A 144,179-nucleotide genomic window follows, 5' to 3' on the forward strand; every position below is an offset into this window, starting at 1 on the left:
GCTTTGCCAAAAACCAACCTGTACGGTGAAGTGCCAATGAGAGTCTTAAATGTTGTGTGATATGCCCACAACGTATCATCTATCTTCCTTGAACAGTCGGTCCTGTTTGCATTGATAGTTTTAGCTAGGATATTTTTGATCTCCCGGTTGGAAACTTCAACTTGACCGCTCGATTGAGGATGATAGGGGGTGGCCACCTTGTGCTTAACTCCATATTTTTCGAGCAGCCCGGGAAAAAACTTTGTTGCAAAAGTGAGAACCACCATCACTAAGGATGGCCCTTGGGGTTCCAAACCAAGTAAATATGTTCTTCTTCAAGAAGTCGGTTACACTCCTGGCCTCATTTTTCGACAAGACAATTGCCTCGACCCATTTAGAGACATAATCTAGTGCCACCAAGATATATGTCATGTCGTAAGAGCTTACGAAGGGACCCATATAATCTATCCCCCACACATCAAACATCTCGACCTTCATCACAATGTTCATAGGCCTATCACGCCTTCTAGAAATTGACCCTTGTCTTTGACATTGATCATATGCCTTGACCATTTAGTTTGCATCTTGGTAGATTGATGGCCAATAATAGCCACATTCAAGCACTTTTGCTGCAGTACAATTTCCACCGTGGTGGCCCCCACTGTGGAGTCATGACATGCTTTGAGAATTTGAATTACCTCATCTTCTAGAACGCAATGCCGAATGATATTTTCGGCGCAAATCCGGAACAAAAATGGTTCCTCCCAATAGTATTGCCTACACTCCCACAAGAACTTTTTCTTTTGATAAGCTTCCAAATCGTCGGGGATAGGGTCACTGACCAAGAAGTTAGCGATGTCGGCATACCAAGGAGTGAAGGTGCTAGATAGTGACAATATGTGTTCATCTGGGAAGGCATCATTAAATTCAAGATCTTATTTTGGTATCCCTGCCTCTTCAAGCCTAGACAAGTGATACGCAACTTGGTTCTGTGTTCCTTTTCGATCTTTGACTTCAAAGTCAAACTTTTGTAACAAAAGAACCCACCCAATTAATCTTGGTTTAGCATCCTTATTTTCCATAAGGTAGTTGATAGAAGCATGATCGGTGTAGACTATCACATTGGAGCCCATGAATTAGGCCCGAAATATTTCAAAAGCATAGACAATAGCAAGCAGCTCTTGCTCCGTCACAGTGTAATTCATTTGTGCGCCATTGAGTGTCTTGCTTGCGTAGTAGACACGATGAAGAAATTTGTTATGCCGTTGACCAAGTACTGCTCCAATAGCTACACCACTGGCATCACACATGAGTTCAAATGGAAGAGACTAATTGGGTGTGACAATAATAGGTGATGTGTTGAGCCTTGCTTTCAATTCCTCAACAGCTTTGAGGCACTTCTCATTGAACTCAAACTTTGCATCCTTTTCAATGAGCTTGCACATGGGACTTGCAATTTTTGAGAAGTCTTTGATAAATTGCCTATAAAAACCGGCATGCCCCAAAAAGCTCCGAACACCTTTTACCGAAGTGGGAGGAGGAAGCTTGAAAATGATCTCGATCTTTTCCGGATCAACCTCTATACCTTGCTTGGAAATTTTGTGGCCCGGATCAATACTCTTGTCCACCATGAAGTGACATTTTTCACAATTGAGCACAAGGTTTGTTTCCTTACATATTTTGAGCACTTGCCTAAGGTTGTGAAGGCAATGCTCAAAGGAATCACCTACTACAGAAAATTCATCCATTAATACCTCTAAGAAATCCTCCACCATGTCCGAGAAGATTGGCATCATGCATTGTTGAAAAGTAGCCGGGATATTGCATAGCCCGAATGGCATCTGGCTAAAGGCAAAGGTCGTATTCGGACATATGAATGTTGTCTTATCTTGATCCTCTAAGGCGATGTTGATTTGGTTGTGGCCGGAATAACCATATAAAAAGAAATAAAATGACCTTCCCGCTAGATGATCAAGCATTTGATCAATAAACGTCAGAGGGAAATGGTCTTTGCAAGTAGCACTATTGAGCTTCCGGTAGTCCATGCAAACTCTCCACTCGGTTACTGTCCTTGTTGGGATGAGTTCATTTTTGTCATTTTTGTCATGCCTCCTTTCATAGGCACACATTGCACCGGACTCACCGACGGACTATCGACAATAGGATAGACAACCCCGGAATCCAACCATTTTATGATTTCTTTCTTCACCACCTCTTGCTTGGTGGAAGGATTTAACCTTCTTTAATGCTGCACGCTAGGTTTTGCTCTCTTCATCCAATTGTATCTTGTGCTCACAAATTTCGGCGGGAATCCCTCGAATATCCTCTATATTCCAACCAATGGCTTGCCTATGATCTCTCAAGACATCCAATAAATGTTCAACCTGCGCATCATTCAATAAAGAAGAAACAATTACTGGTAGAGTTTCATTAGAGCCAAGAAATTTATACCTTAAGTGCGCTGGGAGTGGCTTGAGCTCAAGTTGTGGCGGTTCGATAATTGAAGGCTTAGTGGGAGGGGTGACTTTATTCTCTAAGTCAAAAAGCTTATTTGGTGCATAAGTGTAGGACCTAAGCCCTTCAATTGCATTCACCGATTCCATGTATCCTTCCATATCTTCACCATCAAAATTCACCAAAGTAGCCGCTAATGCCTCACCAAGGCATTCCTCTTCCATCGTCACCTCGACTGCATCCTCTACCTCATAAACAAAATCAATGACTTAGATACATTCGTATGCATGTGGTAATTTCCTACCCTTACTTGCTTGAAAGGTAACTTCTTCATCATTAACTCGGAACTTGATCTCATTTCGTTCCGGGTCCATGAGTGCCCTCCCGTTAGCAAGGAATGGTCTCCCCAAGATGATAGATATTTCTTTATCAATAGCACAATCGAGGATAGCAAAGTGGGCATGAAGGAGAAACTTCCCCACTTTCACAAGAACACCATCAACAATTCCCACCGGTCGTTTTATTGAACGATCAGCCATTTGCAACCTCATACTTGTAGTCCTAGGAATACCTAATCTCTCTTGCTTGTAAATAGAAAGGGGAATTAAGTTGATGCTAGCCCCATTATCACAAAGGGCTCGTGCATGGAATGGTGAAGGTTGTCGGGTCCTCTTTCTTTTGGATGGTGGTTGTTGCAATGATTGAAATAACCCGGTGAGTCACATTCACCACTTCATTCTTGGTGGTTCTATTTTTAGTTATCACATCCTTCAAGTATTTAACAAAACCCGACATCTCTTGAAATGCTTCTACAAATGGAATGTCAAGACCCAAATTCTTGCTCAGTGAATCATCGTGACGGCACCTAGTCTCTACGACTAGGTAAACAATACCTGAGAATTAACAACTAACAGTAGCAGACATTTTTAATAAGCAATTGAGATGCCGCTCGGCATATACAATAATCAACAATCGAAATATACATAAAACTCCCAAGACCCAGAACACCGTAAGTCACAAACTTCTACGAAGTCCTAACTGTTCTATACATCAGTGTCTATAGAAATAAGAGAAAAATCAATATAGGGGATAGAGGGGGGCTCTGAGGATATGCGGGCGCAGGCAAATGTACCTTGAAGTTCTCCATAAAACAGTAGCGACTGCAACTAAGGACGAGGCTGGTAAGAGGAACCTGGATCTGCACACGAAAAACATGTGCACAAAAGGGTGTGAGTACACCACAGCGGTACCCGGTAAGTGCCAAGCCTAACCTCGGTCGAGTAATGAGGAGGTCAGGTCAATGCCCTACTGGTATATAATAAATAAGCAGGAGAGTATAACAATATAATAAGAGACTGAAATTTAAACAAAGAACAAACCAAAGTAGCAACAAAGAACATAGGGATAAACAGCAGGGGATATCCCGAGATACCGTCTCGTAGTCCCAAAATAAAAGTGCAAGGAGATCTCCTGAGGTACCGCCTCGTAGTATTAAAAGTAAATATGCAAGGAGAACTCCCGATGAACCTCCTCGTAGTCTCAAAAGTAAATGTGCAGGGAGCTCTCCCGAGGTACCGCCTCGTAGTCTCAAAAGTAAATATGCAAGGAGAACTCCCGAGGAACCGCCTCGTAGTATCAAAAGTAAATGTGCAGGGGGATATTCCGGGATACCGTCCCGTAGTCCCAAAGTAACTACACAGCTCAAACAAATGAATATAATAGTTACAGCAAGAAAACCTACCATTTAGACTAGGTACAAGTCAAGAAAGAAGCAGGATTTACTAAACATGCTTCAAAGAGTTCAAGTAGGCAATTAGGACACGTAGACATGCTATTCTAGGCTAACAGGATAACTACACATGCTAGTATACTCAGATAAGATGAAAACAGGTTGTTACTCAGTAAAAATCAGGTTTTTCCACAAATAGCCCGTGTACGCACTCGTCACCTCGCGTACATGACGCTCACATATCATAACAACTCCAAGTCCTAAGGGGATTTCCCCCACACAAGGTTAGGCAAGCCACTTACCTCGAACCAAGCTCAGTCAATCTGTAACAATGCTCTTTCCACGAAAATCTGATTCCGAACGGCCCAAATCTAGCCAAAATCAATTACATAACATAAATATAACTACAAGGAACTAATCTAGCTATAGAAATCAAAGCTAAAGCACGAAACTGAAAAATTACCCCAAAACGTCTCCCCGAGCACACGTCTCAAAATCGGTAAAAGTCACAAAATATGAACACCCATTCACTCACGAGTCCACACGTACCAAAATTATCCTAATTCGATGCCAAAATCTCGATCAAAATCCCAGAATTCGGCCTAATAACGTTTCTCAACATTTTCCCAATTTTCCAACATAAATCTCTAATTTAATGATGCAATTAAAGATATAATCAAGGGAATTAATCAAAACTAGGTAAGAATCACTTACCCCAAACACCCACGTAAATATCCCTCCAAAATCGCCTAATTCCGAGCTCTCAAGTGCAAATGATGAAAAATGACATAAACCCTTGAGTTTGAACTTTTAAATCTGCCCTGGTGTTCCCTTCTTCGTGAACGTGTCCACTATCTCGCATTCGCGTATAACAAAAATTCCATTGACCAAATTTCCTCCTTCGCGAACGCGTACCTTTCACTTCTTGGTCCTTCGCGAATACGATACCGAATACGCGAACGCATAGACCAAATGACTGGGGTCCCTAGCTGCCTCACTTCCTATACGCGAATGCGTTCCACTCTTCGCATTCGCGATGCTTCCACTGACCATACCTTTGCGAAAGCGGGATACTTGGCGCGAACGCGAAGAACAAACTTAAGATAGCCTCCCAGATGTCCTACGCGATCACGAGACCTCTCTCGCAAACGCGATGAAGATCCGTTAAGCATCCAAAATCAACCCAAAGCTCCCGGGACCTCAACCAAATATATCGAAAAGTCCTAAAACCATACGAACTTAGTCGAGCCCTCTAAGTACATCAAACAATGCTAAAATAACGAATAATCCTCCGATTCAAACATAAAGAACTTGAAACATCCAAATTCGACAACCGATGCCGAAATATACAAACCACGTCCGATTGACCCCAAATTTTGCACACAAGTCATATTCAACATTACAGACCTACTCCAACTTCCGGAATCTAAATCCGACCACGATAGCAAAAATTCAACTCTCGGTCTAAATCGCCAAAAATTTGACTTTCGCCGTTGCAAGCCTAAATAAGCTACAGACCTCCAAAACACAATCTAGACACGCCCCTAAATCCAAAATCACCTAATGGAGCTAACGGAACCGACGAAACTCCATTCCGGAGTCGTCTTCACACAATTCTGACTACCGTCAAAATCCTAAGGCTTAAACCACCATTTAGGGACTAAGGGTCCCAAAACAGTCCAAAAGCCAAAACGAAACCTCCCGGCAAGTCACAATAGATGAAATAGACATGGGAGAAGTAGTTAATAGGGGATCATGGCAATAACTATCAAAACGGCCAGCCGAGTCGTTACATTCTTCCCCTCTTAAAAGAATCATTTGTCCTCGAACGAGGATAAAGACATACCTAAAGTGGTGAAAAGATCATGATAACGGCTGCGCATATTATGCTTGGTCTCCCAACTCACCTCCTCGACTGGCTGACCCCTCCACTGGACTTTCACGAAAGTAATGTTCTTTGACCTCAGCTTTCAAACATGCATGTCGAAAATAGCCATTGGCTCCTCAACATAAGATAGATCCTTGACCAACTGTACTGAGCTGAAATCCAATACATGAGTTGGATCACCGTGATACTTCCGGAGCATAGAAAAGTGAAATACTGGATGGACCCCTGCAAGACTGGGAGGTAAGGCAAGCTCATAAGCAACCTCCCCAACACGCCGTAACACCTCAAATGGGCCGATAAACCTTGGGCTCAACTTGCCCTTCATTCTGAACCTCGTAACGCCCTTCATAGGAGAAACTCAGAGCAAGACCCGCTCTCCAACCATGAATGCAACATCTCCAACCATGAATGCAACTGCATAACTCTTCTGTCTCGACTGGGCTGTGCGAAGTCGATCCTGAATCACCTTCACCTTATCTAGGGCATCCTAAACCAAGTCTATACCCAATAATTTAGCCTCGCCCGGCTCAAACCAACCCACTGGAGACCGGCACCGCCTACCATACATATCCTCATATGTTGCCATCTGAATGCTCGACTTATAACAATTGTTGTTGGCAGACTCCGCAAGTGGCAATAACTGATCACAAGCACCCCTAAAATCTAACACACACGCGCGGAGCATATCCTCTAGTATCTAAATAGTGCGCTCGGACCATCCGTCTGTCTGAGGGTGAAATGTTGTGCTCAACTCAACCCGAGTACCCAGCTCCTAGTGTACAACCCTCCAGAACCATGATGTAAACTACGTACCCCGGTCATAGATGATAGATACCAGCACGCCATGAAGCCTGACTATTTTGCGGATTTAAAGTCGAGCCAGCTGCTCGGAAGAAGAAGTAGTCATCACAAGAATGAAATGAGCTAACTTGGTCAGCATATCCACAATCACCCAAACTGCGTCAAACCTCCGCTGAGTCCGTGGGAGTCCAAAAACGAAATCCATAGTGATCCGCTCCAATTTCCACTCCAGAATCTCTAACTTCTAAAGCAACCTACCCGGTCGATGATGCTCATACTTCACCTGCTGGCAATTTAGGCACTGAGCCATATACTCCACTATGTCATTCTTCATCCTCCTCCACCAGTAATACTGCCTTAAGTCCTGATACATCTTTGTGGCACCCGAATGGATAGATTACCGTGAGCTATGAGCCTCCTGAAGAATCAACTCACGCAAACCATATACTTTAGGCACACACAGCTTGCCCTGCATCCTCAATACGCCATCATCCCCAATAGTGACCTCCTTAGCATCCTTGTACTGAAACGTGTCCTTAAGGACAAGCAAGTGGGGGTCATCATACTGACACTTCCTGGTCTTATCATAAACAGACTATCGAGAGACCACACAAGACCACACTCGACTCGGCTCAGAAATATCCAATCTAACAAACTAGCTAGCTAAGGCTTGAACATCCAATGCTAAGGGTCTTTATGCTGCTAGAAGATATGCTAAACTCCCCAAGCTCTCCTCCTAGCAACTCAAAGCGCCGGCCACCACATTGGCCTTTGCCGGGTGGTACAAAATGTTAATATCATAGTCCTTAAGTATCTCCAACCACCTCCACTGACGCAAGCTAAGATCCTTTTGCTTGAACAGATGCTGCTAACTCCGATGATCGATATAAATCTCACAAGGAGATACCGTCTCGTAGTCCCAAAATAAAAGTGCAAGGAGATTTCCCGAGTTACCGCCTCGTAGTCTCAAAAGTAAATATGCAAGGACAACTCCCGAGGAACCGCTTCGTAGTCTTAAAAGTAAATATGCAGGGAGGTCTCCCGGGATACCGTCCCGTAGTCCCAAAGTAAATGTGCAGCTCAAGCAAATGAATATAATAGTTACAGCAAGAAAACCTACCATTTAGTCTAAGTACAAGTCAAGAAAGAAGCAGGATTCACTAAACATGTTGCAAAGAGTTCAAGTAGGCAGTTAAGACATGTGGGCATGTTATTCTAGGGTAACAGGATAACTACACATGCTAGTATACTTAGATAAGATGAAAACAGGTTATTACTCGGTAAAAATTAGGTTTTTCCACAAATAGCCCGTGTACACACTCGTCACCTTGCGTACACGGTGCTCACATAACAGTCACATATCGTAACAACACAAATCCCAAGGGGATTTCTGCCACACAAGTTTAGGCAAGCCACTTACCTCGAATCAAGCTTAGTCAATCTGTAACAATGCTCTTTCCACAAAAATCTGACTCTGAATGGCCCAAATCTAGCCAAAGTCTATTACAGAACATAAATATAACTACAAGGAACTAATCTAGCTACTGAAATCAAAGCTAAAGCACGTAAGAGGAAAATCGCCCCAAAATACCTCCTCGTCCCACGTATCGGAATCGCGTAAAAGTCACAAAATATGAATACCCATTCACTCAAAAGTTCACTCGTACCAAAATTATCCAAATTTGATGACAAAATCTCTATCAAAATCCCGAAATGCGGCCTAAGAACTTTTCTCAAATTTTCCCCAATCACTAATTTATTGATGAAATTAATGACATAATTATGGAAATTAACCAAAACTAGGTAAGAATCACTTACCCCAAACACTCACGTGAAAATCCCTCCAAAAATTGCCTAATTCCGAGCTCTCAAGTCCAAATGGTGAAAAATGACATAAACCCTCGATTTAGAACTTTTAAATCTGGCAGGTGTTCCCTTTTTCGCGAACTCGTCCACTATCTCGCGTTCGCGTATAACACAAATTCCACTGACCAAATTTTCTCCTTCGTAAAGGCGAGGGACCTCTCGCGAACGCGTACCATTCACTTCCTGGTCCTTCGCGAACGCGTAGACCAAATGACTGGGGTCCCCAACTGCCGCACTACCTCTACGCGAATGTGTTCCACTCTTCGCGTTCGCGATGCTTCCACTTACCATACCTTCACGAACGTGGGCTCATTTGCACGAATGCAAGGAACAAACTTGAGCTAGCCTCCCATATTCCCTATGCGATCACGAGACCTCTCTCGCGAATGCGATGAAGAAATATCTGCAACAAAAACACCAGAAATCTGCTATCTTGTCTTAAGTTCAAAAGGTTCGTTAACCATCCGAAATCAACCCGAGGCCCCCAGGGCCTTAACCAAACATACCGAGAATAGATACAGTTAAAATCGTGAATCATCCTCCGATTCAAACTTAAAGAACTTGAAACTTCCAAATTTGACAACCGATGCCGAAATCTATCAAACCACATCCGATTGACCCCAAATTTTGCACCCAAGTCATATTCAACATTACGGGCCTACTCCAACTTCCGGAATCAGAATCCAACCATGATATAAAAAAATTCCACTACTGGTCCAAATCTCCAAAAATTTAACTTTCGCCATTTCAAGCCTAAATAAGCTGCGAACATCCAAAACACAATTCAGACTCGCCCCTAAGTCCAAAATCACCTAACTGAGCTAACGGAATCGATGAAACTCTATTCTGAAGTCATCTTCACATAGTTCCGACTACGGTCCAAATCCTAAGGCTTAAACCTCCATTTTATGGACTAAGTGTCCCAAAACCCTCCAAGAGCCAAAACGAAACCTCCCGACAGGTCACAATAGAAGAAATAGATATGGGAGAAGCAGTTAATAGGGGATCAGGGCTATAACTCTTAAAACGACCGGCCGGGTCATTATATAGAATGTTCACTGATAATTGCTTGAGAATGTCATAGAACTTCTCGAGTTTTCTATCATCAACCTTTCTAGCAAGTCATTGTGGTAAAGTAGGACGAGTCCTGGGAATCTGTGCTAGAATTTTTGGTTCCTCTATTACCTTTTCCATAACTTTTCATGGTCCACTTATTGAGTTCTTTCCTTCTTCGGGAGCCTTTCAACTTCAACAACAATTGGAACCTCAACTTGTGCCTCGACTTCTTGTTCAGAATCTTCCACTCATACCACTTGTTCATTCTCTCCTTGAAGTAATTTTCCTCTTCGAGTTGTCATTGCGATACAATGAGAAGTAGGATCACTCCCACCACCTTTTGGGTTTGCAATTGTGTCGCTTGGGAGTGTGCCTTTATGCTTCAAAATTTTTTCTCTTGAGAGATCTCTCATTTACATTTTCAACTTTTGAATGGATGCGGTATGAGAACCCACAAGCTCCGTCATTTTCTTCATTGAAGTGTTAGATCTCTCTTGATTTTGCAATACTCGTTCAAGCATGTTTTCTAACTTGGACTCACTTGAAGAACTTTCCTTCCAATGCGGGGAGTTAGAATATTGCCCCTTTGGTGGAACATAGGGGTTTGAACTCCGATTTGAAAAGTTGTTATTGTTACTCAAATTTCCTTGATTTGAACTACCTTGGTCATTTTGCCACTGTTGGTTGCCTTGCCCTTGCGTGTTATACCTTCATTGGTTTTGTTGTCCTGAACCTTGGTAGGGTTGTCTTTGATAACCTCCTTGAGAATTGTTGACATAGTTTTCTTCTTCATAATCCTCATTTGACATGGGTCGGTCAGAAAATACATGATCGTAAAAATTTTGTAGTCCGAATGATCAGAAATTTTCGATCGAATTAATCTCAAAATGGATAATCTGAGACGCGTTGAATAAAACAGATTAGGTCTAAAAATTAAATAATTAATTAAAATATTAGATCAAAACTCTCGCAGAATGTGAGAATAAAATAATTTAAAAAATCCATAAATTCATAATCAAACACCTAATATTACAAACAAACCAAATGAAACACCTAAATCACAACAAAATAACATTCAATTACCAGAATACTAACTCACATACTAACCAAATCATAATCAAGTCTAAAACATAACATCCACATTCAAGTATAAAATATAATATGATTATTCAAGTATAAAACATAAATATACCAAGACAAGTCTACATATTGCAATCACGTCATAACATACAACTCAAATAGCTACTCCTATTCAGAATCAGCCTCCTCGTCACAATTAGATTCCTCAAACATTCTTAGTGGAATTTTTAAGCTTCTCACGGTCTGTTGGGGTTTCACCAATCCATGCTTTTCTAACTTCTCAGACAACTTGCTATAATCCTGTCATGATTGGAAAAATTCATTCTTTATGCTGCTGAAGATAAATTTCAGAAAATTCAATCTACTACAACAAGATGCAACAAAAGAAATACCTACATAGAGGAGTCTAACAACCACTATAATAATTGTGGAATAACCAAAAATTCCGGTAGTAACAAATTACTAGTAAATTTGTTCACAGTAACATAATTAACTTTTTCGGTTCACAATTTGCTCAATAATGAGAATTATTCACCAATTTAGACTCATTTCCCCCCATAAAATTATATTTTTTCTCTAGTTTAAGTTCTCTATTCATAAATGAACCAATATCCAATCAATTCAACTAATAACTCCTCGGTCCCAAACAAATTTGGAATCAATTATGTGTATCTTCTATAATCGTTATTTCTTTTTTCCATATCATAATCATTCAAATTCTACTATACTTATAGCTAATTTGTGTTTTTAAAGCAATCATAAGCTCTCCAGATACCAGAGGATGTTTAAATATTCGTGCTTCATAAATCAAAGCTAACTACCAATATAAATACTAAAGTTCTATTTTTTATGCATCAAATCTCATTGTAAACGTTGGAGAAAAAATCACTACACCTAAAACGTTGTTGTTACACCGCATATTTTTGTACGGGTTTTCTCTAAAACTACGGTTTCTCTAAATCATTACACCTCTTGCTTCATAAACGTTGTTGTTTCAACCCATATTTTCGTACGTAAAAGAGTGTCGTAAGTAAACTAATGTAAGACCAAAATGAGATCATCTTTAGAAGCATAGAAAGTAAGTTATCACATAACCTAGGATAATACATATATTGATGATCATGAACATCAAGTACAAAGAGGGTTGTAAGGTTTAGAAGTTAAGGAATTGAAGAAAATAATATTTCGTCGAAAGTCGACAAGTTGGGAATGTAATAACCTGTACCTTTGGGGTTAGACCAGGGTTCTTAACATTATAAGAAGGTTATTCTATGAGTTATATTAGTTGTATGATAGTCGTGTGTTATGTTTTGAGGTCAAGCGAGTTGTCGAACAAAAGTCGATGAAAGTCATCACATGTTACGTTCATAAGTTTTACTGAAATTTAGGTCAAATGTAGCTGCACTTTTCTCCCAATATCCTTGAAGTTATGGGGTTTTACATCCATCAAATGGAATATCTATGAGTCTATTTTCTAACACATTAAACCTCTTGTCAATATGACATCGGAGTAGAGAGATGTGTGCATTTCTGCGAGACTGCGCATACTGCTAGGTGACAAGTAGGTGAATCACCAACTTGCTTAAATGAGAGAATTATATATATCCAAAAATGGGACTGTTAGGGTCGTCCAAATAGACCTTTTAAATGTCTATATTGTTCATATAACACACTGATAAGAGGGAAAAATAACCAGTCATAAACCCCTGCAAACATCCTCCCAAAATTTGCACACAAACCCTAATTGAATTTCTCTCCTTTTGAAGCTATAGTTGGAGGAAACACCTTGAGTTTGAAGAACCAAGATAGGAGCTGAGTTATTCAACAAATAAGGTATGTTTACTGCTCTCTTTCATCCATTTTTTTCTGCTGGAGATGTATGGAAAGTCGTTCTATAAATGTAAGAACTCACGGGATGGTGATCGAAAGCCGTGAGTTCAAGTTATTCACTTGTAGCGGACTGTTTTCTGGATTGTTTTGTGTTGTTGTTGGATTGCGTGTTTTGCTACTGTTTTAGGGAGTTTTGGAGGAGAAATGGTGTGGAGAAACACCACATAAATTCAGGGTGGTAGGTTGGTCGTTCGTCGTAATATTTTTGGGTTATTTGACACTACTATGGTGGTCGTTTTGTGTATAAAGAGTTTGGGGTCTGTTAGGCTATTTTGTACTACCTCAGTTCGAGTTTATGCGAACCTATTTCCTTTTTGGTCTTTTCCAAAAAGAATGACCCCGTTCTAAATTTGAAAATAATTTTGCTTAAACTTATAATTTTACCCTTAATGAGAAGCTTTTATAACCAAACAAATACTCTGGGCCCCTTTTCGAATTGTTTAGGACCACAAATTCCAAAAGTCTTCATTTTTTCTTAAATACCGTGTCCAGTCAAACAGGTTCACATAAATTAAAATATAGGGAGTAGTATTTTGTGGTGTATATAAGGTTGGAAAATAATGTATATATGTTGTTATTTTTGTGTTCTTGTGTTTTTGGTGTTATCTTGAATTTGGAGGAAGTAAGGACTATAGGGGAGATGCTGCTCGTTTTAATAAAAAATAAGCTTGTTGTTTGTTGTGCGAGAGTTGTACCTTTCATAACATAATCATAGTATTATTATTGTTGTTGTAGATTAAGGTGCGAAGAGGCGAGTTCAATTTGGTGATTGGAAAGATTATGATAAGGTATGTTAAGGCTAAACCTTTCCTTAATTCTGGCATGATCCAGTAACTACATGAGTTTGATAATGAGACATAAATAGAAGTTCGTATGCTTGAATTTATTCACATTATCCTAGTCTCGGAAGTTACAATATTCTCCCTTATTGGGCCTTTCTATTCAGTTAAGTATTATATTCTTTCGGTCAAGAGGATATATGGTGTATATATATATACAGTATTATAGTATTTTCACCACCACCGAGCTATAATCATGGGCAGGCCCATATTGGGCAACCTTTGATCAGATGGTAAGTTATATACCGAGCCTACTATGGCCAAGCGCCTATGAGCGAGCCCAGAATGTCTGTGATACAGAGCCTAGTATGGCCGAGCGCCTACGAGCGAGCCTACTACGGCAGAGCAGTTACACATATCGAGCCTTATAGGGCCGAACAACTATTTTACTTACTATATTGAGAGAGTTGTGCCAGTAACGGTAGGTAAGCATATCTTCAGATTATCTTTGACTTCCAATTACTTTCAGTTATTATATTATCAGTTCAGTTGCAGCTTTCAGTTATCCTATTTTCTTACATACTCGGTACATTATTTTGCACTGATGTTCGTTTCATGTATTTTATGCATACAGGTCCTGATAGACAGTTGGACAGACCCTCCTAGCAAACAGAGTCAAATATTAGCTTGGTTGGTAAGCTCCACTTCCTCGGTGTTACCAGATCTAGACCTTGGAGTCCATTTTCTTATACAGGTGGATGGGTAGGTCGAGGCCCTGTCTCGACCATGATACAGTCATCTCTAGAGGCTTGTAGAAAAGTCCTGTATATTTTGTATATCATTATATTTTCATGATGGCTTCATCAACCTGCACATTTATATATATCAGCTTTTGGGTATGTTTACCCCTCATATGAGAGAGATGTTATTTTTAGATAATTCAGAATATGGCCTTATCTGCCTAAGTTGAGGGTTACACCTGCATAGTTCACAGTTACAGAGTGGTACGCTCGGACCGTGTATGGCACCGGGTGCCGGCCATGCCTCTTCGGGTTTGGGGCGTGACAAACTTGGTATTGGAGCAATTCTATCCTAGGGAGTTTACAAGTCGTGTCTAGTAGGGTCTTATTTATAGATGTTTTCTGTACCACATTATATAAGCAGGGAACTACATGGCATTTAGGAGTTCGTTACCCTTTTTTCAAATATAAATCATGCTGTAAAACTGAGTTATAGGAAATTTGAGTTAAACTTACGTGTTTGTGTTTGAATACACAGATGACGATGGCTAGGAAGACTACGGCTAGCTAGAGGAAAGGTACAACAGTAGGTGAGGGGACCATCAGGACACATCAGTAGATGGGGCCCAGTTTGAGGCCTTGGGCAAGACCCCTACTCATCTATTACTGGGTCCTCCACCACCTGAGGAGATTCCTAGGTATACCACACATCCCGTTCCCCCTCTACTTCCATCAGATCAGGACTTGAGGAGTGTGTTGCATTTGTTGACACAGTTGGTAGCTACCCAGCAATAGACTAGTGCATCAGCTAGTGCAGGATCTTCTGAGGGACCTGGGAGTTCAAGGGTCCGAGAATTTATTGCTTTGAGTCCCCAGAGTTCACGGGGACAGATCAAAGGGAGGACCCACGGGATTTCATAGATCAGTTGATCTAGTAGCTTTTTGACTTCGAGATATAGCCATCCATTTGTACGAGGGATGGGAGAGTTCTACGGGACATGATGCACCTTCAGCTATTTGGGAGAATTTTTTAGATTCCTTTCTTGACTAGTACTTACCGTGGGAGATACGACAGGCTAGACTCGATCATTTTATGGACCTCAAGCAGGGCAATATGTGTGTTCGAGAGTATAATCTCGATTTTGACTCATTGGCCAGATATGTACCATTCATAGTTGCTACTATGCGGGGAAGGATTCATATGTTTATAGCAGGGTTGGCCCTAGAGTTGACCGAGGCATGTGCCATCATTCCATTTCAGGATAGTATGGATATCTCCCGGATTTAGGAATTCGCCTAGAATATAGAAAGGGGTAGGCGTCGGTAGCAGGGTACAGAGAGGAATGAGCAATGGCAGTGTAAGAGGATGAGATTTGCCAAGTCTCACGATAAGTATAAGGGTAGTTATAGTCCCCAGCACTCTGGATGGCCACCTAGGTCTCCGCCTCCTCAGTTACAGGGTTTCAGGTATGACCGCTATACTCAGTCAGGACCAAGTGAGAGCTCACGAGCGTCGAGTTTGCAGCGACAGTGAGGTTCAAGGCAGACATGGTCATTTCTACCATGGTGTGGCATCTATGGTAGAGTGCACATGGGCCAATGCAGAGCAGGTTCCGATGCTTGTTATACATTTGGGAATTCAGGGCATATCATGCGAGATTGCCCAAATAGAGATTACGGGGGTATGGCACAACCAGCATATTTGGCAACAGGATCATCTATGTTCGTGCATCCATCAAGGCGCGAGTCTTAGTCTTTGGCTGGTAGAGGTCAAAGCAGAGGTAGAGGTTCCAGTTCAGGTGGTAAGTAGAACTGTATCTATTATTTAGCGGGTCTACAGGACCAGGAGTCTTCACCAGACGTTGTGACAGGTATATTAACCATTTTCTCTCATGATGGTTATGCCTTGATAGACCCAGGATATACTTTATCGTATATTACAACATTTGTCGTGGGGAAGTTTGGTATAGTGCCTAAAATACTAAGTGATCCTTTTGCGGTATCTATATTGGTCAGAGAACCGATTATTGCTTGACGGGTTTACCGAGGTTGTACGGTGACAATTTGTAGTCGTCGGACCTCAGCCGACCTAGTTGATCTAGAGATGATGGATTTTGATGCTATTATTGGCATGGACTAGTTGGCAGCTTGGTATGCCACAGTTGATTGCCGAGCAAAGGTAGACAAATTAATTTTTCTGGGTGAGCTAGTCCTTGAATGGGTAGATAATACAACGATACCCAAAGGAAGGTTTATTTCCTATCTGATGGTGAGGAAAATGATCCGAAAAGGGTGCATTTGTCATAATGTGCGAGTTAGAGAAGCAGATGCTGCGATACCTAATCTTCGGTCTATTCCAATAGTCAAAGAGTACGTAAATGTATTTCCATATGATCTTCCCAGTATTCCTTCAGAAAGAGATATTGATTTTAGAATAGACTTGCTTCCGGGAACTCAACCAATATCAATCCCTCCTTATAGAATGGCACCTGCCGAATTGAAAGAGTTAATGTAGCAATTAAAAGATTTGTTGAAGAAATGTTTCATCAGGCCCAATACCTCACCTTGGGGTGCACCAGTACTGTTTGTGCGAAAGAACGATGGCTCGCTGAGCATGTGTATCGATTATAGGCAGCTGATCAAGGTAACTATTAAGAATAAGTATTCACTTCCAAGGATCAATGACTTTTTTGATCAGTTTTAGGGGGATATATGCTTTTAAAGGATAGATTTGAGGTCGGGGTACCTCCAGGTAAGAGTTTGGGAGAAAGATATTCTGAAGACAGCCTTCAGAACCTGATATGGCCACTTCATGTTCCTTGTCATGTCCTTCAGGTTGACGAATGCACCAGCCGTATTTACGGACTTGATGAATAGCCTATTCCGTCCATTATTAGATATGTTCGTGATATTATTTATTGATGATATTCTAGTTTATTCACATTCAGAGGTGGAGCATCCGGACCACCTACGAACGGTTCTCCAAAACTTCTGTGATCGTAAGTTGTATGCAATTTTTCCTAAATGTGAGTTCTGGTTGAAGTCTGTAGCATTCATGGGGCATATTGCATCCGATGAACGTAAAAAAGTAGACATTCATAAGATTGAGGTCGTGAAATCCTGGCCTAGACCTACCACTCCGTAGCTTTCTAGGCTTAGCAGGATACAACCGGAGGTTCGTAGAGGGTTTTTCTTCCCTTTCGGCACCATTGATATAGCTGACTCAGAAAGCAGCTAAGATTCAGTGGACAAAAGCTTGTGAGTGTAGTTTCCAAGAGTTTAAGAACAAGTTGACCTCAGCGCTAGTTCTAAAACTTCCAGAGGGTCCAGAGGGTTATGCCGTGTATTGTGATGCCTCAAGTGTCAGGTTAGGATGTGTCCTGATGCAACATGAGAAGGTAATTGCATATGCTTCAAGGCAGTTGAGGAAGAACGAAAGGAATTATCCGACCAATGACCTCAAGTTAGCTGCGGTTGTCCATGCACTTAAGATATGGCGTCACTATTTATATGGTGTTCATGTTGATGTATTTATCGATCATAAAAGCCTGCAATATATCTTCAAGAAAAAATAGTTGAATTTGTGAAAGAGGCGATGGCTAGAGTTATTGAAATATTATGATGTTAATATTCTCTACCATCCAGGGAAAGTTAATATTGTAGCAGATGCCTTAAGTCGCCGATCTATGGGTAGCTTAGCACATGTGAAGGCTGAGAAAAGAGAATTAGCTAGAGAGATTCATCAATTGGCTTATTTGGGGGTTCGGTTAGTAGATTCTGATGATGGTGGAGTTGTAGTCCAAAACATTGCAAAATCATCTCCCATAACTGAAGTCAAGGAAAGGCAGTACGAGGACCCAGAGTTGGTTGAGTTGAGAGAGCAAGTTCCGCAGCAGAAGAAGCCATTGTTAGATCTCAAGGAAAATGGGTTTCTTAGATACAGGGGTCTCGTTTGTGTGTCCTAGATGTAGCAGGGCTACGAGACAGGATTATGTCATAGGCACACTATTTGTAGTACTCCATTCATCCTGGGTCGACGAAGATGTATCATGACATCAAAGATGTGTTATGGTGGAACGATATGAAGAAGAACATTGCTGAGTTTTTCGCCTAGTGTCCTATTTGCCAGTAGGTGAAGGTAGAGCACCAGAAGCCCGGAGGGATAATGCAGACTATAGAGATCCCGACGTGGAAATGGGAGGCGATAAACATGGACTTTGTCAGGGGTTTGCCTCATTCTCATCATAAGTTCGATTCTATATGGTTGATAGTCGATAGACTCACGAAATCAACCCATTTTCTATCGGTCAGATCTACATATACAACCGAGGATTATGTGAAGCTATATATTAAGGTGATAGTGCGGCTATAAGGAGTATTAATATCTATTATATCTTACGGTGTGGCCCAGTTTATAGTATATTTCTGGAGGTCGTTTCAGTGAGGTCTAGGGACTCAGTGAATCTCAGCACAACGTTTCATCCACAGACTGATGGACAAGCCGAGCGCACAATTCAGATGCTCGAGGATATGTTACGAGCATGTGTGTTGGATTTTAAAAAAAGCTGGGATGAAGATCTACCTCTTATCGAGTTTGCATATAATAACAGTTACCACTCCAGTAACCAGATGGCTCCGTACTAGTCTTTGTATGGCCGTAAGTGCATATCTCCTATAGGGTGGTTTGATGTTGGAGAAATTGGGTTACATGGGCTAGACCTAGTTCAGCAAGCCGTAGAGAAAGCAAAATTTACCCAGGAGCGACTGTTGATAGATCAGAGTCGTCAGAAGTCATATTCTAATGTGCGGCGACAAGAATTAGAGATTGGGGTTGATGATTCAGTATTTTTAACGGTGTCACCTATGAAGGGCCTGATACAGTTTGGTAAGAAAGGAAAGCTTAGCCGACAGTATATTGGGTCTTATAGGATTATTCGAAGAGTGGGCCAAGTAGCATATGAGTTAGATTTTCCCTTGGAATTAGAGTATTAGATTTTCCCTTGGAATTAGAGTTTGTCCATCAGGTTTTTCACGTATCTATGTTATGGAAGTGCATTAGGGATCCTACCCGAGTGGTACCCAATGATGATGTACAGATCATGGAGAACTTATAGTACGAGTATGTTCCAGTTTCCATCCTAGACCGACAAATCCGCAAATTACGAAATAAGGAGGTAGCCTCCGTGAAAGTTTTATGGAGAAGCAAGAACGTGGAAGAGATGACGTGGGAAGTGGAGGGAGAAATGAAGTCTAAATATCCCCACCCATTTCAAACTGAAGATATGGATCGAGATAGGATACTTCAGCACATCTCTATTCATGCCAGTAGGTCATTAGGTAAGCTCCTATTTTTGACTTTGAGTATTTATAATTGGAGACTGTGTGAGGCCAAGTGTTGCTATTTATAGAAATTGGCCATGTGTGGCATGTGTAGTATGTTTTATGGCTGGAAAAATTCTCCCAAGTCTCTAAGAGTAAACATTCGAGGACGAATGTTCCTAAGGGGAAATGATGTAACACCCCATATTTTCGTACGTAAAAGTGCGTCGTAATTAAACTTATCTAAGACCAAAATGAGATCATCTTTGAAAGTATATAAAGTAAGTTATCACGTTACCTCGGATGTTACATATATTGAAGATCATGAACAACAAGTACAAAGAGGGTTGGAAGGTTTAGAAGCTAAGGAATTAAAGAAAATAATATTTCGTTGAAAGTCGACAAGTTGGGAATGTTATAACCTGTACCTTTGGGTGAGACTAGGGTTCTTAACATGATAAGAAAGTTATGTTATGAGTTATGTTAGTCGTATGATAGTCGTGTGTTATATTTTTAGGTCAAGCGAGTTGTGGAACAAAAGACGATGAAAGTCATCACATGTTACGTTCATACATTTTATTGAACTTTGGGTGAAATATAACGTTCATAAGTTATGAGGTGTTATACCCATCAAATTTAAGATCTATGAGTCTACGTTCTAACTCATTAAGCCATTTGTCAATACAACATTGGAGTAGGGAGATATCTGCGTTTCTGTAATACTTTGCATACTGATAGGTGACAAGTAGGTGTGTCACCTACTTGCTTAAATGAGAGGATTATATATATCCAAAAATGGGCCATTTAGGGTCGTCCAAAGAGAACTTTTAAAGGCCTAATTATTTCATATAATACACTGATAAGAGGGTACAATAACCAGACCTAAACCCCTGCAAACACCCTCCCAAAAATTGCACACAAACCCAAATTGAATTTCTCTCCTTTTCAATTTCTAGTTGGAGGAAAAACCTTGAGTTTGAAGAACCAAGATAGGAGCTGAGTTATTCAACAAATAAGGTAAGTTTACTTCCCTCTTTAATCAATTTTTTCTGCTGGATATGTATGTAAAGTCGTTCTATAATTGTAAGAACTCACGGGACGGTGATCAGAAGTCGTGAGTTCGAGTTATTTACTTGTAGCGGACTGTTTTGTGGATAGATCTGTGTTGCTATTGGATTGCATGTTTTGCTAGTATTATAGGGAGTTTTGGAAGAGAAAGGGTGATCAGAAATACCATATAAATGAAGGGTGGTGGGTTGGTCATTCGTCATAATATTTTCGGGTTGTTTGACACTACTACAATGGTCATTTTGTGTATGAAGAGATTGGGATGTTTTGGGCTGTTTTGTTGTATTTTGTGGTGTATATAAGGTTGGAAAATAATGTATATATGTTGTTATTGTTGTTTTATTGTTTTGTTTTGTGATATCTCGAATTTGGAGGAAGTAAGGATTATAGGCAAGATGATGCCCGTTTTAATACAAAATAAGCTTGTTGTTCGTTGTGCGGTAGTTGTACCTTTCATAAATTAATGATAGTATTATTATCGTTGTTGTAGATTAAGGTGCAAAGAGGCGAGTTCAACTTGGTGATTGGAAATATTGTCATAAGGTATGTTAAGGCTAAACCTTTCCTTCATTTTTGCATGATCCAGTAACTACATGAGTTTGATAACGAGACATGAAGAGAAGTTCGTATTCCTGAATTTATTCACATTATCAGTCTCAGAAGTTACAGTATTCTCCCTTATTGGGACTTTCTATTCAGTTAAGTATTATCTTCTTTCACTCAGGAGGGTATAGGGTCTGTATATATACAGTATTATAGTATTTTCACCACCACAGAGCTATAATTGGTGGGCAGGCCTCTATTAGGCCACCTTTGATTAGATGGTAAGTTATATACCGAGCCTACTGTGGCCGAGCGCCTATGAGCGAGCCCAGCATGGTCGAGATAAATAGCCTAGTATGGCCGAGCGCCTATGAGCGAGCCTACAACGGCATAGCAGTTACACATACCGAGCCTTGTAGGGCCGGACAACTATTTTACTTACTATATTGAGAGAGTTGAGTCAGTAACAGTAGCAGGTGAGGGAACCATCACGATACCTCAAGTATACGGGGCCCAGTCTGAGGCCTTGGGCGAGACCCATACTCAGCTATTACCGACTCCTCCACCACCTGAGGAGATTCCTAGGGATACCTCACATCATGTTCCCCCTCCATTTCCATCAAGTCAGGACTTGAGGAGTACGGTGCATTTGTTGAAATAGTTGGTAGTTACCCAGCAACATGCTAGGGCTTCAGCTTGTGCAGGATCTTCTAAGGGGTCTGGGAGTGAGGATAGTTCAGAGGGAGGACCCGCAGGATTTCATAGATCAATTTCATAGGATCTTTCGGGTTATGCATGCCATGGAGAAAGAGGCAGTTGAGCTAGCAGCTTTTCGACTCCGAGATATAGCCATCCTTTGGTACGAGGGATGGGAAAGGTCCAGGGGACGTGATGCACCTTCAGCTGTTTGGGAGAATTTTTCAGATACCTTCCTTGACGAGTACTTACTACGGGAGATCTGACATGCTTGAGTCGCTCAGTTTCTAGCCCTCAAGTAGGGCAGTATGAGTGTTCGAGAGTATAGTCTCTGTTTTTACTCATTGGCCAGATATGCACCACCCATAATTTCTACTATGTGGGACAGGATTCATAGGTTTGGCACAAGAGTTGACCGAGGCATGTGCCACCTACATTGTAGGATAGTATGGATATCTCCCGTATTCAGGCATTCACCCGAAATATAGAAAGGGGTAGGCATCGGCAAAAAGGTACAGAGAGGACTGAGTAAGGGCAAGGTAAGAGGATAAGATTTGTCTCAGGGTACTTATAAGACCCAGTACTTCGAACGGCCACCTAGGCCTCTGCCACCTTAGTTACAAGGTTACATATATGACCTCTATACTCAGTCAGGACCAGGTGGGAGCTCACGAGCACCGGTTTTGCAGCGAGAGTGAGATTCACGGTAGACATGGTCATTTCCGCCACAGTGTGATAGTTATGGTCTTCACCAGATATTGTGACAGGTATATTGACCATTTGCTCTCACGAAGCTTATGCCTTGATAGACCCAGGATCTACTTTATCGTATATTACTCCATTTGTCGTGGGAAAGTTTGGTATAGTGCCAGAAATACTAAGTAATCCTTTTGCTGTATCAACACCAGTCGGAGAACCGATTATTGCTAGACGGGTTTACCGTGCTTGTACAGTGACAGTTTGTAGTCGTCGGACCTCAGCCGACCTAGTTGAGCTAGAGATGATAGATTTTAATGTTATCATGGGCATCGACTGGTTGGCAGCTTCCTAAGCTATAGTTGATTGTCGAGCAAAGGTAGACAGATTTCATTTTCCGGGTGAGCTAGTCCATGAATGGGTAGGTAATACAACGACACCCAAATATAGGTTTATTTGCTATCTGAAGGCGAGGAAAATGATTGCAAAAGGGTGCATTTATCATATTGTGCGAGTTAGAGATGCAGATGTTGAGATATCTACACTTCAGTCTATTCCAGTAGTCAAAGAGCATGCAGATGTGTTTCTAGATGAGCTTTCAAGTATTCCTCTAGAGCGAGAGATTGATTTTAGCATCAATTTGCTTCTGGGAACTTAACCAATATCAATCCTTCCTTATCGAATGGCACCTGCTGAATTGAATGAGTTAAAGGAGTAGTTAAAAGATTTGCTGGAGAAAGGTTTCATCAGGCCCAGTACCCTAACCTTAGGGTCCACCAGTACTATTTTTGCGGAAGAACGATGGCTCGCTGAGGATGTGTATCGATTATAGGCAGCTCAATAGGGTAACTATTAAGAATAAGATAATTGCGTATGGTTCAAGGCAGTTGAGGAAGCACGAGAGGTATTATCTGATCCATGACCTCGAGGTCATTGAAGATAGGTCTAGGTACTATTGATGTTCATGATAGTATTAATTGATGATATTCTAGTTTATTCACGCTCACGTGCAGACCACCTGCGAGCGGTAATCCAAAGACTCTATGATCGTAAGTTATATTCTATGTTTTCTAAATGTGAGTTCTGGTTGAAGTCTGTAGCATTCTTGGGACATATTGTATCCGATGAAGGTATAAAGGTAGGCACTCATAAGATTGAGGCCGTGAAATACTGGCCTAGACCTACCACTCCGACAGAGGTCCGTAGCTTTCTAGGCATAGTAGGATACTACCGGAGGTTCGTAGTGGGTTTTTCTTCCCTTTCGGCACCATTGACGAAGCTGACTCGGAAAGAAGCTAAGTTTCATTGGATAAAGGCTTGCGAATGGAGATTTCAAGAGCTTAGGAATAAGTTGACCTCAGCGCCACTTCTAACACTTCTAGAGTGTCTAGAGGGTTATACCGTGTAATGTGATGCCTCGGGTGTAGGGTTAGGATGTGTCCTAATGCAATATGAGAAGGTAATTGCGTATGGATCAAGGCAGTTGAGGAACCACGAGAGGTATTATCCGACACATGACCTCAAGGTCATTTCAGAGAGGTCTAGGGACTCAAGTGAATCACAACACAACTTTTCAACCACAGACTGATGGACAAGCCGAGTGCACAATTCATATGCTCGAGGATATGTTATGAGCATGTGTGTTGTATTTTAAAAGAAGTTGGGATGAAAATCTACCTCTTATCAATTTTCTAAAATTTTGATAGAGCGACTCAGCCGTAATCTGGGTCAAACTAGTCAGACCTCGTAAATGAAACATTTTGCGGCTGAATCGGTCACAATTTGTTTTTTTATTTTTACGACCAAAACAGTTAGAAAAATCACCAAAATATATTTTGAGGTATTTTATGCCAAAGTTTTGGACAAATATGGTCGAAGTATCTAGCGTAAAATTGTTTTGAAATTAGAATTTTTTTCAGTCGAAAAATAGACGCTTTTTAGTAGTGAGATATGTTCACCAACAGAAGCAAATAAATTTCATAATGAACTTATTAGCCCTTATCAAGTTAGTTTCCTTATAAGGGTTAGTGATGATGCAATTGACATCCAATAAATTATCTCTGAAGTCATGAATATGAAAGTTGTCACTACTAAGATTACCTTGAAAATTGATTTGAAGAATGTAATGAACCGACCGGTTATTTTGCATTCTAGATCCATGTTCCCTAATTATAACTCCCTGTATGTGTTTCTACTATTTTATGACTTGCGGGGACGGTTTGTTCGAATTGGGATGGGTTTGGGTGAAAATCAGAATACTTGACTCCTTAATAATGGCTTAGAATGGTTAATTTTGACTTGAGTCAACATTTTGAGTAAACGAACCCAAAATCAGGATTTAATGGTCCCAATAGGTTCGTATAATAATTTTGGACTTGGGCGTGTGTTCTGATCGGGTTTCGGATCACCCGAAAGCATTTTTGCGCTTAATATTGAAATTCGCTAATTAATGGTTTTCAAGTTCTTTAAATTTGGTGTCATTTTCTGCAGTTTAAGTATGATTCAGTGCGTTCAGAGTATGTTGGAAGAACTTGAAGTTCATAAGTTGATTCGATTTAGTTTGGGGTAGGACTCTTAGTTTGGATGTTGTTTTACGCGATCCGAGGGTTCGGACGAGGGTTTAGGGTAGGACTCTTAGTTCTCCTACCAGCAACATGCATATCAATCCCACCTTATCGTACCGTATGCGTTTCATCCCCCAATTCTTATTCCACCGCATGCATATCAATATCACAATATATCACAAATCGCACCTCAAGTACTCAATATCACAACTTGCCAAAGAAGTCAAAAATAATAGTATTTCCACAATAAATAGCACATGACTACCACAATATGTACAAGAGTCTCAAAATAACAACCGAAAGTGAATGACTCACAAGAATAGTATTTCAACAAATTTACCACTTTGCCTCAATGTGAATCACGACCTTTACAACTCAATACTAAATTCAACAATAAGATATTCCATGAAATAACAATTTCAAATAAGGAACTCAATGGTTAAATAATGAATAAGGAAAATAGAGAACAATAACTTGAACTAAACATGCAAAGACAATTAGCAAGTAAGGGTAAGACAAGTATTAGCGATGTCAAGTAAAGCATGTGAAGATAGACTAATGATGATGAGTATAACATATTATGGCAACTCAATTAAAAACATGAAAGGAATCTACATATCTAAACCCGGTCAATTACCACATTTACACAGTGTACTGTGATGACCCAAAAGGTCATCTTATGTTTTAGAACTCGAATCTGCGCTCTTAAGCCTTAAAAAATCATTTTTACCCTCCACGATTTGCGTGCGTAGTCCGGACAGGTTTCTGAAAAGCTTTTATGTTGAAAACCAATGCAAATAATAATTTTTTCCTTAAAAGTTGATTTTAATTGACTTCGGTCAATATTTTTGGTAAACGAGCCCGGATCTGTGCTTTAACGGTCCCGGTAGGTCTGTATCGAATTATGGGACTTGGGCGTATGCCCGGAATTAAATTCGGAGGTCCCTAGCTTGAGTTATGAATTATTGATAAAAATTAAAAGTTTAGAAATTATTTGTTTTTAAGAATTGATTGATATTTGGCGTTGTTAGTATCGGGTCCGTATTTTAGTTTCGAAGCCCGGTACAGGTTCATTATCATATTTAAGACATGTCTGTGAAATATTTGGTGAGTAACGGAGTTGATTTGACGTGATTCGGACGTCCTGTTGAGGAAATAGAAATTTTAAAGTGTTCTTGAGATTTTCATTTGATTTGGTACTAAATTTAGAGTTCTAGGTGTTATTTTGGCGATTTGATTGCGCGAGCAGGTCTGTATAATATTTTTAGACTTGCGTGCATGTTTGGTTTGGAGCACCCGAGGGCTGGGGTACCATTCGAGCGATGCGCGAGTTGAGTTCAAACCTCAATAAGGCTGCTCGTGCACCAAATCTGGTGTTCCCATACGTGCGAGCCTTTGGTGGCAGGTGCGAGCTCGTAGGTGCGAGCGAAAGCCCCGAAGATGCGACCCAGGCCTAGACTTCATTTTTCCGTAGATGCAGACTTTTCTCCACAGGAGCGGGACCGCAGAAGCGGAACCCTGTCTGTAGGTGCGGCCCCAGTTGGCCCAGTCCTTCTTCGTAGAAGCGCATATTCCGTCCGCACATGCGGATGCGCAGGTGCGAAGGTCGCTGGGCAATGGGCATTTATTTCAGACTCCAACCATTTTTCTTCTTGTTTTCAAAAGGGTAGGAGGCCTAGGGCGATTTTTCAAAAACATTCTCTTCCCCAAATCATAGGTAAGTGTTCCTTGACTCGTTTCTTTCAATCTTTTACTTCATTTTACTAGAATTCAACCTAAAAATCTAGAGTTTCATGGTAGAATTAGGGGTTAGGGTAGAAACTAGGGATTTCGGAAATTTGGATATTTAGACCTCAATTTGAGGTCGGATTCCAAAACTAATTACATATTCGGGCTCGAGGGTGAATGGGTAAAAGGATTTTTGTCCGAGCGTCGGGATTTTGACCAAGCGGGCCTGGGGTCGATTTTTCGACTTTTTGGAGGGAAAATTGAGAAATTTAATTTATGCAATATAATTGATTCTTTTATTAATATTTGATATTATTGAGTCATTTTTGAATAGATACGGGTGGTTTGGAGGCGAATTCCAAAGAAAAAGCTGTGATTGAGAATTAAGTGGCCTTCGTAGCGAGGTAAATGTTGTGTCTAACCCTGACTTGAGGGAATTAGGAACCTTAGATTATTTGCTAAGTTAAATTCATGTGAGCGGCGTGTATGTGAGGTGACGAGTACCTATACCCCGCCAATTTACCTGTTTTTCCATTTTTGTCTATTTTTTTCTGATATTGTCTCATTACTATGCCAAATTGTTACGTGTTATACTAGTGTTGTTCAAATTATCGTTCTTATCATGTTTACGGAATTTTCTTGTGATAATTGAGTTTTTATTTCAAAGTTGAGATTGATATTATGGAACCAAATGTTGAAGTAAGGTTTGTACTTATTATTCTATCTCCCGTATATTATTTATGCATTGCATTATGGTAAGGGAGAGTGTTAATGTACGAAGGGTGATGGCGTGCCATATTGTGAGTGTTAATGCACGAAGGGTGATGCCGTGCCATATTGTGAGTATTAATGCACGAAGGGTGATGTCGTGCCATATTGTGAGTGTTAATATACGAAGGGTGATGTCGTGTCATATTGTGAGTGTTAATGCACGAAGGGTTCTTCATTCCTGTTAGTTCTATATCTTGTATTCCCCTCAGTATGTCTCCCCTCCCGACATTTGCTATTTAGTTCTTCATTCCTGTTATTTGCGCATACATTGTTAAATTATACAAGTTGATCGTAGGTTCCTTGCCTTAGCCTCGTCACTACTTCGTCGAGGTTAGGCTCGACACTTACCAGTACATGAGGTCGGTTGTACTGATGCTGCAATCTGCACTTTCTGTGCAGATTTTGATACCGGCTCAGGTTGATATTCGGTATTGGTCCGCTGTCCGGAGACTCAAGGTAGATCTGTCGGTATTCACAGACCTTGAAGTCCCCGTCTATCTTTTTATTTTCTACTATTTTCTTTCATTCAGACAGTTGTATTTCTTTCAGACTATTACTTGTAGTAAATTCTAGAATGCTCGTGAATTATGACTCTAGATCTGGGTAGTAGTAATTAATACAGTTTTATTAAATTCCGCACATATTATTTTCATTTGAGTTAATTATTGTTATTTACTGAATCGAAATAAGGAAATTGTTTAATAATTCTCTAATGTTGGCTTGCTGGCAAGTGAAATGTTAGGCGCCATCACGGTCCCGTCGATAGGAAATTTTGGATCGTGACATGTACGTACTCTTCACCTTGCGTACACAGCTTCCATATATCACAATATCACAAAACAACACCAATTCTAAGGTTTAATTCTCCCACACAACGTTAGGCAAGACACCTACCTCAAAACACGCTAACTCAATCCACTAGTAAGCTTTTCCTGTGAATATCCAACTTGGAACGGGTGGAATCTAGCCAAAACAACTTCATAATATAAGTACAAACTATATGAAGCTATTCCAAACAATAAAGTTGCAATCTTTAAAGAGAAACAAAATGTAAGCGATTAACAAGCTCAGCAAACTTCGCGATCGCACCCTTACCTTCGTGAACGCGAAGAGAAAAATACCAGTAGTCGCTGATGACTCTACGCGATCGCTAGAGAACCTTCGCGAACGCATATAAGAAAACCAGAACAGAAAACCAACAGCTTCAACAATTCAATCAAGTCCAAAAATGATCCAACTTCAATCGGACTCACACTCGGGACACTCAGAACCCGTCTGAATATACCAACAAGTTCCATAACACATAACGGACCTACTCGAGGCAAAAAATCACATCAAACAACATCGATTCTATGAATCGCAACACAATTCAATCTTATTGAAACTATGAACATCCGACTTCGAAAACTAACGTCGAATCATACCAAAACAAGTACGATTGACTTCAAATTTTGCACACAAGTCATAAATTATATGACGGACCTATTACAACTTCGGGAATTGGAATTCGACCCTGATATCAATAAAGTCAACTCCTGGTTAAACTTCTCAACCTTCCAAACCTTCAACTTTCTAAATTTTGCTAATTTAAGTTGAAACGACTTACGGACCTCCTAATCAATATCCGGACATGCTCCTAAGTCCAAAATCACCATACAAAGCTATTGGAATCGTCAAAACTCCATTTTGGAGTCATTTACACAAAAATCAAACTACGGTGAATTTCTTGAACTTAACTTCCAACTTTGGGACTATATGTCCCTTTTCAATTCGAAACTCACCCGAAACCAAAACCAACTACCCCAAAAGTCACATAACAACAATACAACATATAGGAGTCAATAAATAGGAAATCGGGGCTAAAATACTCAACACAACTGGCTGGGTCATTACACAAGGTATGCCTACTCGGCGTCCCCAAGCCTCAGAGTCACCTTCCCTTATCCTTAATTACTGTGTATTTTCTTTCAAATAGTGATGTAGTATATTATAGTTTCACTCTCTAGAGATTATGACTAAGTTCCACCGGTCTTGGGGAGTGTATTTTTATGGATTCTGATTTTGGAAGTTTATATCAGATATTCAGCTTTGTTTTTTGTATTTTGTTAATTATTTATGCCAAGTGTTCATTAACTGTTAGGCTTAGCTAGTCGTATAGACTAGGTTCCATCACGACATCATACAGAGGGAAACTAGGGTCGTGACAATGTGTGGGCGAGCACCGTGGTAATTATGATTGGGTTGATTCTGTAATACTGTGTAGTTATCTAGTCTTGTTTCTAACTGTGTAATTCCTACGTGTTAGAGTAATTGAGTTGTGAATCATATTAGAAATCATGTTTAGTCTACGTGCTTATTCTGTTGGGATCCACTAAGGTTATTTCTATTGTTGAGTTACTTACTTAAGTTGCAATTATGTACTCAGTCATATTCATTCATTTGCATAACATATCTCAGTACCTGTTATCATTCACGATTACATCATGTTATCATTGTTTGGGTTGAGTGGTATGAGATATATGAGACCGTGAGACTGGAGATATTGATGACTCAGTTTGGGCGTGAGAGCTGTGTTGTATGTGATATTGTGGATCGGGTTGCATACCGTAACATGCCATATTGGCTTTATATTTATTATTATTATTATTATTATGGATCGGCCTACACACCGCAGCAGACTTCATTGGATTATTTATTATTATTAGATTTGGTTGCACGCCTCAGCAGGCCATATTGACTTTATATTAGCTCTTGGGTAAGATTTGCCCTTCCAGAGTGTGACATACCAGCAGTTAGCATAGGTATCGTACAATGCTGAGTGATTATGTGTGATGAGTACGAGTTTGAGATAGACATATTAATTAGTGTAAGTACCTGGGATTATCACTATGATGCATTGCATTTGACATGCATATTTGACATGTAGGCATAGAGATGTAACATTTCTCATACTAGTTGTACTTGGCATATTTTATCAGTGCTGAGCTTAAATTGTTAAACTTGAAAGCATGCCTAAATTTTTGTACTATGTACAAGTTGAATAAGGAACTTCTCTGAGTTATTAGTGTCATTATCTTGTTAAATTAATGTTGTCGTCATTTTTATTTGGACTGTATCTTTTTGAGCTCGTCAGTGCTTTCAGCCCAAAATTAGTCATGTTATTTATTGAGTATACCGGGTCGGTTGTACTCATACTACACTCCACACTTCGAGTGGTGATAGTACCTGTTCGGAGACCTCGAGGTAGCTATGATGACATCCACAAACCTTGACTCTCCTTTATTGCATTTTATTTCAGTACTATTCTATTTTCTCAGATAGTTATACTAGAGTTTTAGACTATGTTGACATTAGTAGCTCATGTGCTCAGTGACACTAGGATTTTTGGATTATTGTAATTGAGTTGCAGTTGTTTTTATCAGTTATTTATAAGACTTTTCACTATTAGACCTATTAAATCATGTTTTTAATTTAAAATACGTAGTTATTATGCATTTTTCATCTTTCATAGTAATGTGATAGGCGCCATCCCGACAGGTTGGGATTTGGGTCGTGAGATAAACTTTCATTTTCCCTTCCCTAGAGATAATATTGATAGAACTAATAATATATATCTTCTTTCTCATTAATCCCATCAAGCATGATACCCTTATTTAGGGTATTATACCTTGTTAGATACTTTATTGGGTCCCATCATTATATAACTTTGAATATGATATTATTTTTGTCTTATTCGTTATGTTTATTAGTATTTATTATCTTATCGTTTGATCGACATTATCATCTTACAGTATCTTCCTTAATTTTATCTTATCCCGCTTTTATTATATTCTCTTTTTATGTCCCTTCATTCTTATTTCATATGTCCTTATTATGTAGAGCCGTTAGGTCGAACCTCATTCTAGAGTCATTGTCGCATGTATAAAATAAAAAATAAGAAGGGGTAATAAACAAGACAAAGCTATAAAAAAAATTAAAACACACACAATACTATTAGATGGCTCCAATATAAGACTTGCGAATATTATTTGCACTTTATTCACTAGTAGAAATAACCTTCCTTATCCATGCAGTAAGCAGCTGGCCAAGAAGGTTAACTAGCTAATGCATAGTAGTAGTAGTAGTAGTAGTAGTAGTACAAATTAAGCACTAGCAGGCTAGCTCATTCACTATAAAATGAGATTAAGATTAAGTAAAAAACTAGTAGGACCTAAACTGACACTAATAACACTGTCGACACTGCCAATACCAATATTTAGAAGGTTCAAGGATGACGCTAAAAGCCCAACAGATGGTAAGCTCGCATTACATGTTGAGAGTGGATTTGCAACTACTAAATTGCAGTTGGACAATAGCAATGGCAAAGTATTTACACGAGGATCCACCACCAATGAAAATACTCCTGATCCATTTGTTATTGTACTAGATACCACATTTCTTGATCCACACCGCAATTGCACTGATACATCTGCAAAGTTAAATGATATTAATATTATTTATGCAATTAGATCAACTTTTCATTTTACCTAACATGTTGAAAATAAAATAAATTATGTAAATAAAAATATATTATCTCACACTTTTTAGACTTTTAGATAAAATGATCATATAGTTCAACATGCAGAACGTCATATGATGGGGCCATATGCATCTTATGACTATGAGTGTGGAATTCATTCGACTCAAGTTACTCTATATTTATACCATCCTCACCCATTGTTATGAAAGGAATAATAGATGCAGTGTTATTTCTCTTAGACTTCAAATCAAGAAATCTGCCTAAATTTTAACAAAATAACAAACTTACTAGGAAAAACTTGGGGGGTGAGTCCATTGATGACATCTAAAGTGTCGTTAACGCTGCAAAATAACACCCCACTTATACGTATTGAAATAAGTTGGGCAACTGCAACGGGGGTTGCGATTAATGCTGCCAAAAGTAAAATCAAGAAATTTTTTGATGGAGCCATGGCAGTTATTTTTATATGTGATAGTTATTGCTGTAAGAAATTGGGTTGCCCAATTACGGTGTGTGCATGACCAATTTATAGTATATCATTGTCACGACCCAAAATCTAACTAGTCGTAATGGCACCTAACCCAACTCGCTAGGTATGTCAATTAATATATATCCAATTTCAATAACAGTTTATTAAACTATAAATAAAAGAAAATATTTGAATCTTATACATTTCCAAGGACTGATAGTACAAATCATGAGCTTCTAAGATTAGAATTTACAAAGCTAGTATGAAATAAATACATCATCTGTTTGAAAGGTACATAAATTAATTTTTAATAATCTAAGGCTACCATGAACAAGAAGCAGCTAAAACCGGAACGCAGGTACATCTTCAAATCCATCTCCCATCCAACACAGCAACATCATCAACCAACATCTACATGCAAGGTGCAAAAGTGTAGTATGAGTACGACCGACCCCATGTACTCAATAAGCAACAAACCTAACCTTAGGTTAAAAGTAGTGACGAGCTGGAACAAAGGTCGGATCCAACACCAGTAGCGAACAACAATTCATAACAATGTAAAGCAAGTAATAAGAGAAATTACTCGAAGATAAAATGCACAGCTTATTCATAGTTCCATTAAATAGTTCCGCTTTTTAAATATATCAATGAAAACCCAAGTCTGTTATCGGATATTTGCTAAAGTGTAAGTAAGTTTGAAAACTGTAATTTTTCCCAAAAATCCTTTTAATAGTAAATAAGATGTTTCATTTTCTTTCCAGATAGTAAGTGTAAAATGCATTCCTATACCCATATGTCAATATGTGTGAGAGGTCATGAATGACATGATATCGTATAGCAGGAGTAAAAATACGTCTATATGCTTATATGTCAAGTGTGCATTCCAAATGCAATACAACACAGTGATAAAACCATATGTATACTCTCAGAGTATCAATTCACTCAATCCTCCCTGTCACTCAGTCCTCACAGCTACTCAGTCCTCACAGTCACTCAATTCTCATAATCACTCGGCACTCGGCACTCAACACTTGCACTCATTGGGGGTGTGTACAGACTCTGTAAGGGCTCCTTCAGCCAAAGTTCTATAACTGCACGGACAACTCATGTGCTGCACGGACAACTCACGTGCCGCACGGACAACTCACGTGCTATAGTATCAAAATCCTCACAATCAGGCCCTCGACCTCACTCAGTCATCAATCTCGTCAGTCTCTTGGGCTCTCAATGTCATGAAGAATTAACCAAAAAATAATGATGTGATGTATCAATAAATGGTAACAGAGACTGAGATATGATATGCATATGAGTGCGTATGACTGAGTATGTAATGCAACGAAAGCAGATAGCTCAACAGCAGAAATGACCTTAGTAGGTCCCAACAGGATAAGCATGTAGCCGAGACATGGTTTCTAACAAGGATCACGGCTCAATAGCTCGAGTATGTAGATATTTCATGGTTACAGGTAAGAACAAGTAACTACACAATACTATAGAAATAACAGAGTCACCAACCCACACGCCGGTCAACTAGCATGTGTGTTACCTCAACATTAATCATATAACACGTAATTTGGGAATTCATACCCTCAACACCATGTTTAAATGTGTTACTTACCTCTAACAAGCCAATTTCAATACCGAACAAGCCAAGCGATGCTCCAAAAATGTCATCTCGCATGTACCGGCCACCTAACGGCCCAAAACTAGCCAAATGCAACTCAAATACTTCAAATAATGCCAAAGGAAACAAACCCAATCGATAAAAGTCGAATCATTAATCAAAGACCAAATATCGACCAAAAAGTCCAACCCGGGCTCATGCCTTGGAACCCCAAAAAATTCACAAACTCCGATAACTCATTCAATTACGAGTCCAACCATACTCGTTTTACTCAAATCCAACTCCAAATCGATGTTCAAAACTCAAAAGTTCACATTATGAAACCTTAGGCAAAATCCCCAATCTCTCTACTTTTGGAATCCTCAATCAAATGCTGAAAATGAAGATAAATTCGTGATATAAAATAAAAAATGAGTAAAGAACACTTACCCCAGTCCACACGGTGAAAATTGCTTCAAGAATCGCATCAATCCGAGCTCCACAACTCCAAAAATGTAAAAATGGATGAAACCCTCGAAATAAAGTACTTTATAATATGCCGAGGCATCCATCTTACGTGAACGCGAGAAAACCATCATGTTCGCAATGACCAAAAATATAATGCCACCAAAATACTCTACGCCTTCGCCGCACAAGCCTCGCGAACATGATACACACAGGAGACAGAGCTACACGAACGCGGTTCCAACTACGTGAATGCGATGAAGAAAGGCCTCCACCTACAACTCCCACATCATTCAGCGATCGCGATGAAGAAATGCGACACTAGACGCTAGAATACACCAGCAATGAAAACATGAAGAAAAATAGCCCGAAATCAATCCGAAACATGCCGAGCCCCTCGGGACCACGTACGAACATCCCAACAAGTTCCATAATATAATATGAACCTACTCGAGGCCTCAAAACATACATAACAATATCGTAACGATGAATCGCACCTCAATTCAAACTTGATGAACTTTTCAACTTCCATAACTCATGCCGAAACATAGCAAATCAACCCATAATGAACTAAAATTTTGCACACAAGTCCCAAATGACATAACGAAAAGTCCACTCCAGGTCAAACTTTCCAAAAATCCAACTTTCACCATGTCAAGTCAAATTCAACTACAGACCTCCAAATCACAATCCGTACCCTACGTCCAAAATCACCCAAGGGAGCTAATGGAACTATCAAAACTCCAATCCGAGGTCGAATACTAAAAAGTCAAACTTGGTCAACTCTTCCAATTTAATACTTTCTAGTTGAGAATCATTCTTCGAAATCAATTTCAAATAACCTAAAAGCCAAAACCGACGATTCACATAACTCATAATACATCATACGGAGCTACACATGCCTGTAAACTCCCGAGAAAAGTCAAAATTCTCAAAACGACTGGCTGGGTCGTAACATCCTCCCCCACTTAAACATACGTTCGTCCTCGAACGTGTCCAGAGTCATTCCAAAGCTGCCAAACCGCTGTGTAACCTTACCACGCACATACAAGGGGGCGATCCCAAGTCACCCTATCCCATATAGGTCTGATTACATAACATAACATAAATTTCTTAATTCAACCTAGCCCATGAGCCTTAGAATCCAATTTCCAACATCCGGAATATTCTATAAGATAAAAATCTCGCATCTACACAATGTATAAGTCTGAACAACTTGTATCAAGCCATATCCATAACCCAAGATGTAATCACATGATGCACCACACCACTCGCATACTCGTAGCAAAATTTCCGATCATAGTAGATGCTCAAAACAACCCAATACCGGCAATAAACCTCATATCAAACAAAACCTCATTTTAAAGCCTTCGTACAGTGTTGACGATGAAAGAAACATGTAGAACTCATAACCATTCATAAGATCAATACGTCACGGAGCCCCTTCTCTTTCGGCAATAACTATAGCAATTTCTAAGGCGACATCTGATACTATCCTACCAAATATACCTCAATCAAATATGATGGCACCCATCCAAGATTTGACGACCTCATCTTATCAAATACCAGCTACTCTATTGACATGCTACACCAATACTACCCAGAGCCACAAACCATGCAATCCGTGCACCAATATGCAACAATAATAATGTACTCAAGTATGGAAAAATGACTCAAACGAGAGGACCGTCTTGCAAGTTCAACAACTACCGCCACAATGCAATGCTAAAAACCCATAATGCACTGTAGAACCATAACATACGAATCTAACACAAAGGATCATATCTGAACATGACTCCGCTGCAATGCGTGACCCCATTCAAATACTGGTCCTTATGAAACACTCTCTGTGTTATTAGTGTCATTATCTTCTTATATTAGTGTTGTCATCATTTTTATTCAGACTGTATCTTTCTGAGCTCGTCACTGCTTTCAGCCCAAAGTTAGTCATGTTACTTATTGAGTATATCGGGTCGGTTGTACTCATATTACACTCTACACTTCGAGTGGTGATAGTACCTGTTCGGAGACCTTGAGGTAGCCGTGATGACGTCCGCAAACCGTGACTCTCCTTTATTGCATTTTATTTCAGTACTGTTCTATCTTCTCAGACATTTATACTAGAGTTTTAGACTATGTTGACATTAGTAGCTCATGTGCTCGGTGACACTAGGATTTTTGGATTATTGTAGTTGAGTTGCAATTATTTTTATCAGTTATTTATAAGACTTTTCACTATTAGATCTATTAAATCATGTTTTTAATTTAAAATGCATAGTTATTATGTGATTTTCGTCTTTCCTACTAATGTGATAGGCGTCATCATGATAGGTTGGGATTTGGGTCGTGAGATAAACTTTCATTTTTCCTTCCCTAGAGATTATATTGATAGAACTAATAATATATATCTTCTTTCTCATTAATCCCACCAAGCATGATACCCCTATTTGGGTTATTATACCTTATCAGATACTTTATTGGGTCCCATCATTATATAACTTTGAATACGATATTATTATTTTTTTATTCATTATTTTTATTAGTATTTATTATATTATCATTTGATTGGCATTATCATCTTACAGTATCTTCCTTAATTTTATCTTATCCCGCTTTTAGTATATTCTCTTTTTATGTCCCTTCATTCTTATTTCATATGTCCTTATTATGTAGAGCCGTTAGGTCAAAGCTCATTCTAGAGTCATTGCCGCATGTATGAAACAAAAAATAAGAAGGGGTAATAAACAAGACAAAGCTATAAAAAAAAATTGAAACACACGCAATACTATTAGATTGCTCTAATATAAGACTTGCGAATATTATTTGCACTTTATTCACTAGTAGAAACAACCGTCCTTATTCATGCAGTAAGCAGCTGGCCAAGAAGGTTAACTAGCTAATGCATAGTAGTAGTAGTACAAATTAAGCACTAGCAGGCTAGCTCATTCACTATAAAATGAGGTTAAGATTAAGTAAAAAATTAATAGGACCTAAACTGACACTAATAACACCGCCGACACTGCCAATACTGATGTTTAGAAGGTTAAAGGATGACACCAAAAGCCCAACAGATGGTAAGCTCGCATTGCATGTTGAGAGTGGATTTGCAACTACTAAATGGCAGTTGGACAATAGCAATGGCAAAGTATTTACACTAGGATCCACCACCAAAGAAAATACTCCCGATCCATTTGTTATTGTACTTGATACCACATTTCTTGATCCACACCGCAATTGCATTGATACATCTGCAAAGTTAAATGATATTAATATTATTTATGCAATTAGATCAAGTTTGCATTTTATCTAACATGTTGAAAATAAAATAAGTTATGTAAATAAAAATATATTATCTCACACTTTTTAGACTTTTAGATAAAATGATCATACAGTTCAACATGCAGAAACGTTTTATGATGGAGCCATATGCATCTTATGAATACGAGTGTAGAATTCATTCGACTTAAGTTACTCTATGTTTATACCATCCTCACCCATTGTTATGAAAGGAATAATAGATGCAGTGTTATTTCACTTAGACTTCAAATCAAGAAATCTGCCTAAATTTTAAGAAAGTTTACTTGTAGTTTTCTCTTGGATCATCTAACAGTGTATATGTACTCATATATCATAGGCTAATAATGTATTGAAATAAGTTGGGCAACTGCAACGGGGGTTGCGATTAATGCAGCCAAAAGAAAAATCAAGAATTTTTTTGATGGAGCCATGGCAGTTATTTTGATATGTGATAGTTATTGCTTTAAGAAATTGTGTTGCCCAATTACGGTGTGTCCATGACCAATTTATAGTATATCATTGTCACGACCCAAAATTTAACTAGTCGTAATGGCACTTAACCCAACTCGCTAGGTATGCCAATTAACATCTATCCAATTTCAATAAAATTTTATGAAACTATAAATAAAAGAAAATATCTGAATCTTATACATTTCCCAAGGACTGATAGTACAAATCATGAGTTTCTAAGATTAGAATTTACAAAGCTAGTTTGAAATAAATACATCATCTGTTCGAAAGGTACATAAATTGATTTTTACTAATATAAGGCTACCATGAACAAGAGGCAGCTACAACCGGAACGCAGGTACATCTTCAAATCCATCTCCTATCCAACACAGCAACATCATCAACCAACATCTACATGCAAGATGCAAAAGTGTAGTATGAGTACAATCGACCCCATGTACTCAATAAATAACAAACCTAACCTTAGGTTAAAAGTAGTGACGAGGTGGAACAAAGGTCGGGTCCAACACCAGTAGCGAACAACAATTCATAACACGTAAAGCAAGTAATAAGAGAAATTACTCGAAGATAAAATGCACAACTTATTCATAGTTCCGGAAAATAGTTCCGCTTTTCAAATATATCAATGAAAACCCAAGTCTTTTATCAAATATTTGCTAAAATGTAAGTTTGAAAACTGTAATTTTTCCCAAAAATTCTTTCAACAGTAAATAAGATGTTTCAATTTCTTTCTAGATAGCAAGTGTAAAATACATCTCTATGCCCATATATCAATATGTGTGAGAAGTCATGAATTACATGATATCGTATAGCATGAGGAAAAATACGTCTCTATGCCTGTATGTCAAGTGTGCATGCCAAATGCAATGCGACACAGTTATAAAACCATATGTATACTCTAAGAGTATCAATTCACTCAATCCTTCCAGTCACTCAGTCCTCACTACTACTCAGTCCTCACAGTCACTCAATCACTCGGCACTCGGCACTCGGCACTCAGCACTTGCATTCATTGGGGGTGTGTACAGACTCCGTAAGGGCTCCTTCAGCCCAAAAATAATGATGTGATGTATCAGTAAATGGTAATAGAGACTGAGATATGTAATGCAATGAAAGCAGATAGCTCAACAGCAGAAATGACCTCAGTGGGTCCCAACAGGATAAGCATGTAGCCGAGACATGATTTCTAACAAGGATCACGGCTCAATAGCTCGAGTACGTATAAATTTCATGGTTACATGGAAGATCAAATAACTACAAAATACCATAGAAATAACAGAGTCACAAACCCACACACCCGTCAACTAGCATGTGCGTCACCTCAACACGTAATTCGGGGATTCATACCCTCAACACCATTTTTAAATGTGTTACTTACCTCTAACAAGCCAATTCCAATACCGAGCAGGCAAAGCGATGCTCCAAAAATGTCATCTCGCACGTACCGGCCTCCTAACGGCCCAAAACTAGCCAAAAGAAACTCAAATACTTCAAATAGTGCCAAAGGAAACAAACCCAATCGATAAAAGTCGAATCATTAATCAAAGCCCAAATATCGACCAAATAATCCAACCCGGGCTCACGCCTCGAAAACCGACAAAACTCACAAACTCCGATAACACATTCAATTACAAGTCCAACCATACTAGTTTCACTCATATCCGACTCCAAATTGATGTTCAAAACTCGAAAATTCACATTATGAAACCTTAGGCAAAATCCCCAATCTCTCTCTTTTGGAATCCTCAATCAAATGCTAAAAATGAAGATAAATTCATGATATAAAATAAAAAATGAGTATAGAACACTTACCCCAGTCCACACGGTGAAAATTACTTCAAGAATCGCCTCAATCCGAGCTCCATAAGTCCAACAAAGTAAAAATGGCTGAAACCCTCGAAATAAAGTACTTTATAATATGTCGAGGCATCAAAACCATCGTGTTCGCAATGACCAAAAAATATAATGCCACCAAAATACTCTACGCCTTCACAGCACAAGCCTCGCGTACATGATACACACAGGAGATAGAGCTACGCGAACGCGGTTCCATCTATGCGAACGCGATGAAAAAATTCCTCTAGCTACAACTCCCACCTCATTCCGCGATCGCGATGAAGAAATGCGACAATAGATGCTAGAATACACCAACAATGAAAACATGAAGAAACATTGCCCGAAATCAATCCGAAACACGCCGAGCCCCTCGGAATCACGTACGAACATCCCAACAAGTTCCATAACATAATATGAACCTACTCGAAGCCTCAAAATACACATAACAACATCGTAATGATGAATTGCACCTCAATTCAAACATGATGAACTTTGAACTTTTCAACTTCCATAACTCATATTGAAACAAAGCAAATCAACCCATAATGAACTAACATTTTGCACACAAGCCCAAATGACATAACGAAGCTATTCCAATTGCTGGAACCACAACCCAAATCCGATATCAAAAAGTTCACTCCAGATCCAACTTTCCAAAAATCCATCTTTCGCCATGTCAAGTCAAATTCAACGACGGACCTCCAAATCACAATCCGCACCCTAAGTCCAAAATCACCCAACGGAGCTAACAAAACCATCAAAACCCCAATCCGAGGTCAAATGCTAAAAAGTCAAACTTGGTTAACTCTTCCAATTTCCAACATCCGAAATATTCTATAAGATAAAAATCTCGCATGTACACACTGTATAAGTCTGAAAAACTTCTATCAAGCCATATCCATAACCCAAGATGTAATCACATGACGTACCACACCACTCGCATACTCGTAGCAAAATTTCCGATCATAGTAGCTGCTCAAAACAACCCAATATCGGCAATAAACCTCATATCAAACAAAACCTCATTTTAAAGCCTTCGTACAGTGTCGACAATGAAAGAAACACGCAGAACTCATAACCATTCATAAGATCAACACGTCACGGAGCCCCCTCTCTTTCGGCAATAACTATAGGAATTTCTAAGGCGACATCCGATACTATCCTTCCAAATATACCGCAATCAAATCTGATGGCACCTATCATAGATCCGATGACCTCATCTTATCAAATACCAGCTACTCTATTGACATACCACACCAATACTACCCAGAGCCACAAACCGTGCAATCCGTGCACCAATATGCAACAATACAAATGTACTCAAACATGAAAAAATGACTCAAATGACAGGACTGTCTCTCAAGCTCAACAAGTACCGCCACAACGCAATGCTAAAAACCCATCACGCACCGTAGAACCATAACACATGAATCTAACACAAAGGATCATATCTGAACATGACTCCTCTGCAATGCGTGACCCCATTCAAACACTTGTCCATATGAAATATCTCAAGCCACCCTACTCAAAATCAATAGCCGCACGCAACTCAACATCAAGTACCCAAGGTGCATAACCATACCCACGGAGAAGAAAATGACACAATTGCACACAAGCCCGAAAGAACTTAACCAATGCACAATCAATCATGCATCACCCAAATACATATCTCGCGCAAATTCCTATGTAAGGCCCTAATAGAACCGCACCATGTGTGCATATAACCAACAAATCATAACTCCTCGTAGCATAGAAGGGTAACTCATAGAGCATATCAGAACATGAATAATCTCAACTCCAACCTAATGGATCATCCTTCAACAGTAGTAGTACGGAGTCCACCAATCCGACCCTATGTAGAATACTCATCCTAATTGGGCCTACCAATAGGCTCCAAATCAACTCTGGTCATCCACAAATAGATAAATACCCCCAAAAAAGTCCACAATATCCTAACCATAATACAGGCCATCCTCTTACTAGCTTTGATCACATTTTCACAGTCCACAACCATGAAACAATCTACTTCTAAAAACTCCTAGTCTCCAAATCCATAGAACACACGAATCACCATATCTGATCCAAACTCCACTGCCTGAATGTCTAACACATCTCTTATACATGATCATCCCACGAGGAATTCGTCTCCAATTCCTCCGTGCTATATAGCAATATCTGAAAATTAGCAGTCGGTCAGCCAAGAGAGCGCTGCAATACCAATGAAGTATCCATAAATCATAACACATCGCGTCTGAAATGCGCACCCTTCTCAGGCAATACCAAGTAGTAATATCATTCACATAGTCATCTAAAACCTTCAATGTTGCCTAAGAATTTATGTTCTCCCCTTCAAAACAGACTCGTGACCTTGCACATGCAATTCTTGATGCCACACAACACACCACATCTATCATACCATCATGTGAAGAGTACAAGAATCTCATAATCAACTTTGAGTCACAAGCAAACTACATACTCAATTTGCTAGGAACCTTTCGTGTGATCTCATTCAGGAGAAAATCACAATACACAACATGTTCCATACAGCAGTAAGAAATATACACCTCGAACCGTGGTAGAAACCATTGAGAACTCTTTGGAATCCATTTACACATAACCAAACTATCAGAACCGAATCCCTCTATCTCAACTAAGCCACGCAATTCACCAAAACCCAACAGCATTACCACGAAACACCTTTAGAGACTCGCCACTTCATAATTACCCAAAGAACCAATTATATCCATTGTTGTGCTGATCCGACCTACTATCAAGTTGTCCTATTTCTCCTAGTTCCTTCTGAATTACCTTCAAATTGATACTCCTCCTCGCCATAATACCACAATCCTGAACCAAAACTTACCATATGAGACCCTAGCATAAAACCACACCGCCCTAAGACTCATAAGTCATTGTATCTCCTCTTAAGCACCACAAAAGTGCCATAATTGAGACACCTACTATGAAGAGGCCTTCTATGAATCTAAAGTCATTTTCTTCACCTTCCTGATAATGAAATGTATAATCCATAATGATATAGAAATACCACGAGTCTTGACACCATTCAATGCAAATCTCAGATTCTAGCCATATACATGTCCGAAAAATTCTCAATTTCCACATATATATCTTGAACCCATTAGAACCTCCTCGAGAGTCATCCACTCCGTTCAAATCTCAATTGCACCGATCAAACGGGCTGAACGACCCGTGCCCCATTATCACAACAACACCCAATAAAGTAATCCACACCTCCAAGCAACCGAGTAAATCCCTACTCCAGATTTTCAATCATCTTATTTGACGAATCATCTTATTTAACGAATAACAATTCAATCATCCCATGATTTTCATATACCCATAGAGTGTAATACAACCAGTATCCATAAATTCCTTTACTCGAGTCATCCTCGATCTCAACCTATACAAGTCATAACTTATTCACAAATATACCTTAAACCGAAACCAATATAACAGATAACCGTGAAATCAACTAGTCGATAGCAGACTCCACCATTTGGCTCAAAGCCATGGAATAAAACATCTGATAACTTACAATAACCATACCACATTACTGCAGTGTGATTCAACTAAATCCTTCATAAGCTCATGTAACACAAACTATCTAATACTTCAAATTATCTGCAAATCTCGCATTCACCCTTCTTACAGTCAAGACAACTTCCACAAGCAGTCCAAACTCAAATTGCAACACATATAATTCACTGGTAAAGGAGAAGTCTCTACAAAAAAAACATAGAGATCACGCAACCTCAGGAACATAGAGATCACTCACCTACTTTGCCTCAAACTGACAACTCTCTATACCCTTCAATAGCCACAACTACTACGCCATCACTTAAGCTTCCCGAGTCTGAGCTTATAATACGACATGAAAATATACTCCACTCCACAATTAAACAACATGAAAGATCCTTCAATACACCCATAACTCGAGACTATACGTCAAATCAAGACAGAAATCAAGCACCCGATAGTCCTTATTACATGTCAAGAAAACTCCTCTCGTCACATTATAACAATCTGAACACTTCCCGCAGTCACATCATACTCGTTATATAGAAATCAAATAACCCATCGAGCAATAAATTCCACTAATAGGGACAATACCGGACTTATAAGTCCAAAAGCACATGTTCACACAATCAAAATCTCTGTGCTCAAGCTACCATAAATAACCCGGCCTCAAGTCCTCCAAACTGGCCCTTCAGCATATAGAAATCACATCTCGCACCTCATCCGTGGAATCACAAGCCGTCGATGCAGAGCTGATACCGAGCGCTCACATGTGCAGACAAATGCGTGGAGGGAATTCAAAGAGTTACACTTTAAGATAAATCAATGTCGCACGATAAGGAAAGAAAGATGGGAAATATGTCCTAAATGTCATGTAGCCTCTCGAAGATGGGTATGGACGTCATCATACCGATCTGCAAGACTCTACTAGACACTTGCTCATGACTTGTAAAACCTATGAATCTATAGCTCTAATACCAATTTTCCACGACCCAAAATCCAACTAGTCGTGATAGCACCTAACCCAACCCGCTAGGTAAGCCAATTAACTTCTATCCAATTTCAATAAAATTTTATGAAACTATAAATTAAAGAAAATATTTGAATCTTATACATTTTCCAATGACTGGTAGTACAAATCATAAGCTTCTATGATTAGAATTTACAATGCAGATATGAAATAAATACATCATCAGTTCGAAAGGTACATAAATAAATTTTTAATAATCTAAGGCTACCATGAATAAGAGGTACATCTTCAAATCCAAATCTCATTGAACATAGCAACTTCAGCAGCCAACATCTGCACGCAAGGTGCAGAAGTGTAGTATGAGTATAACCGATCCCATCTACCCAATAAGTAACAAACCTAACCTTAGGTTGAAAGTAGTAATGAGCTGGAACAAAGGTCGGGTCCAACACCAATAGCCAACAACAGTTCATAACAATGTAAAGCAAGTAATAAGAGAAGTAACTCAGAGATAAAATGCTCAGCTTATTCATAGTTCAAGCAAATAGTTTCGGTTTTCAAATATATCAGTGAAATCCAAAGTCTTTTACCGAAAATTTTCCAAAATGTGAGTAAGCTTTCAACAGTAAATAAGATGCTTATTTTCTTTCCAAATAGCAAGTGTAAAATGCATCTCTATGCCCATATGTCAATATATGTGAGAAGTCATGAATGGCATGATACCGTACAGCATGAGGAAAAATGCGTCTCTATGCCAGTATGCCATGTGTGCATGCCAAATACGATGCGACTCAGTGATAAAACTATATCTATACTCTCAAAGTAGCAATTGACTCAATCCTCCTTGTCACTTAGTTCTCACAGTCACTCAGTCCTCACAATCACTTAATCCTCCCAATCACTCGGCACTTAGCAATCGTATCTCGGCACTCGACACTCGCACTCAGTAGGTACATGCACTCACTGGGGGTATGTACAGACTCTGTAGGGGCTCCTTCAGCCCAAACGTTATAACTGCACGGACAACTCATGTGCTATAATATTGTCACGACCCAATTTCCCCTCCGTATGACGTCGTGAGGGCACCTAGTCTCTACGATTAGGTAAGCCTAACTTTTGCGAGATAAATTTAACAACATAACTGAATACCATGACAATTATCATGTACATCAACCAACTCCTCAACATACTAGATAGCATTTCGCAAAACCCGGAACATAGTGAATCACAAACTATAGAAAGAAAATCTAGTGTCTCTATCATTAGAGTCTGACAAACAATAATGGACATGTGAAAGAGTAGAAGGGGACTTCAAGGTCTGCGGATGCAGCAGATATACCTTGATGTCAACAAAGCTGTCCCGGCTCACTAAGAGTGCGGCTGATAAGGAGCACCTAGATGTGCACACAAAAAACATGTGTAGAGAGTAGCATGAGTACACCACAATCGATACCCAGTAAGTGCCAAGCCTAACCTCGGTAGAGTAGTGACGAGGTTAGGTCTAGGCCCTAATGAAATATGATAATAAATCAAGGCAAGAATGAAATATCGCAGTAAAATAAAGACTGAAATTTAATAATAAAGAATTCATAGAAGGCAATAGCTCAATACACAGAAATACAACAAGGGATCTACTGAGATACCATCTCGTAGTCCCAAACGTAAATGTGCAGGGGGATCTACCGTAATACCGTTCCGTAGTCCCAAAATAAATATGCAAGACAGGGGGATCTCCCAGAATATCATTTCGTAGTCCCAAAGTAAATATGTACGACAGGGGGATCTCTCTGAATACCGTTCCGTAGTCCCAAACTAAATATGCAGGGAGAACTCCCGAGGAACTGCCTCGTAGTCTCAAAAGTAAATATACAGATCAAACGACAAATACAATAGTTAACAGTAAGATTTCTACGACTATACTGATAAAGAACAAGGAAAAAGCAGGAAATAAACTAGGGATGCTTCACAAAATTCAAGTAAGCAGTTAAAGCACATAGACATGCGATATTAGACTAAACAAGATAGATACACATATTGGAATGACTCAATTAAGAATGAAAATAGATTAATACTCATTAAAATGGTATAACTCAAAATAAAAGGAAAACAAGTCGATGCTTAGTAAAAATTGGGTTTTACAACAACTAGCTTGTGTACGTACTCGTCACCTCATGTACACGATGCTCACATATCACAATTGTTCCAAATCCCAAGGGGATTTCCCCCACACAAAGTTAGGCAAGCCACTTACCTCGAACCAAGCTCAATCAATCAGTAAGAATGCCTTTTCCACGAATATCCGACTCCGAATGGCCCAAATCTAGCCAAAAATAATTACATTTCATAAATACAACTATAATAGACTAATCTAATTAATGAAATCAAGATTTTAACAAAATTTCCTAAATCCATCCCAAAGAGTCGACATGGTCCCATATCTCAGAATCGGGTAAAAGTCACAAAATATAAATACTCATTCACTCACGAGTCTAGCCATATCAAATTTACTAAAATCCGACACCAAATGGTCCTTCAAATCCACAAATCAAACTTTCCAAATCCCTAGTCTCAAACTCCCAAATTTCACCTTAAATACACACTAACTAGGCGGAAAAATTAATGGGGAAGCAATATTATTGATAAAAAATTAGCACAAGGGACTTACCTGAAGAAACCCCTCAAAAATGCTCTCAAGAAATCGCCAAACCTGAGCACAAAATGTTGAAAATGAGCAAAAATCGCGAACCCTTGCATTTAAGTGTTATGTCCAGAAAACTCGTACCTATAGAGCTTGGGTCAAATAATACCGATACATCTCTAAGACAGACTAGAACAGTACCTGAAATGACAAGATCAGAAGCAACTACCTCTACACGAGCAGGATGGGCATGATATCTGGCCTGGCCTCCTCTTCTAGGGCGACCTCTACCTCCCTGACCTCCACCTCGGGCTGGCTGAGCAGGTGGGGTGGCCGCTGGTGTTGTAATCATAGCCTGAGGACCCGGTGGAGCACTCTGTGGATGAGAAGTCTATGGAGGTGCACCCCTCCTAAATGTGGGGCAATCCCTCACCATATGGTGAGTGTCGCCACACTCAAAACAATCTTTGGGAGGGCGTGGCTATTGTGGCTGGCTCGGGCCAGATCTGCTGGACTGGCCGATAGGAACACCCCGTGCAGGAGGCACACTAGATACTGGCGGTGCATAATAAGGTTCTTGGGGGCCTAGAAGGCGCTGGAACACCACTGGCATCAGGAAGAGCTGAATGAACGGGACGACTCACATAACCCTTACCATGGCGAGCTGCTGGGGCACGAGCACCAGAATAATAACCAGTCTTTCGAGACCTCTTGGCCTCTCTCTCCTCTCTGTTCTGGGCAAGCATGCCCTCCAATCTCCTGGCAATACTCACAACCTGCTAATAAGAAATATCCATCTCCAACTCCCTAACCATACTAATCCGGATGTTGGGGTGGAGTCCCTCAATAAACCGTCGAACCCTCTCTCAAACTGTGGCAACCAAGGCTGGTGCATGTCGGGCCAAATCACTGAAGCGGACTGCATACTCTGACACAGTCATAGAACCTCTGAGGCTTTGAGGGACATACTCTCTCAAAAATATATCCGAGAACTGAGTTTATATAAGCGAAGCTGCCTCATCCGAACTACTCAGCTCATAAATATGCAATGACTGATAGGCTGCTCCTCTAAGCTGGAATGTAGTAAAAGAAACCCTACTCGTCTCCGCTACGCCCATAGTATGGAGAATACGATGACACTACTCCATAAAACCCTGAACTTTTCAACTTGCACAACTCGTGCCGAAACTTAGCAAATCAACCCGGAATGAATTTAAATTTTGCACACAAGTCCCAAATGACAAAATGAAGCTATTCAAATTCCCGGAACCACAATCATTAAGAGTGAACGACCAAATGACAATTTAATAATTACTATATAATAATAGAGTGGGCCAAACCCATCAGTCTAGTTACGTGCACGACCTAGAAGGGAGAAACCTAACGTAACAAATACTAAGTGAATAATTAAATTTAGATAACCAAGAGAAATTCACTACAAAGTTAAAGCGTTGGTGGCGTGAACTTAGAGCGCTAGAAAGAGTGAAATATTCTTGAATTAATCTAGGAGAGATATTATTAGTTCTTTTTGTTATAGTGACAACGATCGAGTTGGGAACAAAGTGGTCACGACAAGCATTATAGTATTTGTAAGTCCTTGAGAATATAAGTATAATTTAGTAATGAAAACCTTACTATTTAGTTAGGGGTGTACATAGACCGGATTTGTTCGGGTTTTTCTGACTTTTTTTGTTATATAAATTTTATTTCAATCTTACTTTGTTAAATTTTTTATAAGTAAATATATGTCTATTAAAAATTATAAAAATTAATAAACATATGATCTATTAAAATAATTTTATGGGATAATTTTCTCAGTAACATGTAATAGTTATTTTTTTAACATCTCACAAAAAAGATTTCTTAATGTACACTTTCAAGTTTAATCAGATTTAATAATTAAACCTAAAAATTAATATGATACCTAAATTATTTTTTATTTAATTTTATATTATCGAAATACCACTTCAAAGATATACAAATTTAATAGATCTTGACATATGAATATGGAAGAACAAAAGAATTGACGCATTTCAATAACACTTGATAAGAAAGTGATCAAATAACCCATTATTTAAAGTTTATAAAAATAAAGCACTTCATAAGATCTATTTACATATTACATCCATATCAGAATTCCAAATAGTTCTAGACATTTTTGAAATGCTGAAGTTGATGTGTGGGCATACTAGAAGAGACAAGATCATCAATGAAGATATTCGAGACAAGGTAGGTTACACCCTTAATCTCGTTCCACCCGAAAATCATGTTGATCGTTAGTCGGGGAGGGTTTTCTCCTATCTTCGAGGGCTCTACGTTATCTTGGTTGCGGCTGTAATTATTTTTTTCCCGATCGCTTAAGAACTCTCTGAGATTGCCGTTTTTCAACAATGTCGCCACTTCCTCGCGCAGATGTCGACAGTTCCCAGTCGATGGCCGTTAGTCCCATGACACTCGCACCATATATTAGGATCTCTTTGGTTGGGATCAGATCTCATTGGCTTCGGGAACCATGCTTCTTCCTCATTGTCGATACCAGCTCCACTACACTGATATTGAAATTATACTCGGATAATCTGCGATAGGTGGAATCTCGGGAGCCTGATACCTTTTTGTCCTGAAATGACTTTTTATTCTACCCGCGGTCAGTTCTTATATCGGGAGAGAACCTGCTCGCCGACCGATAACCTCTGCCGCATCCTTCAGCCCTTTTGTAGGGAAAAATCGCCCCTTAGAAGATCGATGGTGGGTTTTGTCATACCTCCTTTTTATGGGAGAAGGAGTTTTTTTAATTAAAGTGACATTATTGAAATGAGATTATTTATTTTTATTTTATAAGAGTCTCCACTCAATATTATTTAATTACGGTGTTTCGGGTCACCATTTATTTTAAATCCCAAATAAAGGAAATTTGACTCAGTAAGGAGTTCTGTTAACCCGAAAGAAGGTGTGAAATATTCTCGGATTACGTGGTTCTAGCACGATTGCTTTACAATCATGGTTGGCTTAATTAATGGATATTACGTATTTTAGAACCTCCGTGCATTTTAACCTTTTACTGCATTTAAATTACTTGATTATGGCGTTATGAAATAATCTTGAAACGAACCACCTGTGTGTGAATCCGTTTTATTTAGGGTTCTAAAATCTTGTCACGCGCACGTGTACACAATTAATAGCACTTAATTAAATATTAGGATTGTTTGGCCAAAGTAGCGCGAACGCGTACCTTAATTTATTTTGAATCATAATTATGTCAGGCGAATGTGTAGATAATCACGATAATACATTAAAGGCGTGTCTAAAACATTCTGCGGGTATTTGTAGTTATTTATTTCCTGTGATTTGAGATTATTGCGAAGGTCTAGGGATTATGGAAAAGCACGGTAAACTTGGGAGGGTGTGTTTATTATTTAAGTTGTTTTACTAGAGGAGGGGCGTATTTCAACATTGTATGTCACAGTTGGAGATAATTATATTTCCATTGACATGAGTCATGTGGATAAGGTTTCTAAATTTTAAAGGTATAGAAGAATTATTCATGGTCACATTCATCTTATTTTAACAGATTTGTTAATGAGCTTTTGAACTGGGTCCAACGCCTAAATCAGCTAATTTGAGGAAGTAGGCTTCAAAAGTTAAAGTAATGCTCAGAGTTTAATTTAACTCTGACCCGCTTCTGGGCCAAATATTATGTCCCAAATCAAAGATGTCATAAATATATGATTTAGCAAATAAGAGACAGTAAAAGCTTGTTTACAAATTACATTCACGGATTACAAATATACCAACTCGAATAATCAATTACATGTAATTAATTACTAATGAGAGATTATAACACTAGACTGGATTTGATTTAAAAAGTACATGTATCATTTATTAAAAGAAATTCCTTCCAACATTGCTTCTAGAAATGTGTTATTACTTTAGCTAAATCCTGGCCAGTTTTGCAAACTGCCTTCTCTTACCGTTGTCTACCAATGAAAGAAAACAGGTTTAGAACTTGTGAGACTGCAAATCAAATAAACTGGTGGCAAGATCTGCGGCTCTTAGCTCATGATTAACTCACCTGTATTATTCTTCAACCAACTAATTTACATATGACATAAATCAATTACTAACAAATAACTACTAGTGAAGGAAATGTAGTGTTCTATGACATCAATTTAAGTTCGTAAAATGATATGATCTATAGGTTCGTAACTTATTAGAAACAACACAACATAAAACAATTTCGATTCAAGGAAAACAACTACATTCAACAACTAATTTGCATTGATTCAAGTCGAGATTATAGTTTTAAGGATTGAGTTGTACCTTGAGATGTAGGGAAGAAGAAATTGAAGAGGAAACTAGAACTCAACAACAGATAAATTAGCAAATCAACAGAGATTCAAGTGACAGCTTCAATTTCAATTCCAAAAGCAACTTGAAAACCCAAATAGTTTAACAGAGATCAAAGTCTATTTGAATTTCTTTTGGTTTTCTGTTTTGTTTTTTGAACTTTTTTTTTCAGATTAGAGTTTTACTTCTCCAAATTTATTTCAGATGCTTGTGTGTACTACTAAATGCGTGTGTGAGAAGAGTAGTGATTAGTGAAGTGAGAAAATGGTTGAGAATGTGCGTGTATCAATGAAATCAGGTGAGATCTGTGTATGTTATTTTATAGAAATTCAGAGCATCTATTTCAGTTATTTTTTTTATATCCCTCTAAATTCTATTATTTACCTACTAATCAGTACCCGTCCCTCTTTTCTCTTCCTTTTTTTGCAACTTAGTCCTTACTTCCCTCTTCTAGAACCATCATAAATGGCTAACATATTTATTCCCTATGTTTTCATTTTTCAAATGCTCCTTTAAGTTTCTAGTAATTACAAATAACTATAACAAGAAATTCAACCAAATTAAAAATCAAAACAGAGCAAACAATATTCAAAAACCAATCAATTTAACAAATAACCTACTTCAACATGTGATTAACTAATCCAGGATCAAATAGCCTACAAACTTGTGTAATTAACCTAACTCTTATGCAATTAAACTATCATTCTAATTATGCAAACACAAAGCTAAAAAAATAACTTTCGAAAGGTTTAACCAAATCGAAACTATAAAAATGCAAAACGAGAAATTATTGTAATAAAACAGGGAGCAATAAAAATAAAACAAAAGGATGCATTACCATAAGTATACTATTGCCGCCAGAGAACCAAATGAAAGGAGATGATAAAACCTTAGAATGATCGGTGGACGATTTCCTGACCAATAGTGGTCATCAACAAATAACCATTGATTTTGTGTTTCACAACTCGATCAGTAGTACATGCACTAATTACTACTAAAGTCAGAAAGACAACAAACTCAGTGAGTCAGCAAGGTTTGACCAAAATCCGATGACCGTAAAACGCTATGAAACAAACATCAATTGATAACTCTCAACAAGACCAGTCGATTAATGTAAGTTATAACGTGAAATAGGTCCGGATTAGAAGAAAAATTAAAAAGGGGGTCAAATTAGGGTTTTGTAAATCTCAAATCTACTAGGTGAAGTGATTAGAACGGATTTCGGGGATTCTAACAATAGATTTGGATTAATGATGGGCTGGAGATTATAAGGTAATATTTTGGGTGGATTTAGAGATCATTCACCGCCGTAGGCTATTTCCCATCGCGACGGATGACGAATGTAATGACCCGACCAGTTGTTTTGAGCTCTAGAATATTGTTCGGCGATTTAAGGCCTTGAGTAGCATCACTTCATATTTTATACCTTATACACGTAGACGGAATTGAATTTCAGGAAGTTCAGAGTTGATTCGGATGAAAAATTGTCAATTCAAAAACTTTAAATTGGAAGAGTTGACCAAGGTTTGTATTTTATGCAAACGACTACGAAATTGATATTTGAAGGTTCCAATAAGTTTGTATGATGATTTCTGATATAGGCTTATGTTCTGATTGAGTATCGGGTGGTCCGGGAGAATTTTGATGCTTATTATGGGAAGTTGGTATTTTGAATGTTTTAGAATTTCTAAAGTTTGGTTTGAAGTGGATTTTGATGTTATCGATGTCCGTTTGGGATTTTGAGCTGTCGAATAGGTTCGTATCGTGATTTGTGACTTGCATGTAAAGTTTGATGTCATTCAGGAATGTTTAAGAGTAATTCAGACTCCTTCGGCGAAGATTGTAAGTTGAAAGAAGGATCTTGATCATCTATTCATAGTTTGGATGTTGTTTGGTGTGATTTGAGGCGCCGAACAAGTTTGTGTCATGTTTTTGGACTGGTTGGTATGATTCGACGGGGCCCTACCTGTCATGGCCCTAAACTCAAACCTGTCGTGATGGCGCTTATCGATGGTACTAGGCCAGCCGACTCCCACAATACTTCAACAATTCATTCAAAGATATGCCAAAAGGCGTCTTGAATAGTAGAATTTCATAAAAGAAACAAGGGTTGAACTCAAAATAGAAATGCGGAATGAAAAGCCCCAAACAACGGTGTATCATTGAGTCATGAGCAACTACTAAAAACTGGTCCGACAACAACAAGAACAACATAGTTTGGGGAAAATCCAAAATACAACTAATGGGAAGATAAAGAAGAATAAAACAAGGCTACGATCGCCGGCCAGCTACCCTGCTAACTCCAATGATCAGGTACAGGAATATCAACAGCCGCTACCGTGACCAAAAATGCCTGGATCTGCACACAAGGTGCAGAGAGTAACGTGAGTACACCAACTCAGTAAGCAACCGAAGTAAACAAAGGCTGAGAAGTAGTGACGAGCTAAATTCAAGTACCGTTCATATCACAAGAATTTAGTAAAGTGCGGCATGCTATGCAACAAGAGTTTAAGTCAAATCAGTTTGTTTAAATCATGTTCAAGTAAGACAATTAGAAATATCTTTCAACAGTTCTCAAACAAGGACTCAAAGCAACTATGAGTATGGATGATGAAATCATGTACTGCCCCTCGGGCTAACATCACTCAGTCCTCCCAATCATTCCAACCTCACAATCGCTCAAGCCTCATAATCACTCAAGCCTCACAATCGCTCAGCACTCGACACTCACACTTAGTAGGTACCTGCGCTCACTGGGGGTGTTCAGACTCCGGAGGGGATCCTACAGCCCAAGCACTATAATCTGCACGGACAACTAACGTGCGACACGGACAACTCACATGCTATAATATCATATCAGAATCCGCACGGACTACTCACTATCTAAGGTACACTACCTCACAAACAGGCCCTCGGCCTCACTCAGTCATAAACCTCTCCAGTCTCTCGGGCTCTCAGAAATCAAAGAAATCAGCCGAAACAACATTGACATGATGCAACAAATAGAATGACAGAGACTGAGCTATGATGTAAGAATGCATGAACATGATTGTGTACGGGATATCAACTAAAGCAGCGAGAGGACAACAAGAAATGACCTCTAAGGGTCCGAACAACACTGGCATAAGGCCTGGACATGGTATCTAGCATGATTTACAGTTAATATTTCCAAGCACATAAGGAGCATATAGCTGCAACAGGTTGTTCCACTTTACAGTTGCTACGGGATGGACCAAGTCACAAATCCTCAATGATGCACGCCCACACGCCTGTCACCTAGCATGTGCGTCACCTCCAAAAAATCACATGACACCAAAATTCGGGGTTTCATACCCTCATGACTAGATTTACAACCGTTACTCACCTCAATCCAAGCAAATCTCTACTCCGCAATGCCCTTGCCTCTCGAATCAGCCTCCGAGCATCTCGAATCTAGCCACAAGCTGTACAATACCATTAATATATGCTAAAGGAATCAATTCCACAAGAAAACTACTAAATTAGACTCAAAACCCGAAATTAGCTCAAACTCGGCCCCCGGGCCCATGTCTGGGAATCGGACAAAAGTCATAAAACCCGTAATCACATTCACTCACGAGTCTACCCATGCTAAATTTCTCACAATCATGCATCATTTGATCCCTGAAATCCACAAATTACACTATCTAAAATCCCAAGACCTAACCCCTTATTTCACTTCAAAAACCCTACTAATTAGATGGGAAAAACAACGGGAAAACACCATAGCTAGGGGTATTAGAGCTCAAGTAACTTACCTCTGTGAAAACCCTTGAATCCTCTTCAAATATCACTCCAAACGCTCCAAGGTCCGACTTGAAAATGGTGGAAATGAACAAAAATTCGCGAAGTCTCCTATTTATGCAATCTGCCCAGAGAAACCGCACCTGCGGTCCATTTCTCGCGCCTGCGGAAGCACACCTGCACATCTCCCTCCGCTTCTGCGAAGCCTGCCTAAATCCTCCTTTTCGCATATACGCCCCATGTCTCACACCTGCGGGCTCGCAGATGCGACAACCTTCTCGCACCTGCAATGTCAGCCCACCTTAGCCTTGCCCGCACATACGACTTCTCCAACCGCTTCTGCGCCCTCACACCTGCGGCTCCCCCTTCGTAGGTGCGGAAATACCAGTAGCAGCAGCTTCAGCTGCATTTTTCCAACTTCAAACAATCCGTTAACCACCCGGAATCACTCCGAGCCCCTCGGGACCTCAACCAACCATACCAACAAGTCATATATCAACATACAAACTTAGTCAAGCCTTTGAATCACTCAAAACAACATCAAAACACCAAATTACCCTCGAATTCAAGCCTAAGAACTTCTAAACCTCCAAATTTGACAACTAATGCCGAAACCAACCAAACCACATCCGAATGACCTCAAATTTTAAACACATGTCACAAATGACATCGCGAGCCTACTCCAACTTTCAGAAATCAATTCTGACCCCGATATCAAATTTTTCACTACCGACCGATATCGCCAAATTTTCAACTTTCGCCAATTCAAGACTAATTCTGCTACAGACCTCCAAATCATATTTCAGATGCACTCCTAAGTCCAAAATCACCTAACAGAGCTAATGGCACTATCAAAATTAAATTCCTAGATCGTTTATAAATAAGTCAACATCCGGTTGGCTTTTCTAACTTAAGTATCAAAATAAGAGACTAAGTGTCTTAATCCACTCTGGACCCGAACCAACTAACTTGATATATCATAACATAGCTGAAAAGAAAAAAGGAAGCAAAAATAGGGAAAATAGGGCTATAACTCGTGAAACGACCGGCCGGGTCATTACATCGGCGGCCTCGAGTGAGTTTCGAATGGGCTACGAGTCATTTCGCCATGTTTGAGCTACTATTTCTGAGGTCTGGTGCGTCCTTCATGGTGCGTCCTTCATCATGATCCTGAAGAAAGAGCTGCATTCGCAAAGGTCTGTGAGGGTGTCTTGCCATTTTCTCATTGCGTTCGCGATATGGGGTACACGTTCGTGAAGCCTTGTAGGAGGCAGTATTGCGCGATCGCGAAGAGAGAGTTTGGCATCTAGGGAGTTTGGTCTTCATGATCGTGAAGGCTTTTCTATGATCCCAAATAAGGGTCGTCTGGGCAAAGTCCCTTTTAATTCGAGAGTTGGCTAACTTTTATCTCATTTACACTTGGGTGGCTGAATTTGTGGAGCTATTTTAAAGATGTTTTAATCAAGCAACACAAGGCAAGTGATTCCCACTTGTTGTAAGTTAAATACATGAGTTATATATGGATTTAAACATGAAAATATGTAAAAGTTGTGGAATTTATGAAGAAAACCTAAAATTGATATTTTTTTGATTTTGACAATGAAATTTGACACGAAATTGGGGATAATTACTTATTTGGGTTCGTGGTATAATGGGTAATGTTTATCTTCATATATATATTTGAAATCCGAGCACGTGGGCCCGAAGGTTGACTTTGTCGACTTTTCGAGCGGAGTTAGGAATTGTTATAAATTGATTAATTACGAGCGTTGGAGTATATTTAGTGGTTTGCATGTTGTTTGACTAGTTTCGAATTGATGGGTATAAGTTTGAGGTGTTAGAGAGGCGCTTGAGCCAGTTATGGAACTTCGGAGCGAGGTAAGTCTCCTGTCTCACCTTGTGAGGGAAAAGCTACCCCGAAGGTATTATAATTGTTATTTGCTACTAGTTGTAGGTGCCGTGTACGCATGAGGTGACGATAGTCCGTACGTAGCTAACATCATATTTAGGTCCGGGTATACTTAGGTCTTTATCATGAAATATTTGTATTTTTTGAATTCAACTTGTTAGTTTAAGTACCAATAATTTCTAAATGAAATGTTATTAGAGACCATGTTAGTTCGAATTTCATTACCTTGAGATATCAACAAGATATTCAAAAATAGGTAAAGGTCATGATTACTGTACGTTCCCGTTGTTATATTACAAACACGTAGCTCGTAACTCGATAAGTTTCTTCTTTTCCTAAGGATCAGTGTAACGACTCGACCGATCATTTTGTGTAATTGCACCCGGTTACCCGTTTTATGCTACACACATGAGTATTTATGATATTTTAACTGGCGGGGTGGTTAGTTTCTTTCCGGAAGGCTTTTGAGTTGATTCGGACCCTTGATTCTTGACTTAGAAGTTTAAATTAGAAAATGTTGACCAAACTTTGACTTTTGGGGAACGACCCCATAATTGTGCTTTTATGACTACGATAGCTCCCTATCTTGTTTTTGGACTTGGGCGTATATTGCTAACATTTGTTCGCATTTGCGAAGTACCCAACTTTGCAATTGTGGAGCCCTTATCATAAATGCGATGTTGGCTTAGGCTATCAGGGTTTGCAAATGCGATCCCTGGCCTGCAATTGCGAGGCTTCGCAATTGTGAACCCCGTGTCACAAATGCGATACTTGCAGCTAGTTAAAGGGCTGGGAGACGGGATTTTTGAACTCATTCTCATTTTTGAACCCTAAACTCGGTAAGAGGCAATTTGGAGAGGGGATTTTCACCTACAAACCTTGGGTAAGTAATTATAATCTATTTCTAGTCATATATCATCAACATATCTTAGATGTTAACATCAAAATCATGTGAATCAAACTGAAAAATAAATAATTGAGTTTTGAGAGCCCATTTGGACTTGGATTTTGACGGGGCGAGTCCCAGGTTATTTTTGTTATCTTTTTGGAAAAATGTAAAGATCTTAGCTTTATATATTGCAATTGAATTCAGCAGCATTGTTTGATGATATTAAGTCGATTTTGGTTAGATTTGAGCCTTGTGGAGGCGGATATTAAGGGAAAGGTTATTTCTGAGTGTTAATTTGGCCTAGTTGAGGTAAGTGTCTTGCCTAACTTAATGTGGGTAACTACCCCTTAGTATTGGTATTGTTTGATTCAATTGTGCTAAGTGAAATCCGTGTACGTAAAGTGACAAGTGGGTACACGGGTTGTACGTGGTACTTGATCAGTTTAGGCTACCCAGACTATTTCTATTCTTTAATTGAAATGCCATGTCATGTTCTAAATTTTCCTAGTCAATCTATTCTTACTTATGTTAGACTATCCTAACATGCCTTAAATGATTTCGTTAAAACTTGTTCTACCTCCTAATTGATAAATTGTTCTTATGCTTTAGTAGAAATTGTAGCCTCTTTTTATTGTCACATGCTATATCTTTCATTGTTGATTGCCATTATTTGAGGTTGTTGTTCATGTTATCTCTTTTATTGTTGATTTCCAATATTTGAAGTCATTGCTACATGTTATCTCTTCCATGGCAAAATTTGTTATGGCTGAAACATCTTCCTTTTGAGCATTTTTCATTCATTGTTGTTGTTGATATTCTTGTTCCCGTTGTGATGGAGCCGTGGGCTATTATTGTGGAAATATTGATATTGTGGATTGTTGGAAAATTTGGATATATGAATACTTGTGGTGTGAGTTGTTATTGTACTATGATATAGACGTGCATGTGACGGTATAAGGCTTAGGGTTGATGAGCATGTGGCGGTATAAGGTGGGACTTATGTGCGTGTTGCTTGGAGGGAAACTACGTGAAGCCATGATGCGTCATAAGGTGGGCTAAAGTGCGTGTAGCTATTTTGTTAAAATATTTAAAAAAAAAAATATTTCAAATGTAAGTCTCACGCGGCGATATAAGAAAAGATTTTGATTGAGATTGTGTGGTATGAACACGAGGCGGTATCTCGGTTATCATTCTTGATTTATACGAGGCGGTACCTCGGTGGTGATTCTTATTATACATGAGGCAGTACCTCATTGTGTTATTTTGTTGTTTACCTCATGTTTCAAGGAGCTTTTGGTAGAAATGTTCTTTTTGTCTTGTTCTTTGTTGTTCTAGCAGTTGTCCGTATATGATCATTTTGGTTCTCTTCAACTGCTTCTTTTCTGCATTCCCATTTTAATTTCTAGTATTTGTTTTGGTTATTATCTTGTTTTCTATCAGCATTTCTTGCTTTTCATTATTTATCCCTATTACATTTCCATACTGCTTATTTATATCCTAGTAGGTGTCTTGTAATGTCCTGACCGATCGTTTTGAGAATTTAAGTCTCGTTCAGCGGCATAAGGCCCTGAGCAGCTTCGTATTATGTGTATTGACTTGCGTACATGTTTGAATTCAGTTATCGAATGATTCGGAGTGATTTGGGACACATTTTATTTTTGGCAAATTATACTACTAGGCATGCCTAGCAGCTATTTTATTAATAACAAATAAAAAAAGAAACCACAATGGAAGAGTACAAGTAAGGAAGCTAGCTACAACAGTGTTGCCCCTATGCCTTGGCTATATAATCACTCCTCTGCACCTCCATTGCCTTAAGATGGCAGCCTTATGTCGAGGATCATGGTGTAACTGCCGGCAGAAGTCTTACGAGGGCATATAATCTTATAGCCGCTTGGATCTTCCTAAAGGCATAGGAATATAGTGCACACATATTGTGCTAGAACTTACCTTACAAATCCTATTGAGGCATAAAAAACCTCATCTACTAGCAAACATAAACAAAATACGAGCTGAAATAACTAAGTACTCTATGATCATCACAGAGTTTATAACATACTCTGTGATGATATTACAAATGATGATACTTAAAAAGTGAAAAAAATAAAATAATGTAGAAACAATTTTGGACCTCTTTCTTCAACCTTGTGCACTCTTCAATTTGTAGCTCATTTGCTTCTTCTTCCGCTGTCTTCAAATATTCTTCAAACCTTTTCATTTCTTTTTTGATTTATTTGACCTTGTGGAGGTGGTAGGGACACTCGCCTTTTTCTTTGCAGTTCTCATTGGTGGTTTCCTAATGACAACCTCTTCTGTTGCTTTGCCATCCCAGCTATGTTGCCTTTCATGGGCCGTATTTTTGTTTTTGTTTGATCCACTTCTCATTTTCCTGGGTAATAGGTCTCCCTCCCTGGCTACATTTTTAAAGCAAGCATTTAGTAGTTCTTCCTCTTCCCCTTCTTCATAACAATCTCGACCAATTTCCACCCCAAAAGCATCAATAGGATTGTGTGCGGGTACTAGAGCGCCTCTTTCGGTCCTCGGATTGCCAAGAGCCTTTAAGGTATCCATGTTATGAGTTACTAGAGCTTGGAGGATGTTTGTCAGAGTCAAGCTATATTGCAGCTACTCCACTCGTACTAGCTACCTGTCCAGTTTTATGGATCAATTTAAGATTGAAAATCATACCTGATAGTTGTTGTCCAGTAGGAACAAAAACAACAGCATTATGACTTAGTTTTGTTTTGATTTTCATACTTGGCGAAGTACTAGCAACCTGCTCAAACACAGTTACTGCTCCTTCCTTTGCGTTATCACCTCATCGTGTTGACGAACCTATTTGTTGTGTGTTTTGTTCGTGAGAATCAACACCATCATCTTCTTCACCTTCTCCATATTCTTCTACTTGGTCAACCCATGACTTACGCTTAGAGCTAATTGCCTCCTGTAGCTCATTTAAAATCTGGACATGTTCATCACTTAGTTCGGCTTCACTCATTGTGTCTTCATAATCTTCTCTTGTGTGGTCAGCCCCTCCCTTTTTTGTTGCCGACGACATCATGGATAAAGTTTGTTGGTTGTTTGAAACTTGTAACATGTTTCCAGATTGATCAAACAAATCATTGGAAGGGATATCATTTTGGGATGTATTCAAACCAACCCCTATCATGCCATTATTTTCCTTCACCTCTGCAAGAGACATTCCCTTCGTTGGATTAGACAAAAACCAAGGCAGAACTTGTAATGGATTCAAGCCTTCCAAAATTTCAGCTCCAATTGTTGTAAGATTTACATTAGTAGGTGCAATAGAGTTCCTGGAAACTTTGCACTCATCCGCAACTACCATAATCTGCCCATTCTCATTTTTTGAACTCTTCTCTGCAGCTTGATCTGGAGATTTAATTCTAGATGTTTCCTTCTTTTTGTGTGTTACAGAACATCAACCTTCCTCTCTATTCACATCCACTCCTTTCTTGCTACTAGAGTTTTCTACCTGTTCCAGCAGTTCATTAGGTTTAGTAGATTGTGCGGCAGATTGTGCACCTACATCTGATGGAACTGCACCAGTTCTGCCTGCATCAATTGAATTTTCCAAACACATGATCATGCTCATTGAGCAATGCATCGAAGGAGTTAGAAAACTCGATATGCTTTGGTGTTATGACCTGGTCTTGCACGTCTTCTATTTTTAGGTGATCGTTGAGTCACTGCTTGCTGCTGATTCCTTCGAACATATGTACCACTTAAAACTTGATATTGTTTCATCGCTTTTGGAGATGCATTCTGCCTTGTAGATGATCTCACCGCCATTTTCCAATCAAATCGTGTTGCATTCACCTGTGCTGCATCATTAGACGAAGTGGAAATGTGGTCTAGATCCTCCACATTCACAGTTGCAGCCTCCAAACCATCAGGTCGTGTACCAGCATCAATAGCAGCAGGTTTTTTTTATCTCGTTCCCCTGTTTCTAATGCTTCTGCTCGCTTAGTAACCTGGTTCTGATGTTTAAGAATTTTCCCAGCAATCATAACATCAACCTCAGTCAAATATCCAAAGCATTTGCACGTTTAGAAATATCCAAAGCATTTGCACTTTCACAAATATTAATTTGCACTTCACTAGCGTGCCCAGAAATGGCCTGATCAGTTGAAGATTTTGGAGAGTTCTTAGCTTGTTCAAGCACTTTGTTATCACCTGTACCAGTCACATTATCCAAAGCATCAACTCCTTCCATTTCATGCATCTCATCATGCATAACAGTAGCTATAAAACCTGAATGTTTTACAGCTAGTTCTGCACGTGCAACAGTTGCATCAGGCATATGTTTAAAGTTATTCAGCCCCTGTTCCTTCTTAAGTTGATGAATAACTTTAGTAGTTTTTTCCTCAACACCTGTAGCTTCCTTGTCCCTTGTTGAAACTCCATGAACAACATGAGATTTGTAGCCCTAAAATCCTGAGAAACTCTGGCAAGAGCTGTCGCAACTGGAACTGTAGCAATGCATAATTAGCTGATGTATGTTTGTCTTTAGTTGCATCTGAGCCTTGGCCAACAACATTAGATTTTTCTATTGATTCCAGTCCTTTTCCAGAAGCATCCTTTTGCAATTTTTTAGCATCCAATAGTTGTCTCGCATCACCTTGATATTTTTCAATACCTGTGCAAATTCTTTCAGCATCTTCTTGTGATTTAACAACATAGTTCCCTACAATTGATCGACATTCATCCTCGTCATGACCTTGATGCTTACAAAACATGCAGTATCGAGGCAAATTATCATATACAAATTTCTGTACATGCTCAATAATCTTTCCAGTTTTTTCATCCACCAATTGAACCTTCAAGTGTTGCGGCAGGTTTCCTAATAAATCATGCTCTACTTTCACCCTAGTTGTGCTTGGTCTGGATTTCTCTTGTGTTGCTTTATCAATTGCAACAGGTTTACCCTCTGCTGAGGCAATAGACATCAGAGATTTCTTCGCAAAAAGCATAGGCGGCAGACTCGGAAACGATATCCAAACAAAAGCTCATGACGTCTCTTCTACAGGGTTAAATCCTATTGTCCAAGGAAATATTCTAAACTGATATTCCATGCCATTAATCAGTAGATAATTAGCAGATTTTGCTGCTGCTAAAACATAATCATCATAATGATCAAACCTGACCAATACATGTCTTCTTGCAAGCCATCCGATGATGCATCCACTTTGAGTTCTAAACTGTATGGGAAGTAGTTTGCGAAGCTGCTGCATATCATATGGATCATGAGAGAATTTAATCACCAAGGCTTGGTGTAATCCTTCCTCTTTTGTGAATTAGTTTATCTCCTCAATTGAGAATTTGATCGTTGCTTCACCATGAACATAAATCACGTGTTTTAGCTTGATTTTTGGAACGTTCTATCCAGTTTGTTTTGTTTCCAGTAGAGTAGTGTATGTAGCTGGTAAATTTGGCAGGTTTGATGCACAATCAAGCTGGGAAATTTTAGAGATTCCCAGGCGACTATTTGCTACAGTCAACGCGTCGGTATTTTTGAGATCTGTAACAGCTCCTTTGGAATTTTGGAGTGATACTTGTTGGGTTGTGTTCGCCTTATCAAGACGCATCTTTTGGGACTGGTCTGGTGGTTTTCCACCACCGGACGGCGAAGCAGTGGCCATAAGACCACCACCCATTACTGTAGCAGCGTGTCTCTTGTACGGAGAGCGTTTTTCAGTGACCTATAGGCCCCTGGATATTTAGTCCTAAAACGGAAGCTTAAGTCTTAGTATTTTGACTGTAGTTGGAACTGTATGAAGATGACTCCAAAATGGAGTTTTGTGGTTCCGTTAGCTCTGTTGGGTGATTTTGGACTTAGGAGCTAGTCCGAATGGTGAATTTGAGGTATGTAGCTGATTTAGGCTTGAAATGACGAAAGTCAAATTTTTGGAGATTTTGACCGGATATGGACATTTTGATATCGGGTTTGGAATGCGATTTTGAGAGTTGGAACAACTCCGTTATATTATTTGGGACTTGCCTGCAAAATTTGACATTATTCCGGGTTCGTTTGATAGGTTTCGCCACGAGTTTTATAAGTTGGAAGATTTGAAAGTTCTTAAGTTCGATTCTTGGTGTGATTCATTATTTCGACGTTGTTTGATGTGATTTGAGACCTCAAGCGAGTTCGTGTTAGGTTATGGAACCTGTTGGTATGTTTAGACGGGGTCTCGGGTGCCTAGTCTATGTTTCGGATGGGCTACAGACCATTTTCATCTATTTTTGAACTGCTGAATCTGTCATCTGGTTTCCATAATTGTGTTCGCGTCACTTCATCCGCGTGATTCCATTTGCGATCGCGAAGGTCTACTTTTCCCTTCTTCTCATTCGCACCCGTCTCTTTGCATTCGCGTAGCTATGCCATTCCACTCTTCACGTTTGTGTACTACTTCACGCGTTCGCGAAGAGCAGTCATTGGGCCATCAGGCTTTTCCTCTCCGTATTCGCGAATGTGTTGTCACATTCGCGAAGCACAACTGGGTAGCTTTCATTTTCCTTCTTCGTGAACGCGATTGTTCTTCCGCGTTCGCGATGCATAAGCACCTGGGCAGAATAAATAGTACTCTATTCTGAGGGTTTACCATTTTCACCATTTTTGGAGTTCTAGTGCTCGGTTTTGAGCGATTCTTTGTGGGTTTTTCAAGAAAATCGATTGGGTATATGTTCTTCACCTAGAATTTGTTATATTTCATGATTTTATCTTTATTTTTATCATTTAATTTGTGTTTTGAGTGGAGGAAAATGGAGGTTTTTGAACAAAATTTTCAAAATGAAAAATCACGACTTGAGGGATGAATTGGTATCGGAATTTGATAATTTTAGTATGGTTGAACTCGTATCAGAATGGGTGTTCGGGGTTTGTAAAATTTGTCAGGTTCTGAGGAGTGGGCCCCGGGAGGGGGGGGGGGCGGGGGGAGGGACTTTTGGGTCGATTTTTAGATATTGATAAATATTGAGACTTTATGATTCGAAATAGTTTCTCATGAGTTTTATTTGTGCTTTAAAGTTATTTTGATTAAATTTGAGCAGTCTGTAGGTCATTTCACCCGAGAATTTCATTTTTGAGTATGAGTCTGTCTCATTTGAGGTAAGAATCTTGCCTAACTTCATTTGGGGGAACTACCCCTTAGGATTTGAGTCTTCTATGCTAACTATAGTCCGTGTACGCGAGGTGACGAGTACGTGCTCGAAATTATTTGTGGAAAATTATCCTTTTAGGGATTCTTAGGTCCTTATACTCATTGAATATGTAGTTGTTCTCGTTACGATTACGTTTCTTATCAGTCCCCCCTCAGACGATTCAGGAAATGTACAGGCAGAGTATATGATCTACGGTGAGTCGATATGAGTCAATCTTGTTCACAAAAAATCAGAGGAGGATCACGATCCTCCACAATGATGGGTGAATTTGACCGAGGCATACTTCGTACCTCCTGTAGAAGTCTATAATGACCGGGTACACCGGGCCTAGTGTGAACACTTAGATATCCCTTTACATGGGTAGTAATGGCCTCCTAAGGGTCGGGGACCACTATGTCCTTATCTGCCCAGTTGCAGTCCTTTCGGACCGCAGGGAGGACATCTTCAGCGATTGATCATATATATCTCGATGCCTCCTCATGCCGACCCTGCACCTGAAGAGGACTTCTCAACCTTAAAGTCATCGGCGACCAAACAACACCCGAGAATGAACATTTTCAAGGGAGGTTCGATGGCTGGTTCGTCGGTAGCCACGTCAGCAGCGGATCTCTCCACGTCGACCACATCTGTAGTTTTCTCATCAATTTTAGCGGTCGGCTGAGAGGAAGAAGCAACTTTTTAGGGAACAGATCTAGAAAAGGATTGAAAAAAGGTGACAAAAGAAGAAGGGCCAAGTGCGGTGGTTTGGATAGAAGATGAGTAAAAGTTTGAAACTTACTAAAAATTCTTGAAAACAGAGGTAAAAATGCTAGAGTATAAAGAAGGGTAGAAGACTCGAAGGTAGAAGATTGAACATAAATTGAAAAATTAACGATTGAGAGGTATATTTATAGAGGCTTTACGACGTTTTGAGATGTTTCGGGTTCTTTGTCGTTTCTGTCATGGCATATTGAAGAAGGAATCAAGGAGCCCATGTCGTTTCTCGTCAACATACTCTCCGAGAAATGATGGGACTATCTGTATATGGGTAAAACCTAGCTCATGGTACGCCTCAATTTCTAATGAAGTAAACGGAGCAAGAAACGAGAAGGCAATGAGCCAGAACTGAGGCAAGAAACCCCTCGATCTGGAGTGCAGGTAAAATGATTGCCTTCGGAAATATCGGATCCATGACCCCCAGGTCCGGTTCCAACTTCAAAGGCTTTAGAGAACATTACCAGGCAACTGATCACAACCAACAAGAAGGCCATGATATCCATGACTAGCCGGATATCACAGTATAAATCTCGGCACGTATCGATAGAGAGCCAATGATTATTTAAGCAAGAGATTTTTTACCTTTTATAGAATTGTACTTAGGGTGAAACTCCCCTACTATATAAAAGGGAGTCTGATTATACATTGATCACTCTGTAACACACGCATACAAAGGCAATAAACTATTATTTTCTCTATTACTTAAAGTTCTTGTTCTTGTTCTTGTTATTCCGTGCTTGATCATTGTAAATCTGGGATCGAGGACGAATATTTCATTAAGGTTGTCATCGAGTCCAGGATCATCCTCCCTTATACGTGGTCTGATAATTTATTTTACCTATTTAATCTAACGCAATTTATCGTTTGTATCGAATTAATTCACGTATCATTAAAACCACTTACAAATTTAATTGTTATCCATTTTTTAGGGTAAATAGATAATTTATTTTCTTCCCCTCTATTACCATGAACCTAATTTACAATATTTAGCAATGAAATCAAAATTAGCGTAAAACAACTAGCCAGAACATAATTAAGTTATCACCAAAGTAGAAGTGCTTCAGTTGGCAAGTGTTCCAACTATAATTTCAGACATATGCTTACATGTTCATCACATAAATGCGTAGAGAAAATACTCAAAAAGAAGTTTCTTTAAATTAAAACATATTACACATTCTCTCTCCCGGTGAACATAACATTTCAGGAATTTACTAACGGCATCAAGTTATGTACTCTTTATCTTACTCACCTCGACTTCCATCAACCTCATTTCCCCCACTATAAGCCCATCCACTTCTTTTTTTACCAATTGAATCCTTAAAATTAGAACAAACTGAGTAGCTAAAGTAAGTCATTTTGCCAACTTTAGTGTAACGATCTGGCCGGTCGTTTGGAATATTATAACCTCGTTCCCCATTTACTGTTCAATTTCTACTTTAAATTTATTTTATGACTTACCTGGTTAATTGGTTCAGGTCCGGAAGGAATTTGGAATGAAACGTGACACTTAGTCTAATAATTGAAACTTTATGTTAGAAACATTGATCCAATACGGACTTATGTGTAAACTACCTTAGATTCGAATTCTGATAATTTCAATAACTCTATATGGTGATTTTGGACTTAGAAGTATGTCCAAAAAATTATTTAGAGGTCGGTAGAGGAATTAGGCTTGAAATGGCAAAAATTAAATTTTGAGATGTTTGACCGGGGGGGGGGGTGACTTTTTGATATCGGGGTCGGAATCCGATCCTTAAAATTTAAATACCTCCGTTATATTATTTATGACTTGTGTGCACAATTTGAGATCAATCGCACGTGATTTGATAGGTTCCGGCATCGTTTGTAGAAATTGGAAGTTTCAAAGTTTATTAGGCTTGAATCTATGTGGGATTCGTCTTTTAATTATTGTTGGATTTGATTTGAAGACTCGACTCAGTTCGTATGATATTTTAGGACTTGTTGATATATTTGGTTGAGGTCCCGGGGGCCTCAGGTGAGTTTCGGATGGTTAACATATCAAATTTGGATTTAAAACCACTGTTGGAATTTTTGCTTCTAGTATTTTCGCACCCGAGAACTGAGGTTTGATCGCAGGTGCGAAGTCGCATGTGCGCACCAACCATCGCAGAAGCGGAGCTAGCCTAAAAAATGCGAGCCCACAGAAGCGGCTCCTAGCTCGCAGAAGCGGCTCCAGTGGAGGCTTGGCAAAACTGCAGAAGCGATTGAATTCTCGCACCTGCGATTCCGCAGAAGCGGTTAAGTGAGTCACAAGTACAATATACATTTCGAAGGGGTCCCGAGTTTTTGCCATTTTTGGACCTTCAAGCACGGGATTTTGGGTGATGTTCAGAGAGAATTCGAGGAAAACTTGAGGTAAGTCACTTGTGATCATTTCTACTCCATAATATTGAATTATCATCAAATAATCCGACTAGATTACATATTTTTCAGGTGTAAATCAGAGATTTGAACGTAGATATTTGGAAATAAGATTTGATGATTTGGAGGTCGAGTTGAGGTCGGATTTTGGTAAAATTAGTATGGGTAGATACGTGGTGGAATGAGCTTTCGGATTTTGTAACTTTTATCGGGTTCTGAGACATGGGCCCCACGGGTGATATTTGAGCTAAAATTCGGATTTGATGGAAAAATTAATATTTTCTTGTGGAATTAATTCCAATAAATTTTATTGACTGAATCGAATTATTTGTGGCTAGATACAAGGCGTTTGGAGGCCAATTCGCGAGGCAAAGGCTTAGCAGAAAATAAATTTCACGATTTGAGGTAAGTAACAGTTATAAATCTGGTCCTGAGGTAACTGTTATAAATCATGTGACTATTTTGTAGGTGACGCACATCCTAGGTGGCAGCGTGTGGGCATGCACCGAGGGGATTGTTACTTGGTCCGTCCAGTGGAAACTGTAAAGTTGAATAACTTGTTGATAACTATGTGCTCTCTATGTGTTGTGGAAATTTGACTATAAGTCATGTTAGAAATCATGTTTAGGCTATATGTTGGTACTGTTGGGCCCTACAGAGGTCGTGTACATATTAAACTATCTGCTTAATTTTTGTACTCAGTCACAGTTTACTTGATTATTTTATCCCAGTCTCTATTGTTCATTATTGATGCATCATATCATTGTTGTTTGGGCTAATTTAATGATTGTTGAGAGCCCGAGACACTGGAGAGATTTATGATTGAGCAAGGCCGAGGGCCTGATTGTGAGATTTTATACTATAGCACGTGAGTTGTCCGTGCGGCACGTGAGTTGTCAATGCGGATCCTTATATTATACTATAGCACGTGAGTTGTCCGTGTAGCACGTGAGTTGTCCATGCAGCACGTGAGTTGTTCGTGCAGCACGTGAGTTGTCCGTGTGGATCCAGATATTTATACTATGGCACGTGAGTTGTCCGAGCAGCACGTGAGTTGTCAGTGCAGATTATAACGCTTGGGCTGTAGGAGCCCCTCCGGAGTCTATACACCCCCAGTGAGCGCGGGTACCCATTGAGTGTGGGTGCTAAGAACTGGGAGCCGAGTGGTTGAGCTGTTGTGACCAGTTGAGTGACTGTTTCCCAGAGAGGGTGTACTTGCTTTTCATTTGTTGTTGCACTTAGTGCTATATGTCATTGTTGTGAAATTCTCTGTAAGATTTTATATCCGGATTACATGAACTTGAACTGCATAAAACTGATTTGACTTAAACTGTTGGATTTGAAAGCATGTCTACTCTATGCTGGAATTACTGAAAATGAACTGTAGCAGTATAGCTCGTCACTATCTTCAGTTTCTTATTTATTATTGTTACTTTCCGAGTTGGTTGTACTCATACTACACCCTGCACTTTGTGTGCAGATCCAGGTATTTTCGGACATAGCGGGTGTTGATTCTTTAGCACGGTTGATTTTTCGGAGATTTTGAGGTAGCTGCCGTGTTTCGCAGACCTTGCCTCTCCTTCTCTATCTCCTTATTTACTGTATTTGGTCTCATAGTATTATGGGCTGTGAATCGATATTAAAAACTCAAAAACTCATTTTATTAAATTTTAGACCAAAAACACCAATTTCTCTTTTGAAATCATCAATCAAATACCAAAAATAAAGATGGAATCACGGAATAAAATCAATACCGAGTAGAAAATAGTTATCCCATTCCATATGGTGAAAGTCACCTAAATAATCGCCTCAATCCGAGCTCCATAGCTCAAAATATGCTAAAATGGCCAAAACCACTAGACAAGGATTTGGCCTACTGTCTCATGTGTTAGATTTCATCTCATTCCAACTGGACAAGGATTTGGCCTACTTCCCCTAGTCGGTGGCCATTTTATCCCATATGTCAGAAAGTTGAGGTCTAAGAGTTATCCTTCAGTTCGAGTGTAGTGGAGAGGTCAGTCGACCGAGGAAGTGTCACGACCCAAAATTTCCCTCCGTGTGACGTCGTGACGGCACCTAGTCTCTACAACTAGGTAAGCATAACATTTGCAGAATAATGAATGAAAACTTAAATTTAACCACTAAATGTAGCAATAATAACATAACTGGGTACCATGCCGCTTGGCATGTACAATAACCAACTATTCAAAAATACACAATAAATCCCAAAACCCAGAATATCGTGAATCACAAACTACAGAAGGAAAATCTAGTGTCTCTATACATCAGAGTCTAACAAAGGGAAAATACAGAAGATAATAGACATGAGAAAGAGTAGAAGGGGACTTCGAGGTCTGCTGATGCGACAGATATACCTTGAAGTCTCCAAAGCTGTCCCGACTCAAGAATGAAATATCGGAGTAAAATAAAGACTGAAATTTAACAAGAATGAAATCATAGAAGACAATAACTCAGTACACAGAGATAACAACATGGGATCTCCCGTGATACCGTCTCGTAGTCCCAAAGTAAATATGCAGTACAAGGGGATCTCCTGGAATATTGTTTCGTAGTACCAAACTAAATATGCAGCTAAACAATAGAATTCAATAATTACGGCACGAAATTCTACACTTCAACCTAAGTACCAATTAAGGAAAGACATGTAAATTCACTAAACATGCTGCACGTTGTTCAAGTAAACAGTTAGGGCAAGTAGGCATGCTATTCTAATCTAGTAGGATACTACACATGCTGATGAAACTCAAATAAGAAAGAAATCAGGTTATTACTTAGTAGAAAAACCATTTTTTACACAATTAGCTCGTGTACGTACTCGTCACCTCATGTACACGACGCTCATATATCAAAAACAGTACAAATCCTAAGGGGATTTCTCCCACACAAGGTTCGGCAAGCCACTTACCTCGAACCAAGCTCGATCAATCGAAAAGAATGCCCTTTTCTTGATTATCCGACTCCTAATTGCCAAAATCTAGCCAAACACAATTGCATATCATAAATACAACCATAATAGACTCATCTAATTAATGAAATCAATATTTTAATAGAAATTCAAAAATTTGCCCTAAAAAGTCGACACAAGACCACGTCTCAGAATCGGGTAAAAGTCACAAAATAGGAAAACCCATTCACTCACGAGTTCACTTGTACCAAAATTATCCAAATCCGATGTCTAAATCCCAATGAAAACTCAAAAATTTCGGTTAGGAAATTTTCCCCCCATTTTCCTAACTTTGTAATCCAAATCCGAAAGTAAATGGAAAAAACAACTATAGATTAATGAAATACAACCAAAAATGAGTTAGGAATCATTACCCCAAAGCTCTCTTTGAAAATCCCTCAAAGAATCGCCAATTTCCGAGCTCCCAAGTCCAAACAATGGAGAAATGAATCAAGCCCTCGAAACTCTCTCTTTTCTGCCTAGCGAACCCGCTCCTGCGACCTCATCATCGCACCTACAGTGCCGCTTCTGCGGCTAGGACTCCGCACCTGGGAGTTTTAATTGAAACTCCATAGTCCGCAACTACGCGCCTAAGCCCGCATCTGCTGATACGCTTCTGCGTCTACTCGTCCGCTTCTGTGGAACCTTGGGTCCTTCTCATCTCTGCATTTGCAACTACCCTCCGCTGAGTCCGTGGAAGCCCAACAACAAAATCCATCGTGATCCGTTCCTACTTCTACTCCGGAATCTCTAACTTCTGAAGCAACCTACATGGCCGTTGATGCTCATACTTCACCTGCTTGTAATTTAGGCACCGAGCCACAAACTCCACTATGTCTTTCTTTATCCTCCTCCACCAGTAATGTTGCCTCAAGTACTGATACATCTTTGCGGCGCCTGGATGAGTAGAGTACCGTGAGCTATGATCCTCCTGAAGAATCAACTCAGGCAAACCATCTACATTAGGCAAACATAGCCTGCCCTGCATCCTCAACACGCCATCATCCCCAATAGTGACCTCCTTAGCATCACCGTGTCCTTAAGGACGAACAGATAGGGGTCATCATACTGACGCTCCCTGGTACGATCATAAAGAGAAGACCGAGAGACCACACAAGCCAATACTTGACTCGGCTCAGAAATATCCAATTTCATAAACTGGCTAGCTAAGGCCTGAACATCCAACGCCATGGGCCCCTCTGCTGCTGGTAGATATGCTAAGCTCCCTAAACTCTCTGCCCGATGACTCAAAGCATCCACCACCATATTGGCCTTCCCAGGGTGGTACAAAATGGTGATATCATAATCCTTAAGCATCTCCAACCACCTCCTCTAGCGCAAATTACGATCCTTCTGCTTGAACAGATGCTGTAAACTCCGATGATCGGTGTAAATCTCACAAGGAACACCGTACAAATAATGCGGCCAAATCTTCAAGGAATGAACAATAGATGCTAACTCAAGGTCATGGATAGGATTGTTCTTTTCATGTACCTTCAACTGTCTGGACGCGTATTCAATCACCCTACCATCCTACATCAACACCGCACAAAGACCAATCCGCGATACATCACAATATACAATATAAGACCACGAACCTATAGACAATAGCAATATTGTTCCTGTAGTCAAAGCGATCTTGAGCTTCTCAAAGCTCTCCTCATATTCTTCTGTCCACCTGAACGGAGCACCCTTCTAGGCTAGCCTGGTCGTAGGTGCTGTAATAGATTAGAATCCCTCTACAAAGCGATGGTAATACTCCGCCAAACCAATAAAACTCCAGATCTTTTTAGCTGAGGACGGTCTAGGCCAACTCTGAACTGCTTCAATCTTCTTCGTATCCACCTAGATCCCATCACTCGATACTATATGTCCCAAGAATGCTACTGAGTCTAGCCAAAACCACACTTTGAAAATCTTGCATATAACTTCTTTTCTATCAAGGTCTGAAGTGCAGTCCTCGGGTGTTGCTCATGATCCTCCTGACTCTGGGAGTACACCAGAATGTCGTCAATAAACACAATGACGAATAAGTCAAGATAAGGCCGGAACACACTGTGCATCAAGTGCATAAAATCTGCTGGGGCATTGGTCATCCCAAAAGACATAACAAGAAATGCATAGTGACCATATATGGTCCTGAAAGTAGTCTTCGGGACATCTGGCTGCCGAATCTTCAACTGGTGATATCCTGAACGTAAGTCAATCAGTGGAAAACACTCTGGCACCCTGTAACTGATCAAATAAGTCATCAATACGAGGCAATGGATACCTATTTTTCACTGTGACTTTGTTCAACTGGCGGTAATCAATACACATCCGCATAGAACCATCCCTTTTCTTCACAAATAAGACAAGAGCACCCAAAGGTGACACACTGGGCCGAATGAAGCACTTATCAAGAAACTCATGTAACTACTCCTTCAACTCCTTTAACTCAGGAGGAGCCATACGATATGGAGGAATAAAGATGGGCTGAGTGCCCGGCAATAGATCAATGCCAAAATCAATATCTCTGTCGGGCAGAATGCCCGGAAGATCAGCTGGAAACACATCTAGAAAGTCCCTCACAACTGGAACTAACTTAACTGTAGGGGTATCAATACTAACATCTCTCACATAAGCTAGATATGCGTCACACCCCTTCTCAACCATTCGTTGAGCTTTAAGAAACGAAATAACTCTGGTGGGAGTATACTATAAGGTACCACTCCACTCTAATCACATAAATACTGGCATAGCCAGCATCACGGTCTTAGCGTGACAATCAAGAATAGCATAATGGGGTGACAACCAGTCCATGCCCAAAATAATAACGAAGTCCACCATGCTGAGCAATAATAAATTGGCTCTGGTCTCAAAACCACTAAGAGAAATCAAACACGACCGATACACGCGGTCCACAATAATAGAATCTCCCACAGGAGTAAACACATAATCAGGGGAACTCAAAGAATCCCGAGATACGCCCAAATACGGGGCAAAATAAGAGGACACATAAGAATATATAGAGCCAGGGTCAAATAATACCGACGCATCTCTATGACAGACCGGGAAAATACCTGTAATGACAGAATTAGAGGCGACTGCCACTGTAAGAGCAGGAAGGGCATAATATCTGGCATGGCCTCCCCCTCTAAGGCGACCTCTGCCTGCCCGACCTCTACCTCCCCGACCTCCATCTCGGGCTGGCTGAGTAGGTGGGGTGGTAGCTAGTGCTGTAATCATAGCCTGAGGACCCGGTGGAGAATGCTGTGGCTGAGGAGTCTGTAGAGGTGCACCCCTCCTAAATCTAGGGTAATCCCTCACTATATGGCGAGTGTCGCCACACTAAAAATAAGCTCTGGGAGGGCGTGGCTGCTGTGACTGGCTCGGGCTAGGTCTGCTGGATTGGCCACTAGAAACACCCCATATAGGAGGCACACTAGATACTGGTGTTGTATAATAAGGCTCCTGGGGCCTAGAAGTTGCTGGAACACCGCTGGCGGCTAGAAGAGCTGAATGAACGGGGCGACTGACATAACCCCAACCATGGCGAGCTGCTACGGCACGAGTTCCAGAATAATAACCAGTCTCTCGAGACCTTTGGGCCTCTCTCTCCTCTCTGTCCCAGGTAAACATGCCCTCCAATCTCCTAGCAATACTAACCACCTACTGATAATAAATATCCATCTCCAACTCCCTGGCCATACTGATATGGATACTGGGGTGGAGTCATTCAATAAAGCGACGTACCCTCTCCCGAACTGTGGCAACCAAGGCCGGTGCATGGCGGGCCAAACCATTGAAGCAGACTGCATACTCTGACACAGTCATAGAACCCTGGCACAACTGTTCAAACTCCATGTGCCATGCATCCCTGAGGCTCTGAAGGACATACCCTCTCAAATATTTTCGAGAACTGAGTCCATGTAAGTGAATCTGCCTCATCCGGACTACTTATCTCATAAGCTCGCCACCACTGATAGGTTGCTCCTCTAAGCTGGAATGTAGTAAATAAAACCCCACTCGTCTCCGCTACGCCCATAGTACATAGAATATGATGAGACTCCTCTAGAAAACCATAAGCATCATCTGTTGCCAATCCGCTGAAGGTAGGTGGGTGATACTTCTTGTACCTTTTAAGTCTGAGCTGCTCTACCTCAGAAGTTGCTGCCCTAACCTCGGGCTGAGCTGGAGCTACCGGCTGCATTGGTACAATCTCTGAAACCTGGTCGACCTGAACCGACTGCTCTGGAGTATCAGCGATGAGAGTCTGTGCTCCTCCCCTGATCTGAGATGTAACAGGAGCAAGTGGAATAATTTCAGCCCGAGCTAAGATGCTGAACATGCTCATAAACCGGGCTAGAGTCTCCTGGAGGGTTGGTGTAGAAATAGGTGCCTCGGGTGTCTGCCCTCCAGCTGGAGCTACTAGGGGCTCCTCTGTAGCAGCTTGTGCGGGTGCTCTGGCTACACCATGTGGACGTCCTTGGCCTCTACCCCAACCCCGGCCTCTCGCGGCTCTAGCAGGGGGTGTGGGTGCCTGGTCATCAGATCTGCCTGTGCGTGTCCTCACCATATGTGAGAGAATAGAATACAGAAATTTAGAATTTTTGATGTCAACAATTTTCGCACGATAAGGAATCAAAGTAGTGAAATTTTCCTAAGAGTTCCATTACCTCCCGAAGATAAGTACAGACGTCTCCGGACCAATCCGCGAGACTCTAATAAACCGATTTGTGACTCACGACACCTATGAACCTAGAGCTCTGAGACCAACTTGTCACGACCCAAAATTCCCCTCCGTGTGACGTTGTGACGACACCTATTCTCTATAATTAGGTAAGCCTAACATTTGCAGAATAATGAATGAAAACATAAATTTAACCACTAACTGTAGCAATAACAACATAACTGGGTACCATGCTGCTTGGCATGTATAATAACCAACTATTAAAAAATACACAACAATCCGAAAACCCGGAATATCGTGAATCACAAACTACACAAGGTAAATCTAGTGTCTCTATACATCAGAGTCTAACAAAGGAAAAATACAGAAGATAATGGACATGAGAAAAAGTAGAAGGGGACTCCGAGGTTTGCGGACGTGGAAGATATACCTTGAAGTCTCCAAGCTGTCCCGGCTCATTAATAGTGCAGCTGATAAGGAGCACCCGGATCTGTACACAAAAAACATGTGCAGAAGAGTAGCATGAGCGCACCACAATCGGTACCCAGTAAGTACCAAACCTAACCTCGGTAGAGTAGTGACGAGGTCAGGTCCGAGCGCTACTGGAATATGATAATAAAGCAAGGCAAGAATGAAATAACGCAGTAAAATAAAGACTAAAATTTAACAAGAATGAAATTATAGAAGACAACAGCTCAGTACACAGATATAACAACATGGGATCTCCCGAGATACCGTCTCGTAGTCCCAAAGTAAATATGCAAAATAGGGGGATCTCCTAGAATATCGTTCCGTAGTCCCAAAGTAAATATGCAGAACTGGGGGATCTCCTGGAATACCGTTCCATAGTCCCAAAGTAAATATTCAAGACAGGGGGATCTCCCAGAATACCGTTTCATAGTCCCAAACTAAATATGCAGTACAGGGGGGTCTCCCGGAATACCGCTCCGTAGTCCCAAAGTCAATATGCAGCAAAACAATAGAATTCAATAATTAGGACTACCGATCCCGATATCAAAACTTGAACATGCTGCACATGCTGTACTTGTCAAACTTGAACATGCTGCACGTAGTTCAAGTAAATAGTTAGGACAAGTAGGCATGCTATTCTAATCTAGCAGGATACTACACATGCTGATGAAACTCAAATAAAAAAGAAATCAGGTTATTACTTAGTAGAAAAATCGAGTTTTTACTCAATTAGACCATGTATGTACTCGCCACCTCACGTACACGGCGCTCATATATCAAAAACAATACAAATCCTAAGGGGATTTCCCCCACACAAGGTTAGGCAAGCCACTTACCTCGAACCAAACTCAATCAATCCGAAAGAATGCCTTTTCCTCGATTATCCGACTATGAATGGCCCAAATCTAGCCAAACACAATTGAATATCATAAATACAACCACAATAGACTCATCTAATTAATGAAATCAATATACGAACACCCATAGACTCAAAAATTCGACCCAGACCCATGTCTTGGAATCGGGTAAAAGTTACAAAATACGAACACCCATTCACTCACGAGTTCACTCGTACCAAAATTATCCAAATCAGATGTCTAAATTATCCGAATTTTCCCCCCATTTTCCCAACTTTTCAATCCAAATCCGAAATTAAATTGAGAAAACAACTATTGATTAATGAAATGCAACCAAAAATGAGTTAGGAATCGTTACCCCAAAGCTCTCTCTAAAAATCCCTCAAAGAATCGCCAATTTCCGAGCTCCCAAGTCCAAAAAATGGAGAAATGAATCAAGCCCTCAAAACTCTCTTTTCTGCCCAGCAAACCCGCTCCTGCGACCTCATCATCGCACTTGCGGTGCCGCTTCTGCGACTAGGACTCCTCACCTGCGAGTTTTCATTAAAACTCCAGAGTCCGCACCTGCGCGCCTAAGTCCGCATCTGCGGATGCGCTTCTGTGTCTACTAGTCCACTTCTGTGGAACCTTGGGTCCTTATTATCTCAGCATATGCGACTACCCTTCCGCAGATGCGACTCCGCTCCTGCGGCTCACTCGTCACATCTGCTACCACTGACTCCTAGGCCTAAAGGCGCACTGCGATCCTAGCCTCGCTTCTGCGGGGCCGCACCCGCAGACTCCATACCGTAGGTGCAGAAACACCAGAAACCAGCATGTCAGAAATTCTTCTAAGTCCAAGCTTTCACCCGTTAAGCACCCGAAACTCACCCGAGGCCCGCGGGATCACAACCAAACATACCAACTAATCCTAAAATACCATATGAACTTAGTCGAGCCCTCAAACTACATCAAACAATGCTTAAACCAAAAATTATCCTCCGATTCAAACTTAACAAACTTAAAACTTCCAAATTTGACAACCGATGCCGAAACCAACCAAACCACGTTTGATTGACTCCAAATTTTGCACACAAGTCATATTCAACATTACGGATGTACTCCAACTTCTGGAATTGGAATCCGACCCCGATATCAAAATTTCCACTACCGATCCAAATCTCCAAAAATTCGATTTTCGCCATTTCAAGCCTAAATAAGCTACGGACCTAAAAACACAATCCAGAAACGTTCCTATGTCAAAAATCACCAATGGAGCTAACAAAATCAACAAATCTCCATTCCGGAGTTGTCTTCACATAGTTCCGACTACGATCAAAATCCTAAGACATAAGCTTCCGTTTTAGGGACTAAGTGTCCAAAAACACTCAAAAAACCAAAACGAAGCCTCCCGATAAGTCACATAAGTAGAGAAAGCTATGGGGGAAATATTAAATAGGGGATCGGGGCTATTACTCTCAAAACGACTGGCCGGGTCATTACAAGAAGTCACGTGGGAGTCCGAGTCGGACATGCGGAGTAGATATCCACACCTTTTCTGTGATGACCCAAAAGGTCATCTTTAAATTTAATAATTAATTTTGTATTTTAAGACCTTGAAAATCACTATTTATATTTCCTCGACTTGCGTGTGTAGTCCGTATAATTTTCTGAAAAGTTTTTATGTGAAAAATAGATTAAAATGTGAAATAGAGCTTTAAAACTCAATTAAGTTGACTTTGGTCAATATTTTTAGCAAACAGACCCAGATTAGTATTTTGATAGTTCCTGTAGTTCCCTATCGTGATTTGGGACTTGGGCGTATGCCCGGAATCAAATTCCGAGTTCCCTGGCCCGAGATAGAGAGTTTTGATGAAAAATTAAAGTTTGAAGATTTAATAATTTTTAAGAATTTACTGATGTTAAATTTATTGATACCGGTTCTGTATTTTGTTTTCGGAGCCCGATACAGCTCCACTATAATATGTATGACTTGTCTGTCAAATTTGGTGAGAAACCGAGTTGAATTAACGTGATTCGGACGTTCGGTTGTGAAAATAGAACTTTTAAAGTTTTCTTGAAAATTTCCTTTGATTTGGTGTCCGATTCGTAGTTCTAGGTATTATTTTGGCAATTTAATAATGCGAGAAAGTTGGTATGATATTTTAGGACTTGGGTGCAGTTTGGTTTGGAGCCCCGAGGGCTCAGGTGAGTTTCGGATAGGCTATAAGATGCTTTTGAACTTAGAAAATCTGGTTTTCTGCAACTTCAGGCTTCTAGTTTCCGTCTTCGCATTTGCGAACGCTCTCAGGTGAACGCGAAGTGTGAGCTGGGCTGGGGGATGGTTTGTCCTACGCGAACGCGAGGCCATGTTCGCGAACGCGGAACACTGAGGGTCTGCTCTTCACGAACGCTTAGAGTTATTTGAAGGGGTTGGGGATCAGTAGGCTGTTCTACGCGAACACATTCCAAGTCTCGCGAACGCGATGGCCGGGAGGGACTGGCCATCACGAATTAGTGCAACTCAATACGAACGCGTAAGCCACTCAGGCGCAGTTCTTCGTGAATGCAAAAGTGTTCACGCGAACGCGATGAATACTGTCGCCCAGTTAATTAAAAAAGAACCTAAAACGGGATTTTTCCCATTTTATCACAAAACCTTAATTAGAACTCGGTTTAGGGGCGATTTCAAAGCAGTCTTTCATGATTTCGAACTGGCAAGTGTTCTATATCCTATAGTGATTATATTTTATAAATCTAAGTCTATATTCATCATTTATTTCGGATTTAGATGGGAGAAATTGGAAATTTATAACTTTTTGTATCGTTGGACTCGTCTCGAAATGGGTGTACGGATTTCGTAAATTCTTCCGAGATTTGAGGTGTGGGCCCCACTATTAATTTTTAAAATAAATTTCAAATTTTAATCTGGAAAATTAGTAAATTCATATAGAATTAATTCCTACTATTTGTATTGAATATATTGAATTGTTGATGACTAGATTTGAGGATTTCAGACACTAATTCGCGAGGCAAGGGTGTATTGGAAACTTGAAATTTGGTTGCGAAGCGAGGTAAGTGTTGTTGTTAACCTTGTCTTGAGGGAATAGAACCCTTGAATTATTTGCTATGTGAATTTCATGTGTATCGATGAATAGACAAGGTGACGGGTGCTTATACTTTGTCAAATTAATTATTTGCTTAATTATTTAAATATCTTAAATTATTTTAAGACACGAATTAATCATTATTATAATTGTTTCATTCATATTGCTTGTCAAATATTAAATCTTGAATTCCTGCAATAATTGTTACATGCTTATTTGATTTATGTTTCTTAGTTGCTACTTGACATTTAGCATATTAAATATTAAACTGCCTATTTTCTCCTTGATTTCCACAATTAATTGCTAATTGTCATTGTTTATTTCATAAATGAATTATAATTATTGTATGCCTCAATGATTAACAATTTCTCATTTAACGTGGTACTTATTGGGTAATCTTTGATACATTTATGTGGGATCGGGTTGCATTCTGCAACAGAAATGAAAGTAAATATATTGTGGGATCGGGTTGCACGCCGCAATGGAAATGAAAGTAAATATATTGGGTGGATCGGGTTGCACGCCGCAACAGACTTATTTAAAGTCTATATTGGGGGATCGGGTTGCACGCCGCAACAGAATTGATTGAAATAAATATATTGGAGGACCGGATTACACGCCGCAACAGAATTGAATATGAATATATTGTGGGAGCGGGTTGCACGCTCAAATGAAAATTGATGGAAATAATAATTGGTTATGACTGCCGAGTTGATTTCAACTGTTAAAATGAGTTACCTGATTTATTTCTATTATTGTTGTTATTACTATTATTGCATACATGTTAATGTAAGTGACCTGCCTTAACCTAGTCACTACTTTGTCGAGGTTAGGCTCAGCACTTACCAGTACATGGGGTCGGTTGTACTGATACAACACTCTACACTTCTTGTGCAGATTTTGGAGTTGGTTCCCGTCTACTCAGAGAAGACTTGAGGTATAACTGCACAGCGTCCGCAGTTCTGAAGTCCCCGTCTACTTTATTTTAGTTGTGTGTTTGCTTTCAGAAAACTTTATTTTATTCAGACCTTTATTTGTATTATTGTAGAAGCTTGTGCACTTGTGACTCTAGTTCTGGGATGGTATTTAGATATCGCAATTATTATGGATTATTCATTTTATTTCAGACTTTACTTCCGCATTTGTTTTCTTGTTATAAATAAAGTAGAAATTTTGTTAAAATGCCTAATTAAAATCTAACGTTGGCTTTCCTGGCAAATGAAATGTTAGGCGCCATCACGGTCCCGAAGGTGGGAATTTTGGGTCCTGACAGTTGGTATCAGAGCACTAGGTTACATAGGTCTCACGAGTCATCAAAAAGCTTAGTAGAGTCGGAGGGATCGGTACGGAGAAGTCTGTACTTATCTTCTAGAGGCTACAGAGTTTAGGAATAATTCCACTTCTTTCATTCCTTATCGTGCGGCATTGATTTAGCTTGAAACATATATCTCATATTCCTTTGTATCCACTCTTGTATGACATTGTGCACTCGGTATCAGTTGTGCGTTGAGGGTTCGTGATACCGCGGATGGATTACGAAGGAGCCAGAGATGCTCAAACATCTTCTCAATGTGTGGTTCCGACTGAAGATGCAGACATATGAAGATACCACCCGGTAGATCATGCAGGGGGGAGGGCGGGTGCAATGGACCTTGGCATCTGGTTGATTTATACGAGCTGTAAAGGTTAATATTGTGGATCATTGGACGTTGTGACCTATGACTTCACGCCAAATGCAGGAGTCCATAGTAAATGGATGGATTGTGGGGTCATGTGTTATATCAGTTTTGGCCTGAAATGTATATATGTGGTACTTAAAAGTTTCCACACATTTTACACATGTTTAAGGCTTGAGATTTTTCACAAGATAAGGTTGGGACTTGCGGTATGTCCTCCTACTTAATAATCCTATACTTCAGTACCAAAGGAGATAGAGAAATAACTTTAAATTTTACAAAAGGTGTACTTAGCGTGGACGTCATGGTTGCAGATCTTCGGGTGCTTCGGAGGAAGTACAGTGGTTGATGAGATTCTACACTATGTGGTGCGTGCCAAGATTTGTCTGTATGGACCTCTACTTTTGTGATCGTTGTTTATAAATAGAGGTAAGGGTTAACTTTGAGAAGAATCGAAGAGTATGTTAAGAAATGGGTCAGCTCAACAGTGTTGAGTCTGCATAACCAATGAAGAATTTGGCCTTGGGAGAGATAATTCTCCACAGGTGTCCGTGGCAAGACTATGAAGAAGGCATACCAGACAATGCAACACCGCCCACTTGGCTCAGTTTTCAGAAACAATTTTGAAAGAGTTGTTTCCCGGACTCTCCGTAATGCGTGGCGCATATGGTTTTAACAGTTGCATCAGGTTACAATGACGGTGTCAGAATATGCCATCAGTTTCAATAAGTTAGCTATCATATTCCTACTCTGCTTCCTACAACCAGAGAGTGGGTCCACAGACTCATTAAAGGATTCAATTATAATCGTAAAATCTTGTACGACTCGGGAGCTACATGCTGATACTTCATTTTCGCTAGTGGGAGAAATTTCCCAAATATTAGAACGTGTTCGGGGTGAGGAAAAAGGAAACTAAGGAGACCAAGAGGTCTCGAGGTTCTGGGGGATTCAGTGGATTCTACTCTACGAGGATAAATCATTATGGCGGGGGCTCAGGCAGTCGGCCAACCCAGTCCGCACATCGGATTACTCGGGGTGCTCCAGTAAGTTCTTTGAATACATCACTGACATGAGTTTCCTACAATTGTTATTCCAGTTATCTGGAATAGACTCAATATGAGCAGCCAAACCCACAAAGGGGTTGTTATGAATACGGTGATATTAGGCATATCATGAGGAAATTGTCCCAAACTTGGGAGATATATATTTCATCAAAGCACTCAGGCTACGTGCCACATTGTAGTTACTACACAACCCACATTACCAGTTAGGGGTGGAGGACAGGCGGGTAGAAGGCATCCTAGAGGTGGAGACCCAGCCATTGATATATTTGTTTTATGGTATGGTGGAGGTCGCTACATCAGATGGTGTCGTTACAGGTATGACCTTAATTTAAGATAAAGGAATAATTTCCTTAACTTGATTTGGTTCTGAGTATCGAAACGAGTCTTCCTATTGTGCTCCACTTATGAGTGAGCTTCGTAATTCTATAATCTACTTATGTGCTTACTCATGTTGGGAGATTCTATGGAGATAACTACGCATATCATTCCATGTTAGTCACTAATAAGAGCTGTGAGGCTAAATGTGGCTTTCTGTTACTCATTTCGGTAAGTTTTGATATAATTTACGGAGAATTAATTACAAATTATGAATTATATGCCCTACCGGTGTGGGGTTCATTATGTGTTATGATTTTCTTTAACATAAATTATTTTAAAAGGGAAAATGGAAAGTTTTGATTGGCACGATGTGCATATTATTTGTGATTCAGAACTAAGGACGAGATCCTCCCATTTTAATATAAATTTATATGTTTAAACAAGCTACGAGCTGCGGTGGAAGTTATATATGGACGAGATCCTTGTGATGAAAATTCTTGTGTTTAAGCTCGCCCTTGTGAAATTAAATTTGTACTATAGTTTTAATGGGGAGTCATGCCTTTTAGGCCTATTTAAAAATTCTTATATGAAATTCTCTGTGCATTCTTGCCAAATTCATGTTGTGATTATTGAGTATTAACCTACGAGGTGGGTGCTCGCCCTGGTGGCATTAAATGTGACTCTTTAATTCGGGTAAATAATTATGAGGTCTTCATGCCTCGCATCTCGTTATCGGTATTGTGAAGGTGTGAAATGAGATTTTTGTTAAATTGAAGTTAATTGGCGATTCTATAATTGATTATGAACAACTATTAAGACCAGATTGACCCAGAAGGGTGCCCCATTTAGATGGTCAGACGAGTGTGAGTTGAGCTTTTAGGAGCTCAAGACCGCTTTTATTACATCGCCTGTGTTGGTATTACCCACAGGTTCAAGATCTTATACGGTGTATTGTGATGCATCTCGCGTTGGGCTTCATGCAATATTGATGCAAGATAGAAGGATGATTGCATATGTGTCACGACAATTAAAAGTTCATGAGAAAAATTATCATGTTCATTTCTTAGAATTGGCAGCCATTGTTCATGCGCTGAAAATTGGGAGGCATTTCCTTTATGGTGTCGCATGTGAGGTATTTACTGATCATCGTAGCCTACAGTATTTTTTCAAAAAAAGATCTTAATTTGTGGCAAAGAGGATAGTTAGAGCTGTTGAAAGACTATGATATCACCATTTTGTATCACCTTAGGAAGGCTAATGTGGTGGCCGATGCTTGGAGTAGAAAGGCTGTGAGTATGGGTAGCCTTGCGTATATTCCAGTTGGTGAGAGGCCTCTAGCTGCAGATGTTCAGAATTTGGCCAATCAGTTTGTGAGGTTGGATGTTTCAGAGCCCAGTTAGGTTCTAGCTTGTACATTCGCTTTATCTTCTTTAGATGAGCATATCAGGGAGCGACAGTATGATGATCCTCGTTTGCTTGCCCTCAAGGACACAGTTTGGCATGGTGGTGCCAAGTAGGTTGTTGTGGGAGATGATGGAGTTCTACAGATACAAGGTCATATTTGTGTGCCTATTGTGGATGGGCTTCATGAATTAATTCTTGAAGAGGCCTATAATTCCCAGTATTCTATTCATCCGGGTGCCGCCAAAATGTATCAAGATTTGCGGGAACATTATTGGTGGAGGAGAATGAAAAAAGAGAGGATATAATTACATATGTAGCTCGGTGTCTAAATTGTCAGCAAGTTAAGTACGAGCATCAAAGACCTGGTGGTTTGCTTCAGAAGTTAGAAATTCCTGAGTGGAAGTGGGAGCGTATCACTATGGATTTTGTTGTTGGACTCCCACGAACTCAGAGAAAGTCTGACGCAGTATGGGTCATTATGGACAGGTTGGCCTAGTCAGCAAATTTCATTCCGGTAGCAGTTACCTATTCTTCAGAGCGGTTAGGAGAGATTTACATCCGCGCGATTGTCTGCCTTCACAATGTGACTGTTTCTATCATTCTGATCAAGGTACACAATTCACCTCGCACTTCTGGAGGGTTGTATAGTGTGAGTTAGGCATGTGAGTTGAGTAGAGTACAACATTTCATCCATAACAAGACAGACAGTCAGAACGCACTATTAAGATATTGGAAGATATGCTTCGCGCTTGTGTTATAGACTTTGGTGGTTCTTGGGATCAGTTCTTACAACTTGCAGAGTTTTCTTATAATAATAGCTACCAGTGGAGCATTAGATGGCTCCATATGAGGCATTATACGGACGGCGATGCCATTCGCCAGTTGGATGGTTTGAACCGGGAGAGGCTCGGTTGTTGGGTACTTATTTGGTATAGGATGCCTTGGATAAGGTCAAGGTTATTCAGGATTGACTTCGCACAACTCAGTCTAGGCAAAAGTGTTATGTTGACCGTAAAGTCCGAGATATTGCATTCATGGTTGGAGAAAGAGTATTGCTTCGGGTTTCACCTATCAAAGTTGTAATGAGGTTCGCAAAGAAAAGCAAATTGAGCTGCATTACCACCTAGTTTATCAGTTGTTCATCCAGTGTTCCATGTGTCTATGCTCTGAAAATATCATGGTGATCCGTCCCATGTGTTAGATTTCAGCTCGGTCCAATTGGACAAAGATTTGACTTACGAGGAGGTGCCGGTGGCTATTCTAGCCCGTCAAGTTCGACAGTTGAGGTCTAAGAGTTATCCTTCAGTTCGGGTACAATGGAGAGGTCAATGAATTGAGACAGCTACCTGGGAGTCCGAGTCAGACATGCGGAGTAAATATCCACACCTTTTCACCAGTTCAGGTACTTTTCTAATTCCGTTCGAGCACCAACGTTTGTTTTAGAGGTGGAGAATGTAATGACCCAAAATGTCATCTTTAAATTTAATAATTAATTCTATGTTCTAAGACCTCGTAAAACACTATTAATCATTCCTTGAATTGCGTGCACAATCTGTATAATTTTTCGGAAAGTTTTTATGTGAAAAATGGATTAAAATGCGAGATAGAGCTTTAAAACTTAATTAAGTTGACTTTGGTCAACATTATTAGAAAATGGACCCGAATTAGTGTTTTGACAGTTCTGGTAGGTCCGTATCGTAATTTTTGACTTAAGCGTATGCCCGGAATCGATTTTCGAGGTCCCTGGCCCGAGATAGGGAATTGTGATGAAAAATTAAAAGTTTGAAGGTTTAATTATTTTCAAGAATTTAATGATGTTGAATTTATTGACACCAGGTCCGTATTTTGGTTTCGGAGCACGGTACAGGTCCACTACAATAGTTATGACTTGTCTGTCGAATTTGGTGAGAAACGGAGTTGAATTGACGTGATTCGGACGTTCGGTTGTGAAAATAGAAGTTTTAATGTTTTCTTAAAAATTTCTTTTCATTTGGTGTCCGATTCATACTTCTAGGTGTTATTTCGGCGATTTGAATATGCGAGCAAGTTCGTATGATGTTTTAGGACTTGGGTGCATGTTTGGTTTGGAGCCCCGAGGGCTCGGGTGAGTTTCGGATAGGCTACGGGATGATTTTGAACATAGAAAATCTGGTTTTATGCAACTTCAGGCTTCTGGTTTCCTTCTTCGCGTTTGCGAAGGCTCTCACGCGAACGCGAAATGTGAGATGGGCTGAGGGATGGTTTTGTCCTACACGAACGCGAGGCCATGGTCGCGAACGCGGAGCACTGGGGTTTGCTCTTCGCGAACGCGACCGGCAACACACGAATGCATACAGTTATTGGAAGGGGGCTGGGGATCAGTAGGTTGTTCTACGCGAAAATGTGATATTTTGCCTTAAAACACATTTGAGTTGACTACGGTATTTTTTTTTTTGTAAACAGACCCGAATCAATATTTTGACGGTCACGGTGGGCCCGTATCGTGATTTGAGTCTAGGCTTATGCCCTGAATCTAATTAGGAAGTCCTTAAATTGATTTAACGTGATTTGTTGAAAACTAGTAATTTGAAGGCTAAAAGAATTCCTAAGTTTGACTATAGGTTGACTTTGTTTCTACCGGGTTTATATTTTGGTTCCGGAACTCATTTAACTATTTATGACATGTCTGCAAAATTTGGTGAAAACAGAGTGGATTTGATGTGATTCGGATGTCCGGTTGTAAATTTGCATGTTCTATAGTTTAGATAAAAAAATATCATTCATTTTGATATTAGGTTTGTAGTTGCATGTATTATTTTGGTGTATTGATCAAGCGTGTAAGTTTGTATGATATTATTACACTGGTGTGCATGCTTTGTTTTGAGCACGAGGGGCTCCGGTAAGTTTCAGATAGGCTACAAATCGATTTTGGACTTAAGCAACTATTGGTTTCTGAGATTTCTAGTGTCGGGTGCATTGTGCTTCACGATCGCGAAGCCACTCTTGCTATCACGAAGGGGAACTTTGGGCTGGGGTGGTTTTCTTTTTTGTGAACGCGGTGAAAAGGTTGCTAACGCGAAGAATTGCGGGGCTTAACCTTCGCGAACATGACCACCCTCTCGCAAATGCAAAGGTTTAGGTGATAAGTTGGGGTAGTTGGTTGGTAGCTCTATGCGAACGTGATCCCTGGCTCGCAAACACAAAATACAGTACGGATAGGCCATCGCGAACGCATAACATTCCTTATGAACGTGAAAGCCACTTGGGTCGTTGCACTTCGCGATCGCGTCAGGCCCTTTGTGAACGCGAAGAAGGCCTGACGCCCATTGACTTAAATGTTCCAAATATGGGATTTTCTTCATTTTTCACCATCTTCACATTAGAGCTCGACCTAGAGGCAATTTTGAAGAGTAATTTCATCCCAATTTCATGATTAGCATACTTTAACTCGTTTTCTTCCATTTCCATCAACGCCCATGGATTTTTTAACCTTAATCTATACTCTTTCTTGGTAGAAAATTAGGGATTTGTGTATAATTGGGATTTTTTTTTGAAAATTGAGATTTGGACGTCACATTGAGGTCGGATTTCGAAACTAATTACATAATCGGGCTCGAGGGTGAATGGGTAATTGGGTTTTGGTCTGAATCTTGGGTTTTGATCAAGCGAATCCGGGGTTGACTTTTGTTTACTTTTTGGTAAAAGTATAAATATCTCTACTTTATGTATTGTAATTAATTTTCCTAGCATTGTTTGTTGATATTAAGCCGATTTTGATTAAATTTGATTGGTTTGGAGGCGAATTTTTGAGGAAAGGCCCCAGTTGAGCTTTTATTTGCTTGCGTTGCGAGGTAAGTCTTTGGTCTAACCTTGATTTGAGGGAATTAGGAACCCTTAACTATACGTTATGTGAACTACGTGTGTAATAACATATATCCGAGGTGACGAGTGTATATACGCCGTCAAAATAATTGCTTCCATGCCTTCCCATATTTCATTAACTATCTTATTTCATGTCTTAACTGTTACATGTTTTAATTGCTTTCTATGTCGTAACTTGTTACTTGTCACTAATTCCTTAAGTATTTAAATGTTTGTTACTTCCATGATTCCATGATCAATAGCTACTTGCCTTAATTGACTTACTTGTACACTTTAACTATCATATATTTGGCTTACCTTGTTGCTTTGTATTAGTTGTAGCATTCCTTGATTTGGTACGAAGTTCCTTTATTGCTTTGCTTTCATATTCTTTAATCTTAGAGATTCTTCTGAATTGAGTTTATTGGATTGATTACATTTATTGAATTTGTATATGGATCGGGTTGCACGCCGCAACGGTTGTGATATGGTAGAATATGGGAGGATTTGATACTGATATGGTGGGATCGGGTTGCGCGCTACAACGAATTTTATAGGTGATTTTGATATTGATATGGTTAAATAAGGGAGGATTATGATACTGATTCTGATTATACGGTGGAATTGGCTTGTGTGCTGCAACAAATTTTATATGTGATTCTTGATATTGATATGGTGAAATAAGGGAGGATTGTGTGTGTACGGTGGGATTTGGTTGCGTACCGTAACAGATTGCATGTGTTGTATTCATTGATGTATGTGTTAGTATTCAGTATTTTCATATGCGATTTTGAGGACTGATATTTTTGGATTTATTGATTTCGAGGATTGAGTTTGGTTCCATTAGTTAATTGCTTTGTCGTCATTTCCGGTTTCCTTTCCTATTGTTATTATTATACTATGTACAGGTTATTCTAAGTGACCCGCCTTAGCTTAGTCACTACTTCGTCGATGTCAGGATCGGCACTTATAGAGTACATGGGGACAGTTGTACTCATACAACACTATACACTTCTTGTGAAAATTTTGGAGTCGGTCCCAGCGGAGGTCAGTAGATTTCTCGGATCTGGTGTTTGACGGACACTTGAGGTACAACTGCATAGTATTCGCAGCCCTGAAGTCCCCTTCTACATCACTCTAGATCTTTATTTCATTTTAGATAGATATGCTTACATTTTGAGTTTTAATTGTAGTACTCTAGTCGCTCGTGTACTTGTGATACCAGTTCTGGAATTGTATCTAGATATCGCCGTTATTTTAGTTGATTCACTTTATTTCAGTTTTATTCAAATTATTGGTTTTCATTTAAATTTAATTGTTAAAAATGGTTAATGACTACATCTAACGTTGGCTTGCCTAGCAAGTGAATTGTTATGTGCCATCACGGTTCCGAGGGTTCGAATTCCAGGACGTAACAAAATTCGGACATACGCCTAAGTCCACAATCACCATCCGGACCTAACGAAACCATCAAATCTCCGATCCGGGGTCAAATCACAAAAGTCAAACTTTGTGAATTCTTCCTATTTGAAGCTTTCTAGTTGAGAATCGTTCTTCTAAATCAATCCCAAAACACCTGAAAATAAAAACCGATGATTCACGCAAATCATAATCCATCATGCGAAGATACTCAAGACTTCAAATAGTTGAATGGAATGCAAATACTCAAAACGATCGGTCAGGTCATTATAGATCAGAAATCGAGCTTTTTTGAGGATTACCGACTGAAAAATATCGGTCAAAAAGTATATGGTCGCAAATATTTTGCAGTCGAAAGGATCGGAAATTTTCGACCGAATTGATCTCAAAATGGATAATCTGGAAAGCGTTGATTTGGTCTCAAAATGGATTCGGTCAGAAAACTAAATAATAAAATAAATAATTAATTTAAATTTTTGACCAAAACTATCGTAGAATGTGAGAATAAAATAAATTAAAAATCTATAAATTCATAATTAAACACCTAATATTACAACAAACCATACAGAATGCCTAATATCACAACAAAATAACATTCAATTACCAAAATACTAGCTCACATTCTAATTTTAAATATACTAATCAAGTCTAAAACATAACACCCACATTCAAGTCTAAAACATAATATGATTATTCAAGTATAAAACACAAATATACCAAGAGAAGTGTACATATTACAACCACGTCATAACTTACCAAGCGGCATTTTTAAGTTTCTCATGATCTGTTGGGGTTTAACAAATCCATGCTTCTCTAACTTCTCAGACAACTAGCTACAACCCTGTCATGATTGGACAAATTCACTCTTTATGCTGCTGAAGATAAATTTCATAAAATTCAATTTACTACAACAAGATGCAACAAAAGAAAGACCTATATAGAGGAGTCTAACAACCACTATAATAATGGTGGAATAACAAAAAATTATGATAGTAACAAATTACTAGTAAATTTGTTCACAGTAATATAGTTAACTTTTTCGATTCACAATTTGCTCCATAATGAGGGTTATTCACCCATTTGGACTCATATGCCCCCTTAAAATTATGTTTTTTTTCTCTAGTTTAGGTTCTATATTCACAAATGAACTAATATCCAATCAACTCAACTGATGACTCCTTAGTCCCAAAATAATTTGGAATCAATTATGTGTATCTTCTGTAATTGTTATTCCATTTTTCCATATCATAATCATTCAAATTCTACTATGCTTATAGCTAATTTGTATTTTAAAGCAATCATAAGCTCTATAGAGACTAGAGGTTCTTTAAATATTTGTGCTTCATAAATCAAATCTAACTACCAATATAAATACTAAAGTTCTAATTTTTATTCGTCAAATATCGTTGTACATAATTAGAAGCTCTCCAAAACTACGGTTTATCTAAATCATTACACATCTTGCTTCATAAACGATGTCAATATAAGCAATAAAGTTTAAATTGGTATTCAATTAAAATGATAATAAAAACTTAGTGAATAACTTTTATTCATCAAAACTAGTAACATAATAAGTAAATATTTAAGAATCAATTCAAAATTTCGAGAATTAAACCCTTGAAAGAAAATTTACCAAAAAATTAATTTATATGAAAACTGAAAAAGTAAAAAAACTCACCATAATGTGACAATGAACCCGCCGGAGTGGTGTTGCTGAACTGCAAAAAAAAATAAAATTGGGATTTAAGTGGAAAAGGGCAAAATACAGAGAGGGAGAGAGAGAGAGAGAGAGGTGGATTGTTCGGAGGGGGCGAGGCACCAGAGTTAGGTAGGGAGAGAGGAAAGATGCTAGTGAGGCGGAGAAGACAACGGTGATGAAGAGGAGGGGGAAAGAGAAGAAAATAAAGAAAGAAGAGAAAGAAAAAGGACTGCTGGGCGGGGTTATAAAAAAGAATTCTAACAGATCGGTCAAAACTTTATTTTAATTTTGTAAAATTTTTAAAGTGCGACCGAATCAGCCTCAAACTGGGTCAAACTAGTCATACCTCGTAAATGACACATTTTGTGACCGAATCGGGTCGCCCTGTTCATTTAACAGTTCCAGCCGCTAGTGGTATTCCGGCCACTCATAGACCCTAGTGTCATTTTTATGTACCGCCATTGTCTAGTCCATCTCCTGCACTGGGTGCTTTCAGTGGTCAGTCCAGCCAACCCGGCCCGAGCCAGCCAAAGTAGCCACACCCTCCGAGAGCTTGTTTTGAGGGTGGCGACACTCGCCATATGGTGAGGGATTGCCCCAGATTTAGGAGGGGTGCATCTCCACATACTGCTCAGGCACCGTGTGCTCTACCGGGTCCCCAGGCTATGATTATAGCACCCGCTATCACTCCACCTACTTAGCCATATCAAGGTGGAGGTCGGGCAGGTAGAGGTTGCCCTAGAGGGGGAGGACGGGCCTGATATTATGCTCTTCCTGCTCGTACAGAGGCTGTTGCATCCAACTCTATCATTACTGGTATTGTTCCGGTCTATCATAAAGATGCGTCAGTCTTATTTGATCCAGGCTCTACTTATTCATATGTGTCATCTTATTTTTCTCCATATTTGGGCGTATCCCGCGATTCTTTGAGTTCTCCTATTTATGTGTCTACACCTTTGGGAGATTCTGTTATTGTTGACTGTGTGTATTAGTCGTGTTTGGTTGTTCTTAGTGGTTTTGAGACCAGATCCGATCTATTATTGCTCAACATAGTAGACTTTGATAATTTTTGGGGCATGGATTGGTTGTCGCCCCATTATGCTATTCTTTATTGTCATGCCAAGACCCTGATGCTGGCTATGCCAGGATTACCGCAGTTAGAGTGGAGAGGTACCTTAAAGTATTCTCCTAGCAGAGTTATTTCATTTCTAAAGGCTCAACGAATGATTAAGAAGGGGTGTGATGCGTATCTAGCTTATTTGAGAGATGTCAGTATTGATAACCCTAACATTGAGTTAGTTCCAGTAGTGAGGGATTATCAAGATATATTTCCAACTGATATTCTGGGCATGCCGCCCGAAAGGAATATCGACTTTGGTATTGATTTGTTTTCGGGCACTCATCCCATCTCTATTCCTCCATATCGTATGGTTCGACCCGAGTCGAAGGAGTTAAAGGAACAGTTACAAGAACTACTTGATAAGTGCTTCATTTGGCCCAGTGTTTCACCTTGGGGGTGCTCCAGTCTTGTTTGTGAAGAAGAAGGATGGTTCTATGCGTATGTACATTGATTATTCCTAGTTGAACAAAGTTACAGTGAAGAATATGTATCCATTGCCTCGTATTGATGACCTATTTGATCAAGTACAAGGTGCCAAAGTGTTTTCCAAGATTGACTTGCGTTTAGGCTATCATAAGTTTAAGATTTGGGAGCCAGATATCCCGACGACTGCTTTCAGGACTCGGTATGGACACTATAAGTTCCTTGTGATGTCATTTGGGCTGACTAACACCCCAAAAGCATTCATGCACTTGATGCACAGTGTATTCCGGTCATATCTTGACTCATTCGTCATTGTGTTTATTGACGATATTCTGGTGTACTCCCCAGTTGGGAGGATGGTGAGCAGCACCTAAGGACTATGCTTCAGACCTTGAGAGAAAAAACGTTATATAAAAAATTCTTAAAGTGTGAGTTCTGGCTAGATTCAGTGGCATTTTTGGGTCACGTAGTGTCTAGTAAAGGGATCAAGGTGGATCGAAAGAAGGTTGAAGCAGTGTAGAGTTGGCCCAGACCGTCCTTAGCTACGGAGATCCAGAGTTTTCTTAGTTTGGTGGGGTATTGCCGTCGATTTGTAGAGGATTTCTCACTTATTGCAGTACCTATGACCAGGCTGACCTATAAGGGTGCTCTATTCAGGTGGACAGAGGAGTGTGAGGAGAGCTTTCAAACTCAAGACAACTTTGACTATTGCCCCAGTATTGGTATTGCCTGCAGGTTCGGGGTCTTATACTGTATATTGTGATACAGAACGTATAGGTCTCACCGCGGTGTTGATGCAGGATGGTAGGGAGATTTCCTACGCGTCTAGACAACTGAAGGTGCATGAAAAGAACTATCCTATCCACGACTTTGAGTTAGCAGCTATTGTCCATGCCTTGAAGATTTGGTGGCAATATTTGTACGGTGTATCTTGTGAGATCTACACTGATCACCAGAATCTGTAGCATAAAAGGATCTTAACTTGCGTCAACGAAGGTGGTTAGAGCTGCTTAAGCATTATGGTATCATTATTCTATACCATCTCGGGAAGGCCAATGTGGTGGACGATGCCTTGAGTCGCAGGGCGGAGAGTTTGGAGAGCTTATCATATCTACCAGCAGTAGAGAGGCCATTGGCATTAGATGTTCAGGAATTAGCAAACCAGCTTGTTAGATTGGATATTTCTGAACCGAGTCAAGTTTTGGCTTGTGTGGTTTCTTAGTCTTCTCTTTATGATCCTATTAGGGAACACCAGTATGATGTCCCCCATCTACTTGTGCTTAAGAACACTGTTCAGCACGATGATGCTAAAGAGGTCACCATTAGATATGATGGTGCATTAAGGATCCAGGGTAGGCTATGTGTGCCCAATGTAGATGGTTTGCGCGAGTTGATTCTCTAGGAGGCTCAAAGTTCGCGGTACTCTATTCATCCGGGTGCCGTGAAAATATATCAGGACTTGAGGTAGTATTATTGGTGGGGAAGAATGAAGAAGGACATAGTAGATTATGTAGCTCGGTGTCTAAAGTGCCAGTAGGTGAAGTATGAGCATTAGCGGCCAAGAGGATTGCTTCAGAAGCTAAAGATTCCGGAGTGGAAATGTGAGCGAATCACTATGGATTTTGTTGTTAAGCTTCCACGAACTCAGTGGAAGTTTGATGCAGTTTGGGTTATTGTGGATAGGTTGACCAAGTCAGCTCATGTCATTCCAGTGATGACTACTTACTCTTCCTAGCAGCTGGCTCGAGTTTATATCCGGGAGATTATCAGACTTCATGGCGTACCAGTATCTATCATCTCTTTCTGGGGTACGCAGTTTACATCACGGTTCTGGAGGGCTGTACAACATGAGTTAGGTACTCGGGTTGAGTTGAGCTCAAAATTTCACACCCCAGACGGACGGACAGTCCGAGTGTACTTTTCAAATATTGAAGGATATGCTCTATGCATGTGTTATGTAGTTTGGGGGTTCTTGGGGTCAGTTCTTGCCACTTGCGGTGTTTGCCTACAACAATAGTTATTAGTCGAGCATTTAGATGGCACCGTATGAGGCTTTGTATGGTAGGTGGTGTCGGTCTCCAATGGGTTGGTTCGAGCTGGGCGAGGCTAGGCTATTGGGTACAAACTTGTTTTACGATGCCTTGGAGAAGGTTAAGGTGATTCTGCGTAGTCTAGACAGAAGAGTTATACGGATCGGAAGGTTTGCGATGTTGCATTCATTGTTGGGGAGCAAGTCTTGCTTCGTTTTTCTCCCATAAAGGGTGTCATGAGGTTCAGGAAGAAGGGCAAGCTGAGCCCAAGGTTTATTGGCCCATTAGAGTTATTGCGGCGAGTTGGGGAGGTTGCTTATGAGCTTGCCTTGCCTCCCAGTATAGCAAGAATTCATCCAGTGTTTCACGTTTCTATGCTCCGGAAGTAGCACGGTGATTCGTCTCATATGTTGGATTTTAGCTTAGTCCAGTTGGAAAAAGATTTATCTTATGTTGAGGAACCGGTGGCTTTTTTGGACAGGCATGTTCGAAAGTTGAGGTCAAAGGATATTGCTTCAGTGAAGGTTCAGTGAATGGGTCAGCCGGTCAAGGAGGCAACTTGGGAGACTGCGCATGATATGTGTAGTCGTTATCCTCGACTTTTCACCACTTCATGTATGTCTTTATGCTCATTCGAGGACGAACAATTAGTTTAAGAGGAGGAGGATGTACTGACCCAGTCGGTCATTTTTAGAGTATTAAACCTGATCCCCTATTTACTGCTTCCTCTGTCTCATTTTATTCTTACGTGACTTGCCGGGAGGATTTGTTTTGGTTTCGAAGTGAAATGGGACACTTAGTCCCGGAAATGGAAGCATAAGTTCTAGAAATTTGACCGTAGTTGGAATTGTGTGAAGATGACTCTGGAATAGAGTTTCTTCGGTTCAGTTAGCTCCGTTGGGTATTTTGGACTTAGGAGTGCGTACGGATTATGATTTAAAGGTTCGTTGTTGAATTAGTCTTGAAATGGCAAAAGTTAGATATTTGGGAAGTTTGACCGGGAGTGAAATTTTTGATATCGGGGTCAGATTCCGATTTCAAAAGTTGGAGTAGGTCCGTAATGTCAATTATGACTTGTGTTCAAAATTTGGGGTCAATTGGTTGATAGGTTTCGGCATCGGTTATAGAAGTTTGAAGTTTTAAAGTTCATTAAGCTCGAATTTGGGTGCGATTCGTGTTTTTAGCATTGTTTGATGTGATTTGAAGGCTCGACTAAGTTCGTATGATATTTTAGGCCTTGTTGGTTGGTTTGGTTGAGGACCCGGGGGCCTCGGGTGAGTTTCAAATGGTTAGCGAATCAATATTAGAGTTGGGAATATAGCTAAAGCTTCAGGGATTCTAGTGGCTGGTTTCCTTCTATGCGTTCGCGAAGGTTCTCCCGCGTTTGTGTAGAGTAGTTAGAGTGCTGCTTGATTTTTGCCTTCGTGTTAGCGATGTATGTCTCGCGTTCTCTAAGCACTGAGGTCTTAGGTCTATGCGTTAGCGATTGGGTCCTTGCGTTCGTGTAGAGTAGAAGGTCCGTTGTGTCATCAGGCATTTAGCCTACGCGATCGCATAGATATGAACTTCCATGTTCGCGAAGGGTTAGGCAAAGGAACTTCTGTGTTTGCGAGTGGGCCCTCGCATTCGTGAAGAAGCTTTTTGGTCTGAAGCATTTTTATGCTTCGCGAATGCGAGGAGGCTTCCGCTTTCGCGAAGAAGGAATTACCTGGGCAATCTTTAAATTTCAAAATCGAGGATTTTTAACCCATTTTAATTTTGGGCCATAGAGAGCTTGGATTAAGGCAAAATCTCAAGGGTTTTACAAAGGAAACATTTGGGTGAGGATTCTACACTTGTTTTTGATTAATATCCACCAATCTAGTTAATTTCATCACTTAATTAAGGATTTGGGTTGAGAAATGTGGGGGAAAAGTTGGAAAGTTCTTCAACCGAATTTTTGGGTTTTGATTGAGATTTTGGTATCGAATTTGAGTAATTTTTGTATGGGTGGACTCGTGGTTGAATGGGTGTTCGTATTTTGTGACTTTTACCGATTCCGAGACGTGGGCAAGGGTCGACCTTTTGTGGGTGAATTTTTAATTTCTTGCTAAAGTCTTGGTTTCATTAATTAGATTAGTTTCTTATTGTTGTATTTATGGTATGTAATTGCTTTTGGCCAGATTGGGCCATTCAGAGTCAGAAAGTTGAGGAAATGTCCTTCTTATTGGCTGATTGAGCTTGGCTTGAGGTAAGTGGCTTGCCTAACCTTGTGTAGGGGAAATCACCTTAGGATTTTGTACTATTGTGACAATTCTGTGATATGTGAGTGTCGTGTACGTGAGGTGACAAGTGCCTACACGAGCTAATTGTTGAATATCCGGTTTTTATTGAACAATATCATGTTACATCTTAAATGAGTCATCCCAGCATGTGTAGTTATCCTGTTTAGCATAATATCCTATGTCTACATGGCTTAAATGCTTATTTGAAATCTGTGCAGTATGCTTAGTTGCATTCCTGCTTTTTCCTTGAATTGTATTTATTCTTAAACTGTGGAATTTCTTACTGTTAATTGTTGGTTCCGTCGGTTTCAAGCTGTGTGTTTCCTTTTGGGACTACGAGGCGGTACCTCGGGAGATCCCCGTTGCATATTTACTTTTGAGACTACCAGGCAGTACCTCGGGAGATCCCCTATTGCATATTTACTTTTGGGACTATGAGATGGTACCTCGGGAGATCCACGTTGCATATTTACTTTTGGGATTATGAGGCGGTACCTCGGGGATCCCCTGTTGAGTATTTACTTTTGGGACTACGAGGCGGTACCTCGGGAGTACCCCTGTTGTTTATCCCTATGTGCTGTGTTGTTACCTTTCTTAAATTTCTTCTTGTTAAATTTTCAGCCTTTTATTATATTGCTATATCCCCTGCCTTAAATTATTATATTCCAGTAGGGCCCTGACCTAACCTCGTCACTATTCTACCAAAGTTAGGCCTGACACTTACTGGGTACGGTTGTAGTGGACTCATGCTACTCTTCTGCACTTGTTTTGTGTGTAGACCCAGGTACCTCCTACCAACCTCGCTATTAGTTAAGAGTACGTGATTCTTCTACGGAGACTTCAAGGTATATCTACCAGCGTACGCAGACCTCAGAGTCCCCATGTATCATTTTATGTCGTTCTTTTTTTATTTCCCCTAGATGCTGGTGTATAGAGACAATTAGAACAATTCCTTAGAGCTTGTGACTTGTGACTACCGGGTCTCTGGGAGTTGTTTATACTCAGAATTGTTAGTTTTACTTGTACATGCCAAGCAAAATTTTTCCAGATTCATCTATATATATACCTGTTTATGTTGAGGTTTAGTTATTAATTCTATTATTATTTAGTTATTCTGCAACTGTTAGGCTTACCTAGTCTTAGAGACTTGGTGCCGTCACGACATATTACGGAGGGATATTTGGGTCATGACACATACTAAACATCTAGTAGGAACCCCCAAAATCCGGTGTCACGAGTGCATGAGCATTTTATAAGGAGTACAGTACTAATACAACATCTGTCTAGAATGTAAATAAGATAGGATAAAATAAATGGTACGATGGAGACTCTGTGGACTACGATGCGTAACCTGGGATGTAGCCCACATGAAGTCTCCTCAACAGATGCGCTTACACGCGAAGATGATCATTAAAATGGACGTTTCAGATCTTGCACATTTAGTGCAGAAGTGCAACATGAGTACATAAATCAATGTGGACCCAGTAAGTATCTAGCCTAACCCCGGAGAAGAAGTGATGAGGGGTCGACATCGACACTTACTAGAGGTCCAATAAAGCAATATAATAAGTCATAAGCATATATGAAACACACAACATTAATGAGGCAAATCTGTAAGTTACAAAATCTTTTAAATATTTATTTTTAAGTATGATTTTCGTAATCTTGTGTTCTACCTTAATAACTCCGAAAAATGTCAAGTGCCAATATCAAATGAATAAGGAATACCATATAAAATGTCTAGCATCAATGGAAAAATAATCTCATGAATACTCGGACTACCAGTGATATAATGCACGATTATGCCAAGGTCGTTCGGCCTCATCCAGAATAATGTGTACACTGCCGAGGATCGAGCGGCACAAACCATAGAAGCATCTATTATACTTCCAAGGCATTCGGCTCGCTCTACAAGAAAGGAAGAAAATTACCGAATTATGAGACACGTGCTTACAATATAGTACACAAGCACAAATGAATATGACATTTACTGTTTCTCAAAAAACATTCCAAGAACTCAGGGTGATAAGGCTCGGCCTAATAAATACATATATTGCTAAATCAATTCAATTATATTTTCCATTAGTTAAGCCAGCAAAATGAATTCAAGTAATTCAAATATTACATGGTAAAGTCCTAGAATTACCCGGACATAAACATGCTTAAGCTACGTACGGACTCTCGTCACCTCGTGCATACGTAGCACCCATAACTAATAGCATATAATAATTACATCACCCAGGGGGTAGTTTCCACCTCACAAGGTTAGCCAGGAGAATTACCTCGCTCCGAAGTTCTATAACCGGCTCCACGCCTCTCTAACATCACAACTCCAAACCACACGTTCCGAAACTAGTCAAACAGCGTACAATCAATCAAAATATACTCCAATGCTTACAATTTAATATTTTATAATGATTCCCAACTCCGCTTGAAAAGTCAATAAAGTCAACTCTCAGGCTCGCATACCCGAATTTTGAAAATATTTGGAGATAAACTTTACCCATAACACAACGAACTCAAATATATAATTTATTCCTTATTCCATATCAAATTTCGTTGTCAAAATCCAAAAAAACCAAATTCTGGGTTATCTTTCCAATCGCACAATTTCTACAACCTTTAATGTTTAAATCCATATGTAACTCATGTATTTAACTCAAAATAATTTGAAAAAACTTACCCCATAATAGATGATGAAATATCCTCTTCAAAAGCTCCAAAAATCGCCAACCAAGTGAAAAATGAGAGAGAATGAGCCAAATCCCATATTAAATCAAATCTGCCTAGGCCCGCTCTTCTTCACCATCGCGGAGACCATCGCGATCTCGAAGGCCAAAATCACTACATCCTAAGTTTTCATCGATGTGTTCGTGAAGCTTTCTTACACTTGCTCTTCGCGTTCGCGGGCCACGTTCGCGAAAGCTTAACTGCTACATGCCCAGCTCCCCTTTCTTTCTACGCGTTCGCGACCTCCCTGTCGCATTTGCGTAGGTTGCCTCACCTTTCCCTCCGTGTTCACGACAAAGTTGTCACATTCGTGATGTAAAAATTCAGCAGAATCAAAAATCCTTCTTTGTGAATGCTTGAATTCCTTCGTGTTCGCGAAGAACAAATCAAGACTCCAGCAACTAGCAACATCAAATCATCCAAACTTGGTCCGAAACAACCCCGAATCACGTCTAGGGCACCCGGGACCGCGTCCAATCACACCAACCAGTCCCAATACCTCATAAAAATTTATCCAAAGGCGCAAAATGCCACAAATAACATCAAAATCATGAATCGCTGATCAAAATCTTTCTTTCAACTTTCAAACCTTCAAACGTCGATGAACGCGTCCGAATCCTATCAAAACATTCCGGAATGATGCCAAACTTTCCGAACAAGTCACAAATCAAAATATGAGACTATTCCAAGGCTCGAAACTCTAGACAGACATCGATAACACCAAAGTCTGCCTCCAACCAAACATAGGAAATTGTAAAACCTTCCAAATGCCATCTTTCCACAATAAGCACTGAAATGCTCTCGGGCGACCCGATACTCAACCTGAACATACGCCCAAGTACGAAATCATCATACGAATCTATTGGAACCTTCAAATACTAATTCTGAGGTCGTTTACTAAAAAGTCAAACCTTAGTCAATTCTTCCAACTGAAAGCTTCCGTAGTTAGAATTTTCCGTCCGAATCAACTCTGAACTTCCCAAAATTCAATTCTGACCAGGCGTACAAGTCATAATACATGAAGTGAAGCTACTCAAGGCCTCAAACCGCTGAAAGATGCACTAGAGCACAAAACAACCGGCCAGGTCGTTATAGTGAATATGGAAAAATAAAGAGATTGACGCATTACAATAACACTTGATAAGAAAGTGATCAAACAACCCATTATTTAACGTTTATAAAGATGAAGCACTTCATAAGATCTATTAAATATTACATCCCATAAGAGAATCCTAAATATTTGTAGACATATTTGAAATGATGAAGTGGATGTGTGGGCATACTAGAAGAGGCAAGATCATCGACGAAGATATTCGAGACAAGGTAGGGGTATCTCCCGTGGAGGATAAGCTCTGGAAAGTGAGGGTGAGATGGTATGAGCATGTGAGGAGGAGATGGCCTAGTAAAAAGGTGTGAGAGGTTGCACATGGTAGGTTTTGTCACACCTGTGTTTTACAAGAAACAGAGTTTTTTCAATTAAAGTAACATTATTGAAATGAGATTATTTATTTTTATTTTTTAAGAGTCGCCACTCGAAATTATTTAATTATGGTGTTCCGAGTCACCATTTATTTTGAATTCCAAATCAAACAAATTTGACTCTATTTAAAGTTTGCAAAACACAGAAGACCGGGTAAGGAGTTCTGTTAACCCGGAGAAGGTGTGAGTATTATAGTATATTTTTATTGGTTTACACCTTGTTTGAATAGTTTTGGAGCGATGGGTATCGATTTGAGGTGTTAGAGTGGCGTTGGAGCCGGTTATGGAACTTCGTTGGGAGGTAAGTCTCTTGTCTAACTCTGTGAGGGGGAAACTATCCCTAGGTGATGTATTTAATATGTGTTACTTGTTGCGGGGGCTACATACGCACGAGGTGATGAGTTTCCGTATGTAGCTAAATCCATGTTATTGTCTGGGTAGACATAGGTTCACACGATTGTATAGCTGTACTATTTAAGCTGTCGATTGCCTATCAAATTCCTTTATTTACATTACGACTTGAGACTAGACTTGTGTAGAGCGATAGAATCGCTATTGTAAAGATTTGACGGGTCTCGTGATTAGCCGCAAAATAATTGTACTCCTCTTATGAATTTCTCTCGCGTTATGCGTTCTCATCGAAAGGTTCTTATGCGTTCTCATCGAGTGGTGTCAAGGACCAGTCAAATCTTCCTATTCTAATAGGATCGGGTCGTTCGGCTCGGCATGATAGATATATCTATGGTTCATGTCGATTGACCCTCGACAGTGCACACATTATGATGGATAGGGTCGTACGCCTCGACATGGCAATATCATACTCTCATGGGAGCGGGCAGTTCGCCTCGGCAATATAATAGATATATCTATATTTATGTACCAGAATATGTTGGGATCGGTCCGTACGCCTCAGTATTTCTATAAAATATTCCTATGGAATCGTGCGTAATATTTGTCAAGAAGCCAGAGTATCTAGGAATTTTCCTGATATGAATTATGAGGACCTATCTGGTGAGGTCTATTGTATATATATATATACCCCAGTTGAGGAGGTAACTGCTAATTAATAGCGTGAGTTTATTGTCTAGAGGAGTATTGTACCCCATATTTATACTCGATTATTTTGTTTGTTTACTATGCCCCCATATTTGTTTAATTTTTACTGTATCTGTCTTATTGGACCACTAGTAAGTGTCGATATCGACCCCTCGTCACTACTTCTCTGGGGTTAGGCTAGATACTTACTTGTACGCATTTATTTGCGTACTCATGCTACACTTGCTGCACTTATTGTGCAGGTTTTTGGTAGTCCTCTGGGTGCAAAGGCATGGCTGTTGCAGGGACTTTATGGTGAGCCGCACTTCTTTGTTACAATCCACAACATACAGAGTCTCCATCATAGTTATTTATCTTTCCCAGTCTAACTTGTATTTCAGACGGATGTTGTAATATTGTTGTACTTATTAATAGATTCTCATGCACTTGTGACATAGGGTTTTTGGTGTTTCTAATAGAGGGTTAGCATGATGGTTCATGGAATTTTTTTTATTTCTCCCTATAAATTCTATTTTGTACTATTTAATAAATGTAAATTGTAATTTCAAAGTAAAAGAATGAGTAATTAAACTGATGACTCACTGCTGGATTGCCTGACAGCGGCGTTAGGTGCCATCACGACCTATAGTGGATTTTGGGTCGTGATAGCTTGGTATCAGAGCTCTAAGTTCACGTAGGTCTCACAAGTCATGAGCAAGTCTAGTAGAGTCTTGTGGATCAGTACAGAGACATCTGTACTTATCTTTGAGAGGCTACAGGGCTGTTAGGAGCACTTCTCTTCTTGACTCCTCTTCGTGTGATTTGATTCCTTTGAGGCTTATGCCTATATTTCCTTCTCACTCTATCTTATACGACACAGAGCGCTTGTGATCACTTGGGCATCGAGGAGTTGCAGTGGTAATACAGATATGGAGCGGGATGTTTCCCCCTACGCATTCGAGTAAGTTATTATCGTCTCCTTGCGGAAGGATGTTCTGTCATTTCAGCCAGTAGCTGTATTTGTGGTGGTTTTGAGGCTACACGTAGATTGCTATGATGTTTGGATGGGTTATCGCATAGTGTTGGTGCAATTATATGGTGCTTGTCTATGTGTCGAGGCAGTGAATGACTTGAAAGAAGGATTTCGTAGTACATGATTCAAGGGTTTATGTTACACCCCATGTTTTCGTACGTAAAGTACGCCGTAAGTCAATTGATGTAAGCTCAAAAATCAGATCATCTTTGGAAGTACATAAGGTAAGTTAGTTATGTTACCTAGGAGGTAAAAAAATTTATGATCATGAATAACAAGTATCAAGATGGTTGGAAGGCTTAAAAGCTAAACGAATGGAAGAAAATAAGTTTCGTCGAAAGTCGATAAGTTGGAAATGTTATAACATGTACATTTGGGGTGAGACTAAGGTTCATAACATGATAAGGTGGTTATGTTATGAGGTATTTTAGTCATATGATATTTGTGAGTTATGTTTTTAGGTCAAGCGAGTAGTGGAACAAAAGTTACCAAAGGTCATCACAAGTTATATTCATAAATATGATGAACATTAGGTAAAGTATAGATGAGCTTTTCTCCCAATATACTTAGAATTACGGGATGATTCACCTACCAAAATGAATATCTACAAGTTTAGTTTCAAACGTATTAAACCGTTTGTCAATACGACATCGAAGTAGAGAGATATTTATATTTTTGCAAGACTGGTCCGACTGGAAGGTGACAAGCAGGTGTGTCACCTACTTGCTTAAATGAAGGGACCAAATAAATCCCCCAAAACAGGCAACCAAGGAATTTTAAGGGCCGAATCAAAAAGTTTATTTCACTTGTCAAGAGTGACAACTTGTCATGCTTTTACATATGTTCACAAAATGAGGCCTAGAGATTCTCTAAAAGCTAGAATAAAAAGGAGAGAAGAGTCACATATGCGTGCGGGCTGCATGATAGAAGGTTGCAACAGTTATGAGATTGAAATAATTATGATCACAAGTCGTGGTGTAAGAAAGAGGCCTAAAGGGGGGAATGCCCTGGCATTTTGATTTATTCATAGAACAATTGTCTTGATGTAAAGGACATTATTAAAGTATTCATAAGAGCTATAGGTTATGGAACTGATAAGTGCATAAGTCATCATTCGAGGACGATTGTTCCAAAGGGGGGAATAATGTTACACCCTATGTTTTTGTACGTAAAAGTACGTCATAAGTCAATTTATGTAAGCTCGTAAATCAGATCATCTTTGGAAGTACATAAAGTAAGTTAGTTATGTTACCTTGGAGGTACAAACATTTATGATCATGAATAACAAGTACCAAGATGGTTGGAAGTCTTAGAAGCTAAACGAATTGAAGAAAATAAGTTTTGTCGTAAGACGAAAAGTTGTAAATGTTATAACATGTACTTTTGGGGTGAGACTAAGGTTATTAACATGATAAGGAGGTTATTTTATGAGTTATTTTAGTCGTATGATATTCGTATGTTATGTTTTGAAGTCAAGCGAGTTGTGGGATAAAAGTTGCCAAAGGTCATCACAAGTTACATTCATAAATGTGCTGAACATTAGGTCAAATATAACTGAGCTTTACTCACAATATACTTGGAATTACAGGATGATCCATCTATCAAATTAAAGATCTACCAGTCTCGTTTCCAACTCATTAAACTGTTTGTCGATACGATATCGGAGTATAGAGTTATTTACATTTTTGCAAGACCGCTCAGACTAGTAGGTGAAAAGCAGGTGTGTTGCCTACTTGTTTAAATTAAGGGACCAAATAAATCCCCAAAAAGAGGCGTCAAAGGGCCTTTTAAGGGATGAATCAAAATGTTTCTTTCAATCATATTTTAGGTAATAACTTTATATTGAAACCCTTCAACTCCACCCCCAAATATCCTACACAATCCCTAGGTGATTTCGGGTGATACGACGTGATCCTAGTGCCGCAAAACCTGAACAGCCTGCTAGTTTCCATTTTTTCTTCTTGTAGCTACATTGGGGGACTGGTTTTGGATATAGAGGGACTAGGTTTCATGTGTTATAATCAGTAAAAGGTAAGTTTATGCTTCTCTGCTCTAATCTAAACTTCTACGAGTTGTTACTCGATCATAACGACTAGAACTTGGGAGTTTCGAAAGAGTAATATGTTGTTTGTGGTTGTTTCACTGTTTGCTGGTTGTGAACTTATTTTTAAGTTGAATTCATGGCTGGTTTTTAAGAGAAGAGACTTAATTATGTACTGTTGGTTGTGTTTCTCCATTTGAAAGAAAATACAATTCGTAAACGTGTTTTAGTAATTTGAAAAATATGTTTTGAGTTGCTGTAAAGAAAACACAATTCGTTTTTAAGTTGTATTGTTGCTGTAAATTAGTAGGGATAATTGAATATGTGGCGATAAATATTATTGATAAATTATGGAAGGAAGAAAGGGTTTAAAACTATAGTTGTTTAGTCACAAACCGAGTTTGCCGCTCGTTGGGATTGTTAAACTATTTTGAAAGGCTTATTATGAGTATTGTTGAAGTTTTTTGGGCTGTTGTTGGTTGTGGTAACTTATGGGAATTTATATAAATAGGGGAGGTTCTGTCCATTTTATCGTAGAATGAAGTGTGTTTCAAATGCGATAAGTTATGGCATTTGAATTGTGACGATAGCATTGTTCATTGCTTGTAGACAAAGGAGCTGCAGGTTAAGTTAGCTTGAGGATTGGAGTTGATATTATGATGTATGTAAGGTCTTCCTTTCTTTTCTTTGGCATGATTTTGTAAGTTATGTTGCCCTTATAAGGAATTCAAGGTAAGAGACTTTATATATGTACTATACCGACGATTCAGGTCCGTTCACGAGTATGGTCAGTCGAATATTGAAATGGATTGTATTGATCGTAGTTTCATGTATTCTTAAGGAGTAAATAGAGCCTTCCGAAGGGTCTTATGTTTTATATGTAACAATACATCTAGATGTTAATTAAACATTACGTACGAATGGTATGACAAATCTGAAGCAATATAGCGTCCGTATATTGCGGGATAGTTATATACAAATAGTTCAACAAGGTAGGATAATGTATAGTTGCAGAATGATAAGAATGTTTTGACCTAATGAATGGAACAACTTGCAATACTAACACGTTTGTGTTTATGAAATTGATAAGGACCCACGAACATAGTTATGTTACTCTCAAGTTAAATAAGGTTGCTTGTATATGAGGGTGATGTTAAGAGACAATATACGTTACCTATGGAGTCATAAATTATAGAATATGATAAGATAAAAATATGATTTTTAGCAAATACAACATATATATATATATATATATATATATATATATAACTATAGATACATATATATATATATATATATATATATATATACACACATATAGATACATATATATATATATGTATGTATCTATAGTGAGTAGCCTCTCAAGCTAAGAATATTGTATGGCTATAAGTAGAATGAATCATGTAGTCCCCATAAATGAGTGGTGATGTGAAATAAATATAGCAGTGCGATTTAAAAATAATTACAACGTTCTTTGTGGCTAAATAATATAGAATACGAAGGATGACGTAGAAGGTGGGTAAGGAATAAGGATTGGTTATTTTAACGGGCTAGTCACGAACTTGTATGTTTAAGAATACGAGTTTAACTATTGATTATTGAATGATGTCTGCATGAGTGATATGAAATCAATATGTAGAAGACCTTATCCCTACGGATGTTATATGAATGCGTAGGGGTACAACGAAGCCCTATGGACAGTCTATGAAAGCATTGGTGCATAATGAAGGTTAGTTATAGACGATCTCAGTTGCACGCATAGTCTAACCTCAGTATTATGAGACGTATAGACTGTCTACTATGTTACGCGTACGAGCCACTGGTTATTCATATTTATGAGTGATCCTCACAGACGGTCTTTTATGAAATGCATAGGTGACACTTTTATGTTCAAGTGTAGCCCTAGATATATTTGATCTGTATGAGGTAAGTATTCCAATATAAGGTATGATAGCTAGAAGAATGTTATAGATGAAGTTCCATAATATATTATTTTCCATTACAGATCGCATATGGGAACAAGTTCAGGTATATCATGACATGAAGTAGATCTATATATGACATTAGATGTTCTCGGCCAATGGAGCTTTCCCTTTTCAGTCTACAACCTTTGTAGGGTAAGTTGGATAATTCGATATTTAGGTATGTTAAGTCAAAATAAGGAAAGCATTATTTTCGGATCTCATTGACCCTCCAGATTACTATTAGTATATCATATATACATGTTAGTTTAGTTACAATTTAGTTATTCATATGTTATATGCCTATAAAACTTAGTACATTTCTTTGTACTAAAGTCCTTTCGTCGGGGCAATGCATTCATGCCTGCAGGTTTGGGTATCCAGTTTGGCAAGCTCTTATCATAGACATAGTTGATATCTAGTTGAGGATTGGCAAAGATCCATTTCATCCGTAGTACATCCAATTCTACAAGCTGTCGGTGTGTGTGTGTGTGTGTGTGTGTATATATATATATATATATATATATATATATATATATATATATATATATATATATATATATATATATATATACTTATGTGTAGGTCAGTGTCCTATCCTAACCATGTTTTGATGTCAAATACTCTTAGAGGCTTTGTAGATACAGGTTCAGTATGTACAGCATGTCAGAGGCCTTGACGTGCCGTGTGTATTCATATTTTACATATGATGGCTCAGTGATACAACATTTGCCCACTTACAGTTACATAGTACAAGTTGTGGCTATGTTGGCCCATGATAGTTAAAGAAAGAATGAGTTCATCCAAGTTGGCCTATGTATGTTCTAGTTTTTGTGGAAAGATATTGAGTTATGGAGTGGTTCGCTCGGGCCAGTACGACACCGGACACCAACCATGCCTCCCAGGTTAGGGTGTGACAAAGTTGTATTAGAGAATTCGTAACCTAGGGAGTCAACAAATCCATGTCTAGTAGAGTATCACTTATTGGTGTGTTGCACGCCACACTTATAATTGAGAAGCTACATGGCATTTAGGAAATGTTGCCCTTCTTTCGTTTCCAGATCGTTCCATATAGTTGAGCCCTAAGAAGTCAGTATGAAGCTCCCACCGTATTGTGTATGCACTAGAGGAGAAAGTATTATAGTAGAGCTTCAAGGTGTGCATATAAATTCCACCTATATGGAATGGAGGTTATGATAGTGACAGAAGATATGATGCGTGATTTAACGGTAAGTAACGTAAAGGTGAAGAAGGTACGAGATACACAAGTTCAAAAGGTTGTGAATAGTCCAGACTTCAGATAAAGAGGTAGAAGCGCTATGGTTCTGTATCCATAAATGATAATGGTGTCTTCAGTAGCATATCATCCAGTCTATGGTTTCCAGGTACCAAGAGGTCTAGTTAAAAGAGTAAAGAAGAGATAGAAGTGACGTGATGTCTCCGCTTGATGTTCTAGAATAACATAAGGAAATCAATGGTGCCTTGTATACATAGGTTCAGTATGTACAGCATGGCAGTAGCCTTGACGTGCCGTGTGGATTCATGTTTTACGTACAAAGTGTTATTAGAGCATTCGTATACTAGAAAGTCTACAAATCTGTGTCTAGTAGAGTCTCACTTATTGGTGTGTTGCGCGCTACACTTATAATTGAGAGGCTACATGGCATTTAGGAAATGTTGCCCTTCTTTCGTTTCCAGATCGAGCCATAGAGTTGAGCCCTAAGAAGTCAGTATGAAGCTCCCACCGTATTGTGTATGCACTAGAGGAGAAAGTATTATAATAGAGCTTCCAGGTATGCATATAAATTCCACCTATATGGAATGGAGGTTATGATAGTGACAGAAGATATGATGCATGATTTAACGGTAAGTAACGTAAAGGTGAAGAAGGTACGAGATACACAAGTTCAAAAGGTTGTGAATAGTCCAGACTTCAGATAAAGAGGTAGAAGCGCTATGGTTCTGTATCCATAAATGATAGTGGTGTCTTCAGTAGCATATCATCCAGTCTATGGTTTCCAGGTACCAAGAGGTCTAGTTAAAAGAGTAAAGAAGAGATAGAAGTGACGTGATGTCTCGCTTGATGTTCTAGAATAACATAAGGAAATAAATGGTGCCTTGTAGACACAGGTTCAGTATGTACAGCATGGCAGTAGCCTTGACGTGCCGTGTGTATTCATATTTTACGTACAAAGTGTTATTAGAGCATTCGTATACTAGAAAGTCTACAAATCTGTGTCTAGTAGAGTCTCACTTATTGGTGTGTTGCGCGCCACACTTATAATTGAGAGGCTACATGGCATTTAGGAAATATTGCCCTTCTTTCGTTTCCAGATCGTGCCATAGAGTTGAGCCCTAAGAAGTCAGTATGAAGCTCCCACCGTATTGTGTATGCACTAGAGGAGAAAGTATTATAATAGAGCTTCCAGGTGTGCATATAAATTACACCTATATGGAATGGAGGTTATGATAGTGACAGAAGATACGATGCGTGATTTAACGGTAAGTAACGTAAAGGTGAAGAAGGTACGAGATACACAAGTTCAAAAGGTTGTGAATAGTCCAGACTTCAGATAAAGAGGTAGAAGCGCTATGGTTCTGTATCCATAAATGATAGTGGTGTCTTTAGTAGCATATCATCCAGTCTATGGTTTCCAGGTACCAAGAGGTCTAGTTAAAAGAGTAAAGAAGAGATAGAAGTGACGTGATGTCTCGCTTGATATTCTAGAATAAAATAAGGAAATCAATGGTGCCTTATAGACACGGGTTCAGTATGTACAGCATGGCAGTGGCCTTGACGTGCCGTGTGTATTCATATTTTACGTACAAAGTGTTATTAGAGCATTCGTATCCTAGAAAGTCTACAAATCTGTGTCTAGTAGAGTCTCACTTATTGGTGTGTTGCGCGACACACTTATAATTGAGAGGCTTGGCTACATGGCATTTACAAAATGATGCCCTTCTTTCGTTTCCATAGCGTACCATAGAGCTGAGCCATAAGAAGTCAGTATAAAGTTCCCACCAGATTGTGTATGCACTAGAGGAGCAAGTATTATAGTAGAGCTTCAAGGTGTGCATATTAATTCCACATATATGGAATGGAGGTTATGACAGTGACAGAAGATGTGATGCGTGATTTAAAGGTAAGTAAGGTAAAGGTGAAGAAGGTACGAGATACTCATGTTCAGAAGGTTGTGAATAGTCCAGACTTCAGATAAAGGGGTAGAAGCTCTATGGTTCAGTATGCATAAATGATAGTGGTGTCTTCAGTAGCATATCATCCAGCCTATGATTTTCAGGTACCGAGATGTCTAGTTACAAGTGTAAAGAAGAGGTAGAAGCGACGTGATGTCTCGCTTGATGTTCTAGAGTAACATAAGGAAATCTATGATGCCTTGTAGACACAGGTTCAATATGTAAATTATGTCAGAGGCCTTGACGTGCCGTGTGTATTCATTTTTTATGTACGATGGCTCAGTGATACAACATTTGCCCACTTGCACTTACACTGTACAAGTTGTGCCTATGTTGGCCCATGATAGTTATAGAAAGAATGACTTCAACCAAGTCGGCCTATGTATGTTCTAATTTTTGTTGAACGATAATGAGTTACAGAGTTGTTTGCTCGTGCCCGTTCGACACCGGGTGCCAACCTCGCCTCCCTATATTGGGGCGTGACAGAGTGGTATTAGAGCATTCGTATCCTAGGGAGTCTACAAATCCGTGTCTGGTAGAGTCTCACTTATTGCTGTGTTGTGCGCCACACTTATAATTGAGAGGCTACATGTCATTTAGGAAATGTTGCCCTACTTTCGTTTCTAGATAGTGCCATAGAGTTGAGCCATAAGAAGTCAGTACGAAGCTCCCACCGTATTGTGTATGCACTAGAGTAGCAAGTAATATAGTAGAGCTTCAAGGTGTGCATATAAATACCACCTATTTCGAATGGAAGTTATGATAGTGACAGAAGATGTGATGTGAGATTTAAAGGCAAGTAAGGTAAAGGTAAAGAATGTACGAGATACTCAAGTTCAGAAGGTTGTGAATAGTCCAGACTTCAGACAAAAGGGGTAAAAGCACTATAGTTTAGTATCTGTAAATGATAGTGGTGTCGTTAGTAGCATATCATCCAGCCTATGGTTTCCATGTACCAAGAGGTCTAGTTACAAGAGTAAAGAAGAGGTAGAAGCAATGTGATGTCTCGCTTGATGTTATAGAATAACATAAGGAAATCTATTGTGCCTTTTAGACATAGGTTTAGCATGTACAGAATGTCAAAGGCCTTGACGACCCTTGACGTGCCTTGTGTATTCATATTTTTCCGTACGATGGCTCACTAATACAACATTTTCCCACTTACAGTTACATAGTACAAGTTGTGGCTATGTTGGCCCAAGATAGTTATAAAAAGAATGAGTTCAGCCATGTCGGCATATGTATGTTCTAATTTTTGTTGAACGATAATGAGTTACAGAGTTATTTGCTCGGGCCCGTACGACACTGGGCACCAACCATGCCTTCCTAGGTTGGGGCGTGACAAAGTGGTATTAGAGTATTTGTATCCTACGGAGTCTACAAATCCGTGTCTAGTAGAGCTTCACTTATTGGTGTGTTGCGCGCCACACTTATAATTTAGAGGCTACATGGCATTTAGGAAATGTTGCCCATCTTTCATTTCCATATCGTTCTATAGAGCTGAGCCATAAGAAGTCAGTATGAAGCTCCCATCGGATTGTGTATAAACTAGAGGAGCAAGTATTACAGTAGAGCTTCAAGGTGTGCATATAAATTCCACCTATATGGAATGGAGGTTATGACAGTGACTTAAGATGTGATGCATGGTTTAAAGCTAAGTAAGTTAAAGGTCAAGAAGGTACGAGATACTCAAGTTTAGAAGGTTGTGAATAGTCCAAACTTCAGATAAAAGGGTAGAAGCGCTATGGTTCAGTATCCATAAATGATAGTGGTGTCGTCAGTAGCATTTCATCCAACCTATGGTTTCTAGGTACCGAGAGGTCTAGTTAATAGAGTAAAGAAGAGATAGAAGCGACGCGATGTCTCGCTTGATGTTCTAGAATAACATAAGGAAATCTATGATGCCTTGTAGACACATGTTCGGTATGTACTGCATGTCATAGGCCTTGACGTGCCGTGTGTATTCATATTTTACATACGATGGCTCAATGATAAAGCATTTTCCCACTTACAGTTACACTGTACAAGTTCTACCCATGATAGTTACAGAAAAAACGAGTTCAGCTAAGTCGGCCTATGTATGTTCTAGTTTTTGTTGAATGATAATGAGTTACAGAGTGATTTGCTCAGGCCTGTACGACAACGGGCGCTAACCACGCCTCCCCAGGTTGGGGTATGACAAAGTGGTATTAGAGCACTCGTATCCTAGGGAGTCTACAAATCCATGTCTAGTAGAGCCTCACTTATTGGTGCGTTGCGCGCCACACTTATGATTGAGAGGCTCCATGGCATTTAGGAAATGTTTCCCATCTTTCGTTTCCATATCATTCCATAGAGCTGAGCCATAAGAAGTCAGTATGAAGCTCCCATCGGATTGTGTATGCACTAGAGGAGCAAGTATTATAGTATAGCTTCAATGTGTGCATATAAATCCCACCTATATGGAATGGAGATTATGACAATGGCAGAAGATGTGATGCGTGATTTAAAGGTAAGTAAGGTAAAGGTGAAGAAGGAACGAGATACTAAAGTTCAAAAGGTTGTGAATAGTCCAGACTTCAGATAAAGGAGTAGAAGCGCTATGGTTCAGTATCAAAAATGATAGTGGTGTCATTAGTAGCATATTATCCAACCTATGGTTTCCAGGTACCGAAAGGTCTAGTTACAAGAGTAAAGAAGAGTTAGAAATGACGTGATGTCTCGCTTGATGTTCTAGAATAACATAAGGAAATATATGATGCCTTGTAGACATAGGTTCAGTATGTATGGCATGTCAGAGGCCTTGACGTGCCGTGTGTGTTCATATTTTACATACGATGGCTCACTGATACAATATTTTCCCACTTACGGTTAGACTGTACAAGTTGTAGCTATGTTGACCCTTGATAGTTACAGAATGAATGAGTTCAGCCAAGTCAGCCTATGTATGTTCTAGTTTTTGTTGAACAATAATGAGTTACAAAGTGGTTCATTCGGGCCAGTACGACACCGGGCGCCAACCACGCCTCCCCAAGTTTGGGCATGAAAAAGTGCTATAAGTGCACTCGTTTCCTAGGGAGTCTACAAATCCGTGTCTAGTAGAGTCTCACTTATTGGTGTGTTGCGCACCACACTCATAATTTAGTGGCTACATGGCATTTAGGAAATGTTGCCCTTCTTTCTTTTCAAGATCGTGCCATAGAGCTGAGCCGTAAGAAGTCAGTATGAAGATCCCATCGGATTGTGTATGCACTAGAGGAGCAAGGATTATAGTAGAGCTTCAAGGTGTGCATATAAATTCCACCTATATGGAATGGAGGTTATGACAGTGATAGAAGATGTGATGCGTGATTTAAAGGTAAGTAAGGTAAAGGTAAAGAAGGTACGAGATACTCAAGTTCAGAAGGTTGTGAATAGTCTAGACTTCAGATAAAGGGGTATAAGCGCTATGGTTAACTATACATAAATGATAGTGGTGTCGTCAGTAACATATCAACCAACCTATGGTTTCCAAGCAACGAGAGGTCTAGTTACAAGAGTAAAGAAGAAGTAGAAGCGACATGATGTCTCGCTTGATGTCCTAGAATAACATAACGAAATCTATGGTTCCTTGTAGAAACAGGTTCAGTATGTACAACATGTCAGAGGCCTTGACATGCCGTGTGTATTCATATTTTACGTATGATGGCTCACTAATACAACATTTGCCCACTTACGGTTACACAGTACAAGTTGTTGCTATGTTGGCCCATGAGTGTTTCAGAAAGAATGAGTTCAGCCAAGTCGGCCTATGTATGTTCTAGTTTTTGTTGAAGGATAATGAGTTAAAAAGTGGTTCACTCGGGCAAGTACGGCACCAAACACGCCTCCCCGGGTTAGGGCGTGATAAAGTGGTATTAGTGTTTTCGTATCCTAGGGAGTCTACAAATCCGTGTCTAGTAGAGTCTCACTTATTGGGGTCTTGCGCACCACACATATAAGTGAGTAGCTACATGGAACTTAGGAAATGTTGCCCTTCTTTCTTTTCAAGATCGTTCCATAGAGCTGAGCCATAAGAAGTCAGTATGAAGCTCCCACCAGATTTTGTATACACTAGAGGAGCAAGTATTATAGTAGAGCTTCAAGGTGTGCATATAAATTCCACCTATATGGAATAGAGGTTATGAAAGTGACAGAAGATGTGATGCGTGATTTAAAGGTAAGTAAGGTAAAGGTGAGGAAGGTACGAGATACTCAAGTTTAGAAGGTTGTGAATAGTCCAGATTTCAGATAAAGGGGTAGAAGCGCTATGGTTCAGAATCCATAAATAATAGTGGTGTCGTCAGTAGCATATCAACAAACCTATGGTTCCCATGTACCGAGATGTCTAGTTACAAGAGTAAAGAAGAGGTAGAAGCGATGTGATGTCTCGCTTGATGTTCTACAATATCATAAGGAAATCTATGGTACCTTGTTGAAAGAGGTTCAGTATGTACAACATGTCATAGGCCTTGACGTACCGTGTGTATTCATATTTTACATACGATGGCTCACTGATACAACATTTGCCCACTTACGGTTACACAGTACAGGTTATTGCTATGTTGGCCCATGAGAGTTTCAGAAAGAATGCGTTCAGCCAAGTCGGCCTATGTATCTTCTAGTTTTTGTTGAAGGATAATAAGTTACAGAGTGGTTCGCTCGGACAAGTACGGCACCGGGCACCAACCACGCCTCACCGGGTTGGGGCGTGACAAAGTGGTATTAGAGTATTTGTATCCTAGGGAGTCTACAAATCTGTGTCTAGTAGAGCTTCACTTATTGGTGTGTTGCGCGCCACACTTATAATTGAGTGGCTACGTGGAATTTAGGAAATGTTTCCCTTATTTCTTTTACATATCGTGCCATAGAGCTGAGCCATAAGAAGTCAGTATAAAGCTCCCACCGGATTGTGTATGCACTAGATGAGTAAGTATTATAGTAGAGCTTCAAGGTGTGCATATAACTTCCACCTTTATGGAATGGAGTTTATGACAGTGACAGAAGATGTGATGTGTGATTTAAAGTTAAGAAAGGTAAAGGTGAAGATGGTACGAGATACTCAAGTTCAGAAGGTTTTGAATAGTCCATTCATCAGATAAAGGGGGAATAACGCTATGGTTAAGTATACATAAATGATAGTGGTGCCGTCAGTAACATATCAACCAACCTATGGTTTCCAGGCAAGGAGAGGTCTAGTTACAAGAGTAAAAAGGAGGTAAAAGCGACGTGATGTCTCGATTCATGTTCTAGAATTACATAATGAAATCTATGGTGCCTTGTAGACACAGGTTCAGTATGTACAGCATGTCATAGGCCTTAACGTACCGTGTGTATTCATATTTTACGTACGATTGATCACTAATACAATATTTGCCCACTTACGGTTACACAGTACAAGTTATTGCTATGTTGGCCCATGAGAGTTTCAGAAAGAATGCGTTCAGCCAAGTGGGCCTATGTATCTTCTAGTTTTTGTTGAAGGATAATAAGTTACAGAGTGGATCGCTCGGCCAAGTACGGCACCGGGCACCAACCACGCCTCCCCAGGTTGGGGCGTGACAAAGTGCTATTAGAGTATTCGTATCCTAGGGAGTCTACAAATCCGTATCTAGTAGAGTCTCACTTATTGGTGTGTTGCGCGCCACATTTATAAGTGAGTGGCTACATGGCATTTAGGAAATGTTTCCCTTCTTTCTTTTCAAGATCGTACCATAGAGCTGAGCCATAAGAAGTCAGTATGAACCTCCCACCGGATTGTGTATGCACTTGAGGAGCAAGTATTATAGTAGAGCTTCAAGGTGTGCATATAAATTCCACTTATATGGAATGGAGGTTATGAAAGTGACAGAAGATGTGATGCGTGATTTAAAGGTAAGTAAGGTAAATGTGAAGAAGGTACGAGATACTCAAGTTTAGAAGGTTGTGAATAGTCCAGATTTCAGACAAAGGGGTAGAAGTGCTATGGTTCAGAATCCATAAATGATAGTGGTGTCGTCAGTAGCATATCAACCAACCTATGGTTCCCATGTACCGAGATGTCTAGTTACAAGAGTAAAAAAGAGGTAGAAGCGACGTGATGTCTCGATTGATGTTCTAGAATTACATAATGAAATCTATGGTGCCTTGTAGACACAGGTTCAGTATGCACAGCATATCGTAGGCCTTGACGTACCGTGTGTATTCATATTTTACGTACGATGGCTCACTGATACAACATTTTCCCACTTACGGTTACACAGTACAAGTTATTGCTATGTTGGCCCATGAGAGTTTCAGAAAGAATGCGTTCAGCCAAGTCGGCCTATGTATCTTCTATTTTTTTTGAAGGATAATAAGTTATGGAGTGGTTCGCTCGGCCAAGTACGGCACCGGGCATCAACCATGCCTCCCCAGGTTGGGGCGTGACAAAATGGTATTAGAGTATTCATATCCTAGGGAGTCTACAAATCCGTATCTAGTAGAGTCTCACTTATTGGTGTGTTGCGCGCCACAATTATAAGTGAGTGGCTACATGGCATTTAGGAAATGTTTTCCTTCTTTCTTTTCAAGATTGTGGCATAGAGCTGAGCCATAAGAAGTCAGTATGAACCTCCCACCGGATTGTGTATGCACTTGAGGAGCAAGTATTATAGTAGAGCTTCAAGGTGTGCATATAAATTCCACTTATATGGAATGGAGGTTATGAAAGTGACAGAAGATGTGATGCGTGATTTAAAGGTAAGTAAGGTAAAGGTGAAGAAGGTACGAGATACTCAAGTTTAGAAGATTGTGAATAGTCCAGATTTCAGATAAAGGGTTAGAAGTGCTATGGTTCAGAATCCATAAATGATAGTGGTGTCGTCAGTAGCATATCAACCAACCTATGGTTCCCATGTACCGAGATGTCTAGTTACAAGAGTAAAGAGGAGGTAGAAGCGATGTGATGTCTCGCTTGATGTTCTAGAATATCATAAGGAAATCTATGGTGCCTTGTAGAAAGAGGTTCAGTATGTACAGCATGTCATAGGCCTTGACGTACCGTGTGTATTCATATTTTACGTACGATGGCTCACTGATACAATATTTACCCCCTTACGGTTACACAGTACAAGTTATTGCTATGTTGGCCCATGAGAGTTTCAGAAAGAATGCGTTCAGCCAAGTCGGCCTATGTATCTTGTAGTTTTTGTTGAAGGATAATAAGTTACAGAGTGGGTCGCTCGGCCAAGTACGGCACCGGGCACCAACCACGCCTCCCCAGGTTGGGGCGTGACAAAGTGGTATTAGAGAATTCGTATCCTAGGGAGTCAACAAATCTGTGTCTAGTAGAGCCTCACTTATTGGTGTGTTGCGTGCCACACTTATAATTGAGTGGCTACATGGAATTTAGGAAATGTTTCCCTTATTTTGTTTACATATCGTGCCATAGAGCTGAGCCATAAGAAGTCAGTATAAAGCTCCCACCGGATTGTGTATGCACTAGAGGAGTAAGTATTATAGTAGAGCTTCAAGATGTGCATATAACTTCCACCCTTATGGAATGGAGTTTATGACAGTGACAGAAGATGTGATGCGTGATTTAAAGGTAAGTAAGGTAAAGGTAAAGATGGTACGAGATACTCAAGTTCAGAAGGTTTTTAATAGTCCAGTCATCAGATAAAGGGGGAAAAACGCTATGGTTAAGTATACATAAATGATAGTGGTGTCGTCAGTAACATATCAACCAACCTATGGTTTCCAAGCAAGGAGAGGTCTAGTTACAAGAGTAAAGAGGAGGTAGAAGCGATGTGATGTCTCGCTTGATGTTCTAGAATATCATAAGGAAATCTATGGTGCCTTGTAGAAAGAGATTCAGTATGTACAGCATGTCATAGGCCTTGACGAACCGTGTGTATTCATATTTAACGTACGATGGCTCACTGATACAACATTTGCCCCCTTACGGTTACACAGTACAAGTTATTGCTATGTTGGCCCATGAGAGTTTTAGAAAGAATGAGTTCAGCCAAGTCGGCCTATGTGTCTTCTAGTTTTTGTTGAAGGATAATAAGTTATAGAGTGGTTCGCTCGGGCAAGTACGACACTGGGTACCAACCACGCCTCCCCAGGTTGGGAAGTGACAAAGTGGTATTAGAGTATTCGTATCCTAGGGAGTCTGCAAATCCGTATCTAGTAGAGTCTCACTTATTGGTGTGATGCACGCCACAATTATAAGTGAGTGGCTACATGGCATTTAGGAAATATTTCCCTTCTTTCTTTTCAAGATCGTGCCATAGAGCTGAGCCATACGAAGTTAGTATGAACCTCCCACCGATTTGTGTATGCACTTGAGGAGCAAGTGTTATCGTAGAGCTTCAAGGTGTGCATATAAATTCCACTTATATGGAATGGAGGTTATGAATGTGACAGAAGATGTGATGCGTGATTTAAAGGTAAGTAAGGTAAAGGTGAAGAAGGTACGAGATACCCAAGTTTGGAAGGTTGTGAATAGTCCAGATTTCAGATATAGGGGTAGAAGTGCTATGGTTCAGAATCCATAAATGATAGTGGTGTCGTCAGTAGCATATCAACCAACCTATGGTTCCCATGTACCGAGATGTCTAGTTATAAGAGTAAAAAAGAGGTAGAAGCAATGTGATGTCTCGCTTGATGTTCTAGAATATCATAAGGAAATCTATGGTGCCTTGTAGAAAGAGGTTCAGTATGTACAGCATGTCATAGGCCTTGACGTACCGTGTGTATTCATATTTTACGTACGATGGCTCACTGATACAACATTTACCCCCTTACAGTTACACAGTACAAGTTATTGCTACGTTGGCCCATGAGAGTTTCAGAAAGAATGCTTTCAGCCAAGTCGGCCTATGTATCTTCTAGTTTTTGTTGAAGGATAATAAGTTACAGAGTAGTTCGCTCGGCCAAGTACGGCACCGGGCACCAACCACGCCTCCCCAGGTTGGGGCATGACAAAGTGGTTTTAGAGAATTCGTATCCTAGGGAGTCAACAAATCTGTGTCTAGTAGAGCCTCACTTATTGGTGTGTTGCGCGCCACACTTATAATTGAGTGGCTACGTGGAATTTAGGAAATGTTTCCTTTATTTTGTTTACATATCGTGCCATAGAGCTGAGCCATAAGAAGTCAGTATAAAGCTCCCACCGGATTGTGTATGCACTAGAGGAGTAAGTATTATAGTAGAGCTTCAAGGTGTGCATATAACTTCCACCCTTATGGAATGGAGTTTATGACAGTGACAGAAGATGTGATGCGTGATTTAAAGGTAAGTAAGGTAAAGGTGAAGATGGTACGAGATACTCAAGTTCAGAAGGTTTTGAATAGTCCAGTCATCAGATAAAGGGGGAAAAACGCTATGGTTAAGTATACATAAATGATAGTGGTGTCGTCAGTAACATATCAACCAACCTATGGTTTCCAAGCAAGGAGAGGTCTAGTTACAAGAGTAAGGAAGAGGTAGAAGCGACGTGATGTCTCGCTTGCTGTTCTAGAATAACATAATGAAATCTATGGTGCCTTGTAGACACATGTTCAGTATGTACAGCATGTCATAGGCCTTGACGTACTGTGTGTATTCATATTTTACGTACGATGGCTCACTGATACAACATTTGCCCACTTACGGTTACACAGTACAAGTTATTGCTATGTTGGCCCATGAGAGTTTTAGAAAGAATGAGTTCAGCCAAGTCGGCCTATGTATCTTCTAGTTTTTGTTGAAGGATAATAAGTTATAGAGTGGTTCGCTCGGGCAAGTACGACACCGGGTACCAACCACGCCTCCGCATGTTGGGCCTTGACAAAATGGTATTAGAGTATTCGTATCCTAGGGAGTCTGCAAATTCGTATCTAGTAGAGTCTCACTTATTGGTGTGATGCACGCCACAATTATAAGTGAGTGGCTACATGGCATTTAGGAAATGCTTCCCTTCTTTCTTTTCAAGATCGTGCCATAGAGCTGAGCCATAAGAAGTTAGTATGAACCTCCCACCGATTTGTGTATGCACTTGAGGAGCAAGTATTATAGTAGAGCTTCAAGGTGTGCATATAAATTCCACTTATATGGAATGGAGGTTATGAAAGTGACAGAAGATGTGATGCGTGATTTAAAGGTAAGTAAGGTAAAGGTGAAGAAGGTACGAGATACTCAAGTTTGGAAGGTTGTGAATAGTCCAGATTTCAGATATAGGGGTAGAAGTGCTATGGTTCAGAATCCATAAATGATAGTGGTGTCGTCAGTAGCATATCAACCAACCTATGGTTCCCATGTACCGAGATGTCTAGTTATAAGAGTAAAAAAGAGGTAGAAGCGATGTGATGTCTCGCTTGATGTTCTAGAATATCATAAGGAAATCTATGGTGCCTTGTAGAAAGAGGTTCAGTATGTACAGCATGTCATAGGCCTTGACGTACCGTGTGTATTCAAATTTTACGTACGATGGCTCACTGATACAACATTTATCCCCTTACGGTTACACGGTACAAGTTATTGCTATGTTGGCCCATGAGAGTTTCAGAAAGAATGCTTTCAGCCAAGTCGGCCTATGTATCTTCTAGTTTTTGTTGAAGGATAATAAGTTACGGAATAGTTCGCTCGGCCAAGTACGGCACCGGGCACCAACCATGCCTCCCCAGGTTGGGGCATGACAAAGTGGTTTTAGAGAATTCGTATCCTAGGGAGTCAACAAATCTGTGTCTAGTAGAGCCTCACTTATTGGTGTGTTGCGCGCCACACTTATAATTGAGTGGCTACGTGGAATTTAGGAAATGTTTCCCTTATTTCGTTTACATATCGTGCCATAGAGCTGAGCCATAAGAAGTCAGTATAAAGCTCCCACCGGATTGTGTATGCACTAGAGGAGTAAGTATTATAGTAGAGCTTCAAGGTGTGCATATAACTTCCACCCTTATGGAATGGAGTTTATGACAGTGACAGAAGATGTGATGCATGATTTAAAGGTAAGTAAGGTAAAGGTGAAGATGGTACGAGATACTCAAGTTCAGAAGGTTTTGAATAGTCCAGTCATCAGATAAAGGGGGAAAAACGCTATGGTTAAGTATACATAAATGATAGTGGTGTCGTCAGTAACATATCAACCAACCTATGGTTTCCAGGCAAGGAGAGGTCTAGTTACAAGAGTAAGGAAGAGGTAGAAGCGACGTGATGTCTCGCTTGCTGTTCTAGAATAACATAATGAAATCTATGGTGCCTTGTAGACACATGTTCAGTATGTACAGCATGTCATAGGCCTTGACGTACCGTGTGTATTCATATTTTACGTACGATGGCTCACTGATACAACATTTGCCCACTTACGGTTACACAGTACAAGTTATTGCTATGTTGGCCCATGAGAGTTTTAGAAAGAATGAGTTCAGCCAAGTCGGCCTATGTATCTTCTAGTTTTTGTTGAAGGATAATAAGTTATAGAGTAGTTCGCTCGGGCAAGTACGACACCGGGTACCAACCACGCCTCCCCAGGTTGGGAAGTGACAAAGTGGTATTAGAGTATTCGTATCCTAGGGAGTCTATAAATCCGTATCTAGTAGAGTCTCACTTATTGGTGTGTTGCATGCCATAATTATAAGTGAGTGGCTACATGGCATTTAGGAAATGTTTCCCTTCTTTTTTTTCAAGATCGTGCCATAGAGCTGAGCCATAAGAAGTCAGTATGAACCTCCCCCCGGATTGTGTATGCACTTGAGGAGCAAGTATTATAGTAGAGCTTCAAGGTGTGCATATAAATTCCACTTATATGGAATGGAGGTTATGAAAGTGACAGAAGATGTGATGCGTGATTTAAAGGTAAGTAAGGTAAAGGTGAAGAAGGTACGAGATACTCAAGTTTGGAAGGTTGTGAATAGTCCAGATTTCAGATAAAGGGGTAGAAGTGCTATGGTTCAGAATCCATAAATGATAGTGGTGTCATCAGTAGCATATCAACCAACCTATGGTTCCCATGTACCGAGATGTCAAGTTACAAGAGTAAAGAAGAGGTAGAAGCGATGTGATGTCTCGCTTGATGTTCTAGAATATCATAAGGAAATCTATGGTGCCTTGTAGAAAGAGATTCAGTATGTACAGCATGTCATAGGCCTTGACGAACCGTGTGTATTCATATTTAACGTACGATGGCTCACTGATACAACATTTGCCCCCTTACGGTTACACAGTACAAGTTATTGCTATGTTGGCCCATGAGAGTTTCAGAAAGAATGCGTTCAGCCAAGTCGGCCTATGTATCTTCTAGTTTTTGTTGAAGGATAATAAGTTACAGAGTGGTTTGCTCGGCCAAGTACGGCACCGGGCACCAACCACGCCTCCCCAGGTTGGGGCGTGACAAATTGGTATTAGAGAATTCGTATTATAGGGAGTCAACAAATCTGTTTCTAGTAGAGCCTCACTTATTGGTGTGTTGCGCGCCACACTTATAATTGAGTGGCTATGTGGAATTTAGGAAATGTTTCCCTTATTTCGTTTACATATCGTGCCATAGAGCCGAGCCATAAGAAGTCAGGATAAAGCTCCCACCGGATTGTGTATGCACTAGAAGAGTAAGTATTATAGTAGAGCTTCAAGATGTGCATATAACTTCCACCCTTATGGAATGGAGTTTATGACAGTGACAGAAGATGTGATGCGTGATTTAAAGGTAAGTAAGGTAAAGGTGAAGATGGTACGAGATACTCAAGTTCAGAAGGTTTTGAATAGTCCAGTCATCAGATAAAGGGGGAAAAACGCTATGGTTAAGTATACATAAATGATAGTGGTGTCGTCAGTAACATATCAACCAACCTATGGTTTCCAGGCAAGGAGAGGTCTAGTTACAAGAGTAAGGAAGAGGTAGAAGCGACGTGATGTCTCGCTTGCTGTTCTAGAATAACATAATGAAATCTATGGTGCCTTGTAGACACATGTTCAGTATGTACAGCATGTCATAGGCCTTGACGTACCGTGTGTATTCATATTTTACGTACGATGGCTCACTGATACAACATTTGCCTACTTACGGTTACACAGTACAAGTTATTGCTATGTTGGCCCATGAGAGTTTTAGAAAGAATGAGTTCAGCCAAGTCGGCCTATGTATCTTCTAGTTTTTGTTGAAGGATAATAAGTTATAGAGTGGTTCGCTCGGGCAAGTACGACACCGGGTACCAACCACGCCTCCGCATGTTGGGCCTTGACAAAATGGTATTAGAGTATTCGTATCCTAGGGAGTCTACAAATCCGTATCTAGTAGTGTCTCACTTATTGGTGTGTTGCGGGCCACAATTATAAGTGAGTGGCTACATGGCATTTAGGAAATGTTTCCCTTCTTTCTTTTCAAGATCGTACCATAGAGCTGAGCCATAAGAAGTCAGTATGAACCTCCCACCGGATTGTGTATGCACTTGAGGAGCAAGTATTATAGTAGAGCTTCAAGGTGTGCATATAAATTCCACTTATATGGAATGGAGGTTATGAAAGTGACAGAAGATGTGATGAGTGATTTAAAGGTAAGTAAGGTAAAGGTGAAGAAGGTACGAGATACTCAAGTTTAGAAGGTTGTGAAAAGTCCAGATTTCAGATAAAGGGGTAGAAGTGCTATGGTTCAGAATCCATAAATGATAGTGGTGTCGTCAGTAGCATATCAACCAACCTATGGTTCCCATGTACCGAGATGTCTAGTTACAATAGTAAAGAAGAGGTAGAAGCGATGTGATGTCTCGCTTGATGTTCTAGAATATCATATGGAAATCTATGGTGCCTTGTAGAAAGAGGTTCAGTATGTACATCATGTCATAGGCCTTGACGTACCGTGTGTATTCATATTTTACGTACGATGGCTTACTGATACAACATTTGTCCACTTACAGTTACACAGTACAAGTTATTGCTATGTTGGCCTATGAGAGGTTCAGAAAGAATGCGTTAAGCCAAGTCGGCCTATGTATCTTCTAGTTTTTGTTGAAGGATAATAAGTTACAGAGTGGTTCGCTCGGACAAGTACGGCACCGGGCACCAACCACGCCTCACCGGGTTGGGGCGTGACAAAGTGCTATTAGAGTATTCGTATCCTAGGGAGTCTACAAATCCGTATCTAGTAGAGTCTCACTTATTGGTGTGTTGCGCGCCACAATTATATGTGAGTGGCTACATGGCATTTAGGAAATGTTTCCCTTCTTTCTTTTCAAGATCGTACCATAGAGCTGAGCCATAAGAAGTCAGTATGAACCTCCCACCGGATTGTGTATGCACTTGAGGAGCAAGTATTATAGTAGAGCTTCAAGGTGTGCAAATAAATTCCACTTATATGGAATGGAGGTTATGAAAGTGACAGAAGATGTGATGCGTGATTTAAAGGTAAGTAAGGTAAAGGTGAAGAAGGTACGAGATACTCAAGTTTAGAAGGTTGTGAAAAGTCCAGATTTCAGATAAAGGGGTAGAAGTGCTATGGTTCAGAATCCATAAATGATAGTGGTGTCGTCAGTAGCATATCAACCAACCTATGGTTCCCATGTACCGAGATGTCTAGTTACAATAGTAAAGAAGAGGTAGAAGCGATGTGATGTCTCGCTTGATGTTCTAGAATATCATAAGGAAATCTATGGTGCCTTGTAGAAAGAGGTTCAGTATGTACAGCATGTCATAGGCCTTGACGTACCGTGTGTATTCATATTTTACGTACGATGGCTCACTGATACAACATTTGCCCATTTACGGTTACACAGTACAAGTTATTGCTATGTTGGCCTATGAGAGGTTCAGAAAGAATGCGTTAAGCCAAGTCGGCCTATGTATCTTCTAGTTTTTGTTGAAGGATAATAAGTTACAGAGTGGTTCGCTTAGCCAAGTACGGCACCGGGCACCAACCACGCCTCCCCAGGTTGGGGCGTGACAAAGTGGTATTTGAGTATTCGTATCCTAGGGAGTCTACAAATCCATATCTAGTAGAGTCTCACTTATTGGTGTGTTGCGCGCAACAATTATAAGTGAGTGGCTACATGGCATTTAGGAAATGTTTCCCTTCTTTCTTTTCAAGATCGTTACCATAGAGCTGAGCCATAAGAAGTCAGTATGAACCTCCCACCGGATTGTGTATGCACTTGAGGAGCAAGTATTATAGTAGAGCATCAAGGTGTGCATATAAATTCCACTTATATGGAATGGAGGTTATGAAAGTGACAGAAGATGTGATGCGTGATTTAAAGGTAAGTAAGGTAAAGGTGAAGAAGGTACGAGATACTCAAGTTTAGAAGGTTGTGAAAAGTCCAGATTTCAGATAAAGGGGTAGAATTACTATGGTTCAGAATCTATAAATGATAGTGGTGTCGTCAGTAGCATATCAACCAACCTATGGTTCCCATGTACCGAGATGTCTAGTTACAAGAGTAAAGAAGAGGTAGAAGCGATGTGATGTCTCGCTTGATATTCTAGAATAGCATAAGGAAATCTATGGTGCCTTGCAGAAAGTGGTTCAGTATGTACAGCATGTCATAGGCCTTGACGTACCGTGTGTATTCATATTTTACGTACGATGGCTCACTGATACAACATTTGCCCACTTACGGTTACACCGTACAAGTTTATGTTGGCCCATGAGAGTTTCAGAAAGAATGCGTTCAGCAGAGTCAGCCTATGTATCTTCTAGTTTTTGTTGAAGGATAATAATTTGCAGAGTGGTTCGCTCTGCCAAGTACGGCACCGGGCACCGACCACACCTCCCCAGGTTGGGGCGTGACAAAGTAGTATTAGAATATTCGTATCCTAGGGAGTCTACAAATCCGTGTTTAGTAGAGCCTCACTTATTGGTGTGTTGCGCGCCGCACTTATAATTGAGTGGCTACGTGGAATTAAGGAAATATTTCCCTTATTTCGTTTACATATCGTGCCATAGAGCTGAGCCATAAGAAGTCACTATAAAGCTCCCACTGGATTGTGTATGCACTAGAGGAGCAAGTATTATAGTAGAGCTTCAAGGTGTGCATATAAATTCCACCTTTATGGAATGGAGTTTATGATAGTGACAGAAGATGTGATGCGGGATTTAAAGGTAAGTAAGGTAAAGGTGAAGATGGTACGAGTTACTGAAGTTCAGAAGGTTTTTAATAGTCCAGTTATCAAATAAAGGGGTAAAACGCTATTGTTCAGTATCCATAAATGATAGTGGTGTCGTTAGTAGCATAACATCCACCCTATGGTTTCCAGGTACCGAGAGGTCTAGTTACAAAAGTAAAGAAGAGTTAAAAGCGACGTGCTGTCTCGCTTGATGTTCTAGAATATCATAAGTAAATTTATGGTGCCTTGCAGAAAGAGGTTTAGTATGTACAGCATGTCAGAGGCCTTGACGTGTCGTGTGAATTCATATTTTACATACAATGTCTCACTAATACAACATTTTCCCCCTTATGGTTACACAGTACAAGTTGTTGCTATGTTGGCCCATGAGAGTTTCAGAAAGAATGCTTTCAGCCAAGTCGGCCTATGTATCTTCTAGTTTTTGTTGAAGGATAATAAGTTACAGAATAGTTCGCTCGGCCAAGTACGGCACCGGGCACCAACCATGCCTCCCCAGGTTGGGGCATGACAAAGTGGTTTTAGAGAATTCGTATCCTAGAGAGTCAACAAATCCGTGTCTAGTGGAGGCTCACTTATTGGTGTGTTGCGCGCCACACTTATAATTGAGTGGCTACGTGGAATTTAGGAAATGTTTCCCTTATTTCATTTACATATCGTTCCATAGAGCTGAGCCATAAGAAGTCAGTATAAAGCTCCCACCGGATTGTGTATGAACTAGTGGAGCAAGTATTATAGTAGAGCTTCAAGGTATGCATATAAATTCCACCTTTATGGAATGGATTTTATGACTGTGACAGAAGATGTGATGGGTGATTTAAAGGTAAGTAAGGTAAAGGTGAAGATGGTACGAGTTACTCAAGTTCAGAAGGTTTTTAATAGTCCAGTCATCAGATAAAGGGGTAAAACGCTATTGTTGCGTATCCATAGAGGATAGTGGTGTCGTTAGTAGCATAACATACACCCTATGGTTTCCAGGTACCGAGAGGTCTAGTTACAAGAGTAAAGAAGAGGTAAAAGCGACATGCTGTCTCGCTTGATGTTCTAGAATATCATAAGTAAATCTATGGTGCCTTGTAGAAAGAGGTTTAGTATGTACAGCATGTCAGAGGCCTTGACGTGCCGTGTGAATTCATATTTTACATACAATGTCTCACTAATACAACATTTTCCCACTTATGGTTACACAGTACAAGTTGTTGCTATGTTGGCCCATGAGAGTTTCAGAAAGAATGAGTTCAGCCAAGTCGGCCTATGTATCTTCTAGTTTTTGTTGAAGGATAATAAGTTACAGAGTGGTTCGCTCGGGCAAGTACGACACCGGGCACCAACCACGCCTCCCCAGGTTGGGGCGTGACAAAGTGGTATTTGAGTATTCGTATCCTAGGGAGTCTACAAATCCGTGTCTAGTAGAGCCTCACTTATTGGTGTGTTGTGCGCCACACTTATAATTGAGTGGCTACGTGGAATTTAGGAAATGTTTCTTTTATTTCGTTTACATATTGTGCCATTTAGCCGAGCCATAAGAAGTCAGTATAAATCTCCCACTGGATTGTGTATGAACTAGAGGAGCAAGTATTATAGTAGAGCTTCAAGGTATGCATATAAATTCCACCTTTATGGAATGGAGTTTATGACAGTGACAGAAGATGTGATGCGTGATTTAAAGGTAAGTAAGGTAAAGGTGAAGATGGTATGAGTTACTCAAGTTCAGAAGGTTTTTAATAGTCCAGTCATCAGATAAAGGGGTAAAAACGCTATTGTTCAGTATCCATAAATGATAGTGGTGTCGTCAATAGCATAACATCCACCCTATGGTTTCCAGGTACCGAGATGTCTAGTTACAAGAGTAAAGAATAGGTAAAAGCGACGTGCTGTCTTGCTTGATGTTCTAGAATATCATAAGAAAATCTATGGTGCCTTGTAGAAAGAGGTTCAGTATGTACAGCATGTCAGAGGCCTTGACGTGCCGTGTGAATTCATATTTTACGTACAATGTCTCACTAATACAACATTTTCCCACGTATGGTTACACAGTACAAGTTGTTGCTATGTTGGCCCATGAGAGTTTTAGAAAGAATGAGTTCAGCCAAGTCAGCCTATGTAGCTTCTAGTTTTTGTTGAATGATAATGAGTTACACAGTGGCTCGCTCGGGCCTGTACGGCAACGGGCACCAACCACGCCTCCCCAGGTTGGGGCCTGACAAAGTGGTATTAGAGTATTCGTATCATAGGGAGTCAACAAATCCGTGTCTAGTAGAGCCTCACTTATTGGTGTGTTACCACACTTATAATTGAGTGGCTACATGGAATTTAGGAAATGTTTCCCTTATTTTGTTTACATATCGTGCCATAGAGCTGAGCCATAAGAAGTCAGTATAAAGCTCCCACCGAATTGTGTATGCACTAGAGGAGCAAGTATTATAGTAGAGCTTCAAGGTGTGCATATAAATTCCACCTATATGGAATGGAGTTTATGACAGTGACAGAAGATGTGATGCGTTATTTAAAGGTAAGTAAGGTAAAGGTGAAGATGGTACAAGATACTCAAGTTCAGAAGGTTTTGAATAGTCTAGTCATCAGATAAAGGGGTAGAAAAGCTATTGTTCAGTATCCATAAATGATAGTGGTGTCGTCAGAACATAACATCTAGCCTATGGTTTCCAGGTACCGAGAAGTCTAGTTACAAGAGTAAAGAAGAGGTAAAAGCGACGTGCCGTCTCGCTTGATGTTCTAGAATATCATAAGAAAATCTATGGTGCCTTGTAGAAAGAGGTTCAGTATGTACAGCATATCAGAGGCCTTGACGTGCTGTGTGAATTCATATTTTACGTACAATGTCTCACTGATACAATATTTGCCCATTTATGGTTACACAATATAAGTTGTAGGTATGGTGGCTCATGAAAGTTACAGAAAGAATGAGTTAAGCCAAGTCGGCCTATGTATGTTCTAGTTTTTGTTGAATGATAATGAGTTACAGAGTGATTTGCTCAGGCCTGTACGACAACGGGCGCTAACCACGCCTCCCCAGGTTGGGGCGTGACAAAGTGGTATTAGAGTATTCGTATCAAAGGGAGTCTACAAATCCGTGTCTAGTAGAGCCTCACTTACTGGTGTGTTGCAACACTTATAATTGAGTGGCTACACGGCCTTTAGGAAATGTTGCCCTTCTTTCTTTTCAAGATCGTGCCATAGAGCTGAGCCATAAGAATCAGTATGAAGCTCCCACCGGATTGTGTATCCACTAGCGGAGCAAGTATTATAGTAGAGCTTGAAGGTGTGCATATAAACTCCACCTATATGGAATGGAGGTTATAACAGTGACAGAAGATGTGATGCGTGATTTAAAGGTAAGTAAGGTAAAGGTGAAGAAGGTACGAAATACTCAAGTTCAGAAGGTTTTGAATAGTCCAGTCATCCGATAAAGGGGTAGAAACGCTATGGTTTATTATCCTTAAATGATAGTGGTGTCGTTAGTAGCATATCAAGCAACCCATGGTTTCCAGGTACCGAGATGTCTAGTTACAAGAGTTAAGAAGAGGTAGAAGTGATGTGATATCTCTCTTGATGTTCTAGAATAACATAAGAAAATCTATGGTGCCTTGTAGACACAGGTTCAGTATGTACAACATGTCAGAGACCTTGACATGCCGTGTGTATTCATATTTTATGTACGATGGCTCACTAATACAACATTTTCCCGCATATGATTACACAGTACAAGTTGTGGCAATGTTGGCTCCTGAGAGTTACAAAAAGAATAAGTTCAGCAATGTCAACCTACATATGTTCTAGATTTTTTGAATAATAATAAATTAAATAGTGGTTCGCTCGGGCCAGTACGGCATTGGGCGCCAACCACGCCTCCCCAGCTTGGGGCGTGACAAAGTGGTATTAGAGTAATCGTATCCTAGGGAGTCTACAAATCCGTGTCTAATAGAGTCTCACTTATTGGTGTGTTGCGCGCCACACTTATAATTAAGTGGCTACATGGCATTTAGGAAATGTTGCCCTTCATTCTTTTCAATATCGTTACATGGCTCACTGATACAACATTTGTCCACATACGGTTACACAGTACAAGTTGTAGCAATGTTGGCCCATAAGCGTTACAAAAAGAATGAGTTGAGCAATGTCAACCTATATATGGTCTAGTTTTTGTTGAATGATAAAAAAATACGTAGTGGTTCACTCGGGCTAGTATGGCATCGGGCGCCAACCACGACTCCCCAAGTTCTAGTGTGACAAAGTGGTAATAGAGTATTTGTATCCTAGGGAGTCTACAAATCCATGTCTAGTAGAGTCTCACTTATTGGTGTGTTGCGCGCCACACTTATAATTGAGTGGCAACATGCCATTTAAGAAATGTTTCCCTTCATTCTTTTCAATATCATGCCATAGAGTTGAGCCATAAGAAGTCAATATAAAGGTCCCACCGGATTTTGTATCCACTAGAGGAGCAAGTATTATAGTAGTGCTTCAAGGTGTGCATATAAATTCCACCTATATGGAATGGAGGTTATGACAGTGACATAAGATGTGATGCGTGATTTAAAGGTAAGTAAGGTAAAGGTGAAGAAGGTATGAGATTCTCAAGTTCAGAAGGTTGTGAATAGTCCAAACTTCAGATAAAAGGGTAAAAGCGCTAGGGTTCAGTATTCATAAATGATAGTGGTGTCATCAGTAGCATATCAACCAACCTATGGTTTCCAGTTACCGAGAGGTCTAGTTACAAGAGTAAAGAAGAGGTAGAAGCGACGTGCTGTCTTGCTTGATATTCTATAATAATATAAGGAAATCTATGGTGCCTTGTAGACACAGGTTCAATATGTATAGCATGTCATAGGCCTTGACGTTCCATGTGTATTCATAATATATGTACGATGGCTCACTGATACAACATTTGTCCACATACAGTTACACGGTACAAGTTGTGGCAATGTTGGCCCATGAGAATTACAGAAAGAATGAGTTCAGCAATGTCGGCCTATGTATGTTCTAGTTATTGTTGAATGATAATGAGTTCTAGAGTGGTTCGCTCGGCCGAGTACGGCAACGGGCGCCAACCACGCCTCCCTAGGCTGGAGCGTGACAAATTGGTATTACAGCATTCGTATCCTAGGGAGTCTACAAATCCGTGTCTAGTAGAGTCTCACTTATTGGTGTTTTGCGCACCACACTTATAATTGAGTGGCAACATGCCATTTAGAAAATGTTGCCCTTCATTCTTTTCAATAACGTTCCATAGAGCTGAGCCATAAGAAGTCAGTATGAAGCTCCAGCCAGATTGTGTATCCACTAGAGGAGCAAGTATTATAATATGCTTCAAGGTGTGTATATAAATTCCACCTATATGGAATGAAGGTTATGATAGTGACATAAGATATGATGCGTGATATAATGGTAAGTAAGGTATTAGATACTCAAGTTCAGAAGGTTGTGAATAGTCCAAGTTATCAGATAAAGGGGTAGAAGCGCTATGGTTCAGTATCCATAAATGATAGTGGTGTCCTCAGTAGCATATCAACCAACCTATGGTCTCCCGGTACCGAGAGGTCTAGTTACAAGAGTGATGAAGAGGTAGAAGTGATGTGATGTCTCGCTTGATTTTCTACAATAACTTAAGGAAATCTATGGTGCCTTGTAGACACAGGTTCAGTATATACAGCACGTCAGAGGCCTTGACGTGCCATGTGTATTCATATTTTACATATGATGGCTCACTGATACAACATTTGTCCACATACGGTTACACAGTACAAGTTGTGGCAATGTTGGCCCATGAGAATTACAGAAAGAATGAGTTCAGCAATGTCTGCCTATGTATGTTCTAGTTTTTGTTGAATGATAATGAGTTACAGAGTGGTTCGCTCGGGCCAGTACGGCACCGGGCGCCAACCACGCCTCCCCAAGTTGGGGCTTGACAAAGTGGCATTAGAGCATTCGTATCCTAGGGAGTCTACATATCCGTGTCTAGTATAGTCTCACTTATTGGTGTGTTTCCCGCCACACTTATAATTGAGAGGCTACATGGCATTTAGGAAGTCAGTATAAAGTTCCCACCAGATTGTGTATGCACTAGAGGAGCAAGTATTATAGTAGAGCTTCAAAGTGTGCGTATAAATCCCACCTATATGGAATGGAGGTTATGACAGTGACAGAAGATGTGATGCACGATTTAAAGGTAAGTATTGAAGAAGGAAACAAGTATCACGTCGTTTGTCACAGCGTATTGAAGAAGGAATCAAGGAGCTCATCTCGTTTTTCGTTAATATTCACTCCGATAAATGAGGGGACTATCTGTATACGGTTAAAATTGAGCTCATGGTATGCCTTAGTTTCCGATGAAGAAACGGAGCAAGAAACGAGAAGGCAAGGAGCCAGAATCGAGGCAAGAAACCCCTCGATACGGAGTCCGGGTGAAATGACTGCCTTCGGAAATATAGGATCCATGATCCCCAGGTCCGGTTCGAACTTCAAAGGCTTCATAGAACATTAACATACAACCGAGCACGACCAATAAGAAGTCCATGATATCCGCGATTGGCCGGATATCACAACATAAATCTCGGCATGTATCGATAGAGAACCGGTGATTTGTTAAGTAGGAGATTTTTTTACCTTTTATAGAATTATACTTAGGATGAAACTCCCCTACTATATCAAGGGGATTATTATTATACATTAATCACTCTGTAACACACGCATACAAAGGCAATAAACTATTATTTTCTCTATTACCCAAAGTTCTTGTTCTTGTTTATCAGTGCATGATCATTGTAAATCTGGGATCGAGGACGGATATTAATTTAAGGCTATCGTCGAGTCCAGGATCATCCTCCATTCTACGTGGTTTGATAATTTATTTTACCTATTTAATCTAACGCAGTTTACCATTTGTAACGAATTAATCTACGTACCCTTAAAATCACATACAAATTTAATTATTACTCATTTTTTCGGGTAAACAGATAAGTTTATTTTCTTTCCCTCTATTACCATGAACCTAATTTACAATATTTAGCAGTGAAATCAAAATTAGCATAAAACAACTAGCTAGATCGTAATTAAGTTATCACCAAAGTAGAAGTGCTTAAGTTGGAAGTCTTCCAACTCTAATTTCAGACACATGCTTACATGTTTATCAAACAAATGTACAAAGAAAATGCTCAAAAACAAGTTTCTTTAAATTGTAACCTATTACACATTTTCTCTCCTGATGACCATAAAATTTCAAGAATTTACCAATGGCATCAAGTGATGTAATCTTTATCCTACTCACCTCGGATTCCATCGACCTCATTTCCCCTACTACAAGCCCGTCTACTTCTTTTTTTACCAGTTGAATCCTTCAATTTAGAACAAACTGAGTAGCTAAAGTAAATTCGTGAAGGTGAGAGGGTAAGCAAATCAAAGAAAATGAATTTTGTTAAAGTGTGACATTTTGAGATAAAATACTGTCCGAGTTGTAATACCCGATATTTATGGACTAGTGCCATACAAGGTACTACATGATCATGATAGTAAGGTGTATAATGTGTATTAAAATTAAGTAGTATTTTAAGTAATTTAGGATAATTCTTAATTATATAGGTAATTGGTTAATTATAGATTAGTGAAAGATTAATAATGTAATTAAGGTCTTTTGGATTAGCCATTGAACCCCACATGGCAGCGAGATACAATCAATCAAATAACTCTCTTAAATTACATAACAAGGTGGCACTCTTTACGAGAGTTTTGTGGCCAAATCATCATACCAAGTGGGGCCACACTAAAGACATAAAAACATATCAAAAATTCACTTTGTATCTCTACAAAGTAATACAGAAAGCTTCAGCAAGTAATATACAAGGTTACGATCAAATTCAAGGAGAGATATCATATGGAATTTGCTACAAAAATTCATACAAGACTACAAAAGCAACAAATGGATTTATAAGGCTTATGGAAACGTGAATTCTCTCCAGAAAACTTATATAAAAGAATGTCCAAGTCAAGCAACAAGAAGCCACAAAATTGGTACATGATTTGATGATAGCAACGTAAATCGCTTCAAGAATTTAGTACAAAGTTATATTGTGTAATACCAACGGGATTTTCAAGTTCTAATGGAGCACAGTATAATCTTTCTCAAGAATATCATATGGAATTTACATACTCCGATCCGCCATTACGTGATTTGTCGCAATTGACGTATGTTAGAGGATGTGTCGAGAGAATCGGCTCAGGTATGTTAAGGCTACCCCTTCTTTCTTTTGGCATGGTCCAAATAATACAAATGAAACAAGCAAAATACACAACTTCCATAAATGACTCTATTCATACAAATACTAGGGGTCTATATTCTTGATTTCTCATGTGAACTATTATTATATCTTTTGTTCATGGGTCTTAAAAAAATACGTATTTGATCAAGTTTATCCGACATGCATATTATTTTTATGACATTCCGAGAAATCTTATTAACGTATTTCTTATGCATTTCATGAATTTATACATATACATTGACCCATAACTAGGTAGCATTATATATGCGTATATATGCATATTATATATATATGGGATATGGAAAAAGGTTACGATGCTATATACGCACCACCACCTGATCAGCTGGTATACGTTGATGATGTTGCCCACAGTGGCCGAAATGATATGATTGGATGCCCTCAGAGGCTTGACGATGTCATGAACGCATATACCCATGCATGGTATGGCAGTTATATGCATATGCATGGTATTATAAAAATGAAGTGATTCACAGAATTATTCAGATATACATGTCAAGTCTTTCACTTCATGTTTCTCTCATGCCTATTATTTACTAATTTTCATTCCTTACATACTCGGTATATTATTTATACTGACGTCCCTTTTGCTTGGGGATGCTGCATTTCATGCCCGCAAGTCTCGATTGATAGGTCGAGAGTCCTCCAACTAGGCGATCAGCTCAGCGGAAGATGTTGGTACACTTCATTTGCTCCGGAGTTGCTTGTTTGTTCAGTATGATTTAGATGTCTATTGTTTGGTATGGCGGGGCTCTATCCCGACCTTTATGACAATTATGTATTCTTAGAGGCTTGTAGACAGATGTCATGTATGTAAAAGATTGTATGGCCTTGTCGGCCTACGTTCAGTGTACGAGTAGTTATTTTGGTCTTAGAGGCCCATATGTCTTATGTATATGTTGGTATTACATATTGCATTCTACCTATCTCACGGCAGCCTCTCCGGCTCAGTTATCTATGATAGTATGATACGAAAAGATACGTTATGTTTGTACTAAGTTGAGTAAGGTACGGGGTGCTCGTCGTGTCCCATCGGTTTGGGTCGTGACACCGGTCCTCATCGATGTTTGAGAACGGGGTTTGCTAGTCCGGCGCATGAGCTTTATCAGTCCCCCTTGGACGATTCGGGGACTGTATAGGCATAGTAGATGATCTACGGTGTGTTGACAGTAGTCGATCTTGTTTAACAAAAAATTAGAGGAGGATTACGATCCTCCGTAGAGATGGGTGGATTTGACCGAGGCATACTTCGTACCTCCTGTATAAGTCTATAATGACCGGGTCCACCTGACCCAGTGTAAAGAGATAAGTGTAAACACTTAGATATCCATCAACATAGGTATTAATGGCCTCCTTAGGGTCGGGGACCACTATGTCATTTCTAAAAAATGAACGAATGAGAGTGATATTTATAGAGGCTTTAGGACGTTTCGCGCCCAAAGGTAGCCAACAGGTGGTTGACACGCGTTTTAGGTCATGTCATTTGTCACGTCATATTGAATAAGGCATCAAAGAGCTCATGTCCTTTCTCGTTAGCATACTCTCCGAGAAATGAGGGGACTATCTGTATACGGGTAAAATCGAGCACATGGTATGCCCTCAGTTTTCGATGAAGAAACGGAGCAAGAAACGAGAAGGCACGGATCCGGAATCGAGGCAAGAAACCCTTTGATCTGGAGTCCGGGTGAAATGATTTCCTTCGGTAATATAGGAGCCATGATCCCCAGGTCCGGTTCGACATTCAAAGGCTTCGGAGAAAATTAGCATACAACCAAGCACGACCAATAAGAAGGCCATGATATCCGCGACTGGCCGAATACCACAGCAAAAATCTCGGCCCGTATCAATAGAGAACCGGTGATTTGTTAAGCAGGAGATTATTTATCTTTTATAGAATTGTACTTAAGGTGAAACTCCCCTACTATATAAAGGGGATTCTGATTATACATTAAACACTCTATAACACACGCATACAAAGGCAATAAACTATTATTTTCTCTATTACTCAAAGTTCTTATTCTTGTTCATCAGTGCTTGATCATTGTAAATCTAGGATCGAGGACGGGTCCAGGATCATCCTTCCTTCTACGTGGTTTGATAATTTATTTTACCTATTTAATATAACGCAATTTATCGTTTGTATCGAATTAATTCGCGTATCCTTAAAATCACATACAAATTTAGTTGTTATCCATTTTTAGGGTAAACATATAAGTTTATTTTCTTCCCCTCTATTACCATGAACCTATTTTACAATATTTAGCAGTGAAATCAAAATTAGCATAAAAGAACTAGCCAGAACATAATTCAGTTATCACCAAAGCAGAAGTGCTTCAGTTGGCAAGTCTTCCGACAATAATTTCAGACATATGCTTACATGTTCATCACACAAATGCACAGAGAAAATGCTCAAAAACAAGTTTGTTTAAATTGTAACCTATTACACATTTTCTCTCCTGATGAAGATAAAATTTCAGGAATTTACCAATGACATCAAGTGATGTGCTCTTTATCTTACTCACCTCGGCTTCCATCAACCTCATTTCTCCTACTATAAGCCGGTCCACTCCTTTTTTTACCATTTGAATCCTTAAAATTAGAACAAACTAAGTAGCTAAAGTAAGCCATTTTTCCAACGTTAATATGGATTGTAAGTAATAATTGACATGACAGAAATGTATTACTAACATTTGGAATTTGCTTTCACAAAGCTTTTCTATATTATGGTCGACTATTTCAGAATCTCCACTGTCAGATATGAAATTCACACAAAAATAGTGAATGAGTACATGCATGCGCAAAATCGTTTTTGTTTTTAATTGAAAAAGATCAAACTCAATAAATTCTACAATAGTGTTTGGTAATTTCAGTTGTTTTTCAATCGGGACCACCAAAGGATGAAAGAGAAGGGAAAAATTAATACCCAATTACAGTCCTCCCGGATCTCCAAAACCTCTCTAAGAATGCCCTTTTAGAAAATCTGGAGAGAATCGAGAAATTTAACACCTAATATTCAAAGCAGAAAATGCACGTGTATACTCAACCAATATAGTCTATGGAATTGGAAGAGAAAACGGAAAATCCTCAAAGAATGAACATTTACCTGTTAATCGGGAATACTACATCCCTAGAGAAAAACTTTAGCCAAAATTGAACATTCTTAATTGTGTTGACCTATATATATTAGATAGTCCGTTGTTAGGTATTCAAGACACTACTAGAAAATGAATAAATTTCGACTATCAAAATGGTTGCAAATCGATCGTGTCACGTCCCAAAATTTAACTAGTCGGGATGGCGCCTAACCCAACCCACCACGTAAGTTAATTAATAACAAATCACAATCTAATGATAATGATAAGAGTCAAAAATAAAATAACTAAATTTTATACAACTCTCCCATGACTGGTAATACATATCATAAGATTCTATGATTTAGGGTTTACAAAGCTGGCATGAAATAAATACATAATCTATTTGAAACATACACAAACAGATTTATAATTCTAAAGCTACCAAGAATAAGAGGCAGTTTTAACTTGAAAACATATAATTCTTCAATGCCATCTCCAGCTATACACATCAACATCAGCTCCAAAATCTGCACTCAAGGTGCAAAAATATAGTGTGACTACAACCGACCCCGTGTACTCAATAAGTAACAAACCTAACCTTAGGTTGAAAGTACTTACGAGCTTTGACAACGGTCAGAGTCCAACACCAATAACCAAGAACAACTCGTAATAATATAATAAAAGCAGCATGAGTAATAACTCCAAGATATTATGCTCAGCTCGTTCACAGTTACGACAAATAGGCATACTTCTCAAATATAACAGCAAAACCTAAATATTTCACCAAAATTGACAAAATATGAGTATATTAGAAAAATGTAATTTTTCACAAAAAATTTCAACAATAGATGAGATATTTCATTCTAATATAGCATGAGGAAAGTGCATCTCTATGTCTATATGTCAATGTGCATGTGAAACCATGAATCTCACCAAACTGTGTAGCATGAGGAAATGCATCTCTATACATGTATGTCAAGTATGTGTGTCAAATGCAATGCAAGCATCAAAGTGATGAATTCATGTAGTCATACTCTCAGAGTACTCAATCTCATTGTATCGCACTCCCACTCATCACGCTCAGTCACTAAGTACACTTAGTCACTCAAAACTATACGGTACATACGGTCACTGCTGGTATGTCTGACTTCGCATGGGCAGATCATGCCTAAGTGCTAATATAAGACAACACAGTCTGTTGCGTTGTGCAGTCTGATCCCATCATGAATAAATAAAATCTGCTACGGCATACAGCCTGATCCCATCACGAATCAATAAAACATGCTGTGGTGTGCAGCCCGATCCCATCATGAATCAATAAATCTTGTTACAGTGTGCCGCCCCATCCCATCATGAATCAATAAAATATACTGCGGCATACAGCCTCATCCCATCATGAGTCAGTAAAACCTGTTACGGCGTGCAGCCCGATACCATCATAAATCTCAATCACAATCCGGTCTTCAAGCCCCAAATCAGTTATCAATCTCTACAGTCTCTCAGGCTCACAAATCTCATGCCAATCAACCCAAAAATGATAACATGATGCGACAACAAATGATAATAGAAACAAAGATATGATATGCAAATGAATGAATATGACTGAGTATGTAATTGCAATTTAAGCAACTAACTTAACAACAGAAATGACCATTGTGGGTCCCAATAGATTAAGCATATAGTCTAAACATGATTTCTAACATGGATCACAACTTAATTACTCTATCACATAGAATTTCATGGATAAAAATAAGATTAGGTAACTACATAGTACCACCAAATCAATCGAGTCAAAATTCAAATGGTGCACGCCCACACACCCGTCACTTATCACGTGCGTCGCTTCAACACCAAACACATAACACGTATAATCTGGGGTACATATAACATGCCATCTCATGCATACTGACCTCCGAACAACTCGCAACTAGCAAAAAGCAACTCAAGATCATCAAAATAATGCAAAAGAAAACAAACCCAATCGATAAAGGTCGAATAATTAATCAAAACCACAAAGTCAACGAAAAAGTCAAACCCATGCTCGCACCTCAGAACCAGACAAAACTTAAACAATCCGACAGCCCATTCAATTACGAGTCCAACTGTAATGACCCGACCGGTCATTTTGAACATTTACACTTCGTTCGGTTGTTTGAGGGAATGAGTAGCTCCGTATGATGTACTTTGACTTGTGTGAATCGTCGGTTTTAGGTTGCAGGTATTTCGAAATCGAATTGGAAGAAAGAATTTCATTGTTGAAGCTTTAAATTGGGATAGTTGACAAAAATTTGACTCCTTAGCATTTGACCTCGGATTGGAATTCTGATGGTTCCATTAGCTTCATTAGGTGATTTTGGACATAGGAGCACGACTGGAATGTAATTTCGGGCTCGTTGTAGAATTAGGCTTGAATTGGCGAAAGTTGGAAATTCGACAATGTTGGTCGGCAGTGAAAAAAATTAATATCTGGGTTGGAATGGAATTTTGGAAGTTGGAGTAGGTTCGTAGTGTCATTTGTGACGTGTGTGAAAAATGTGATGTCATTTGGACGTGGTTTGGTTGGTTTCGGCATCGGTTGCCGAATTTAGAAATTTAGAAGTTATTAGGCTTGAATCCGAGGGTAATTTGGTGTTTGGATATTGTTTTGAGTGATTCGAAGGTTCGACTAAGTTTGTATGTTGATATATGACTTGTTGGTATTTTTGGTTGAGGTCCCGAGGGCCTCGGGGTGATTCCGGGTGGTTAACGGATTTGTCAAAGTTGGAAAATGCAGCTGAAGCTGCTGCTACTGCTATTTCCACACTTGCGGAAGGAGGAGTCCCAGGTGTGAGGTCGCTGGTGCGTTTGGGGAAGCCGCAGATGCAGAAACGGAAGGCCAAGGCTAGGAACGTAGGTGTGAAGAATTGGCCGCATCTGCGAGCCCGCAGGTGCGAGGCCTTGAGAGTAGATGCGGAAAGGAAGAGTTGGGACGGTTCCGCAGAAGTGGAAGTGTTATGCAGGTGCGCGCCCGCAGGTGCAGAACCTGGGGTCGCAGGTGTGGAATTGAGGGCTTAAGTGGTTCTCTCAGGTGCGAGGATTCGACCGCATGTGAGGTTTCACAGGAGTGGACATATGGCCGCAGGTGCGACTGTGCGGGGCAGAAAAGCCCCAGCTCGTGTGTTTTGTCTTCATTTTCCATGATTGGATTTGAGAAACTCAGGAGAGAGGCGATGTTTCGAAGGTTTTCAAGGAGCAACGTTAGGGTAAGTGGTTCTAACCCATAATGGTATAAATTTCGTGAATCTATGGCCTAGTTCATTATTAATTAGTAGGATTTTGGAGTGAAAGTAGGGGGTTAGGGCTTGGAATTCTTAAGAGTTTAATTTAAGGAATTGAGGGACCAAACGATGTCGGATTTTGATGAATTTGGTATGGTTAGACTCGTGAGTGAATGAGCTTTCTAGTTTTTTCAATTTTGTCGGATTTCGAGACATGGGCCTGGGGGTCGGGTTAGAGCCAATTTCGGGTTTTGGTCTAATTTGATAGTTTTTCTTGTGGAATTCATTCCATGAACATATATTGATGGTATTGTATTGATTGTAAATAGATTTGGAGCATTTGGAGGCCGAGTCTAGAGGCAAGAGCATTGCGAGGTAGAGATTTGACCTTTGAGGTAAGTAACGATTGTAAATCTAGTCATGAGGGTATAAAACCCAGATTTTTTGTATCATTCTACTATATTGAGGTGACGCACATGGTAGGTGACGGGTGTGTGGGCATGCACTGTTGGAAATTGTGACTTGTTCCATCTCGTAGAAACTATAAAGTTGTATATTTTGTGGAAATTATATGATACTTATATGTTTTAGAAAGAGTTTCTGTATATTGGGCTGAATATGTTTGGGCCTTGTGCCAGTACTGTTTGGACCCTTAGGGGCCTTTTCTTACTATCCTCTCACTGTTTTCGATTGAAAATCTATAGTCAGTCATGGTTATACTTGTTTACTGCATAACTCTATTTTATGACTTTATTTTGATGCATATAAATGTTGTTTTTGGTCGAATGCTCTATTTTTACTTAAATGACCGAGTGGCTTCAGAGGTTTATGACTGAGTGAGGCTGAGGTCCTGATTTGTGAGGATATTTATGGGATCGGGTTGCATGTCGCAGCATATTTAATATAGGCCGAGGGCTTGAGTAATTTATGCCATGATTTGGCTTGATATAACGCTTGGGATGAAGGAGCCCCTCCGTAGTCTGTACACACCCCCAGTAAGCGCAGGTACATACTGAGTGTGACTGCCAATTGCTGAGTGACTGGGAGGCATGAGTGATTGTGAGGTATGTCCGAGTGGCAAGAATGATTATAAGGTATGCCCGAGTGGCAAGAGTGATTGTGAGGTATGCCCGAGTGGCACGAGTGACTGTGAGGTTTGCCCGAGGGGCTGTTTAAGATTTCATCAATTTGCTCACATTTGCATTTTTCCTTTGTTGAAAACTATCTTTAAATAATTTTACTGGAACTAGGTTTAAACGAGATGTTTTGATTCAAATCCTGATTTAAAAAGTATGAGATATTCTACTGAGATTTTTCTGATACGAACGTAATATGCTTGATTGCTCGTCACTACTGCTCACTCTTTATTTATTGTTGTTACTTACTAAGTTGGCATACTCATGTTACTCCATGTACCTTGTGTGCAAATCCAGGTGTAGCTGGACACGGTAGCGGTTGTTGATTATTCTGGTTACAGATTTTTCCTTGGAGATAGCAAGGTAGCTGCTTGGCGATCGCAGCCCCTGCTCTTCTCCCTCTTATCTTCCTCTAGTTGTATTTAGCAATTTTCTAGGCTGAGTTAGCCTTGATATTGTTAGACAGATTGCAGTAGATGCTCGTGACTAGTGACACCCTGATGTCGGGCTTTTCCTTTTGCACTTTTATTTTGATTTGAACTCCTTTACGAAGGTTTTTATGTTAAATAACATTGAAATGAAAATATCGGTTTTTTTTGGAAATGAGTCATCTTGCCTAATTCCATGATGGGCGCCATCACGACAGGGGTTATGGGTCATGAAAGATTGGTATCATAGCCTAGGTTACATAGGTCTTACGAGTCATGAGCGGGTTAGTAGAATCTTGCCGATCGGTACGGTGACATCCGTACTTTGCTTCGAGAAGCTGCAAAACCCTTAGGAAAAATTTCACTTTCTTGTATTCTATCATGTGGAGTTGATTTAGCTTAAAATATTACTCCTTGAATTCCTTCCATGCATTCGTATGTGCACATGAGCGCTCGATATCAGTTGTACATCGCTAGCTTGT

General features: G+C 39.7%; 2 protein-coding genes, 1 long non-coding RNA gene and 1 pseudogene across 3 annotated transcripts in view; all 4 read right to left on the reverse strand.

Annotated features, from left to right (window-relative positions):
- Positions 1 to 266, reverse strand: part of LOC142168858 (uncharacterized) — a 729-nt gene extending 463 nt beyond the window's left edge. Inside the window, exon 1 of the mRNA XM_075230025.1 lies at positions 1 to 266. This exon is cut by the window's left edge and continues 463 nt beyond it. Within this exon, the coding sequence (XP_075086126.1) occupies positions 1 to 266 (266 nt within the window).
- Positions 267 to 31,816: 31,550 nt separating this feature from the next.
- Positions 31,817 to 32,617, reverse strand: LOC107806730 (phylloplanin-like). Its single transcript, XM_016630958.1, has 2 exons — positions 32,455 to 32,617; positions 31,817 to 32,115 (listed from the first exon to the last, which is right to left on the reverse strand). The coding sequence occupies exons 1-2, from the start codon at positions 32,615 to 32,617 to the stop codon at positions 31,817 to 31,819; spliced, it is 462 nt and encodes a 153-aa protein (XP_016486444.1).
- Positions 32,618 to 37,652: 5,035 nt separating this feature from the next.
- On the reverse strand, positions 37,653 to 38,431 carry LOC107806739 (phylloplanin-like; annotated as a pseudogene).
- Positions 38,432 to 46,363: 7,932 nt separating this feature from the next.
- On the reverse strand, positions 46,364 to 52,111 carry LOC142168703 (uncharacterized). The gene is made up of 3 exons (XR_012698577.1): positions 47,654 to 52,111; positions 47,480 to 47,521; positions 46,364 to 47,134 (listed from the first exon to the last, which is right to left on the reverse strand). It is a non-coding gene; the product is annotated as an uncharacterized LOC142168703 (long non-coding RNA).
- Between the last annotated feature and the right edge of the window lie 92,068 nt (positions 52,112 to 144,179).

This window comes from Nicotiana tabacum, chromosome 14 (genome assembly GCF_000715075.1).
Source record: "Nicotiana tabacum cultivar K326 chromosome 14, ASM71507v2, whole genome shotgun sequence".
Taxonomy (NCBI): Eukaryota; Viridiplantae; Streptophyta; class Magnoliopsida; order Solanales; family Solanaceae; genus Nicotiana; species Nicotiana tabacum.

Bases quoted from the DNA above. Each gene is read 5' to 3' on its own strand.
- LOC107806730 (XM_016630958.1), bottom strand. From the start codon at position 32,617: ATGGCTCCATCAAAAAATTTCTTGATTTTACTTTTGGCAGCATTAATC. The intron at 32,116-32,454 runs GTAAGTTTGTTA...TTAACTTTGCAG, and splicing joins CACCCCCCAAGTTTTTCCTA to ATGTATCAGTGCAATTGCGG.